The sequence below is a fragment of the Adiantum capillus-veneris genome, chromosome 24, assembly GCF_014529385.1.
Source record: "Adiantum capillus-veneris isolate H3 chromosome 24, ASM1452938v2, whole genome shotgun sequence".
NCBI lineage: Eukaryota > Viridiplantae > Streptophyta > Polypodiopsida > Polypodiales > Pteridaceae > Adiantum > Adiantum capillus-veneris.
In genome coordinates, this window is record NC_140954.1 from 99,188,691 (window position 1) to 99,332,869 (window position 144,179).

At 45.9% G+C, this 144,179-nt stretch overlaps 2 protein-coding genes across 3 annotated transcripts; one reads left to right on the forward strand and one right to left on the reverse strand.

The window, feature by feature from the left end:
* Positions 1-737: 737 nt before the first annotated feature.
* On the reverse strand, positions 738-115,668 carry LOC147426846 (putative cyclic nucleotide-gated ion channel 20, chloroplastic). Of its 2 annotated transcripts, none has more exons than XM_086498511.1 (13): positions 114,677-115,668; positions 88,375-88,566; positions 69,980-70,078; positions 68,571-68,708; positions 37,249-37,500; positions 36,902-37,171; positions 36,511-36,656; positions 36,342-36,419; positions 36,140-36,272; positions 5,645-5,891; positions 5,406-5,565; positions 2,089-2,157; positions 738-999 (listed from the first exon to the last, which is right to left on the reverse strand). In XM_086498511.1, the coding sequence occupies exons 1-13, from the start codon at positions 114,890-114,892 to the stop codon at positions 753-755; spliced, it is 2,247 nt and encodes a 748-aa protein (XP_086354637.1). In that variant the 5' UTR covers positions 114,893-115,668; the 3' UTR covers positions 738-752. The 2 variants fall into 2 exon arrangements, with proteins under 2 accessions (XP_086354637.1, XP_086354636.1); XM_086498510.1 differs by lacking the exon at positions 738-999 and having other exon boundaries at positions 1,728-2,157; positions 114,677-114,983; positions 115,089-115,664.
* On the forward strand, positions 45,819-48,618 carry LOC147426847 (uncharacterized). The gene is made up of 2 exons (XM_086499303.1): positions 45,819-47,534; positions 47,787-48,618. The coding sequence occupies exons 1-2, from the start codon at positions 45,819-45,821 to the stop codon at positions 48,609-48,611; spliced, it is 2,541 nt and encodes an 846-aa protein (XP_086355429.1). The 3' UTR covers positions 48,612-48,618.
* Positions 115,669-144,179: the final 28,511 nt, after the last annotated feature.

A 144,179-nucleotide genomic window follows, 5' to 3' on the forward strand; every position in this document is an offset into this window, starting at 1 on the left:
TTTTCCTCCTCCTCAATTATCATATTGATGATAGTGGATGTCAATGTGGCGTCAGGCATCTTATCTTTTCCTTTCTTTGTGTCCTCGATCCACTTTTCAGCTTTATCAACCTTCTCTTGTGTTTTGAAGAGGTGCTCCGCCCATGAAGAGGTTGTTCGTGCCTTTTGCTCTTCCTCTTCCCGTAAAGTTTTCACCTGCTCCTTAATGCTTTCGAGCTCCTTTATCACTGAGGGTTGGTTATTCCCCTCCTTTACGGGGGTATTTTTGCAAGCTGCGAGGTCTCCCTAAAGTGCTTCAATCAATGCATCCTTTTCACTCATGCATTCTTCCATTTTTTATTTCCACGATTCAAATGCAGCAAGTGCATCCTCTAATCTTTTTTGCATCATACATTTTATTACATTCACTTATGTCCTCACAATTGTCTGCATTTCGGCGTTCATTGGTGTGTACATCTCATTGCGCTTACTAAGCATCTCTTTGTTTAATTATTTTCTCATATCTGCATACATAGCCTTTTTGTAAGTCTCCACATTTGCATACATCTGTTTTTCAATGTCACCCCCTCAAAAAGCTTAGCTCTGCCTTAATCATCATCTGTACCTTCTTAAACATTAAGTCATCCTTGACTCTAGAAAGTTTCTCTGCTCTCACAGAACCTGGCGATAGTGTGCTCTCTCGAATCCTCCGCCTAAAATGTCGCTTTTGATTTTAGGTGGGGTTTCATAGATATCATCATCCCTGAGGTCCTCTCATTGGTCCCATCCTCCAGCATCTTGTGTGAGGCTTCTGCCCTGCTGTTGCTTTTGTTGCCTCACGTGGCCTGTTGGCACCACAGAGCGGTGTCGGGCTGTCCCGTTGAAACCTGTGTACTCCCCCACAACCGTGTGTGCTCCAGTTGTTGCAACTAGTCTTTGCGGAACTTTCTCCACGTCGGGCACCTTGCTCTCGCCGAACCAATCAGCCGTCAAGTCACCCCTTGCAGAATCCCTACACCCCCTGCGCGTTCACCTCAACAGCCCTGCCCTGTGCGCTCAGTAGCCCCAGCCCTGCGCGCTCAGCTCCCGGTGCAATTTCCGCAATAAAAGACAGTGTTTATGATAGAAGGCTTAATGTTTGTAATAGAAGAATTAATCGAGAGAGAGGGAGAAAACGCAATATAAAACATTTTTGCGATAGAAGACTTAGCATTAATGTCTTCTATCACGCTGAGCTGAGAGCGATAAAGAGAGAGCTGCTGTGGGAGCGAAGGTTGGGGATCTGAACTAGACGGTGTTGTCTGGCTGCACGTGGAGAAACCTGTTACTCCTACCCCCTGCCAGCTTGTTCGCGAGCCTCCTGCCCTATGCAGTCACATCAGCGTGCTCCCGCTGCCCTTTAGAGAGAGAGAGAGAGAGAGAGAGAGAGAGTTGTGCCTGCGTACCTTTCCATGCCTCGCGCTGCCCTTCACAGAGAGAGTTGTGCTTGCGTACCTTCTCATGGCACGAGAGAGAGAGAGAGAGAGAGAGAGAGAGAGAGAGAGAGATGCGTAATGTTACCCATCATATGACACACCACACACACACACACACACACATATTATAAATGGGATGCAAAATCTATGAGATGATCAACATGAAAAGAGTTAAAGAGGCACAGGAAGGATAATTGAGGTAAAGATGATCGATGCAAATCACAAGCTGCATTATAACCGATGAATTTCACAAAAGACGTATAACAATCCAACATTTTTGCAACTGATTTTCCGTTATGCAATTAAGTAAGAGTGTCTTTTTTCCAAGCCCTCTATCATGATCATCTAATAAGGTACATCGTACAAAAGGCAGCATGAGCTTAAAGGTGATAAGTAGAAATAAGTCCAAAGCACACTCTTGAACATGGCATTACAGACTAGTAGGCTAAAATAGGAGATTCCACAACAGCAAACACCCATGTGCCCCAAGCACAAAGATCGAGCAATATATTAGAAACCAAAGAGGCGGGAAATTTCAGGGCTGGAAGAAAGAATGGAACCAAAAACCTTAATAACGCCTTGCATGCCCTGTTCTACATGGCTCTGTGTGAACATTATCCCCCTGATTATTGCACCGTCTTCGCGCTTTCCATGCCGCTTGAATGCGACGAGCTGCCAATGTTTTGAAATATGGAGATTCATACCTGCAAAAAAATCCGATTTAGATGCTTTCACAGAACATGACCTTTGAGTAAAGATTAGATAATTAAGACACTTAGGATGATGGGAAGAAACTTTATGATGTTGCAAGGACATTGTTGAGCTTAAATCTCCTTCAGTTGAACACTCCTATCAAGAAAGAATACCTAAAATGGCTATGCACATACAGCTTGAAGAACACCAAAGGCTTTCACAAATTTTGTTTTCAAGCTAAAGCAGCCATTAAGAGTCATCCACCCACATTCCTATCAAGCATCTCAAAAAGCAGGGAGCTGGCAGTGGAAAAAAATCATACAGCGGTTTTCATTGGCCAGCTTTCCTCAGATAGTAATGCCTATACCTTCCTAGAACAAGGCTCTGCAGGGGTAGATACCAAGAGTAGTTCCTCTTACTGCTGTCATCCTGCATACTAGGTCTCTGCTAGCACTACATGCTTGAACTCTAATCCCCATATAGCTTTGTCTAAGGAAGCTCTATACTCTCCTATGCTCAAAAATTGAAATAGATGCATAAATTGAGTACAGTAAGTATAGAAAGTCAATCTTCGCATTTCTCTTCACGACAACATTATTTCATTTGTAATCCATCAAATCATTCCCTAACAAAGCTGATAGCCGATCTTCAATTTTTTGATGTCGTTGTCTTCAATCTTCAATTTTCAGATGCTTCAATTGAGAAGCACCAGCATGAGGCAACAACCATCTAGTGAGACAACAAACCTGATTAGCCAGTGACATCAAGACTCTTTAGAGAGCTAACCTCTTACCTAGAACAATCATTGGTGCAAATTGCTGCTCGGATGTCATTTTTAAAATATGGTGATCCGAGATGAAGGATGTGTGTTCTCTTGCTTAAGCGCAACTTCTGGGTTCAAGAGCCCACTACAAAATTGTGCGGCATGGTAATCAGCTGTGGTCCCTCTCCAAAGTAGCCTTATGGTGGAAGCGAACCTTCGCTGGTATCTGGTGAAATCATCTACCTTTGAAGGATTCATGTGGCACTTCTTGGTTGGAGTTTTACCTGTTGGCAGCTTGTTGCGTGCTCGGCAAATTGCGTCTCCTCATTGTCTCAGATGTCATGATGCTGAGGAGACTGTGCCGCACTTATTGTGGGGTTGTCGCCGTTCCCGGTCCTTCATTTGACAGGTGTCAGCTGCTCTTTGGTTGCATTTTCCTCCGCCACTTTCCATAGGCGGTTTTGGCTTTTTGGGGAGCTTCGGTCTCTGCAGTCTCAGTTTACAGTCTTTTTTGGTTGGGTCAAATTTTGGGTTCTGTGGACCATCTGGCACCACCGCAACTCCTTGATGTTTCAAGGCATTGCTGTTGATCCGTTCCCCTACTTCAAATTTTCGTTGGGTCAGGCGTTGCATTTTGCTTATGATGCTGGGGGCATCACTCTTGATGCCTATAGGATTTACTTTGACTGTTTCTAGCCCTTGGAGCCTTATGTTGCTCCACTTTTTGTATCTTTTCTGCTTGGTGGGTTTTCCTTGCTTTGAAGTTTCCCGCTCGTAATTTAAATCAACAAGATTTACTAAAAAAAAAGTGTGAGAGAGAATATATATCCATTCTCACAATCCCCTATATATAGCCACTGTATTTACTCAGTGTCCATAAGATCTTTCTACACCCAAAAGTAAGAGCAATTTCCTCAGCAAGAATGGAACTTGTGTAACACAAACATCGGTACGAATTTGGTGCCAAATGACTTTATCTCTTCCTTGAGTTTACCATCTAATATACCCTCAGCCATGGTTTGTCTCAGCTATACTCCATACATTTCCATATCAGTGCAAGCAGCTCCTCTTGAGCTTCTCCCGGCCCTCCCTGAACCTGCTCACAGTGTTCTTCTCTCAAAGTGGTAGTTTAATCAAAAGAAAATATGTATTGTACCTAAATTGGTATTTTTTATCATGTCTTTAATCCCTTGCTCCCGTATTGTGGCCAAGTACACCCTGGTTTCAACGATTGAGATAAGCTGTCATTTGCACCAAATAAACCAGTAGTAGCAGTTTTTGGTGAATGAGTTTTCAGCACCTATATGATTGGTGTCATGCTTCAGTGCTGGTGATATCTATGTCTGCTCTAGATCTAGTCTACTATCTATCAACATCATGTCTACTAGTCCTAGTCACATCTAAGCTTCGCAATGTGAGCAAGTGTCCAAAGAGTGCTAAACAGGTGGTGTCAGGCTCATTGTGACCCTAATGGGAAGGGGAGGGGGTGGGGGTGTAATTTGGTGTGCAGAAGGGCTGTTATAGCTAAGTGCAAGTGTGCCCCATGCCAAGACTCAGCGTCAGTGTGTAGCAGGGCTATCACTGGCACAGGACAAGCAGTTAGTTGCAGTTGGGCTTGAGTTCACATTGGACGGACTCTCGCTTGGCAGTGACACGTGGCAAGGGATACGGATGGTGTTCTAGTGGACACCGTGGCTAGATCACCACCACCTCAGTTTGGAGATTGGGCTTAGCTGGGGATTGGCATCTGCTAGCCGTTGGTGGCTCTTTAGGAGATACATGTGTGTGGTTGGTTCCAATCGTTGGATACAGGAGGATTATCATCTACTTTTGTGTGGTCGGGCGTCTTGAGTCTAGTGTTTGGAGTTCAGGCACAGCACGTCTGCACCATCCCTACACATTTGAGCCTCGACACCCCCATTGTAGCCGTGAGTTCTGGGCTTGCAGCTGAGTGTGCTGCCATGCCAAAGTCTGTACTGGTTCATTTGAGTTAGTTGAGTCCCATGCTTTTCAGGTCTACTGTTGAGTCGCTATGTTTGCTCTGTTGTTCATCGTTTTCAGTGTTTTCATTCTGTTGGAGTGAGGTTTCATGCATATTGCACTGAGGAGCACCCATTGTAGAGAGCACGACACATTATCTCCGCTACACAGTGTCGGCTTAGCAAAGTGTCTTTGCCAAAGGCATTTCACCACTCTAAAGGTTCCACATTTGTGTTCTTTTTTTGCCAAAAATTTCAGTTCAAAAGAAACTGAACAAAAAGAAAAAAAGAAATGTTTAAAGTTAGGTTTTTTTTTTTCTTGTGGTCCAAGCTGGAGCTGCTAATTATGCGAGTTCACAACTCTATTTGCTACAACAGGTTAGAATCCTTTTCTAGCAGTCACAGAGATCTAGATGTTCACAGTTTGCTGACTGAAAGAGAAATACAGTAACACCTTAAAGATTTGAAGTCATGAGTACTTAGATCAGGACGGGAAACTAAAGCATGCAAAACACACCTGATTGCACCTTGAACTTTCGGGTTCCTCATATGACGGCTAAAATGGTTAACAACAAATTCCAGATCCTCTGCTTTTAAAGAAAAAGCTTCAACATTGGTGAGACACTCAACCTTTCTTTCTGAAAATACTTTCAATTTTGACCGACTGCTCACAGAATCTGCATGCAAATACCACACAAGTTCAAGTACTGACCTAATTCCTCAACCTTAAACAGAACAAAGAAGTATAATGTCTACCGGGTTGGATAGCAGCCCGCTTAAGAGAGTGTATCAACAGCTCTTCACCACAGAAACTTCCTCCATCCAGCTTATTGGTGCTACCATCATCCCCAATGCTTACTAGATTTCCACGCAAGATGAACAGCATCTGCTCCACAGGGTAATGAGGCCGCATTATTACACTTCGCTCAATATATACTTTTTGCTGCAAGCGCTCTAGGATGGCATCTAGAACGTCATCCTCCATGAACTTGAAGATACGCACCTGCATGAAAGAAGAACTTAGCATCCATAAGCAGTGATTGATCCCAAAAAGCACACTGATTTCTCATCACATTAAAAAAAAACGTTTCCCTACAGCACGTGCTGCTCTCTTCACTCCATTATTTAGATGAATTTTGTATTTTCACGTTAGTATAGTTTGTGTGCCGCCCACCATACAACCACCACCATAATTTCTACATAATTTAAAACTTTCATTTGAGGTCTTACTAAGAGATATTACAATTTTTAGGTGTAACACACTTGATCCATGATTGAAAGCATAGACACTTATACTGAACTGTAATTCCAAAGTCAAAACATAGCAAATGGTTCAGCATAAAGCCACATATCAATTTCTTGGTTTATATTGCAAGGTTATCAAATATTGGGTGCCCAATAGAATTCGACAGCTCGCATAAGATTGTGCTTTCACCTACCTATAGAAAGAAGGAGGAAGGATGGCAGCAGATAACAAATATCTCATGCAAACGTTTCAAATCCCATGCTAGGGCAATTGGACATCTAAAAGATCTCCCACCGGATGATATGGGATACAGACCAAGGGAACTTGACAACTAGATTGGTTGAGCGTATAAAAGGGTATCAAGTGCATAATATGATGAGAAATTAAAAACTGCCCGTGCTGATAATATGTGCAACTAATACCATGACAAATGATCAGACTACATGGCCGAAACAATGGATCTTTGTTAAAAAAATTCTCTCTTCTTAACAATGATACAAAGTTTGTGCTTCCTCAACTTAAATCCAGGTGCTTCTAGTGTTCTTCTTTAGTCTCACAAAAGATCAGTATTGTTAGTTCCGTGTCGGATCCATCCTACACCCATGACATGCCACAAGCCATATTCACGCATTAAAGAGTGTAAAGAGTGGACATTAGGCTCACTTCCCAGCCATAAAGCCAATACGGACTCACCTCCAAGCCTAGGATCCTGCAACCATTGGGCTAGCCTCTACCACAAGGGCTGATGTCCCATACCACCAAGCCCACACCACACAAGTATGCGGGTAGAGTTGCCAAGGGCCTAGCGTCCAAGTGTGGAGATCACACAAGATAGATCACAATTGAGCCTAGGGTCCTATTTCATTAGGAAAAATATGAACCCCAACGGGACCTTGTAAGAGCAACCAATCAGATTTCAATCAACAATAGGACATAATAGGGGGGGCATGGATAGCCCATATCTACGTACCTCGAACCTATTTAATGTAACATATCTATGGAAAGAGCTCGTCAATGCGCTCCAAATGCACTATTGTCCCGAAAAATTTGAAGTTAAAATACTCAAGTTATGGCCATTCGAAAAAATGCAAAAATTGGTGGGACCTTGGCCACAAGCCCCTTCTCATTGGTGTAGATAGTATATTCCAAAATCATCTTTGACCCTAAAGGGCCCATTTGGGGTTCATATTTTCCATAATGTACACGAATCCTTAACCGCCCTAACCATAGGGCCATGCTCACACTTGGCTGAGCATAGGGCGTTAGGAGTAGAGATAGAAAACGAGCTGTTTAGTTCTATGCGCGTGAATCATGAGAGAAATCGTGAGTCTCTGAGAGTATTCTCTAACAAAGGCAAACAAAGAGTTCAGCGACTACATGGAGATTAGGGGTTTTGACCATGTATCATTGTAAACTGGAATTTACAAAAAGAGAAAGGTTCTCATCTAACCTAAACCGAAAAGAAGCCATTTCTACTAGTTTTCAAGGGTTAACAGAGCATGGGTCAGTATGCTTTATGAAGCTCGAGGATACAAAAAGAAGTGCACGACACTAAGTATATAATGTATAGAAAGAAATGAGGACAAATGGTTTCACAGAGGATAGTGAATATATTTGAACAAGTTTCTCATGTAGATACTATGTATGAGCTTGAGGCTATAATGGATTCTAGCATGCAAGATGGAATCCATATTGTGGAAGTGTGCTCTATGGAAATGTATGAAGTGATTGACACTTTTAAAAATCAGGAGGTTTTCGATGTCAATGAAGGATTGGAGGTGCAGATAGAGACCAAGTACAAAACTGAAGCAAAAGGAGTAAGAACAATCTGTAGCAAGCTACAGTGTCACTTTCACAGGACAGTAGTTTACAGTTGGGCTTTGGTTAGTTGGTCTTTGGTCTGGTCGGTTCACACTAGACGGACTCTTTGGGCAGAGACACGTGGCAGGGATAGGGTGGTCTAGTGGACATCGTGGCTAGATCACCACCGCCACCCAGTGGGGATAGACTTAGATGATGTTCTTTATGAGCCGTTGGTGACTCTTGATGATTGTACATATGAGTAGTCGTTTTGGGCCAGTGGTATGATCTTGTACGTAGTCGTCTAGAGTGGGTCTTTACACAGAGCACGTCTTCACCATCCCGGCACATCTGAGCCTCGATACCCCCATTGTACCTGTGAGTCTTGGGCTGGAGCTGAGTGTGCTGACACGCCAGAGTCTGTATCAGTCTTTGAGATAGTCGAGTCATATGTTCTAGTCTGCTGTTGTGTCTTTGTGAGCTCTATTGACATCTATTGTTTCCTTTCTGTTCAGTCTGTTTGAGGGAGATTCAGTCTGTTTGAGTGAGATTGTCACGCACATTGCACTGAGGACCACCCACTGTAGAGAGCACGACACATTATCCGCACTACAGGTGCTCTCATTTTGGCGATCACGGTGGGACCTCAAAGGAAGTCTCACTCTTGTGGAGATAAAATCGTGAAGCTAATCGGTTGTTACCTAGCTCTGCACACTTGCTTACACTGTGTAGATAGTCTGCTGGTTTGGTCCTCTCTCGCCCTGGTCCAACCAGTCCTAGTCCTCGTCCCTGGTCCTTGGTCCTGGTCTAGTCCTCGCCCTGGTCCAGCCCTCCTCGTCCTGCCAGCTAGGTGGTCTAGTCACTGGTCCTGGACCAGGTGGTCTAGTCACTATCCTCATTTGTTCTGTCTTAGACATGTGTTGTTCATTGCATGACACATACAAGGCGGTCAGTTGAGCGTCAAAGCGCACTACTGAGCCCTTTGAAGCACTATAACCGAAGACGCCCTGTGGTATCTAGTAGAAGTCCATTAACCTCATCAACCATACCACCACATACGACATCCCCCATTCCTTCATCCGGTTCCACATCTTCCAGATCACCTTCTCCAGCAAAGCTCTCTCCTATTCTGCTACAGCAGGCTATTGAGCAAAAGGCTCAACAAGGGGCTATGGAGGCGTTGGCTAGTGTGTTGGCCAAGGTAAACATCAAGTTCCCCACCTTCGAAGGACTCTCCTCAGAAGATGCGGACGACCATGCACGGAGGTTCGTATCTCTCTGTAGAGGACGTGGTCTTAACAGGAAAGATGCTTATCTGGTACCTTTTCCATCCACCTTGGACGGCTTAGCAGACAAATGGTACAGCCAGTTTGCAGAGAATCATTTTGCAACTTGGGCAGACTTAAGCAAACAGTCCTGTGCAGCTTTCACGCCGGGCGACTACCAAGAGAAAGTGTTGGATGAGTTGGCCAACATGGTGCTCCAGCGAGAGGAGACTTTTCCAGAGCTTATGACCAAAACCAAGTCTCTGGTTGCCAAGCTTCCCCAGCAACCCGGTGAATTCATGGTTAAGAAGTGGGTGGAGAAGGCGCTTCCAAAACCTCTCAGCAAAAACTCCGGGAGAGCCTCCGACCTGACGCCACTCTGGAGGAATTCATCGCAGCTGCTACTAGAATAGAGGGGGCTAGGAAGCTATTCAACAACTCTCCTCACATAGATACTCCCTCTGTGTGCTCCGAAGGTAGTCCTGCTGATCCTTTGACTTTCTTGCGCACGGAACTCGAAGCCCTCAAACTACAACGCGCCCTCCAAGAAGAGAAATCAATCTCTCTGAGACAAGAGAAACCATCGCACCTTGAGGGTTTGGATCAAATCAAGAGAGAACTAGAAGAGCTTCGGTCTCAGCAGGAGACTAAAGCTATGGTATGGTGCAGCTCTTGTCGCTCTCCTGGTCATCCTCCACAGGACTGTCCCCTTCGGGCTTATTGCCACTTCTGCGAAAAATCTGGGCACGAAGATAAGGATTGTTACTATATCAAAGGATTGCAGCAACTACAACAAAGTCTAGGTCCTTCTCTCCAACAAGGGCTAGCACCTGCATCCAACATGCTCTCACCCTATGGCCATCAAAACCCATTGCCTCCTCTGTTGACAACACCCCCTATGCAGCAAGGTATGCACAACAACTTTGCACCCCTCAGCTTTTATCATGCTAGTACTCCCTCAGTTCCCCAAAGCTTCTACACCTCAGCCTCCAGCACCATGCAACAACAAGAGCAGCGACCACCTCGTCCCCCGTTTCGTCCGTCTAATCGGCCAATCTTATGCTACAGATGCGGTGAATATGGCCATTACCAAAGTAAGTGTCCTTTACCTGAAGGGTCTCCTCCCTGCAGACATTGTCCGGAGTCTAAGGACCACTACAGTAAAGATTGTCCCAAACAAAGGGCATCCTCATCCTCAGGCCCGAATCAAAACCAACAAGAGTTTACATTTCCGAAAATCAATCTAATCACAGTGAACACCACCCCTCAGCCATCACCTGCTACACATACAGTTCAGCCACAACAGCAGCAGAGCCTGCTGGGGTGCTCACTCGAGCACAAAGAGCAGCCCTGGGTTTAAGTTTGCCAACGGGACCATCCTGTCCAACCCTTCCGCAACCTGTTCAAAATGTCGCACCCATAAGTGGTGCAAAGAATAGGCCAATCTTTACGCTTTCGGACATTGATGGAGCCTTCCTGGCAATAGTAGCTGACTTGCAACAGGTCAAAGTTTCCGAGGAGACCTAGGTTGTAGGAGCTAGACCCACAGCGGAAGCAATCTTGAAGAACACATTTCAGCAAGTGTCTCTTGATGAGATGCTCCGGCTAGATGCAACCCTTAGAAGTGACACCCTCTCAATAATTCAGTCTTCTACCCTGGTACAGGGCCTAGTGGCGGGCACCTACCTGTGCAGCCCTTGGAGTCCTACATGATTTCATATCCAACTGCTCCCCTCACCGACTATAAAAGTCCACGTCTTACTGTATCTATTCTTGGGCAGTCATTATCAGGCGTCATAGTGGATGGTGGGTCTGGAATCAATTTGATGCCTGAATTTACCATGTCATCCTTAGGTCTGCAGCCTACTCGCCCTGCTCCGTTCACTGTTACATTGGCAAACCAGAGGACAGTCTATCCTGTGGGCATAGTAGAGAAGGTGCCTTTGAAGGTACAAGACTTCATATTTAGCTTGGATTTTGTGGTGGTCAGTCTTCCTCAGATGGAGGGAGGATTCCCTTTACTGATTGGTAGACCATGGTTGCGGCATACTAAGGCACTTCATGATTGGGGGAACGACGCCATGTGGATACATACTCCCGGCTCCCAAATGAAACCAATCCGGCTTGAAGGAGGGATGGATCCAGTGGCTCATCACAGCTCATTGTCAATACAGTCCAACCCTGACCTTGAGCAGCCCATCCCACCTGACGGGTCTGACGAGGACCTGCTACAGTGGTTGGAAGCTACCACATCGATGCCATGCTACATGGTCTCTATTCATAACTCACATGTGCCGCCGGTAACACTCTCTCTTCAAACTCCTCAGGAGGACACAGATGTCCAAAGTCCTACAGCGGACAGTACAACAATCGAAGAAGTAAGTGTGTCAGCCCCAAATTCTCATGCTTCGAATGAACCGCCGATGGAAGCCCTCGGTCTTGGGGAACCTATAACACATCACCGAAGGGGGAAGAAATCTCCTCTGCATCCACTCGCCAAAGATTTCCCCCTTCCTGTAGCCTCTCCCAAGTCGGACCCCCTACAAAAGCACTCTGTCATGTCTGGGTCTGAAGATTTACCCTTCGAAGAGCTCCCACAGGGATGGTTACAAGAAGAGTATGCAGAGTTTCCAATCGATCAAACACCTGCACATGATGTCTTGAAGCTCCAGGAGGCAGCTCACCTCTCATCTTCAGAAGCACCCTCTCCAGCTACACCCCTGGACCCGGTCAGAGAAGTCAACCTGGGAGATCCTGACCAGCCTCAGCACGTACTGTTAGCAGCTTGGTTATGGGAGCATCCCGCATTACTCAATTAGGTAGTCTCTTTGATACACTCTTTTAAAGATGTTTTTGCTCGGTCCTACAAGGATTTAGAGGGGATTCCACCAAAATTGGGTGTCCATACTATACCTCTGGTTGAAGGGGCTAAGCCTGTAAGAGGCCAAGCTTACAAGCTCAACCCGAAGTATGCTGAGGGGGTCAAGGCAGAGTTAGAAAAAATGCAAGAGGTAGGGATCATTGTACCTGTGGAGCACTCTAAGTGGTTATCACCCATGGTGATAGCGCCTAAGAAGCAGTCCAACAAAATCCGTGTGTGCGTAGATTACCGTGTTCTGAATAAGGTAACTATCCCAAATGGTTTCCCAACACCTTTCACTGAGCGTGTGCTCGAAGATGTAGCAGGGCACATATTGTACAGTTTCATGGATGGGTTTAGTGGATACAATCAGTTGGGCATCCATCCAGGTGATCAGCTGAAAACGGCCTTTGTGACTCCCTGGGGTATTTTTATCTACACTCGAATGTCTTTTGGGTTGAAAAATGCCCCACCCTCTTCCAATAGGGCGGTATATCTCATTTTTTGTCCTCTGCTTACGGATCATCTTCGCATCTTCATGGACGATTTTTCGACCTTCTCAGGTGCTCAATGTTCAACCCTAGTGGAAAACCTAGAGGAACATCTCGCTCAGCTCTCTGCTGTCTTCCTCAGGTGTAGAGAGGCACACCTAAAGCTAAATCCTAACAAATGTCATTTTTTGGTTACTGAAGGCACACTTCTAGGCCATGTGGTGTCTGCTAAAAGTTTAGCGCCTGACCCAGAGAAGATCGTGGCAATCTTAAAGTTACCACCTCCCATCAACCCAAAAGGGGTACAAAGCTTTGTAGGCCACACAGGTTATCATCGCAGGTTTATACGCATATATGCACAGGTGGCTCAACCCCTAACCCGCCTAACCAGTGCTGCTGTTCCCTTTCAATGGTCAAAGGCAGAGGCTGAAGCTTTTGCATACCTTAAAAAACGCCTCACTGAAGCACCTATCTTAGTAGCTCCCGATTGGTCTCTCACCTTTCATGTGCATACAGATGCCAGTCAACTGGCTGTGGGTGCGGTCCTGACTCAACCTAGTAAGGAGTATAACCTCGATCGCCCTGTTCACTATGCAAGTCGCCTACTCACCAAGGTAGAGTGCAACTATAGCACCACAGAAAGGGAAGGTTTAGCTATTGTATATGCTCTGCAAAAATTTCGGCACTACTTATTAGGGGTCGACTTCACAGTTATTACTGATCACCATGCCCTGCGATATCTGCTCAACAAGCCGCCGGTTGCAGGTAGAGTATGGCGATGGCTACTCTTATTTCAAGAGTTCGATTTCGAAGTGGTACTCAAGCCCGGCAAACATCATGTCCTTGCCGAACACCTTTCTCGCGTTCACACTAGTGAAGAAGCAACAGGGGTTGCTGACGACTTTCCTGATAGCAGTCTCTTTAAGGTGGATACCACTCCGGAATGGTACGGCAATGTTTTGCATCTGCTTTCTACTGGCCTCTACCCAGAGAATGCTTCTCCCCTACAGAAGAGACGCCTGTTTCTAAAGTCTAGGCCTTTCACTCTGATTAGGGGCCAGCTATACAAATCAAGGCAGGATGGTGTTCTGAGGCAGTGTGTCTCCCCTCATGAAGTCGAGTATATTTTAGAGGATGCCCATAGTGGTCCCACTGGTGGCCATTACCCTGGTCATATTACTGCACAAAAGATTCTCCAGTGTGGCTTATGGTGGCCCTATATTTTCCGCGATGCAATTGCCTATGTAAAGGTATGCGATGTATGTCAGCGCTGTGGCCCTAAACCAAGCAAACAGTCAAACCGTCCTCTGCAGGTCTCTATGGCATGGCAACCCTTTGAGAGATGGGGCATAGATTTTGTAGGCCCAATTACTCCCTCTCCCCAACCCGGCAATCGAAAGTATCTCTTGGTGGCTACCGACTACGCAACAAAGTGGGCGGAGGTACTTGCAACAACGGACTGCACGGGCACTACAGTAGCCAAGTTTCTCTACGAAAATATTTTGTGCAGGTTTGGATGTCCCTTGGAAATCACCAGTGAGACAAGGGTAGTCACTTTGTGAATGAAACAATTTCTACCTTGTTGGCCAACTACAAGATTTTTCACCGAAAATCTTGTTCCTATTACCCTAGAGCAAACGGGCAGGCAGAGAGCACTAATAAGGTTTTGATAGCACTCTTGCGGAAAGCATGTCATCTTCATCCCTCGACTTGGGCTCAAGCTATCCACGGTACACTTTGGGCATATCAAACTTCTTTCAAAGCCACAACCAATCACACCCCATTTCAATTGGCTTTCGGTTTGGAAGCGATAGCACCTTTCGAATTCAACTCAGGATCCCCGCGAGTGGGCAGTCTTCGTGCCAATGGAAATTTGGGGTCGGCATCTGTCTCTCGTCTTTTCCTTTTGGAGGAAAGCCGAGGTTTGGCTTCACTGGCTCTAGAGGCAGAGCAGCTTCGTCGTAAAGCCTGGCATGATCGCCATCTCAGAAAGCCGCAAATAACGCAAGGAGCACTGGTGCTACTTTATCAGGCCAAGTTTCTGAAAAAAGAAAAGAAGTTGGTCCCAGCATGGCAAGGACCATATAAGGTGATGGAGATTCTACCCCACGACGCTGTACAATTAGCCACTCTCGAAGGAGTTCCGCTGCCTTTAGTCAATGGATCTCGGATCAAATGCTATCATGCTTAAGCTGTCGCTCAAGGGTCTAACCGAGCTACAATCAAGTGTTGAGCTTCGCCGATTCCTGAACCTTTAAATAACTTCGGAATCACTATCTTCGGCATCTTGATGTTCCTTTTCATCTTATCTCATACACCCTCTCCTTACACCCTCTCCTTCTACAGACTCTTTAAGCTCAATGGGTTTGATTCTGGAGTTGGATCAACTCTACCCTTCACTCTCTGTCTTCAATCTCTGTCCTCTGTAAATCCCTTGTGTTGTGTGTGTAGGATTGATTCTAGTTGGGGCATAACCTATTCTCCTCAACCCCGACTCAGGCCTTTTTCAAAGCACAGAATTCTTTGATCTATAGCGTCTCATGACACTCAGTTCTCTTACTATGCATAATGCATTGGAGAAGATTGGCTATGCCATTTCCTTTTCCTCTTCAAAAACCCTCCTCAATAGCAGGCCTTGCGTTCAACTCCTATGCTTGATCTTTATGATCTCTGAATAGTTTCCTGCACGTTAAAACTCTCTTCTTCTTCCTCTACCACCCTCTCTGTTTTAAACCCTAGCCCTCCCCTTTCCCTCGCCCTAACTTATTCCCTATTCCCACGCAGCTCGCCCTGTCCCATGCCCTCGCCCTTGCCCACCCTTCCCCTTCCCCTCGCCCTAGCCCTCCCTTATCCACTATCCCCTCGCCCTCGCCCTTTCCCATCCCCTCGCCCCTCGCCCCTAGCCCCTTATCCCCTATCCTCTCGCCCTTTCCCATCCCCTCGCCCCTCGCCCCTAGCCCTAGCCCTCCCCCTTGCCCTCGCCCTAGCCCTACCCTTCCCCCTCGCCCCTAGCCTTAACCCTCCCTTTCCCCCTCGCCCTCGCCCTCGCCCCCTATCCCCTCGGCCCATTTCCCTCGCCCCTAGCCCCTCGCCCCTCGCCCTAGCCCCCTGTAGCAGGGATAATGTGTCGTGCTCTCTACAATGTGGGTGCCCCTCAGTGCAATGTGCGTGACAATCTCACTCGACAAATGGAAACTCACTCAAACAAAATGAAACACAAAAACAATGGATAACAAGAGAACAACAGAGACACAACAGTGGACCAGAACATGTGGACTCGACTATCTCAAAGAACCATGTACAGACTCTGGCGTGGCAGCACACTCAGCTCCAGCCCAGGACTCACAGGTACAAATGGGGGTGTTGAGGCTCAGATGTGCAGGGTGAGTGCCGAGGTGCTCTGTGTAAGACTCGCTACCCAGACGATGACCCGACCATCCATGAAAGATAATGATAATGACCCAACGGCTACTACTCATAGATACAATCATAAAGAGCCACCAACGGCTCATAAATGTCAGCCAGCTAAGTGTGACCTAGCCACATGTCCACTAGGCCACCATCCGTATCCCTGCCACGTGTCACTGCCCAGAGTGTCCGTCCAGTGTGAACAGACCAAACCAACTGTACTAACTATAACTGTGTCCTGTAGCAGTGACACTGTAGCCTGCTATACAGGTTGCCCGCCACAAGACTGATCACCATCTCAGTGAGCCAAACACTGAATGAAACTGCAAAAGTAACTATATGTACAATGAAAGGTGGGGCAAGAGCACAGTCCTGTCACCCAAGGGAAAGTGTCGTCGCCACTGCTGCTTCAGAAGTATCCGGATCGAGAGGAGCCATCAGATCGATTGTGTAACGATGCGGTTGCTAGACTGTGCTCTGCATAACCTAGCTTCCTGTGGTTGGAGCAGCCATCTGTTGCACAGCGGATGGAAGCACCTGCCCTGAAGTGAACTCCGGACGCCTAGTAACACAACCATGGCGGTGTGTGAAACCGGCCTGTTCAATCCAAAAAGGGCAGTAGACTTTACTTCAAACCTTGATTTAGCTTTCACCCATTATTAGTCGTCTATACTACCTGTGCTATTATGACACAAGAGAGGGGAATGGGATACAGATGCTAGAATGCACCTGTATGAGAAGAATGACACCAGATTGGCCCCTAACTTAGGCGCCCCTTTCGGTATTTCTTTATTGTTTAAAAGAGAGAATAAACGCTGTGGTTCTTTTCAAGCTGCCCCGCACAACCTTGGCTGAATTTTGACTGTTCTCGCCTGATTTCGGCAACATAACTGTACTAGAACCCTTCACGGTTAGTATTCCCACGCATTAAATGACTTTCCCGACGCATACGGGCACTTTGCAAAACCTGGCGAGAATCTGCAGCACGCTGCATTCTCTGTTTTCAGCCCTGAAAATGCGCCAGATCGCCTGTACAGCGGTCCCCTTGCGTCCCCGAACCTCCTGGGGGGTATTAGGGTCTGTTTAGGGCCAAAACCCTAAACCTGCAAAAATACACAGCAGGCTGTAATTTACTGTTTCGGGCTCTGTTTCGCGTGCCGGTCGCATCCGTAGCAAGTCCTCGAGCTCCTGCACCTGTAGGGCTACTTGCCCTTTGAATCGGACGAGATTTCTGGCGTGATTTCTCTCCGAATTCACCTGTACCTGCGGGGGATTAGCCGCTAGCTAATCCAATACCTGTGCAAGAGGCTCTTGCCTCGGCAATCGCGCATGAACCCACACAACTGTACATTGGTCAAATGAAGAGCCCACTAGTGGGGCATAACATACTACCAAAGGGGAGAGAGAGAGCAGTGGGTAGCGTGCAGGGCATCACTCCTGGCATCGCACTGTGCATAAGAGGGAAAGCAAGCACTCCATAGCTCTTAACCTGTGACAAAATCTGAAAATGAGGCTCTCTCTCCTTCAAATTCAGCGCCACTTCTTGTTGCAGGAGGAAAGTGCACCACAAGGTGCCACTTGGCACGTTTACAAGCATTTTCCCGTTTCGGGGTTGCCGCCTAAAAATCTCCCAATCGGTTGCCCAGTTGACTTCACGGCAGAGTAAGAAAATGTTCCCTTTGTCATTCCGGAGGTAATGACGCCAACACATTTTCAGGTCCCAAAATAGCAGTTCCCTAAATTTTAGGAGATGCTGCCATTGTACCTTTCTAGGTCATCTGACCCTCTTTGTACACTGCGGCCACACCCAGAACTGAAATGTAGCCTCTGTAGCAAAGGATTCCACTTGGCTAGTCAATGACCCCACTTGGCTAACCATAGTCCTTGTCCAACCTTAGTGCTCTCTTGCCCTCAAGCCTGGACTCCCTCTGGACAGTTCCACACTAGCTATGCAATGTAGGGCAGTTAGATTTCCCGAGGGGTGTTTCCAAAAAGTGAAAGTAAATAGATAATAAGAAAGAAATCAACAAAAAGGATAGATAGTAGTCACACGCTGGTGACATACCCCCCTCTTGAAACCTCAAACGTCCTCGTTTGCGTCTATGTCGTACATGCTCATAGTCAACACTGATGTATTCAACACCTGTCGACACATACATGCTCATTGTCAACCCTGGTGTATTCAACACCTCGTCGACACATGTATTGCCTGCGTGTGAACCCTGTCCCAATGACATAGTGGTAGCTTCGCACTGTGCCATTGCTTTGAGTCACTAACTTTCCAATGACAAAATGGTAGCTGCACATTTTTCCACTGTCTTATAGTACACGTTGGATCTCGTAACACTTTCGAGCATACCCAAACCGACAGTTTAAGAATGCAGTTACACATGTACTCTTTAATAGAAGCAATTACTGTATTCTTGATAAACTGACAAGAGATACTCACTTCTATAGCACTAAGCAAACTTTTGGACATTCCATAAGAGCAATTGCCAAACTGACAATCTGTACAGCTCTAACATTCATGTAACAGGTATTTCATTTGAGCTCACTTTAAATACCATGTACATCATTTGTTTCAGAAGCCATTGTCACACTGACAATCCATGTAGCTTTGAAACTCAAGGGATCAAGGTAGGTTGCAAATCGAAGGCTTCAAGGTAAAGTGATAACACAGTTGGTGAGTCTGCAAGTTCACCTTCTTCCATCCACTTAGCATCCATTGGGGGATAGTTTCTGAACTTTACCAAGTAACGCCTAGCAACCTTGCCTTTCACTTTCCTTTCTTTGTGTGCCAAAATTTGTTCAGGGACCAAGATCTCGTCAAGTTCCTCGACTTCCGGCTGATCTTCAGCTGGCATATCTTCTGGCACATCACCCACATAGGGTCTGAGAAGACTCACATGAAATGCATTGTGAATCTTCCAACTGTCACGCAATTTCAGCCTATATGCAACATCACTGATTATGTCGCACACTTGAAAAGGCCCATAGTAACGCATGCTAAGCTTTGGAAAGTCTTTCCTTGCCCTTCATCTTCTTTAACCTTGCCTTTTCAAAGCGTAAAAGCACCCAATCACCAAGTGAATATACCACTTCACGACGGTGACGATCAGCTGCTTTCTTTTGCTTTGCCTGAGTCTTCTCTAAGGCCACTTTGACCTTCTTGTACATTTCATCCATGTCCTGAACATACTTATCTGCTTCAAATATCTTGTCCTTTGTGTGCAGTATGGGAGGAACTTTCTTGCCACCTTCAACTATCTCAAAAGGTGCCTTGCCAGTTGATGAATGCACTGTATTATTGTATGCATACTCCACCAATGGCAAATACTGCTCCCACTTTCCTTTATGCTCTGACACATAGCACTTCAGCAGATCTAGGACAGTAGAATTTGCCTCTTCTGACTGCCCATCTGTTTGAGGATGAAATGACGAAGAGAATTTGAGCGTTGTGCCCATATTCTCAAACAAGCCTCTCCAGAACAAACTTGTCATGCGGGGATCACGGTCGCTAACAATCGACTGTGGCATGCCATGATACTTGAAAATATTGCTCATAAACAAGCGTGCCATCTAATCTGGCTTTATCTTCTTCCTGACAGGAATAAAATGAGCCTGCTTGCTGAATCTGCAAATAATAGTCCAAATACCATCGTTTCCTGTCTGCGTTCTCGGAAGATCAAAGATAAAATCCATAGCAATACTTTCCTATGGTTTATCTGGAATTGGTAGTGGTTGCAATAACCCTGGTGCCTCTTGCCTGTCAAACTTGACCTTCTGGCAAATTAGGCATTCTCGCACAAAGGCTTCCGCATCCCTTCTCAATGTAGGCCAATAGAAGAATGTCTCAACCGCTTTAACTGTAGCATCGATACCACGATGCCCTGCATACGGTGGGACATGACTCTCTTCCATAACTTTGCGTCGCAATGGCTTTGTGACACACAATCTTCCATGCATCATCATGAACCCATCTTTGAGAAGATAGTGTTCATGACGTTGTCCCTGTATTAGCTGCTCGAAGACCCTTGCAAAATCTTCATCATTTTCATACTGTTCTCTCATATCATCAAGTGCATGATGATAAGGAATCGACACAGCTGAAATTTGTGGCTTCCTTGACAAGGCATCAGCCACAACGTTCTTCTTGCCTTCCACATGCACAATCTGAAAATGGAACATGGAAAAAATATTTGCCCATCGCATATGCTTCTCAGATAACTTTGTCTATGTCAAGAAGTATCGCAAGGTCTGATGGTCCGTTTGGACAACAAAATCTGCACCTAGCAGGTAGTGTTTCCAACTTAAGAGCGCATGAATCACAGCCAGTAACTCTTTCTCATAGACCTGCATGGTCATCTCTGGCCCTTGCAAAATTCTGCTCTCATAGGCTACTACCCTGCCATCTTGCATTAGCACTGCACCAATGCTACTACCACAGGCGTCACACTAAACCACAAATGACTTCCTAAGATCTGGCAACACAATGACTGGATCTGAAGTCATCTTTTCCTTTAAGAGATTAAAAGCTGAAATCTCTTTCTGTGTCCATCTAAAGGTGACTGCCTTCTTTTGAAGAGCATGTAAAGGTGAAGCAATCTCAACGAAATTTCGGATAAACCTTCTGTAATAGGAGCATAGTCCCAAAAAGCTTCGGACATCATGCACCGTCTTCAAATTTGGCCATGACTTGATCGCTTCAACTTTTGCAGGATCCATTCTGACACCATCCTTTGAGACAATGTGTCCCAGAAAGTGAATCTCTTCCAGAAAAAATTCACTTTTCTTTGCATTGATGAGCAACCTATGACTGCGTAGCTCTTCGAACACAATGGCCAAGTGATGCCTATGCTCGTCTTCATTCTTTGAGTAGACTATCATGTCATCAAAGAATGTACCAACAAACTGCTCGTGTGGACGGAAAATTCTGTCCATCATCCTATTAAACGTAGCAAGAGCATTTGTGAGACCAAAGGGCATCACTAAAAATTCGTAAAGGCCAAACGTCGTTCTAAAAGCAGTCTTGTGCACATCCTCTGATCTAATGCGGATCTGATGGTACCCACTCTTTAGATCTATCCTGCTAAACATAGCTGCTCCTTCTAATTTGTCCATAATATCATCAATTCTAGGTATAGGGAACCTATTCTTGATGGTATTCTTGTTCACTGCACGGTAGTCGATGCACATACGCCATGAGCCATCCTTTTTCTGCACCAACAACATTGGAGAACAGAATGGAGATGAACTGGGGTGAATCAGCCCCTTTTGTAACAGCTCCTGTACTTGGCCCATTATCTCTTTCTGCTGAGCCGCACTAACCCGGTACGGAGGCTTATTTGGTGGGCTACTGCCTGGCACGAAATCTATCGCATGGTCCTCGGGTCTCTCTGGCGGTAATTGAGACGGTAATGAATCAGAAAAGCAATCACTATACTGTTGTAAAAACATTGACCTTTCTTTATCTAGCACAGATAAATTTGATTCATCACAATCCGACACTTCACGTGCAAAAACCAAGTACGCAGAAAGATGCTTTTTCATTACAGAAGTAATAGCAGAAGCTGATACAGTGGGAATAGACTCCCCTTTAAGCTTTACATCCAGAATGTGAGTCTTTCCCCTGCTCTGTACAGTGATCTTTTTGTTGTAGGTATCCATGATTCCCTGTACACGAAACAACCAAGGAATACCTAACAACACATCACATCCGTCCAGTGGCATGATGTAAAATTCTTCAGCATCTACATAGGACTGGATATGTAGATGCAACTTTCCAATGATGGGTGTCACAGCCTCTGTATGGCCAGGACATGCCAAACCTGCCTCTGCTGTATACCCCATCTCTCTAGGTCTGATTCCCAACTTTGAAGCCAATTCTGGGGAAATGAAGTTGGCTTTGGCACCTGGATCAAAGAAGATAAGCACTGTTTGATCCCTGACCTTTCCCCATGCTTTGCAAAGCTCACTTGCATCTGAATTTGGCTTGTCGCCCACCATATCTGGCACTAGACCAGCCATGGGCTTCTTTCCTTTCTTGTCTTCCTTGTCATCAGAATCAGCTGGCCTTTTCTTTGTAGGACAATTGTAAGCAATGTGGCCAGGTTGCTCACATATAAAGCATTTGTTCTCTGTCCTCAGGACCTTCTTTTGCTCTTCTGACTTGCGAGGAAAACGTCTTTTCCATTTCTTTGCTGGTCCCTTTTCTGATTCAGCCGTAGCTTTATCTTTCCCTGCGTTGGCTGACTCCTGAGTCCCTTTAGGAGCCTCATTGGGAACGTGCTTCTTGGTTGAATTTTTCTTGCCTGATCCTGCCTTGACGCCAGTGTTAAATTCACAATCTTCTCCCTTGAGCAAACCATTGCCAGTGTTTGCTACCTCGATGAGCTGCGTCAAAGTAGTGACTTTTGTCTTCGTACAGTACTTTCTCAATCCTTTAGGTAGGCCACAACAATATTTTTCAATATGTTCTGTCAATGGCACAAACCTATAGGAAGTTACTGGAAGTAGAGCTTTCCAAAACTTCCGATTGTAATCATCCAAATTCTTGCAAGTGGCAGCATTAAGCTGGTGTCATTCTGTCTTGACATCTGCTTTAAAGTCATCAGATAACCATGCTGCTGCAAAAATCTGCTTGAAGTAAATCCATGTGGACGGAGCTTGCCCTTGAAGCAATAAAGTTGTCCACCATTGTCCCGCATTCCCTGTCAAGAAAGTGGCTGCCTTGCGGACCTTTGAAGCCTCTGTAAAGTTTCCCCCTACATAGGCCTTGTTAAACTGCTGGAGGAATGAGAGAGCCTTCTTTCTTTCATCAAACCCTGTAAAGGTCGTGAATGACACACCTTTGCCACCTTCTTTGTACGGAGTTGGCCTCTCCAGCGGCGTTAAATTGTCATATGGAAGTGACTGAAACATGGGAACACTGTTAGGGTTCATTTGTGTTCCCTGACCGCAATTAAGTTGACCTAAAAATGCCATATTTAGCTGCTGATTTGTAATTCCAGCCATACCAAAATTTGCCTGTGGCATCCCAAATTGGCCCTGAGTGCTCTGAAACCCTGGTAGCATGCCCGTAACACCATACATGGGGTTAAGCATCATCGTTTGAGCACCCCCGAACACTGTTCCTGGCGTGTAAAACTGATTTCCAGGTGCATGACCAGCCATGCTCTGGAATACCGATTCACCTCCAAAATAGCCAGGGTGTATTGAAGGTGGTGGGAAGACCTGTTGCATAGCCTATAGGTTGCTTCCCTGCCCATTAGAACCAGCTATAGGCTTCTGAAAAGTGGCTGGCTGAACTGGTACAGCTTGAAAGACTGGCATCTCAGCCACCTGTTCTTCCACCTTAGGCACAGGTTGTGGAGACTGCATGTTCTCCGTCAAGTGTACAGGTGTTTCCATTAACTGTGCGATATGAATCACCTGTGCTCGAGCCTTAACAGGCTTTTGAATATGATCCAGTGACCCAACTTGTTGAGATGGAAGAGGAGGTTGTAGAAAGGCTAAAAACCTCGGGTTCTGCATTACTTGAGTGAACATAGCCACAGCAGTAGCCAACTGGGTCCTGAATATATCATCATCCGTCTGTGGTGGTCTTGAGGACTCACCCACTCATGTGTCTGTTGACCTTCTGAAGAGGAAACCTCTTCAGTCACATCATCTGGTCTGTCAGCCATAATTGCAATTCCGTGTGTCTGGTCTATGATCCCCTGTGTCTTCAAGCCCAATCTGACCAAGGCTCACTTCTATGGGAAAAAGTGATTTAGTCCCGTCGATGGAACCATGAAACCGGCCTGTTCAATCCAAAAAGGGCGGTAGACTTTACTTCAAACCTTGATTTAGCTTTCACCCACTATTAGTCATCTATACTACCTGTGCTATTATGACACAAGAGAGGGGAATGGGATACAGATGCTAGAATGCACCTGTATGAGAAGACCGACACCAGATTGGCCCCTAACTTAGGCACCCCTTTCGGTATTTCTTTATTGTTTAAAAGAGGGAATAAACGTTGTGGTTCTTTCCAAGCTGCCCTGCACAACCTTGGCTGAATTTTGACTGTTCTGGCCTGATTTCGGCAACATAACTATACTAGAACCCTTCACGGTCAACATTCCCACGCATTAAATGACTTTCCCGACGCATACGGGCACTTTGAAAAACCTGGCGAGAATCTGCAGCACGCTGAATTCTCTGTTTTCAGCCCTGAAAATGCGCCAGATCGCCTGTACAGCGGTCCCCTTGCGTCCCGGAACCTCCTGGGGGTATTAGGGTCCGTTTAGGGCCAAAACCCTAAACCTGCAAAAATACACAGCAGGCTGTAATTTACTGTTTCGGGCTCCGTTTCGCGTGCCGGTCGCATCCGTAGCAAGTCCTCGAGCTCCTGCACCTGTAGGGCTACTTGCCCTTTGAATCGGACGAGATTTCTAGCGTGAAACCTCTCCGAATTCACCTGTACCTGTGGGGGATTAGCCGCTAGCTAATCCAGTACCTATGCAAGAGGCTCTTGCCTCGGCAATCGCGCATGAACCCACACAACTGTACATTGGTCAAATGAAGAGCCCACTAGTGGTGCATAACATACTGCCAAAGGGGAGAGAGAGAGCAGTGCGTAGCGTGCAGGGCATCACTCCTGGCACCGCACTGTGCATAAGAGGGAAAGCAAGCACTCCATAGCTCTTAACCCGCACTGTGCATAAGAGGGAAAGCAAGCACTCCATAGCTCTTAACCTGTGACAAAATCTGAAAATGAGGCTCTCTCTCCTTCAAATTCAGCGCCACTTCTTGTTGCATGAGGAAAGTGCACCACAAGGTGCCACTTGGCACGTTTACAAACATTTTCCCGTTTCGGGGTTCCGCCTAAAAATCTCCCAACCGGTTGCCCAGTTGACTTCACGGCAGAGTAAGAAAATGTTCCCTTTGTCATTCCGGAGGTAATGACGCCAACACATTTTCAGGTCCCAAAATAGCAGTTCCCTAAATTTTAGGAGATGCTGCCATTGTATCTTTCTAGGTCATCTGACCCTCTTTGTACACTGCGGCCACACCCAGAACTGAAATGTAGCCTCTGTAGCAAAGGATTCCACTTTGGCTAGTCAATGACCCCACTTGGCTAACCATAGTCCTTGTCCAACCTTAGTGCTCTCTTGCCCTCAAGCCTGGACTCCCTCTGGACAGTTCCACACTAGCTATGCAATGTAGGGCAGTTAGATTTCCCGAGGGGTGTTTCCAAAAAGTGAAAGTAAATAGATAATAAGAAAGAAATCAACAAAAAGGATAGATAGTAGTCACACGCTGGTGACAGTGTGCAGCAGTAACACCGTCACAGCAAGGAACACTCTGGCTCTGTATGTGTGGCATCTAGACCTGAGACCCCTGCTGAGTAAAGTACTGGAACTGGGGCTGTGGGTAGTGTCCCATGAACTGCTGAGAGGGACCTGCTGGTGCTGCAAAGCCTGCTGGATTCTGGACCTCTATCCCTGGCCCAGTCCATCCATATCCCACAGGAGCCTGGGTAGGCATGTTACCATACATAAGCATTTCTTGAAATCCCTGCACCTGTGCTTTTAGGTCATCAATAATCCTTGACTTTATCTCCAATGCTGGTTGTAGTGCAAAAATCGTTGCATCTCGATTTGCGATGGCACTCTCGACAACTCGCAGAGATCCCTCCATAGCTGCGTATGTGGTGGGGTGACGCTGGTGCGTTGCAGCTAGCTGCTCTGCGCCTAGCTCGATGGTGGCAATAGCAGCTCTGGAGTCCTCAAGTAACTTCTCTGAAAGCTGAAACAGAGAAGTGGAGTCGGTTCTACCTGAAGATCCCTCAGATGCATGTGATGCTGGAGGGCGCACATGTGGCATAGCCGGCGAGCTAGAAGTAGGTACAACTGGTGTAGTAGGTGCCTCTGAGATTGTTGTTGTAGGTAGAGAGAGAGATATGTTGACTGGTGTATGAGTGAAGATGGGAGAAGAAGGAAGAGGATCCTGTATGGGTGAAGTGACCATCCTGTCCTGAGGAGCGGTAGTAGACACTGGCGCCGGCACAGCAGAACCAGGAGTAGAAGTAGACGTGTGACGCTGAAGATGTACCCTAGTCTGCTGGCTCTCAGAAACTGGCAAGGAGAGTAGAGACTTCACTGTATCCTTCACCACTTTCGCCTTGATCTTCTTTTTCTTGGTGACTGTGGGGTCAACCTGCATGCTCACGGATTTCCTTTTCCCTTTCGAGGTTCCATGCTCCTCATCCACTTCATCTGGGTTAATAGGTATGTTTATGACCCAAGCCAAGAGAGGCGCCGCAAAACATTTAAAACTTAACTGCACAGACTGCACTTGGGTCCGAAATCTTTTAGCCCTAGTCTGCAAAGAGCTGAAGAGAATCTGGTGGAATCCACAAGGGATAGTGTGGATTAAACAGTAGAGCCCGTCGCAGTGGGAGAAGGTAGTGAGGTCGTCAGTTTTTTCCTTGTCTTCTTTGGCATCTCGAGCCAGAAAGTAATACCTGAAGATTGCGAGAAGCCGTCTGTTTCGCTCATAATCCGGGTGATCTGAACTCAGTAGCTCTTGACATGCTTGAATTGTCGCATCCTTGGACAGCAAAGAGAAAGTGCGAGTAGTAGGCTTCACAGCTGGAAAGTTGGTCATACCCACGGCATGGCCAAGCCTTGTAGCTGTTAGCTTGTGGCCCCGGACCTTTGGAAAGTCTTTCAACACTTGATGTATCATCTCTGCTTGAACCGTATCAGGTGAATCTGCATCAGCCAATGCTGTGAGACCCGAAGTCCGTAGCTGAGCAGTCGAAAGCACCTCACTGAGAGATGGTCGAGGCTGCTGCATATGAAAATTTAATGAGAATGCTGTGCGATTTTTCGAAGAAGCAGGCCTCTTGATTTCATGAGTGATGATCGGCTGCTTTCCTTTCTTCTGAGCCACTTTTGAATGTTCCTCCTGATCACTGGAAGCACCTGACTCGGAATTTACATTTGAATCGTCAGATGCTGCTGCTGAGTCTGCTTTGTAGCTCTCATCACTTGGGTCACTGGAGGTAAAGTCATCTATGCCATGGCTGCTGCTTGCAGATACTTCCTCTGCTTCGCTCTCTGATTCTGTAACCAGAGCTTTCCTCTTCTTCAACTCTACCTTTCTCTTGCTACTTCCTACCATGGTGAGGTCCGGGTGGATGAAAAAACAGTGAGCAGATTAGTAGACCAGGTGATGGAAAAGCACCACGGATCAGTCAGATGTAGACCAAGGCGGAGTATAGAAACTTTGGGACGAAAAACGCTAGTAGTGGTGATGGTAGGGAGCTGCTCAGGTAGGGGACGAGGGTACTAGAAAAGCCAGTGGTAGGGATGATTTGGGATTGGGCACGATTTGGGATAGGGCTAGGCAGAGCCGCTGGACAGAAGGTGAGCTGGGGCGAATTTAATAAGGTTGGGGCGAATTTGAGGCTGGGCGAATAATCTTGGGTTGGGGCGAATGCAATAGGGTAGGGGCGAGTAAGTGAGTCTGGGGCGAATTTAATAAGGCTGGGGCGAATTTAGAGGGAACTGGGTAGGGGCGAATCCAATAGGGCTGGGGCGAATTGAGTGGGAACTGGGTAGGGGCGAATTGAAGTGGGTAGGGGCGAGTTGAAGGGTATGCCTAGGCAAGGTGGGTTGAGGCAAGTTTTACAAGGTAGGGGCGATGGCAGAAACTCAGGCACAAGTTAGAAACTCACGCAAAAGTTAGGGGCTAGGGCAGAAACTCAGGCAAAAGTGGGTGGAGGCGAGGGACGTTAAGATTATCAGATGCACTCTTACGTATAGAACTCTCTCAGAGAGTTAGAGAGTTAGCCAAGAGAACTCAAAATCATATGCTTCCATAGATTTAAGGAGTTTTACTTAAAAATCAGCCCAATAGAACTCAAAGATTGGTCTGACCGATTGTTGAACTTAGGGAAAGTGAATGTTCCTACTCAGAACAGAGCTGATAATATTCCAAAAGAACAACCTTATCAAAGAAAAGAGTGGAGATGGGATTGCCTCTATTGAAGAACTCACAAGGAAGAGAGAGACTGATACAGAGAAGCAAAGATGCTGAGAGTGGAGACGAGACAGTTGGATAACCGTGGATTGGAAAGAGTGGAGAGATTTCCGTGTTAAAATAAATCAAAAGACACGCTGAATCCTAGGGCAAAATCAAGTGACTTGTTGAATGAAATGAGAGCAGATCCGAGATCCTTACTGGGAGTACAGTCGAGATGAGAAAAAGGGAATTAGAAGATCAGAGAGAGGATTTGAATTTTGCTTACATCTGAGATGGGATAGAGAAGACTCGGTGGCAGTTGGAAAATAGTAGGAAAACAGGAATCATGAAGAGGAACAATAATAAGGCTACTGATGAAGGGATAATACCACCATATTCAATGAAGTATACTATCACCAGGGCCAGTGATGATGGCAAGTCAGCTCTAGTGATGGTAAATCTTTAGTCTGGATCCATTTACCAACGGTAGGGACCTTCTAGAGTGACTAACTGGACTGCCCCCTGTGGTAAAATCTCTTCCACCACGTAGGGTCCTTGCCAAGCTGGAACCAGCTTCTTTGCTTTTTTCAAATATTTTGCCTGATAGAGTAGCACCAGTGTGCCTTGCGTTATTTTCGGTTTTCGGAGGTGGCCATCATGCCACGCTTTGCGACGAAGTTGCTCCGCTTGCAGAGCATCTGAAAATAAACGACGGCTTTCATCCAATAAGGTGAGACGGGATATAGAAGCAGATTCCATGCCCTAACTTGCACGCAGACTGCCCACCCTAGGGGATCCGGAGTTGAACTCAAATGGAGCTATGGCTTCCAAACCGAAAGCAAGTTGAAAAGGCGTGTGATTCGTTGTCGCTTTGAAAGATGTGCGGTATGCCCAAAGAGTGCCGTGCACAGCCTGAGCCCACGATGCTGGATGGAGATGACATGCTTTCCGCAGGAGGGCGATCAGAACCTTGTTGGTCCTCTCGGCCTGCCCATTGGCTCTAGGGTAATAAGAGCACGACTTGCGATGAAAAATCTTGTAATTGGCCAGCAAAGTTGAGATCATGTCATTGACAAAATGACTGCCCCTATCACTGGTGATCTCTAAGGGACATCCAAATCTACATAAAATATTTTCATATAAAAATTTGGCTACTGTATTGCCAGTGCAATCTACTGTCGCTAATACCTCTGCCCACTTTGTTGCATAGTCTGTAGCCACTAGCAGATATTTGCGATTACATGGTTGAGCCGGGGGATATATTGGACCCACAAAGTCCAAGCCCCATCTCTCAAAAGGTAGCCACGCCATCGAGACCTGCAGAGGACGGTTGGATTGCTTACTTGGCTTCGGCCCACAGCGCTGGCACACATCACAAACCTTAGAATATGCTATTGCATCCTTAAAAACGTAGGGCCACCATAGACCACTTTGTAGAATCTTCTGGGCGGTGATGTGACCAGGGTAATGGCCACCAGTGGGACCATTGTGGGCATCCTCCTGAATATGCTCCACCTCATGAGGCGAGACACAACGCTTCAGAACACCATCTCGTCCCGATTTGTAGAGCTGGCCCCCAATCAGAGTGAAAGGCCTTGACTTCAACAGCAATCTCCTCTTCTGCAATGGAGATGCCTTCTCTGGGTACAGCCCAGTAGATAGAAAATGAAGACCTCGTTGTACCATTCTCGTGTTGTATCTATTTTAAAAAGACTGCTATCTGGAAAGTCACCGCAATCCCGGTAGCTTCTTCACCTGTGTGAATGCGAGAGAGGTGGTCAGCCATTACATGATGCTTACCAGGACGAAGTACCACTTCAAAATCAAACTCTTGGAATAGGAGGAGCCATCGCCATACTCGACCTGCGACCTGTGGCTTATTAAGCAAAGAGCGCAAGGCATGGTGATCAGTAATAATTGTAAAGTGGACCCCTACCAAATAGTGACAAAATTTTTGTAGAGCATACACTATAGCCAAACCTTCCCTCTCTGTGGCGCTATAGTTGCGCTCTGCTTTGGTGAGCAGGCGACTTGCATAATGTACAGCGCGATCCAAGTTGAACTCTTTGCTAGGCTGAGTCAGCACAGCATCCACAGCCAACAGACTGGCATCTGTATGCACATGAAAAGGTAGGGCCCAATCCGGGGCAACTAGAATAGGCGCTTCAGTGAGGCGTTTTTTGAGGTATGCAAATGCTTCAACCTCGGGTGTTGAGCACTGGAAGGGAACAGCAGCACTGGTGAGCCGGGTCAAGGGTTGAGCCACCTGTGCATACATACGTATAAACCTGCGATGATAGCCGGTGTGGCCCACAAAGCTCTGAACACCTTTGGGATTTATGGGAGGAGGTAACTTCAAGATGGCCACTATCTTCTCTGGGTCAGGTGCTAAACCTTGAGCAGACACCACATGGCCCAACAGTGTGCCCTCGGTGACCAAAAAATGACACTTGTTCGGATTGAGCTTCAACCGTGCCTCTCTGCACCTGAGGAAGACTACAGAGAGCTAAGCAAGATGCTCCTTTAGATTTTCTACTGGGGTCGAACATTGAGCACCCGAGAAGGTGGAAAAGTCGTCCATGAATATGCGAAGGTGATCAGTAAGGAGAGGACAAAAAATGAGATATACTATGCGATTGAAAGAAGGCGGTGCATTTTTAAGCCCAAAAGACATTCTACTGTAGATGAAAATACCCCAGGGAGTCACAAAAGCTGTTTTGACTTGGTCGTCAAGATGTATTCCTAACTGATTGTAGCCGCTGAACCCGTCCATAAAACTATACAGTACATGGCCAGCAACATCTTCGAGGACTCTCTCAGTGAAAGGGGTCGGAAATCCATCCGGGATTGTGACCTTATTCAGAGCCCGGTAGTCGACGCAAACTCGAATTTTGTTGGACTGCGTCTTTGGGGCAATAACCATAGGGGACAACCATTCTGAGTGCTCTACTGGTACAATAATACCTGCTTCTTGCATTTTTTCCAACTCGATTTTGATTGCTTCTACATACTTGGGATTCAGTTTGTAAGCCCATCCTCTGACCGGCTTAGCCTCCTCAACCAGAGGAATTGTGTGGACTCCTAGCTTTGCTGGGATTCCTTCCAAATCGTGGTAAGACCAGGCAAACACATCCTTGAAAGAACGCATGAAAGAGATTACTAGGTCGAGTAGAGCGGGGTGATCCCATAACCAAGCGGCTAACAAGATGGGCTGATGGTTGTCAGGGCCGCCTAGGTTGACCTCTTTGAATGGGTCATGCGGTGCAGTGGGTGAGGCTGCGTCAGGGAGAGAAGACCGTGCCTCCTCTGTGAGCTTCTGGACATTATGAGATGGCGTCTGATCAATGTTGAAATCAGCATACTCTTCCTGCAACCATCCTGATGGAAGCTCTGCGAATGGTAAATCCTCAGATACCTCAAAGTGCTCCGGCATGGGTGGAGAGTCAGATGGAGTGGAGGCTAAGGAAGGAGCCGGGGTGTTGGCCATCTCTTGCAAGGGAGACTTTTTCCCCCTTCTATGGTGGGTTATAGGCTCACCCAGGCCGACGGTTTCCATCAAGGGACCCTCTGAAGGATGGTCACCAAAGACCGGTCCACTTGGTTCTGGAGCACTTGGCTGACTGGGATTACTGGCTTCAGGTGTAGCTTCAGGTGTAGGATCAGGGGAAGAGAGTGAATCTGTTGGCAAGGGTTGAAGAGAGACTGCATAGCATGGCATCGAAGAGGTAGCTTCTAACCACTGCAGTAAGTCTTCATCGGACCCATCAGGAGGGACCGGTTGCTCCAAGTCAGGGTTGGACTCTACTGACAAAGAGCTATGCTGAACGACCGGATCCATACCTCCTTCAACACGAATTTGTTGCATTGGAGAGCCAGGAGTATGTATCCACATGGTGTCGTTTCCCCAGTCGTGAAGTGCTTTCGTATGTCGCAACCATGGCCTACCAATCAGCAAGGGATAACCTCCCTCTACCTGGGAAGATTAACTACCACAAAATGCAAGTTAAAAGTGAAATCTTGTACCTTCAGAGGCACCTTGTCGACTATGCCCATTGGGTAGACTGTTCTCTGATCGGCCAATGTAACAGTGAAAGGAGTAGGTCGGGTAGGCTGTAGACCTAAGGCCATCATAGTGAATTCGGGCATCAAATTGATTCCAGATCCACCATCAACGATGACGCCGGATAGCTAGTGCCCAAGAATAGATCCAGTGAGACGAGGACTTTTATAATCGGTGAGGGGAGCAGTTGGATAGGAAATCAAATAAGACTCTGAGGGCTGTACAGGGAGGTGCCCGCCACTAGGCCCAACCCCCAGGTACAGAGACTGAATGACTGACAGAGTGTCACTTCTGAGTGTTGCGTCGAGCCTTAGCATGTCGTATAGTGACACCTACTGAAAAGTATTTTTCAAGATGGCTTCTGCTGTGGGCTTGGCGCCTTCGAACTGGGCTCCCTTTGGGACCTTAATCTGTTCCAAGTCAGCCACTGCTTCCAAGAAGGCTCCATCAATGTCAGATAACAGGGAAGTTGGTTTGCTCTGAGCAATTTTGAAGGACTCGTCCTTTGGGTCAGGTAGACCAGATTGAGGAAGTGGGGACTGGCGAGGTGGACCTGTGGGCAGACTGAGACCAAGAGCTGCTCTTTGTGCCCGAGTAAGGACACCAGCAGGCTCCTCCACTTGCAGTGGCTTAACCACATGAGTAGCAGGTGATGGTTGAGGCACGGTGTCCACAGTAATCAAGTTTATCTTCGGGAAGGTGAATTCTTGTTGGTTCTGAGTCGAGCCTGAAGACGTGGATGCCCTTTGCGTGGGACAATCCTTACTGTAGTGATCCTTCGAATAGGGCAATTACGACAAGGAGGGGACCCCTCAAGTAAAGGACACTTGCTCTGATAATGCCCATATTCTCCGCATCTGTAGCAGAGTATGGGCCGATTGGAAGGACGAAACAGGGGACAAGGTGGTTGCTGCATGGAGTTGGAGGCTAAAGTGTAGAAGCTCTAAGGGGTTGAGGTGGCATTAGCATTATAAAAACTTTGAGTCAGGAAAGTACTTGACATACCTTGGACAGCAGGTGTATTGAGCAAAGGTGGCATGTAGTTGGGATGGCCATAGTGGGAAACCATGTTGGATGCTAGTGCTAACCCCTGTTGGAGAGTAGGACCAAGACTTGGCTGTATTTTGTGCAATCCCTTTAGATAGTAGCAACCTTATCTTCATGACCCGAATTTTCGCAGAAGTGGCAATAAGAGCGAAGGGGACAGTCCTGTGGAGGGTGTCCTAGAGAGCGGCATGAACTACACCATACCATAGCCTTAGTCTCCTGTTGAGACCTAAGCTCTTCTAACTCTCTTTTAAGTTGATCATAAGCCTCTTGATGTGGAGGCTTCTCCTGTCTGAGAGAGAAGGATCTCTCTTCTTGAAGGGCCCGCTGTAACTTTAGGGCTTCCAGTTCCCTTCTAAAGAAGTCAAGGGGTCTGATGGACTGTCCACGAGTACAGGGGCAGTATCTAACTGAGGAGAGTCAGTGAACTGCATTCTTGCTCCCTCTATTCTAGTAGCAGTAGCAACAAAGTCCTCCAGACTGGCTTCAGGACGGAGGCTTTCTCTGAGCTTTTGTTGAGAAGTCTTAGGCAGAGCCTTCTCTACCCACTTCTTCACCATGAATTCCCTTGGTTGTTGAGGCAGCTTGGCGACCAGGGACTTTGTTCTGGTCATGAGCTCTGCAAATGTCTCCTTGGGCTGGAGCAACAGGTTGGCCAACTCATCTAGAATCTTCTCTTGATAATCCCCTGGTCGGAAAGCTTCACAGAACTGCTATCTTAACATGGTCCAAGTAGTAAAGTGGTTTTCAGCAAACTGACTGTACCATTTATCTGCAAGACCATCCAAGGTGGACGGGAAGAGCACCAGGTATGCGTCTTCTCTGTTGAGGCCACGACCTCTGCAAAGAGAGACAAACCTCCGACCATGGTCGTCTGCATCCTCTGTGGAGAGACCCTTAAAGGTAGGGAACTTGATGTTCACCTTTGCCAAAACACTTGTGAGCTCCTCCATGGCCTCTTGCTCCTGAGTCTGTTGCTCACTAGCTTGCTGTAATAAAATGGGGCAGACCTTACCGGAGAAGGTGACTTGGAGGATGTAGAACCGGTCGAAGGAATGGAGGTAGCCGTATGAGTAGGTATGGGTGATGGGGTTAATATGCTTCTACTGGGCACCAAGGGTTGACGCCGTCTGTGGTAGTACTTCAGAGGACTTAGTAGTGCACTTTGACGCTCCAATGACCTTGTATGTGTCATGCAGTAACTGCCAACCCCACCAAGCTTTGGGCAAGAAGACCTTCACTTGGGCAAGACGACCTTCACTTGGCTGAACATTGGTCTAGACTCTACTAGACCAGGGCAAGTGACTAGACCACCTGGCCTGGACCAGGACGAGGAAGGACTAGACCAGGGACGAGGAGGACTAGACCAGGACGAGGACTGGGTGGACCAGGGCGAGAGAGGACCAGACCAGCAAGGCGAGAGACTAGACCAGCTAGATTAAGCTGTCAAGGGTGAAACTGGACCAGACCAACCAGCTGCAAAGGCGAAGCGAAGAAACCAGCTACTCAACAAAGTGAGACTTCAGTTGAGGTCCCACCGTGATCGCCAAAATGATCGTCTGAAGTAAGCTCGAGCTGCTCGGATGCCGAGCCGGCTCATCAAAATTACCTTGGCCGTCATCTCTGGAGTCTAGAACTCTATCTGGTAGTACCCTCTCCCAAGAATCTGGACATCGGTGATCTTACTCACATCGGAGAGAAGGCGGGCTTGAAGTAGATCCCGATCCTCGCCCCGACTGAGCCGAGTGCCAATAATCTTGCAGATAACTAAAGTGGCTTGTAAGCGTTCCACTTCGGCCATCGAGCTCGCTTGCTCTTCTGGCGACAAAGCAAGTCGAAGGGTCGGCTCCACGGTGTCGGGCGACGGGGCTTCTGTAGAGTCCCTCTGAGGTGGAGCAGAGGCCGCCATTCTGTGTCTTCTGCTGAAAAGAGAAGGGCATTGGCATCAAGGCGATTACCAGCAGGCTGAAAGAAAACAACCTACAGGCAGGAAAGGGGAATGGAAGCCGGGGAGTGAGGAGGAGGGCTGAGTGCAGGGGGCGGGCTGGGGCAGCGAGCGAGGGCGTGCAACAGGGGCAGGGGGCAGCGCGCAGGATGGAGCAGGTGCAAGGGGAGAGGAAGCGAGGGGGGGGGGGGGGGGGGGGGAAGCTTGTCAATCCATCCCCTAACCAAGCATCTCTACAGTTCTTGCCTCAATCTACCACAGTATTGCACAAAGTGGGATCAACCAAGTCCCCCACACACTCATGAGACAAACCTCATGGAAAACCTGAAAAAACTAAGAATGCTACACCAGAAAATTGTGCAATCTTTGCAAACATATTGGACAGCAAGTCATTCAAGTCCAAGCAAATGAGAGGCTGTAATAATTCTACAAAACAGACTTGCTACCAAACAAAAGCCCATGTCCCACCGGCAATGTGCCATGCCTCTGGCCAAGTGTCCTCATAAATAAATACATAGAACGGACTATGGACATCCACAATCAGCCGGATGGCAATGTGCTGCAATCCTATGCCATGTTCTCATCATACCCAGAACTTTTGGCACACCAAGGTCACTGGAGCGATCCGAGGACTCCAAGGGCAGGCAATTCCCGGTCTGCTGCTTTATGTTCCAATCTTGACACCGCACATTTGAAAGGAGAAGTCCCCCAGAGGAGTCCAAACTTCAAAGCCTCATCTCCCTTGGCTGAACAGGAGTGCATGAACTTGGAAACAAGCGCCTGTACTACCTGCATCTATGTCACCAAGATATAGCGTGAAAGCCTAAGCAAAGCAAAGTCCCCTACAGCCAGCATCAAATAGACTAATCCTCTAGGAAATGCTGAGAGGGGAGAGATCAAAAAGCCGCATAGAAGGGGGAGCAAGTCAGAAAAATAGAAGAGGGTGGGGCAGGGGGCAACAAGGAGGAGAAGCCTGCACAAGAGAGAAGGGGTGGATAACAGGGGAAAAGAAAGGAAGGAAGGAAGGAAGAGGAGGGGGGGGGGGGGGGGGGGGGGGGGGTGTTGATGGTTTGGCAAAAGATATTTTGAGATCACAGAAATATAATGACCTTACTTTTTTGACATATTCCAAGGCCAATTCACGCCTAATCTCCTTGTGGAGATCTTCAGGCAAACCTCCAAGTAATTGATCTTCATCCACACCCCTTGAAGTTGCCCATTTATATCGCTCAGCCTGCCGCACTTTCCTGAAATTTTCAGGGGGAAACACTAAGACAACCAAGCAAAACTCATGTTCACTTATGTAGAGTACTCACCTTCGGAGGTCGGGAGCAAGATTACGTCGCTTCATCCACAGTTCAACATCATACCTCCGGAGTTGCATATCCATTTGTCTGCAAGTCCAGCCTTGAATGTCAAAAAGACACATTCATATGCAAGTGCATCTAGAGTTCATATAAAGAAAAATAGGCCTTTGAATAATACCTTCGGCCAAGGGATTGCAAAAAATTCTGAACATTTCCAATGAGAAGAGCAAACAATAGCAACCCAAGCCCAATTATTCCCATTGTGAACATAACCTCCCAGACAAATAAGCTCGGAACAAGATTTCCAGCAAATGTGCTTATTTGCTGCAAAAAGTGATCAGCATGTGAAATCTATACCTGTAAATTGCCCACAAATTTGTATATGCGCACTAAAATTCTAGATCCAGTACATAATATCTGGAAGAATGTGCATATGAGCAAACATACAAACCTCTGCACAAATTAGATACATGCAGCATTGTATCAGCAGTAGATGATTAAAGATGATATACAGGAACAAAGGAGCACAAGGACACATCGAGGCAACTTGGCACCCCATGAGTACTTACCAAAAATCCCCAAAACAAGGAATAGAAATATTTGGCAAAAAAATTTGAAGTCATTGTTACTGGAACAGCATTTCCATAGATTCCATAAGCAAAGTCTGTGGTTGGAATTGTTAAACAGCTTGACAGTGCCCTTGACTGGTTCATCCAAAGTCTTTTTTCAGGTGTGGTGGTATTATTTAGATTTCTACCATCCCCACAATCCAGAAAAAGCATTTGGCAGCCTCTCTCACGCTCCTGTTCACATAAGTGCTGCAAGCAGTAATTTACTCTCTGCCAAAAAGAGATCAAATTAGTTGCTAGCCTTCCCCTGAAGGAAGATAACACCAAAAATTTAAAGGTGAACAAACCTGCAAACCAAAGAGGTACCAGCAAGCTCCTACAACATGTCCTGCCAGCAGGTACATAAACAAATTGATGGCAAAATTGGCCCATGCTGTCTCAAAAATAAACCCTATCTGAGAATGACCAGCCACCAGTGGAAAAATACGAACACACCGTGGCACATACTGAAGGAGTAGTGTAACACGAAGAATATTCTTAACAACATTAGCATTTCCATTTCTTCCTTGATAATGAGGCACAACCACCCACAGCATGAGCTGCAAAACCAAGTGACATTTCTGAAGCCTAAAGAGAGCAGTCTAACTAAAATTATCTCACACAATCTTAAAACTAAGCTTCTTGATGCAAAATCATCAAATATCTTTCTTGCTAAAATGTATCTTTCAACACCCAGCTTATGTGGCAGATGTGGTGCAGAGTGAGCCCACTCGAGAATCTTAAACAGAAGAATAAATTTCACCATTAAAAAAATTTCACTCCAACCTAACAAGGCAAGGATGGAAAATTATCCAAACAATGAGAGCATATTGTAGAAAACATCTTGAAGGACATGCTAAAAACTGCAAAAATTTCCAAGCTATAGAAGCAACTAGTTACTGTTGGAATTAGGGTTGCTAGGAAACATAATTAGCTTGGAGAAGATGAAGAAGCTCAAGGCACACAATAGAGAGTGTATTGCTTAGTGCATAATAGAAAGATAAGTTAGCCCTAGAATGATGGACATATATACAATGCACAGGGGGAAAAAGCTCCTAGTGAGGGAAAAAATGCCCCAACGGTCCTAAGTGTGTTCACACACATCACTACCACATGTATGGTGACAAATCCCCCCAGGGAGTGATGCGGTGAACGAGCGCTGGCGCATAGTGTATAAGATGCATGGCGAGAACCTGAACGAGTACGACTAGACATAGGTGCATCCAATTTATTGTCACGCAAAATATGCACCAGCCATTTTGGCATACCTCTAGCCTCCTCATTCTCAGGCTGGTCCATAACATTTTCAGAAACCTCCATAAGCTATACATGTGCCTCATTGGAATTTACATTCAAGTTTCCACCATTAAAAACAGGCAAAAGAGTGTCATAAATGTCATGTGAGCTTACATTACTATCTCTAGTACATGATATCTCGTGCAACCAAGATACATTTCGTTTGCGGATGGTATAACCTGTAACCTTTGCTTTTAATACTGTAACCAACAAAAATGTATTTAACAACTTTATCGTCCAAGTTAAGCGAACTGCGCGCTCGCTGCTGCTAGCACCCCCGCCCCTGCGCCATCGTTGTGCCCCCCCCCCCCCCCCCCCCCCCCCCCCCCCCCCCCCCCCTGCACGCAGCCCTGCCCGCCCTACCCGCTGGCCTCTTGCGCCGCCACCCCCCGCCCACTGCCCTCTCGAGATGCCACCCTCCTGCCTGCCTTATCCGCTACCCTCTTGTGCTGCCACCCGCTGCCTTTTCCAGCGCACACCCCCCCCCCTGGCCGTTCTCTTCGCTCTCCGCCTCTTTCACAAAGATTCCCTGCAATTGGCTCTGGCAGCGCTGTTCTTTGGACAGTGCTTGGTGCGTTCTGTTGCAGAGTATTTTCTCCTTCCGCTTCTCCGCCACAGCAATAGGCACAGATGGAGGCTCCAGCTCCACCACAGAGGGACTCGTCCGAAGTCCCCCTCGCCCGACCCGTTGAGCCCACCATTCGACTTGCTCTTTCACCAACAGAGCAAGCGAGCCTAGCCGCAGAGGTAGAGCGCTTGCAGGCGACTTCTGTCATCTGCAAGATTCTCGGCACCCGACCCAGCAGAGGAGAGCTGCGTGACCTTCTCCAGGCCCGCCTTCTCGCAGAGGTGGGCAAGATCTTGGACGTACAGATACTCGGACGAGGTTACTATCAGATCGAGTTTGAGACCTCCGAGATGGCGTCCAAGGTCATCACCATGAGTCCATTGACCATCCGAGCAGCACGAGCCCACTTTCGACAGCGGAGACTTGGTTTCGACCCTGCTTCGGATGTTCTGGTAGAGGAGGCAGACATCCCCATCTCCATCTGCTTTCCGGGTTTGCGGAGGGAGTACTTACCACTTTTGTCCAGGAAAGGCTCAGCCATTGGGACTGTCCTAGAGACACCTCGCACGGCAGCCTCAGTAGCTACCAAGGCGGCTGGCATTCCCTCAGTTCGCGTTCTCGTTAGCGACACTCACACGCTCCCGACGGTCATTCTTCTGCCTCGGGTGAGTGGGGGTTGGTTTAGACAGAGTGTGGATTATTCGGGCCTCCCGAACCAGTGCTTCATTTGTCGACAGATGGGACATCTTGCGAAGGCCTTTCCACGGAGGAGGCCTCGACCTACACCACAGACTCAGCCCTAGCCTACAAGGGCTGGCCAGCAACCACAGACAGAGACACAGCACACACATGCAGAGCCACCCTCTAAGCCTGGGGCTCCAACGGAGGAGGGATGGCAGCAGGTCCGTGGTCGACGACGGCAGGGGCCACACTGACAGCCTGGCACTCAGAGTGGTCCTTAGGCGCCTACCCAGCAGCAGTGGGTTCCCATGGGGAACTGGTTCGGTTCTCTTGAGCAGGATGAGGTCCCTGCTCCAGCCCCCACCCCAGCTTCACCCTCGATAGCCCCTCCCCCCCAGAGTTCCCCCCCTCCTCATCATCCTCCCCCCCGCCTTCTACTCCCGCCGCCTCTTCCCCCACCCCTCTTCTCCACCTCTTCCCTCTGCTCCTACCCCCCCCCCCCCCTCCCGCTCCAGTTCCACAGTCGACCCAGGGGACAGGGCCTTCTCCGGCTGCTAGGAGATCTCTTGGCAGCGCCTTTGTCACGAGTCGCTTGGCGAGACAGGGACAACCTTTCTTGCGACCCCCTCTACAGGTACAGGCGTCTCCCCTTGCAGCTATCCCTCGTGGTCTGACGAGCATCGACATCCGGCACCGATGGGACTTCTCCGACTACGACTTTACTCGTTTTCTCGACGACCATGAGGCAACCTGCTTCAAGGTCCATGTTCTATTCCTTGCAGCTAGGGGGACAGAGGCCTTGGACTCAACAGTTGGCTTCTCCTTTCCCCTTTGTGGCAGGGACCAGACTGAGTGGACTCTCGACTCAGTGTTGGGATGGTTGCACACACAGGTCCTAGAGTTCTCTCACCACATGGGAGAACTAGGAGTTACAAACATGCTTCAGACTTTGTGGCCATTGGCCAAGTTTGCGGTGACACCTCCAGATACAGCAAGATGTAGACACATTGTGGTTTACTTCTTTGTCGATACACAGTGCTTGCCATGCTATGTACACATTCATGAGGACTCCTGGACAGAGGAGATTGATTTACGTACAGCACGCTCTGCTTGGGCTTGGGCCAGGCACTCGTTGCAGTCACGCCTATCTAGAGGACGCTCGGATGCGGATTACTCCCCATCCAAGCCAGCCTCGAAGATAGCCCGTTTAGCTGTTGCGGGAGCATCTGTTCTCTCTCGCTCCCCATGAGGATCGTCTCATGGAACGTGCAAGGACTTGGTGGGCCCCAGTCTCAGCGTCAGCAGGGCCGACTGCGTCAGGAGCTTCAGCGCTGCCTTGTGGGAGGAGAGATTGATCTCCTTATGCTTCAAGAGCACCATCTGTGTGAGAGCCGCATTAGACGTTGTGGTCAGCTCTTGCATGGACGATATGATACTTTTTGGTTAGCTGCTTTTGGACCTGCTTTTGGACCTGGAGGCATCCAGGGTGGGACTATTGCGGATTATTTGCAGCAAGCCATTGTGGGCAGAGGGATTATTGAGCCAGGCAGGGCTCAGTGGATTACTATGCAGGTTCAAGGTTGCCTTGTGGGCTTCCTGAACATCTATGCGCCCAATGTGGCGAGTGCTCGAGCAGAGTTTTGGTCACGGATAGTTGAGTCTCTGCCGTAGGCAGAACACTGGTGCATAGGGGGGGACTTCAACATGTTCGAGGACCCTTCTGACAGGATAGGTGGTAGCCATGCTACTGTGCATGGAGTTGAGCTGGCAGCTTGGGAGAGGTTTTGTATGACTCTGAGGGTCTCGGATGTTTGGCAGCACTCTAGTTTTGTGAGGCCCCCAGACAGCCTTGCCTTCTCTCGTTCGAACCGCAAAGTGGGAGGAGTGAATCTATCGCGGATAGATCGCTTCTACACTGGTGACCATTTCAGTGACTTGGGAGGGACAGTTGGCATTCTGGCAGGTACTTCCTTCTCGGACCATGCACCAGTGATCCTCACAATGGCAGACAGGCAGAGAAGAGGGAGCACGATGCTTCGCATCCCAGAGAGGGTCTTGCTGGACTCTGCACTCAAAGAGCGAGTAGAGGCTCTCTGGACAGAGAGCTTGGACAGGCAGGATTCTCTTGCTGACAGAGTGGCCTCAGGACTAGCTCAGATTAGTCGTGTCTTTCTCCAGGAGTCTTTGGCTCGCCGGGTTGCAGCGAGAGAGGAGGAGGAGCGTCTCAGACGGGGCATTGCTTCGTTGCAAAGGATGCACGAGCAACATCCAGACAATCCTTGGTTGGAGGAGCAGCTACAACAGGCTCGCCAAGAGCTTGTTAGCAGAGAGGAGCGGCGACATGAAGTTGCTTTCCATCGACAGGCATCTCAGTGGACACGGGTGGGCTACAGAGTGACTAGTGCTTTCTTTGAGGCAATGGGACCTTGGCATTCGCATGCCAAGGTCAGTCAGTTGAGGAGGCCCGACGGGTCAGTTGCTTCAGAGCCCGAGGATATGCGTGCAGTTGCTACTGACTTTAACTGTGAGTTACGGCCTGCAAAGCCTCAGTCAGAGCGTCACGATGCATGCAGGGAGCACGTGTGGGCACAGATGCCTTGCCTTGTGACTGAGGAGATGCGTCAGAGGCTTGAGCTACCACTTCCGCTTGAGGCGTGTTAGGGCCCTCCCCCGTGGTAGTTGTCCAGGTGAGGATGGGTTGACTCCCAGATTTTTCTTAGAGTACTGGGACCTGCTTGGCCCAGATCTCTGTAGTGCTTTTCAGTACATTTTGCACACAAGAGTGATGCCTGCCAGCATGAGTGAGGGCTTGATCTACCTCATTCCTAAGGAGGGTGGCTCCTTGGATGAGATTCGACAGTGGCGCCCCATCAGCATCCTCAACTCAGCCTACAAAATTCTTGCCAAGGCTCTGAGTTTGAGGATTCAGCCACTTCTAGAGAGCCTTATACATGGGACTCGGACAGGTTTTGTCAAGGAACGCAGTATCCTTAACAACATCTTTACTTTTTGGGAGGCTTTTGTCCTAGCGCGGCTCCATGGTGAGGACCTGGTAATTCTTCTTCTCGATTTTGAGAAGGCATACGACAGAGTTGACTGGGACTTTCTAGAGGGCACTTTACGCAGGATGGGCTTTTCAGATGCTTGGACCAGAGGGGTGTCAGCTTTGTACAGATAGACTCACAGTCAGGTACTTTTGGCAGGAGGTAGAGGTGATCGCTTCATGCTCACACGTTCAGTCAGACAGGGCTGTCCTCTTGCCCCCTTCCTCTTTCTGTTCTATGCGGAGGCGATGAGCAGGTTTTTGGTGTCGCAGCACGTTGGTCTACGGGGCTTAGCACTCCCTATTCGGGGAGATGAGCTACTAGACGCTGAGTTTGCCGACAACTCAGCCTTGTACTTAGAAGGCCAGGAGGCAAACCTTCACAGGTGTGAGCAGGCTCTGGAGACCTTCTGTTGTGCATCGGGCGCACTGATCAACTGGAGAAAGACAGTGGCTTTCTCGGTTGGTAGTGCTCCTGTGCCCGATTGGATGCCAGGAGAGGGTTTTAGGTAAATTCCCCCAAGGACTGCAGTTCGGTACTTGGGCTGTCACGTTGGTTTGGACTTGTCTCCCAAGCAGCAGATTGCTCCCCTCCTCCTGTCTATCAGGAGGAAGTTGTTACACTGGAGCTCAGCACGACTTTCTTTGGCTAGCAGAGTAGTAGTGGCCAACCAGGTGTTGTTGGCGACTATGTGATACATCACTTCTTGCTAGATCTTCTCGAGTTCTTGAATCAGCCAGGTAGAGAGGCTAATAAGGAACTTCCTTTGGTCAGGACGTGACACTCAGATAGCCCGAGCCAAAGTGGCTTGGCAGGTCATCACTCTTCCTTGTTCACAGGGAGGGCTTGGGATCATTGACCCAACACAGCAGAACAGAGCCCTTCTTGGGAAGTTCATAGTCAGAGGACTTCTTCCAGGTGAGGAGCCCTGGAAGGATTTCTTGCTACAGCAGCTTCGTGCTAGGGTGCCTCAGGCTGGAGGCCCCTGGCGACCTTCGACCAGATGGATCTTCACAGAAATGCACAGAGTTGGTTTGAGTAGTAGACTGGAGGACCGTTTCGCTGAGAGTTTTCTTCGATCTTGGGAGCTCTTGCGGCGAGGCTTGGAGCAGCGACAGCCTACTTGCACGGAGGAGCACCTACAGCAGCCCCTTGTTTGGAACCCCATGGTTAGCACTCAGAGAGGCCACTTGGTTGGTAGTCGGCCTCATGTTTCCTGGGGTCCCATGGCAGTGGGTCCAACGTGCTCTTTAGGTGACTGGTTAGAGTTTTCAGGCTTGTCAAAGGAGGTGCAAGGTCAGGGCATGAGAGGGGTGCAGAGCATGTGCCAGGACATCTCAGAGGCAGTTCCAGCTGAGTGGCTCACGCCTCTCGAGCCAGTAGCACCCAGGTTGTAGCCTGCTACAGTGTCACTTTCACTTTCATATGACAGTAGTTTACAGTTGGGGGGCTTTGGTCAGTTGGTCTTTGGTCTAGTCGGTTCACACTTGGGCAGACACGTGGCAGGGTGGTCTAGTGGACATCGTGGCCAAGTCACCACCGCCACCCAGTGGGGATAGACTTAGATGATGTTCTTTATGAGCCGTTGGTGGCTCTTGATGATTGTACATATGAGTAGTCGTTCTAGGCCAGTGGCATTATCTTAGTACGTAGTAGTTGTCTACAATGGGTCTTTACACAGAGCACGTCTGCACCATCCCGGCACATCTGAGCCTCAACACCCCCATTGTACCTGAGAGTCCTGGGCTGGAGCTGAGTGTGCTGCCACGCCAGAGTCTGTATCAGTCTTTGAGATAGTCAAGTCATATGTTCTGGTCTGCTGCTGTGTCTTTGAGAGCTCTGTTGACATCTATTGTTTCCTTTCTGTTCGTCTGTTTGAGGGAGATTCAGTCTGTTTGAGTGAGATTGTCACGCACATTGCACTCAGGACCACCCACTGTAGAGAGCACGACACGTTATCCGCGCTACAGGTGCTCTCATTTTGGCGATCATGGTGGGACCTCAAAGGAAGTCTCACTCTTGTGGGGATAGAATCGTGAAGCTAATCTGTTGTTACCTGGCTCTGCACACTTGCTTACACTGTGTAGATAGTCTGCAAGTCTGGTCTAGTCCTCTCTCGCCCTGGTCCAAGTCCTGGTCCTCGTCCTAGTCCTCGCCTTGGTCCTTGGTCTTGGATTCTGGTCTAGTCCTCGCCCTGGTCCAGCCCTCCGCGTCCTGCTAGGTGGTCTAGTCATTGGTCCTGGACCAGGTGGTCTAGTCATATCCTCACCTGTTCTGTGTTAGACCTGCGCTCTTCACTGTTCACTGCATGACACATACAAGGCGGTCAGTTGAGCGTCAAAGCGCACTACTGAGTCCTCTGCAGCACTACAACAGAAGACGCACGGTGGTATCTAGTAGAAGTCCATTAACCTCATCAACCTTACCTCCACATACGCCATTCCCCATTCCTTCATCTCCCATTCCTTCATCAGGTTCCACATCTTCCAGATCACCTTCTCCAGTAAAGCTCTCTCCTATTCTGCTACAACAAGGGGCCATGGAGACATTGGCTAGCGTGTTGGCCAACGTAAACATCAAGTTCCCCACCTTCAAAGGACTCTCCTCGGAAGATGCGGACGACCATGCACAGAGGTTCGTATCTCTCTGTAGAGGACGTGGTCTTAACAGGGAAGATCCATATCTGGTACTTTTTCCTTCCACCTTGGACGGCTTAGCAGACAAATGGTACAGCCAATTTGTAGAGAATCATTTTGCAACTTGGGCAGACTTAAGACAAAAATTATGTGCAGCTTTCAGGCCGGGCGACTACCAAGAGAAAGTGTTGGATGAGTTGGCCAACATGGTGCTCCAACCAGAGGAGACTTTTGCGGAGCTTATGACCAAAACCAAGTCTCTGGTTGCCAAGCTTCCCCAGCAACCCGGTGAATTCATGGTTAAGAAGTGGGTGGAGAAGGCCCTTCCAAAAACCTCTCAGCAAAAACTCCGGGAGAGCCTCCGACCTGACGCCACTCTGGAGGAATTCATCGCAGCTGCTACTAGAATAGAGGGGGCTAGGAAGCTGTTCAACAACTCTACTCACATAGATACTCCCTCTACGTTCTCCGAAGGAAGTCCTGTTGATCCTTTGACTTCCTTGCGCAGGGAACTCGAAGCGCTCAAACTACAACAAGCCCTCCAAGAAGAGAAATCAATCTCTTTGAGACAAGAGAAACCATCGCACCTGGAGGCTTTCGATCAAATCAAAAGAGAACTAGAAGAGCTTCGGTCTTAGCAGGAGACCAAAGCTATGGTATGGTACAGCTCTTGTCGCTCTCCTGGTCATCCTCCACAGGACTGTCCCCTTCGGGCTTATTGCCACTTTTGCAAAAAATCTGGGCACGAAGATAAGGATTGTTACTATATCAAAGGATTGCGGCAAATACAGCAAAATCTAGGTCCTTCTCTCCAACAAGGGCTCGCACCTGCATCCAACATGGTCTCACCCTACGGCCATCAAAACCCGTTGCCTCCTCTGCTGACAACACCCCCCATGCAGCAAGGTATGCACAACAACTTTGCACCCCACAGTTTTTATCATGCCAGTACTCCCTCAGTTCCCCAAAGCTTCTACACCTCAGCCTCCAGCACCATGCAACAACAAGAGCAGCGACCACCTCGTCCCCCGTTTCGTCCGTCAAATCAGCCAATCCTATGCCACAGATGCGGTGAATATGGGCATTACCAAAGTAAGTGTCCTTTACCTGAAGGGTCTCCTCTTTGCAGACATTGTCCGGAGTCTAAGGGCCACTACAGTAAAGATTGTCCCAAACAAAGGGCATCCTCATCTTCAGGCCCAAATCAAAATCAACAAGAGTTTACATTCCCGAAAATCAATCTAATCAAAGTGAACACCACCCCTCAGCCAGCACCTGCTACACATACAGTTCAGCCACAACAAGCAGCAGAGCCTACTGGGGTGCTCACTCGAGCACAAAGAGCAGCCCTTGGTTTAAGTTTGCCAATTGGACCATCAGGTCCAACACTTGAGCAACCTGTTCAAAATGTCGCACCCATAAATGGTGCAAAGAATAGGCCAATCTCTATGCTTTCGGACATTGATGGAGCCTTCCTGGCAGCAGTAGCTGACTTGCAACAGGTCAAAGTTTCCGAGGAGGCCGAGGTTGTAGAAGCTAGGCCTACTGCGGAAGCAATCTTGAAGAACACCTTTCAGCAAGTATCTCTCTATGAGATGCTTCGGCTAGATGCAACTCTTAGAAGTGACACCCTCTCAATAATTCAATCTTTGTACCCTGGTACTCGGCCTAGTGGCGGGCACCTACCTGTGCAGCCCCTGGAGTCCTACATGATTTCATATCCAGCTGCTCCCCTCACCGACTATAAAAGTCCACGTCTTACTGTATCTATTCTTGGGCAGTCATTATCAGGCGTCATAGTGGATGGTGGGTCTGGAATCAATTTGATGCCTGAATTTACCGTGTCATCCTTAGGTCTGCAGCCTACTCGCCCTGCTCCGTTCACTGTTACATTGGCAGACCAGAGGACAGTCTATCCTCTGGGCATAGTAGAGAAGGTGCCTTTGAAGGTACAAGACTTCACATTTAGCTTGGATTTTGTGGTGGTCAGTCTTCCTCAGGTGGAGGGAGGATTTCCCTTGCTGATTGGTAGACCATGGTTGCGGCATACTAAGGCACTTCATGATTGGGGAAACGACGCCATGTGGATACACACTCCCGGCTCCCAAATGCAACCAATCCGGCTTGAAGGAGGGATGGATCCAGTGGCTCAGCACAGCTCATTGACAATACAGTCCAACCCCGACCCTGAGCAGCCCTTCCCACCTGACAGGTCTGACGAGGACCTGCTACAATGGTTGGAAGCTACCACTTCGATGCCATGCTACATGGTCTCTACTCAAAACATACCTGTGCCGCCAGTAACACTCTCTCTTCAAAATCCTCAGGAGCACACTGATGTCCAAAGTCCTACAACAGACAGTACAACAGTCGAATAAGTAAGTGTGTCAGCCTCAAATTCTCATGCGTCGAATGACCCGCCGATGGAAGCCCTCGGTCTTGGGGAACCTATAACACATCACCGAAGGGGGAAAAAATCTCCTCTGCATGCACTCACCAAAGATTTCCCCCTTCTTGGACCATCTCCCAAGTCGGACACACTTTAAACGCACTCTGTCATGCCGTCTGCATCTGAAGATTTACCCTTCGAGGAGCTCCCACAAGGATGATTACAAATGGAGTATGAAGAGTTTCCAATCGATCAAACACCTGCACATGATGTCTTGAAGCTCCAAGAGGCAGCTCACCTCTCATCTTCAGAAGCACCCTCTCCAGCTACACCCCCAGACCCGGTCAGAGAAGTCAACCTAGGAGATCCTCACAACCCTCAGCACGTACTGTTAGCAGCTTGGTTATGGGAGCATCCCGCATTACTCAATCAGGTAGTCTCTTTCGTCCACTCTTTTAAAGATGTTTTTGCTTGGTCCTACATGGATTTAGAGGGGATTCCACCAGAATTGGGTGTCCACACTATACCTCTGGTTGAAGGGGCTAAGCCTGTAAGAGGCCGAGCTTACAAGCTCAACCCGAAGTATGCTGAGGGGGTCAAGGCAGAGTTAGAAAAAATGCAAGAGGCAGGGATCATTGTACGTGTGGAGCACTCTGAGTGGTTATCACCCATGGTGATGGCGCCTAAGAAGCAATCCAACAAAATCCGTGTGTGCGTCGATTACCGTGCTCTGAATAAGGTAACTATCCCAGATGGTTTCCCAACACCTTTCACTGAGCGTGTGCTCGAAGATGTAGCAGGGCATGTATTGTACAGTTTCATGGATGGGTTTAGTGGATACAATCAGTTGGGCATCCATCCAGGTGATCAGCTGAAAACAGCATTTGTGACTCCCTGGAGTATTTTTATATACACTCGAATGTCTTTTGGGTTGAAAAATGCCCACCTTCTTTCAATACGGCAGTATATCTCATCTTTTGTCCTCTGCTTACGGATCATCTTCGCATCTTCATGGACGATTTTTCGACCTTCTCAGGTGCTCAATGTTCAACCCTAGTGGAAAACCTAGAGGAACACCTCGCTCAGCTCTCTGCTGTCTTCCTCAGGTGCAGAGAGGCACGCCTAAAGCTAAATCCTAACAAATGTCATTTTTTGGTTACTGAAGGCACACTTCTAGGCCATGTGGTGTCTGCTAAAGGTTTAGCGCCTGACCCAGAGAAGATTGTGGCAATCTTAAAGTTACCACCTCCCATCAACCCAAAAGGGGTACAGAGCTTTGTAGGCCACACAGGGTATCATCGCAGGTTTATACGCATGTATGCACAGGTGGCTCAACCCCTGACCCTCCTAACCAGTGCTGCTGTTCCCTTTCAATGGTCAAAGGCAGAGGCTGAAGCTTTTGCATACCTTAAAAAACGACTCATTGAAGCGCCTATCTTAGTAGCTCCCGATTGGTCTCTCACCTTTCATGTGCATACAGATGCCAGTCAACTGGCTGTGGGTGCGGTGCTGACTCAACCTAGTAAGGAGTATAACCTGGATCACCCTGTTCACTATGCAAGTCGCTTACTCACCAAGGCAGAGTGCAACTATAGCACCACAGAAAGGGAAGGTTTAGCTATTGTGTATGCTCTGCAAAAATTTCGACACTACTTATTAGGGGTCCACTTCACAGTTATTACTTATCACCATGCCCTGCGATATCTGCTCAACAAGCCGCACGTAGAGTATGGTGATGGCTACTCTGATTTCAAGAGTTCGATTTCGAAGTGGTACTCGGGCCCGGCAAACATCATGTCCTTGCCGACCACCTTTCTCGCGTTCACATTGGTGAAGAAGCAACAGGGGTTGCTGACGACTTTCCTGATAGCAGTCTCTTTAAGGTGGATACCACACCGGAATGGTACGGCGATGTTTTGCATCTGCTTTCTAGTGGCCTTTACCCAGAGAATGCTTCTCCCCTGCAGAAGAGACGCATGTTGCTGAAGTCTAGGCCTTTCACTCTCATTGGGGGCCAGCTATATAAATCAGGGCAAGATGGTGTTCTACGGCGGTGTGTCTCCCCTCATGAAGTCGAGTATATTTTAGAGGATGCCCATAGTGGTCCCACTGGTGGCCATTACCCTGGTCATATTACTGCACAAAAGATTCTCCAGTGTGGCTTATGATGGCCCTATATTTTCCGCGATGCAATTGCCTATGTAAAGGTATGTGATGTATGTCAGCGCTGTGGCCCTAAACCAAGCAAACAGTCAAACCGTCCTCTGCAGGTCTCTATGGCATGGCAACCCTTTGAGAGATGGGGCATAGATTTTGTAGGCCCAATTACTCCCTCTGCCCAACCAGGCAATCAGAAGTATCTCTTGGTGGCTACCGACTACGCAACAAAGTGGGCAGAGGTACTTGCAACAACGGACTGCACTGGCACTACAGTAGCCAAGTTTCTCTATGAAAATATTTTGTGCAGGTTTGGATGTCCCTTGGAAATCACCAGTGAGACAGGGGTAGTCACTTTGTGAATGAAACAATTTCTACCTTGCTGGCCAACTACAAGATTTTTCACAAAAAATCTTATTCCTATTACCCTAGAGCAAACGGGCAGGCAGAGAGCACTAATAAGGTTCTGATAGCACTCCTACGGAAAGCATGTCATCTTCATCCCTCGACTTGGGCTCAAGCTATCCACGGTACACTTTGGGCTTATCGAACTTCTTTCAAAGCCACAACCAATCACACCCCATTTCAATTGGCTTTCGGGTTGGAAGCGATAGCACCTTTTGAATTCAACTCAGGATCCCCGCGAGTGGGGAGTCTTTGTGCCAATAGAAATTTGGGGTCGGCATCAGTCTCTCGTCTTTTCCTTTTGGAGGAAAGCCGAGGTTTGGCTTCACTGGCTCTAGAAGCAGAGCAGCTTCGTCATAAAGCCTAGCATGATCGCCATCTCAGGAAGCCACAAATAACGCAAGGAGCACTGGTGCTACTTTATCAGGCCAAGTTTCTGAAAAAAGCAAAGAAGTTGGTCCCAGCATGGCAAGGACCATATAAGGTGATGGAGATTCTACCCCACGGCGTTGTACAATTAGCCACTCTCGAAGGAGTTTCTTTGCCTTTAGTCAATGGATCTCGGATCAAATGCTATCATGCTTGAGAAGACGCTCAAGGGTCTAACCGCGCGACAATCAAAGCAAGTGTTGAGCTTTGCAGACTCCTGAACCTTTAAATAGCTTCGGAATCACTATCTTCCCCATCTTACTGTCCTGTTTTATCTTCTCTCTCTTAGACCCTCTCCTTAGGCAGCTCTCCTTCTGCAGACTCTGTTAAGCTCATAGGCTTGATTCTGGACTTGATCAACTCTATCCTTCACTCTCGCTGTCTTCAATCTTTGTCTTTCTTGGACATAACCTAATCTGCCCAATCTGAATAAGTTCCTTTTCTCAGATTTTGCTCTCAAGTCAAACTCAGTTCTTGGAGATGCATAAAGCAATAAATGCCTTGAGTGGGGTATTTATGTAGGATGATACTTCGCGTTTTATCTGCGTTTTATCTGGAATGGCTGATTCTTTCTGGTAACTCGGTTTTATCAATGCTTGCTATTCTTTTGGTCTAGCTAAAACTTTAAGGTCTCTGGGATAGTTTCCGTGTGTTAAAGCTAACTGTTTTTTCTACCTCAGCTTGTCTCTCCTCTCAACCAACTCCCCTAGCCTCGCCCTAATCCTTCCCTTTCCCCTTTCCCTCTCCCTCGCCTAACTTTCACATCTCCTCCATAAATACGGTGTGTGGTGGCAGTTGCCAATTGAAGGCGCCTTTGGTGGTGCTCAGATTGCTACTAAAGAGAAACTCCACGACTTCTGCAGCTGAGCTAAGTGGGTAAGCCCTAAATTTATACAGAATTGCAAGCCCCCTCGCCCTAACCCTAGCCCTTTCACCCTCACCCTCTCTCCCGAGCCCTAGCCCTTTTCCGCTCGCCCTAGTCCTAACCCTCCCACCCCCAGCCTCTCCCATCCCCTCACCCCCCTCGTCCTAGCCTAAACCCTCCCACCCCCTCGCCCTATCCAACTCTCTCGCCCTCACCTAAACCCTCCCACCCCCTCGCCCTAGCCCATCCTCTCGCCCTCGCCATAGCCCTAGCCCATCCCCTCGCCCTCGCCCCCTCACACCCTCGCCCTTGCCCTAGCCCATCCCCTCGCCCTCGCCCCCCCTCATCCTCTCGCCCTCGCCCTAGCCCTAGCCCATCTCCTCGCCCTCGCCCTCGCCCTCGCCCTAGCCCACCCCCTCGTCCCTCGCCCTTTCCCCCTCACCCTCTCGCCCTCGCCTAAACCCTCCCACCCCCTCGCCCTCGCCCTCGCCCTAGCCCTGTCCTCTCCCACCCTAACCCCTCGCCCTCGCCCTCGCCCTCGCCCTTCCCTTTTCCCTCGCCCTAGCCCCTCTCTCGTCCTCTCCCACCCTCGCCCTCGCCCTATCCCCGTCCTCTCCCACCCTAACCCCTCGCCCTCGCCCTTTCCCCTCGCCCTTCCCTTTTCCCTCGACCAAACCCCTGCCTGTCCTTCACTCCTCGCCCTCGCCCTTCCCTTTTCTATCGCCCTAGCCCATGCCTGTTCTTCGCCCCTGGGCCGCCTTTTTCCTCGCCCTAGCCCTACCCCTGGCCTTGCGCAAAAGCAAAAAACCTAAAAAAGCAGCTTTTAAAAGTACTGAAAAGCTACTTTAGCTTAAATTTAAAAGTCATTCAATCTTCACTTCTTCATATCAGAAGCGCCAAGAGCCTTCACAGTTCCCAGCCTAGCGACAAGTGCCTCTGTTCCTCCGGAGCTCCTCAACACTGCTTACTCAAATTTCTCACTGGAAGTCCACGCACAGTTTAGTAAGATGGTTTGTACTCGAAATAGGGAAAAGCATCTGCAATCAGAGGAAGAGTCCTCTGCATCTGGGGATAGTTCTGACAGTAAATCAGACTATACTCCTAGTTCAGAGCAGATTTCAGAGGAATCTTCAGAGGAAGATTCACCACAGTCAGCCACTGCTGACAGAGTCACCACTCTCCAGGTGCCTCGCCCGTCTGGTGCCCTCTCCAAGGTACCTTTAATAATGATATATCATCTACAGGCTCCGAATCCAGCACTCAAGGAGGTGTTCTCTCAACAACAACTGATACACTTGGGTCTTCAAAATTTGGCTCAGACCGATTTGTCTGCCAATACCTCTACTGCCAAGCTATGTTTCCTCTTGCTAACTTTTCCAAAGCTGAATGATATTGCACTTACAGCGGAGAATATCGGACAGGCTATGGGAATATTGACTGTGTTGACACCTCTGCCCGCAACAAAAACCTTCTCGAATCTTTCACCAGAAGAAACGGCAAATGCTTGTCAGGAACTTTTACTAGACTCACATCCAGACTATCACACGAGTCAGCAACTGTATTCAGTGTTACAGTATTATTTTTTATTGCGAGCACCTGAAAGAACAGGGGTTCCATCTTCTCCAGGTTCTCCAGCAATATGCGATGCTCTTTTTTGTCTCTACCACTACCTGCCATACCCATTTCACAATTTGCTGTTTAAAGCGCTACAGGACAGGGCAAAGCGTTTTCAGACTCAACTTAAAGGCAAAGCGGAAAGGTTCAATTGCTATGCAGCACCTATTATGTATTGGGTAGTACAGATTATGCAGCAAAAGACGGATGCAAAAGCAGTTCTCACCCTTTAAGATGATCCAAAAGAGCAAGAACGTTCCAAAATGGCCAAAGGGAAAGGCATCTTGCGCAAGAGGACAAAGGTACAAAAAGATTCATCTGAGCAGCTGGCAACACTACCTTTCTCAGAATCGCAGGTCAAAATCTCGGACGTCCATACTACAACACCAGCAGTGCGTATGTCTACTTCTGTGGCCACCTCCACTTTCACACCACCTCTTGTGAGTAGTGTTGCAGTCACTAAAACACAACCTCCAGTTGTGTCGCCAGCACTACGTACTACTCTTACTGCTGGGGCACTGAAGGATACTACGGGGGCATCTAGCTCTGGGGCGCCTACATCTGACAAGCATGACATGTATGAGACTTTTGCGCCTCAGGCCGACAGACTTTTAGAGGGAGACAGAAGAGCCATTTCGACGATTATCAATGCAGCCCTCTCATTGCAAGGTACCAACGGTATGCATCGTGCTTGCTACGACGGTATGACAAGGGAAGTGCAAACGCATCTTCAACGAGCGATGGATAGGGACAATTTCATTGCTACAGCTCAAGATCCTATAAGAATCTTAACTCAACAGTTAGTGGACCTCAAACATATCGTCCACACTCAGCAAAACCAGTTAAAAGAGGCAAATGATATGACCGCAGCAGTTCAGGACCTCTCTCCGGTGGTACATACACTATGTCCTTCTTGCGCAAAATACCAAGCTGTAGCCATTTCACAGGCAGTTCCAGCTACAGCTACAACTACAACCCCGGTTTCTCAGCAAGTTCCTGCTATGGCACCACAGGTACCGACACAGACGGACGTTTCCAAAGCACATTCAGGGGATTCTCAAACAGCAGAGAAAGCAAATCCTACCAAAATGGAGTCTAAACCAACAGGATCGGTCTCATCACAATTTCAGGGTCCCTCTATGGCCTCCCTCTCCCAGTTTCCATCCTATCCTCAGCACTTCTACGGCTTCCCGGGATTCCAACAACCTGTTCCACCCTCGCAGCCTGCGCAGTCGTTTCATGGGTTTCCACCAGCTCCACCTACTCAACCGCAACCGTCTCACATGACGCAGCCTGCTGCTCCATACCCAATGTACCCTCCTCATGGCCACTACCCCTCACCATACACTTGGCCTCCATCTCCTTACCCAACTTACTATCAGCCTCCTCCACCTCCTCCTCCATCATCCGACCACCAACAATAGATCGCCGATATTTCAGTTCATCAGTTCCGCTTTCCGGGACGGGCAGCAACAGTAGATCGCCGATATTTCAGTTCATCAATTCCGCTTTCCGGGACGGGCAGCGGACTTGTGGCGGGCAACCTGTAGCCTGCTACAGTGTCACTTTTCAGCAGGGTGGTCTAGTGGACATCGTGGCCAGGTCACCACCGCCACCCAGTGGAGATAGACTTAGATGATGTTATTTATGAGCCGTTGGTGGCTCTTGATGATTGTACATATGAGTAGTCGTTCTGGGCCAGTGGCATTATCTTAGTACGTAGTAGTCGTCTAGAGTGGGTCTTTACACAGAGCACGTCTGCACCATCCCGGCACATCTAAGCCTCGACACCCCCATTGTACCTGAGAGTCCTGGGCTGGAGCTGAGTGTGCTGCCTCGCCAGAGTCTGTATCAGTCTTTGAGATAGTCGAGTCATATGTTCTGGTCTGCTGCTGTGTCTTTGAGAGCTCTGTTGACGTCTATTGTTTCCTTTCTGTTCGTCTGTTTGAGGGAGATTCAATCTGTTTGAGTGAGATTGTCACGCACATTGCACTGAGGACCACCCACTGTAGAGAGCACGACATGTTATCCTCGCTACACAGGTGGATGGGAGCCTTCACACGACTGGAGGTTCTCATCTCAGTCCGAGCCTGCTCAGAGACTGTTCCATCCCTTTTCTTCGAGCTACAAGGTGAGGGACACTTACAGCGAGTTGCAGTAGAGGCCCCATAGGTGGCGGAGTGCTGTTTTCAGAGGATCCGAGTGGTGGGCATCTGTGGGAGGACTTGTGTCATCGATCCTAACCCAGTAGCTCTTGAGACTGGACACTGGAGGTTGTGGGCTTGGGAGTGTTGTCCACTAGCACGAGTACAGTGGGATCCTGGTGAGTGGCTTTGGAGGGACCCTTTCTCTTTTGCAGACCACCGAGGTGTCCCGTTCTTTCAGTACACTGTTCGACTGGGATGTCATATCTAGCAGCACAGAGAGAGGGCCGCCCCGCTGCAGCACCTCATTGGCAGGAGGAGGGTCTCATAGCTGAGTTCTTGGCAGCCTTATGGGAGAGGTTGTGGGACTCCAGACAGCCAAGGCGAATCACCTTGTTTCAGTGGCTGGTTGCACCATAGTTACAGGGGACCGGGGGGGACGGGCCCTAGGGCCGGGAACGGAAGGGGACGCTGTGGGACGGACGGAATTCGGGCCGGACGGGCGGGTCGCAGGGGGGACGGCCGGGGATGGACCGAACGGGAGAGGTTGGACGGGGTCGACCGGGAACCGCTGCAGTCAGGCCGAAAAAAGTGACCGTTTTCAACTTTTTTGACCGTTTTTAACGGCTCTGTGCAGCCCCAACTGCCTTGGGCCTCTTAGTACTCATAGTCTCATTCCAATTTGCAATTTCCCTCAAGCTCAAGCTACTCAATGCTTTCCTCTCTACTCAATGCTCATTGCTCAAGCCTCATAGCCTCATTGAGTCATTGCTCAAGCCTCAAGGCTCAAGCTTGAAGCATGACCATTGACTACTCTACACTCTAGTCTCCACTGTCAAGTCTCTCCCTCTTCTACCCACTTTGGAGTTTGAACTTTGAAGCTCTCCTCTCCCTCTTCTACCCACTTTGAAGCTCTCCTCTACTCTCTCTCCACACAAGCTCTCCTCTAACTCCTCTAACTTCTAAGCTCTACTCTCTCGAGTCTCTCCACCATCATGTCATCTCAAGCCAACTCCACTTCTCAAGCCAGTTCTTCTCGAAGGAGGCCCGCCGTACAAACGTGGTCGTGGTGGGATGAAGTCGACTTTAGCTCGCGTGGCAAAGGTGGCGGTGCAAGACCACGGACATGCAAGCTATGCCCATACAAGAGAACGGGTGGTTCAAACAAAGTGCGAGCCCATCTTCTTCATGAACCCGGTCACGAGGTGAAGTTTTGCCCTCATGTAGCTCCCGAGAAGAGGTTGGATCTTCTTGAAAAGCTCACGGTGTATGAGGTTGCGGAAGCGGCCAAGAGGGGCCGTTTTGTTGCCATTGATCCCTCCGCCACGGCGACACCGCAAGAGCAAAGGGAAGCCAACCTTGACGACATCTCTCGAAGCTTCAAGAGCCATGCATCTACACTGTCCTCTTCCGTTCCCCATTGCCAAACCACTCTCAACGAAAATTGGAATCCTAAATTGAAGGAAGAGGTGGATAGGTCGGTTGCCCGATTCTTCTTCCACGACCACATTGCCTTCCATGCTTCGCGGTGAGTTTCCCTTGGCATATGCACATTGCAATCTTCCATTTTGTATTCATAATGGGTTATTACTTCTCGACTCTCGACTCTCCATACTAACACAACATGCTCTATTTTGTGTGGATAGGTCTCCATACTTTCGAACCATTGTTACGAAAATAGGGGAATATGGCTCCTCTTATGTGCCACCTTCATCAGAGAGGCTTCGCACCACCCTCCTTGACAAAGAGAAGCTTGCCGTGGAGCAAGCGGCCCAAGCAACAAAGGATTTGTGGGAGACCAATGGCATCTCTCTCCTTGTAGATGGATGGAGCGACACCCGCAAGCGGTCCATCCACGGGGTGGTGGCCTACTCTCGGAGGGAGATGTACTTTGTGGAGTCACATGATGCATCCGATAGTGGCAAGGCCGCCGAGATGCTTGCTGCGGAGTGGACAAGCACCATAGAGATCACCAGCCCGGAGAATGTCCTTTGTATGGTTGCAGATGGAGAGGCGTCAAATAGGGCAGCCGGAGCTATCATTGAGGGCATGTATCCCAGCATCCATGTCACATTTTGCATGGCGCATTGTCTCAATAACCTCCTCAAGGACATAGGGAACTTGTCATGGATTTCACCCACCATTGGTGACGCCTCTCGAATTGTCTCCTTTGTGCTCAACCATCAAAAAGTGCGCCATGAATTCTCAAAGAGGAGCCACTTGTCCTTGCTCAAATATTCAGAGACAAGATTTGCATTCAATTTGCTTATGCTAGGCCGCTTGTCTACATGTGGCGGAGCCTTTAGGGGCCACTTTCTCAGTTATGAGTTCCACGCCATGCCGGAGTCTACATCAACAGTAGGATTGAAATGCCGAGAATGGGCCGACAACGCTGCTTGGTGGGAGGAGGTGAAGACTCTTGACGCCATGGTCAAGCCTATTCTACACCTACTTCGAGTGGTGGATGGCTTGCAGCCATGCATTGGCAAAGTCTACGAAGCCATGGATCGGATGACAGAGGCACTTGAGAAGCTTGTGCCTGACCCTCTTTAGTATGCAGAGATTCATGGCTTGTGTGAGTCGAGGTGGAATGGATACTACTCTCTACTTCATGCGGCAGCTTATGTGCTTGACCCTGAGTTTCAAGGAAGGCGTCAAGAGACCGACAAGGAGGTGAGCAAAGGATGGCGGCTTGCATTGGAGCGCCTTGAGCCTAGCAGTGACATTAGGCGTAAGATTAGAGACGAGCTACTCAACTACAGGCAAAAGAAGGGCTCCTATGGATGTGTAGATGCACAGCTTGATCGCAACAAGATTGACTCGGTTTTGTGGTGGGAGGACTATGGAGGAGATGGCCCACATTTGCAGCGCTTGGCTGTTCGTGTCCTTAGCCAAGAATGTACCACTAGTTGCTTGGAGCAACTATGGAGTGTGTACAGCCACATTGCCTCTAAGAAGAGGAATCGCCTTGGGGTTCAGAGGGCCAATGATTTGGTGTTTGTGAGCGTTAACTTGCGCATGCTTGCCAAGAGCGTCACACGCAAGGCAGATCCTTTCACTGAGTGGGAGATGGCACAAGAGAATCCATCTATGGCCGATACTCTTTTGGAGGAGCTAGAGGAGGATTTCGAGCCTCAATGCGAGCCTCCCGAGCCCTCATACGTCGCTGACGACCTCAACTACGACGACGATATGGAGATTCAGCAGGCGAGCACTTCTTGAGTTTGATGATCATTGATCACTCGACTCTCGAGTCTACGACTCTACCTACTACATAGCCCTTTGTACTTTTTGTTATCCTTGAGGCCTCAGGCTTGTCCTTAGTCCTTTAGGCTTTTTGACTCTTGAGCCCTTGTGGCATGCACTTCTCATTTTGTATCCATCGATCATCGATGTTTTATTAGCACATTTCAGCCTATACGACTCGTGTTCTTTGGTCTATTTAGTGTAAATTTATGGTCAAAGTGATGCTCTATGTGTGTGGCATGTGTGTAGGTCAAAAAATGCCAAAAAAACTCTTTTTTTTTTGCCGTTCCGACCCCCGTCCCCGTTTCCTGACTTTTGCCGTCCCGTCCCCATTCCCGACCCCGACCCGCCGTCCCATGTAACTATGGGTCGCACACAGAGCTACAGCAATTGGGAGCTGGCTAGTGCATAGTGGTCTCTCGGCCGCATGTGCAGCTTGTGACCATCTTGTGGAGAGTCAGTGTCACTGTCTTTGGGACTGTCCTTTGGCACAGGAGGTGTGGCTTCGAGTTCTTTGACTGATGCCTGCTCTTTCCACGGCTCGAAAGTACACTTGGAGAGCAGCGGCTTGGTCCACCCTCACGGGCCCGGCACTTCAGTTTGAGCTATCTTCCACCAGCAGGATGATAGTGATGCAGGAGGGGCGACCTACACTCCAATCTGCCACAGAGCTTACTCCACAGGAGTGGTGCAGTGAGAGAGAGGAGTGTTGGGAGCTCATCAGTGGCCTGACACTCTGGTTCATCTGGCAGGCCCGTTGCTTCCGCATCTTTGAGGCTCGCCCTGTGCCACCAGCAGAGACTGTTCGCGATCTTTGGCTAGATCTGATCTACACTCTCAGAGGACAGCTCGAGAGACTACAGGGCAGCTCCGACCACATGCGGGAGCACAGAGAGGCTTTCCTTCGACTATGGCGTCCTAGGCCTTTCTACACCATGGTCCAAGGTGTACTCCGATGGCACTACCGACCACCTGTGTGGCTTTTCCCCATTGTACATATGCTGGTTTTTTCATTGGGAGAGTCTCCCCATCATGGTTGTTGTAGCCCTCTCTTGAAGAGGTGGTTGTAGCCCTATGGGCAGTTTCATTAACTAATAGAAGGATCTTTTTCTCCAAAAAAAAAAAAAAAACAACCTTATCATCCAATTTTTTGTGGTGCATTTGTGGGACCAAAGCATAAGCTAAACAACCAAAAACGTGCATGTGATCAATAGATGGCTTTTTATCATGCCATGCGTCATAAGGAGTCATAGACAACAAGGCTCTGGTAGGACACTTGTTAAGTATACAAGTAGCACAAGGCTATTGAAGGACTACTTTCAAGCTTCGCTTCTTCACGTCAATTTTAAGATTGTGAATGTCTCCCCTCTCGGGAGAGGCTTCTTCAGGATGCAGTTCGAGTCTGAAAGTCAAGCCATGGAGGTCTTAGCACAGGGCCGTGTGGACTTTCATTTTGCCATAGGCTTTCTTGCCAGATGGACACAAGGAATGGATCTAAATGGACTTGTAGGTGAAACTTCAGTTACAACTAGATTCCTAGGACTTCTTCCAGAATTTGCTCCGCATGTTAATGAAATTGGGAGATGTATGGGTTTTGTGGTTGGAGATGTTGTGATTCCTAATGATGAGGATCGCACAATCTCCATAAGGATAGTGCTCTTCCCATCCTTGGCGAAGAACCCTCCGCAATTTATTTCGTGCCCGACCATTCATGGGAGAGAAATTTTACAGAGGGTTTTCTTCATTGGTCTTCCTGGTCACTACTTTGTTTGTGGCAGAAAAGGCCATGTTGCTGCAGATTGTACTCGACGCAGGATTTCTCATGATCAAAGGCAGCAAGCTTCAAAACAAGAGGCACTTCATGCGAATGGGGGATTGGAAGATCATTTGGTAAGGAGAAGAAGTGAAGCAGAGAAAGCTAGGAGGAAGGAAGGGAAGAAAAGAAGACGACGAGCTAGGAGGACAGAGGCTACAAAGCTTGTGTATAGAAGAAGAGAAAATGTTTCTCCTCTCTCCTTGGATACTACTTCTTCACCAGCTCTTCATGATCCGCAAGTTGATTCTCAGGGCAGTGATTTGGATATCAGCAGCAGTTCTGAAGGCATAAATTCAGCTTATGAGCGGCATTTTCCTTCTTTGGTAGAAAGTGCTAAGAAGTCTGCTAAGTCTTTGAAGACGACTACGAGATCTTCAACACTTAACCCCCATATCTAGCCTTGATTTGAGGCAATCTTGTATCTTAGGTTGCCCTAGGATTTTATCTTTTGGGGATACCATTTATGGTGTTCTCTCTCTATTATTCTAATGTAACTCTACCGTGGGGTCTGTGTAAGGTGCGCGGAATGAATGTTTGAACTTTACTCAAGATGAGTGCTCCGAACTGTGCTCAAGGTTCCTTTTTGTTCTTATGGAAGGGAGAGCCTTCCGTTCTTAATGAGAGAGTAATGAGCACAAACAAGTGAATGGACACTGTGAGTGAAAGTGCATGAGACTGAGAGATAGAGAGAGAAGAGAATGCGACACTAGAGACGTAAAACCCTCCTCCGAAGGCCCCACTCTCGTCGGCGAGAGTGGTCTACTATTGATTGCACAAATCTCTACAATGCTTGGACTTGCCAACGATGTCGACGACAATGAGGACGATGACGAGACGGGCTGAAATCTGAAAACTCTAATGGCTGAAATTTGCAAATCTGTATCTGCTGAATTCTGACTCTATGTCGGTGACGATGTCGATGGCCACGATGCAACGACGATGCGCTGAAAACGCAGATGCTGAAATCTGCGTTTTCCGGGCTGAAACTGTAAACCTTGCAGAAACTGACCGTGCGGCGAGGAACTGCTGCGGGAAGGTGAGATCTGCGAGGTTCGGGACTTGATCTGCAGTGTCTAAGGGCTGAAAACTGAAAACGCTGAGGTTTCTTGATGCAAATCGTTGGGTGATGATGCAGATGCAAAAACGCTAGGGCTGAAAATCTGCAAATCTGTCGCCGATTGTTCTCCAAATGCAAAACGCTAGGCTGATCTACTGTGTCGTGATGGCGCCGGGGCTGATCTGCTGTGCACAAAACGCCAGGGCTGATCTGATCCAAAAACGCTAGCTTTATGTTGTGAAGCAAAAACGCTAGGGCTTGGGGTTCTGTTGAGAAGTTGCCTGTTGAGCGAGTGCTCCTGCTGCCTCTTCTACCAATTAGTGCTAGTCTAGGATTGCTTATATACAAACTTACTCAATTTACCCTACCTTCTTTCCAACAAAAGTCACTTAAAAATAATAAGTGAAAAATGTCAAAAATAGGGAAAATAGGCTAAATGCACTGGAAAATTTCCCTGAAGGATTCTGATGGATTCTGATGGGAATGCTTATGTTGTGTGCAACCAGAGGATATGCATCTACACTAAGTATCTGGGCATGCATGGTCTGCGAACAGACTCACAAAAGTGTCAGATCACTTCTAATCTAGACTGACAAGACTGCCTGAACCCTTGTCGTATTGTAGCTTGTCCATGGACACATAGGGTTGAATGTGTCACGTGACATCCCCTCCTTTTAAAAGTGAGGTACTGATACCGAACTATATGGCGTCGAGGGAGATTGCCAATAGCATCCGGAATCCTGGAAGGAACTCTTCGCCGGCCCACTCGGATGTGTGGGTCGTACGGTACTTGAACTTCATAAAGGTCTGCAATGCTTGCTTCTTTGGGCCGCGTCGAAAGCAACACAAAGTCTTTTGTGGCTCCTTCAATGCTTCAACTTCGTCTAGAGTCATGCTTCTTTCTTCTTCAAGAATCTCCATGGCTGAAAATTCCTGAAACCATTTCCAACACAAAAACATGAACATTCCTATTCCATGTAAAGTGATTGGAAAAAATCATGTCGTCCTAATAGACTGTGCATACAATGTAGATGAACAAAGAGACGGAGTGCCAAACCGTTCACCACACACACGCAAACAATGAGATCGAATCTTTCTCTTATGATGTAGAGCAATCAACTGTGGCAATTCACAATGGAAATGCCCATGCTTGGTGCTCATACTTTCATGTGCTCTTTCTATAACTGTGTCATGCCAAGGAAGAGACATGAAATGTGACTTCCTTGAATGCATACTTTCCATGAACAATCCGCATACATTCGTGCTCATTCATGAGTGAAACGTGCTCAACGTACAATATGTCATGCCTAGGAAAAGGGATCACATACAGACGCTTACAGGAAACAATCACAAATGAAACACTCGAACAATGCATGCATATCAATCAAGCGAACACATAATACTTCCTGTGAGGGTTCTTTGGACCTATGCTCGAGAGCCAAGATCGGTTCTTCATGACTGATCGAATCTGCAATGAGGTTAGCTTCACTAGAGAAAGTATCCATCATCCTTGTGAACAATCACATCATCTTCATGCAACTCATCATGCTTGTGAGAAATCACATCTTGATCATGCAAATCATCATGCTTGTGAGAAATCACATCTTGATCATCATGCAAATCATCATGCTTGTCATTGTCATGCAATTCTTCATGCAAATCATCATGCTCATCATTATCATTCAATTCATCATGCTTATCATTGTCATTCAAATCATCATGCAAATCCTTTGTGTCATGCTTTGGAGAAGAAGAGACTGAGAGAGTCTCCTTTCCCCAAATCTCTTGCATTTGTGCCTGAACTTCAGAAAAGAGTCACCAGAACTCTTGCTCACACTCTATGGCTGCCTTTCTTTCTGCTTTTCTTTCTACGTGTCTGCGATCCATTTCTGCTTTTCTTTCTGCGTTTCTTGCCTCGTGTTCTAACTTCCTTTTCATAAACATCTGCTCCAACTCCTCCGTAGGAGTTAGTGCAATCCTTAGCGTAAATGGGGAAGGGGGAAGGTCGGAAAAACCTCCTGGTGGAGAAAATTCTTCTTCGCCTCTCTCATGCTCATCACCTCCAAGCGAAGTATCCATTCCGCTTCGAGTGCTGACGATCCACTGAAGTCTTGGGTTCTTCTAGGTTCTTCTGGGTTCTTGTGGTCTTGGGTCTTAAGTTCACGAGGAACTTGGGTTCTTGAGGGTCTTGGGTTCTTGGGGTCTTGAGGGTCTTGGTGTTCTTAAGTTCTTGAGGTTTTCTTTCGCTTGCAATCTGTGTTTAAGAAGGATCTTCTCTTCACCCGAGTTCTGCTCTTTTCCGCGGGCGCACCCCTTGGCGGCCTTGCCCTCACACCAAGGTTTCTTTTTCGCACCTCACGTCGATTGGCCGGCCGCTAAGTGCACAATCCGCCCTCAATGAATGAAAAGAGGCACAAGGGGAGGCTGGACAAGCCCTTCTTTTTTGGGATTTTTGTCACTCTTCAAAAACAGGATTAGGAATCGACACGTCCAAGTGAACTTGGGTTACGTGCGACCACAACAAGCAAAATAAAATTCTTGTGTTCTTTCCTTGAGTGATACAGAACACTGCCAAAGCTCTGATACCAATGTAAGGTGCAGCGGAATGAATGTTTGAACTTTACTCAAGATGAGTGCTCCGAACTGTGCTCAAGGTTCCTTTTTGTTCTTATAGAAGGGAGAGTCTTCCGTTATTAATGAGAGAGTGCAGTGAGCACAAACAAGTGAATGGACACTGTGCGTGAAAGTGCATGAGACTGAGAGATAGAGAGAGAAGAGAATACGACACCAGAGACGTTGTAAAACCCTCCTTCGAAGGCCCCACTCTCGTCAGCGAGAGTGGTCTCCTATTGATTGCACAAATCTCTACAATGCTTGGACTTGCCAACAATGTCGATGACGATGAGGACGATGACGAGATGAGTTGAAATCTGAAAACTCTAAGGGTTGAAATCTGCAAATCTTTATCTGCTGAATTCTGACTCTATGTCGATGACGATGTCGATGGCGACGACGACGCGCTGAAAACGCAGATGCTGAAATCTGCATTTTCCGGGCTGAAACTATAAACCTTGCGGAAACTGACCGTGCGGCGAGGAACTGCTGCGGGAAGGTGAGATCTGCGAGGTTCGGGACTTGATCTGCGGTGTCTAAGGGCTGAAAACTGAAAACGCTGAGATTTCTTGATGTTCCGTCGTGGTGAATCTGCAAAATGCTGGATAATGATGCAGATGCAAAACGCTAGGGCTGAAAATCTGCAAATCTGTCGCCATTTGTTCTGCAAATGCAAAATGCTAGGCGGATCTACTGTGTCGTGATGGCGCCGGGGCTGATCTGCTTTGCACAGAACGCCAGAACTGATCTGATCCAAAAACGCTAGCTTTATATTGTGAAGCAAAAACGCTAGGGCTTGGGGTTCTGCTGAGAAGTTGCCTATTGAGCGAGTGCTCCTGCTGACTCTTCTGCCAATTAGTGCTAGTCTAGGTTTGCTTATATACAAACTTACTCAATTTGCCCTACCTACTTTCCAACAAAAGTCACTTAAAAATAATAAGTGAAAAATGTCAAAAATAGGGAAAATAGGCTAAAATGCACTGGAAAATTCCCCTGAAGGATTCTGATGGAAATGCTTATGATCATGCTGTGTGCAACCAGAGGATATGCATCTACACTAAGTATCTGGGCATGCACAGCCTACGAACAGACTCACAACTTCTAATCTAGACTGACTCGACTGACTGAACCCTTGTCATGTTGTAGCTTGTCCACGGACACATAGGGTTGGATGTGTCACGTGACAGTCTGTGCCCTTGAGGTGATTTTAATAGAAAGATTCTCTTTTGGAAAAAAAAAAGTACACAAGTAGCACCCATCATAGCCTCAAGCAAAAACGAATGTGGCAAAGCTTGACTCATGAGCATACATCGTGCCATCTCCGTAAGCGACCTATTTTTCTTTTAGCAACACCATTTTGTTGAGGTGTATACGGCATTGTACATTGGTGTTTTATCCCATGATTAGCCAGAATGCATTAAACTCATGAGACATATAACCCCCCCCCGATCTGAATGGAGGGTGCCCATAGTATATTTAGAGATATTTTCAGCCATAGCCAAAAATTGCTTGAAGCAAATGAACACTTCGGACTTAGCTTTAAGCGGACACACCCATGCATGCCTAGAGTAATCATCGATGAAAGTCATACAATAGAGGTAATTGCCCAAGGATGGAGTTTGCATAGGCCCACAAACATCATTATGCACTTTTACAGTGCTATTTTCCATTGCAAGTGCTCGTAGCTCTTCATCTTGCTTGTTAACAATCTCTTCTCCTTCAACCTCACTTGAATGGTGTGGTGTTGTCTCCGACGAGTCTTTTGGGCCATATGCACACCAGAACCTAAAATCACACACAAAAAAATGCATTAAATTTGCACATCAAAATCGCAACCAAATTGGGATTAAAACAATAGAGAAGTAAATCAAACTCACACTAAATTCTCTCTATCCAAGTGTCGCATGTGATGAGCTTGAGTTGTGAAAGCGTACGTCAATGGTGTGTGTATTTCTTGAAGGTCGTTTGCAACCTACATGTAACCCTTATTGAACCATCCTTTGGAAACTTCAAACGCTATATCTTTACCCAAAATATATCCTTCACAAACATGCTTAAAAGGTACTTCAAGAGGCGGCAAAGAAGCAACCATATCAAATTTCTGTACATGCAGCAAATTGGCAAAATTCAGATGCCCAAAACATGCATCTGCCAAAATTTTGCATCTGAAACAGCCTTTGAATCCACAACTATATTTGTAAAATTCTGCCCACAATTCTCATACAAAGTGAGCTTATACAGACCACGACACAAAATGCCAGATGCAACTATTTCATCACCAAAACTGAGAACATCAATTGTACATCTGTCATCCACAAATTTAACAACAAGAGCAAGTCTTGCAAGTGCAAATACAGACGAAAGGTTCTTTTTTATCCCTGGTATATAAAGTGCGACAACAAGTGTGAAAGAACAGTTGTTCGCAACACTTAGCACAATCTTTTCAACTCCCTTGACCGGATAAGAGGCATTGTTGGCACAAGTGACTGTATTGAGATGAGGACAGACTCGAGAGAGGTAAACAGGTCACTATGTGAAGTAATGTGCTTTGTAGCACCACTATCAAAGTACCGCACATGTGAATCTGCAGCAATTGACATACAGGCATCTTGGATAAAAGGATCACAAGTACACTGCATTAAATGCCCACTCTGCATCTACATCAACATCACAATCTCCTTTCCCAGAAGATTCTACAACAGTAGCACTCGTAGTGGAGCCAGCCTCTTTCTTCTTGGCCTCTTTTGCCTTCAACTTAGGAAATGCTTTATCAAGTGATCATTAGCCTTGCAAATTGGCAACATATCTTCTTCATTAGCCTTGCAAATTGGCAACATATCTTCTTCTTGTCCTTTTCACCAGAATTCCCAGACGAGGTGCTAGTAGCAAAAGCATTAGGAACATGTGATTTACCATTTACTAAAGAACCATAAGAAGTACCTTTTCTTTGAGCAACAACAAAAACCTGTTCAATTGCACGCTGTTTAGCCCTGTTCTTTCTTGAAAGTGACTCTTGCAACAACAATGTGCATAATGCATCAAACTTGACAGCTTGAGGGGTTCCTTGGGTCAAAGGTCTCCAAGTACTAGCAAAAGTCTGGTAAGAATCTGGCAATGTATCGAGAACAATCTGCATAAGTGAACTGTCAAAAATGACTTCGCCTGTTGAAAACATAGTTACCTGGAACGGGAACAGGAAACGGGAACGGAATGGGACGGGAACGGGGAGGAGAAGGGGGGAAACGGGAACAGGGCCGGAGCGGTCAACTTAAGTAATGCTTGAATTACCTCCATTCAGCTTAGTCCCAAATCAACTCCTAAACAACCCCAAAAATGCCCCCAAACTTGTCCTCAAATTGCCCCAAATATGTCCGCCAAACAGCCCCAAGTCTGCCCCCAAATGCCTAGTTTTGCTTGTCTCGCCTTGCGTTCCGCCATTCTACGTCATGTTCCGTCCCGTCCCCCGCATTTCGGAACGTTTGGGCTGCATTCTGCCCATTCCCTCTTACACTGGCTGAAATGAGTTGCTCATTAATATCCTTGATACCAGCAAGAAAGGTGTCCATGTCATCTTCCTCTTGCATAATCTTCGACTCCAGCTCTTTATGCAGCAATGCAATTTTAGCCTCATTGCGACTTGCATAAAAATCAGCCAGAGTATCCCAAGCCTATTTTGCTGATTTTGTGAGCAAATGTGAGCAATAATACTGCACTTCACAGATAATGCAATCAATGCATGAGTCTGTGCATCTCTAACATCCCAACGAGCCTACTCAGCCGTAGGCAAAACAACTCTAGAAGCAACAGACCTATCAAAACTGCACCATCCTCAACAGAGTCTGTATCCTCACAAGGCGGACATACATCAATGCCATTCCAAACGCCCTTTGACACAAGAACATGTGTCATCACGTAAGCTCACATTGAGTAGTTATCCCCATCCAGTTTATGCTGAGCAGCGAACATCTTGAAGACATCCTATTGTTGTCAGCCATGGCGAGTGACTGCACCTGATGTAAAGATTTCCCGGAAAGAGGAAAACGAAGCAGGACTAACACCTGCTATATAGCACAACCCAAAGAGGACAGTAAGGGACCTGTTATGCAAAAAGTTGCACTGATAGAAATTTTGCACAAAAAGACGAAATTATCTGCGCAGAACTGCTTGTAGTGGAAATAGAGGCCGAAATGAGCCCCAAAAAAAATTCCAAGCTTTAAGTATTAATCAACCTGCTAATGCTCACCAAAGCTCACCCAAATCGGAGAAAATGAGCAGACGGGTGTTAGCGACTATGCCCATGAGGACGCAACTTGCTCTAATACCAATTGTTGGAATTGGGGTTGCAGGGAGACACACAGCTTGGAGAAGATGAAGAAGCTCAAGGCACACAACAAAGAGTGTATTGCTTAGTGACAATAGAAAGATAAGCTAGCCCTAGAATGATGGGCGTATATACAATGCACGGACGAAAAAACCTCCTAGTGAGGGAAAAAATTCCCCAGCAGTCCTAAGTGTATTCACACACATCATTACCACATATATGGTAACAGTTACTAGTTAAATGCGCACAATAACACAAAAGCTACCATTTTACAGCCTCAAGGTTGATATGGTGTGAACCTGTCTTATCTTGTATACTTCCATACTTTGGGCAGAAGAACAAAACATACCTGAGGTAAGGGCAAGACAGCAATGAAGTCGATCAAGAACCAGCCCCGCAAGTATCTATATGCAACCTCCTTTGGATCATCAATCAACTCATTCAATCCTGATGTATTTGACGTTGGAGCAATGAGAGCAAGTTTGAACTAAAAAAAAGGCACCAGAATCTGTTCGTTAGAATAATCTAGCCATTACCTAAGAAGAAACAACAACTGACAGATGAAATGCAGGAGCGTGTCAAATAACCATCTGATGCAGCCTCAAGTTCACAACGCACATTTCATCATGTTTTCACATACTGCCGTTAACTATTTCCTTTCGAACCAAGGAGAAGTTGAGCAAATATCAGTTCCGGGAGAGACATGAGGTAATTAAACATAGCAAACTCTTTGTGATTGGTATTTTATTCATTTAGATAGAAAGAATGATTATACTAACGTCTCCTAAAGGCCAAATTTTTATATATTTTTAACAGGAAAATCTTCTATTAGATAAAACATCTCAAGGGTAAAGCCTCAAGATAAATGTACAAAGCATGGTGATCCCAATAATCTCCATAAATATACAATGAATGACTTAGACTATTCCTTGGTTTTCAAAAAGAGTCTCTTAGATCTCCTAGAATATACATTCTTCTGTGATCCAAGAGAGGCAAAATTCTCCTCATACTGTGTCATAGGCTCAGCAAGAGAATCTCATCATCCCTTGTGTGTATCCTTACGCTAGAGTCGCTGCATTCAATTAGGTCCCACTCTCGAAGTGTCTTCATGGACAAAATATGAAATCACAAACCATCTGCAACTATTCAGATGTCAAGCACCTGACCTCAGAAAGTCTCAAAAATCTTACACTGGCTTAGACTCATTTCCACATTCAGTTCATTCCGTCCAGGGCAGCACAAAATTTCATTGCTTCAAAACAAAGGATATTGACCGAACATATATGTAATCACTTATCATTCCAGCTACATAATCATCCCTCTGAAGCAGGATGCTAAATATAATCCAGGGAGCAGGAGCTTATTCTACACTAGTGGTCTCAACCGCTCCTGGAGAGAATGTTGAAGTGCAGGCGTCTAGACTACTGCTCACTACGAAACAATTTCTGGAGCTAGATAGGTCCGGTCTTTCTCCAGCGATGACCATGGTTATTACAAAATCACTCCTACTTCTCTATTTCCGGCATACTACCTAATCCCTCAATACGATGCATTAAAAGCCTACTGCCTTAATCTTTCTGAAAGTTTCTCCTCTGACAAACTCAAATTGCAGAAAAGAACTGGCATAATGCACGCACTCAGCACGATCATGGTTTAAGTGTTTGTTTCCAAGTTCTCCATTCTTGCCAGACAAAATATGCACCTAAATGCTGAACTGTCCAAAATCTTCACAAATATACTGTATAGCTGAAAAGTTACCTGAAGAAGCATGTGTAGGAAGTAAATAAAATCAGTTATACTTCTCAGCACGGTCACAACTTTTGCAAATGTTGTACTAAAGGAGATACAATAGAAGTCCTGAAAAATCACAAAAAGACCATAAGAAGAATGTAAATCATGCATTATCCACCTTGAAAATGGGTAGCTCTCTAAAGGCTTTACTTAAGAACAATTTGACACTTGTAAAATCTCAACAATCTGGGATGACGTAACTTGAGGAAGCTTGTTGCTGCTCCCGCTAGCCCTGCGCACGCTCCCCCTCGCCCTGTACCTGCCCCCGCCTTCGCCATCGCTCTCTCCTCCCCCCCTCCTCCCTCACGCTGCGCACTGCCCCAGCCTGCGCGCCAGCTCACGCTGCGCCATGCGCTGCCCAGCCTGCACGCTGTCCACCTGTGCGCTGTCCCGATTCCTTCCAGCCCGCCCCCTCCCCCTCCCTTGCTTGTGAGTTGTTCTCAGCACACCAGCATTCACGCCAGCACCTCTGCCTTTCGCCTTTGCCCCCCTTCTTTATCAGCAGCAGACACAGAATGGCGGCCCCTGCTCCACCTCAAAGGGACTCTACAGAAGCCCCCTTGCCCGACTTCGGGCGGAGCCGACCCTTCGACCTGCTCTTTCGCCATAAGAGCAAGCGAGCTTGATGGCCGAGGTGGAACACTTGCAAGCCACCTCGGTTATCTACAAGATCATTGGTACTCCACCCAGCCGTGGCGAGGTTCGAGATTTGCTTCACGCCCAACTCCTTTCCGATGTAGATTCTCGAGATAGAATATTACCAGATAGAGTTTGAGTCTCCAGAGATGACGGCCAAGGTGATATCAATGAGCCCGCTCGGCCTCCGAGCAGCTCGAGCTTACTTCAGACGATGGAATCGTGGTTTCGACCCGACTACAGATGTGCTTGAGGAGGAGGCCCACTTGCCTATTTTGGTTTGCTTCCCAGGCCTAAGGAGGGAGTACCTCCCTTTACTTCCCAAGATTGGTTCCATGTTCAGGACGGTTCTGGAGGCACCGCACACTACAGCTTCAGTTGTGGCCAAGGCCGCAGGTTTGCCTATTGTGTGGGTTCTTGTTCGAGAGACACACTCCCTCTCGAAGGTGATACTGTTGCCTCGGCAGAGTGGCGGTTGGATCAGAAAGAGTGGAATATTCGGGTCTCTCGAACCAGTTGTAGCGCGGATAATGTGTCGTGCTCTCTACAATGTGGGTGCCCCTCAGTGCAATGTGCGTGACAATCTCACTCAACAAATGGAAACTCTCTCAAACAAATGAAACACCGAAACAATGGATAACAACAGAGACACAGCAGTGGACCAGAACATATGGACTCGACTAGCTCACGGAACCATGTACAGACTCAGGCGTGGCAGCACACTCAGCTCCAGCCCAGGACTCACAGGTACAAATGGGGTGTCGAGGCTCAGATGTGCAGGGATGGTGAAGCAGTGCTCTGTGTGAGACTCTCTCTAGACGACTAAGTGCAAGATAAGATAGAACTGCCCCCAAAACGACTACTGATATGTACAACCATAAGAGCCACCAACGGCCCATAAATGTCCAGCCAGCTAAGTCTATCTCCAAACTGAGTGGTGGCGGTGACCTGGCCACGATGCCACCAGACCACCATAGGTACCCTGCCACGTGGCACTCCCAGCCCAAAGGGTCCGTCCAATGTGAACCAGACCAACTGTAGCTAACTGTCCAACTGCCTGTCCTGTGAAGTGACACTGTAGCAGGCTACAGGTTGCCCGCCACAAGACTGGTCACCGTCTCGGTGAGCCAAAACTGAATGAAACTGCAAAAGTAACTATATGTACAATGAAAGATGAGGTAAGTTCACAGTCCTGTCACCCAAGGGAAAGTGTCGTCCCCACTACTGCTCCAGAAGTATCCGGATCGGGAGGAGCCATCAGATCAATAGTGTAACTATGCGGTTGCTGTACTGTGCTTTGCATAACCTGGTTTCCTGTGGTTGTAGCAGCCATCTGCTGCACAGCGGATGGGAGCACCTGCCCTGAAGTGAACTCCGGACGCCTAGTAACGCAACCATGGCGGTGTGCACCAGCAACACCGTCACAGCAAGGAACACTCTGGCTCTGCATGTGTGGCATCTGGACCTGAGACCCCTGCTGAGTGAAGTACTGGACCTGGGGCTGTGGGTAGTGTCCCATGAACTGCTGAGAGGGCTGAGAGGGCTGAGAGGGACCTGCTGGCGCTGCAAAGGTAGCTGGATTCTGGACCTGTATCCCTTGCCTAGTCCATCCATATCCCACAGGAGCCTGGGTAGGCCTGTTATCATACATAAGCATTTCTTGAAATCCGTGCACCTGTGCTTTTAGGTCATCAATAATCCTCGACTTTATCTTCAATGCCTGCTGTAGTGCAAAAATCGTTGCATCTCGATCTGCGATGGCACTCTCGGCAACTCGCAGAGATCCCTCCATCGCTGCGTATGTGGCGGAGTGATGCTGGTGGGTTGCAGCTAGCTGCTCCGCGCCTAGCTCAATGGTGGCAATAGCAACTCTGGAGTCCTGAAGCAACTTCTCTAAAAGCTGAAACAGAGAAGTGGAGTCGGTCCTACCTGAAGATCCCTTAGATGGATGTGATGCTGGAGGACGCACATGTGGCGCTGCCGGCGAGCTAGAAGTAGGTGCAGTTGGTGGCACAGCCGGGGAGCTAGAAGTAGGGACACTTGGTGTAGTAGGTGCCTCGGAGATTGTTGTTGTAGGTGGAGCGAGTGATATGTTGACCGGTGTATGAGTGAAGATGGGAGAAGAAGGAAGAGGATCCTATAGGGGTGAAGTGACCATCCTGTCTTGAGGAGCGGCAGTAGACACTAGTGCCGGCACAGCAGAACCAGGTGTAGAAGTAGACGTATGACGCTGAAGATGTACCCTAGTCTGCTGGCTCTCAGAAACTGGCAAGGAGAGTAGAGACTTCACTGTATCCTTTATCACCTTCGCCTTGATCTTCTTTTTCTTGGTGACTGTGGGGTCAACCTGCATGCTCACGGTTTTCCTTTTCCCTTTCGAGGTTCCCTGTTCCTCATCCACTTCATGTATGTTAATAGGTATGTTTATGATCCATGGCAAGAGAGGTGCCGCAAAACATCTAAAAGTTAACTGCACAGACTGCACTTGGGCCCGAAATCTTTTAGCCCTAGACTGCAAAGAGCTGAAGAGAATTTGGTGGAATCCACATGGGATAGTGTGGATTAAACAGTATAGCCCGTCGCAGTGGGAGAATGTAGTGAGAATATCTGTTTGAACCTTGTCTTCTTTGGCATCCCGAGCCAGAAAGTAATACCTGAAGATTGTGAGAAGCCGTCTGTTTCGCTCATAATTTGGGTGATCCGAGCTCAATAGCTCTTGACATGCTTGAATTGTCGCATCCTTGGACAACAAAGAGAAAGTGCGAGTAGTAGACTTCACAGCTGGAAAGTTGGTCATACCCATGGCATGGCCAAGCCTTGTAGCTGTTAGCTTGTGACCCCGGACCTTTGGAAAGTTTTTCAACAATTGATGTATCAATTCTGTTGGAACAGTATCAGGTAAATTTGCATCAGCCAATGCTGTGAGGCCCAGAGTCCCTAGCTGAGCAGTCGAAAGTACCTCACTGAGAGATGGTTGAGGTTGCTGCATATGAAAATGTAACGAAAATGCTGTGCGATTTTTTGAAGAAGCAGGTCTCTTGATTTCATGAGTGATGATTTGCTGCTTTTCTCTTTTCTGAGCCACCTTTGAGTGCTCCTCCTGACCACTGGAAGCACCTGACTCGGAATTTACATCCGAATCATCAGATGCTGCTGAGTCTGCTTTGTAGCTCTCATCACTTGGATCACTGGAGGTAAAGTCATCTATGTCATGTCTGCTGCTGCTTGCAGATACTTCATCTGCTTGGCTCTCTGATTCTTCAACCAGAGCTTTCCTCCTCTTCAACTCTACCTTTTTCTTGCTACTTCCTTCTTGTTGTTTCTCCTGCTTGCTACCCCCTGCCATGGTGAGGTCGGATGAAAAACAGATGACAAACAAAGCCGCTGAGTAGCCAAGTGATGGAAAAGCAGTTGGATGCAGACCAAGTTAGATTTCCCTGCAAAATTTCCCAATCGGATGCAGACCAAGTTGGATTTCTTTTGCTAAATCGAATTTAGATTTCTTCTGCTAAATCGTTAGGCTGGGCGAGTAATTTAGGGTAGGGTAAATTCGAACCAGAGCAGGGTAGGGGTAGAGGGTAGGGGCGAAAGTGGGAGGTTAGGGGCGAGAGGGTGTGTGGTGAGAGGGTAGGGGCGAGAGGGGTGGTGGGAGAGGGTAGGGGCGAGAGGGGAGGATAGGGGCGAGAGGAGGTGTGGGAGAGGGTAGGGGCGAAAGGGGAGGATAGGGGCGAGAGGGGGTGTGGGAGAGGGTAGGGGGCGAGAGGTTAGGATAGGGGCGAGAGGGGAGGATAGGGGCGAGAGGGGTTGTGGGAGAGGGTAGGGGCGAGAGGTTAGGGTAGGGGCGAGAGGGGGTGTAGGAGAGGGTAGGGGGCGAGAGGTTAGGATAGAGGTTAGGATAGGGGCGAGAGGGGGTTTTAAGTGAGGGTACAGGGTAGGGGCGAGAGGGGTGTGGGAGAGGAGAGGGGCGAGCATCAAGGGGTAGGTAGGGCGAGGGTTTGAGAGACTGGTCGGTTAACGGCTTAGGAGTGTGAGCAAGTACAAAGTTCTAGCAGATACAAAGAGAGGGCAAATTTTGACTCCAAATAAAGAAGGGTATTAGTAGATTAAGGTCCTTGCAGCAAAACTGAAATTTTAATGGCACCAAAGGTTTTTGCTGCTATTGGAATCAAGAGGTCTTTGATATTCTTCCCAAAGACAGTAGTGCATTGGGAGTCTCATCAAATTCTTTATTACATCTTTTTCACTGTAAAAATCGCCATCTAAGCAGAGTCCCCAAGCAGATTCCACTTTTCAAACTGAACAAACCCACTCCTACGAGAAGCTTGACTGAAAGCTTAACTGGAAGGACCTTGATACTTAACCGCAAATAACACTGAGATAGAAACAATTAGAGGAGTGACTGAACTGTAGAAGTTCCCGATAATACCCAATTACCAGGACTTAGTGGAGAAAAGATATCTTAGAGGAAAGGCGGAAACTTACAGATAGCAGAACCCTAGACAATAACAGAACATCCATTCTGGTGGAAAGCTAGTGGAAAGTAGAGAGATGGGACATAGAACCTACAGATGGCGGAATAGTTGCAGACCCTTTACTCAGAGGAGTAATAGCACTTGATTCTGGAGCCATTTACCAATGGCAAAGAAACGCCATCCAAAGTGACTAACTGGACGGCCCCCTGTGGCAAAATCTCCTGTACTCTGAAGGGCCCTTGCCAAGCTGGAACCAGCTTCTTTGCTCTTTTCAAATATTTTGCCTGATAGAGCAGCACTAGTGTGCCTTGCGTTATTTTCGGCTTTCTGAGGTGGCGATCATGCCACGCTTTGCGACGAAGTTGCTCCGCTTGCAGAGCATGTGAAGCTAAGCGGCGGCTTTCCTCCAATAAGGTGAGACGAGATATAGAAGCACATTCCATACCCGAACTTGCACGCAGACTGCCCACTCTAGGGGATCCGGAGTTGAACTCAAAAGGAGCTATGGCTTCCAAACCGTAAGCCAGTTGAAAAGGCGTGTCATTAGTTGTTGCTTTGAAAGATGTGCGGTATGCCCAAAGGGTACCGTGCACAGCTTGAGCCCAAGATGCTGGATGGAGATGACATGCTTTCCGTAGTAGGGCGATCAGGACCTTGTTGGTGCTCTCGGCCTGCCCATTGGCTCTAGGGTAAAAAGAGCACGACTTGCGGTGAAAAATCTTGTAATTTTCCAGCAAAGTTGAGATCATGTCATTGACAAAATGACTACCCCTATCACTGGTGATCTCCAAGGGACAGCCAAATCTGCATAAAATATTTTCATATAAAAATTTGGCCACTGTATTGCCAGTGCAATCTACTGTCGCTAGTACCTCTGCCCACTTTGTTGCATAGTCTGTAGCCACTAGCAGATATTTGCGATTACCTGGTTGAGCCGGAGGATATATTGGTCCCACAAAGTCCAAACCCCATCTCTCAAAAGGTAGCCACGCCATCGAGACCTGCAAAGGACGGTCGGATTGCTTACTCGGCTTCGGCCCACATCGCTGGCACACATCACAAACCTTAGAATATGCTATTGCATCCTTAAAAATGTAGGGCCACCACAGACCACTCTGTAGAATCTTCTGGGCAGTGATGTGACCAGGATAATGGCCACCAGTGGGACCAGTGTGGGCATCCTCCAAAATATGCTCCACCTCATGAGGCGAGACACAACGCTTCAGCACACCATCTGGTCACGATTTATAGAGCTGGCCCCCAATCAGAGTGAAAGGCCTTGACTTCAACAGCAATCTCCTCTTCTGCAATGGAGATGCCTTCTCTGGGTACAGCCCAGTAGATAGAAAATGAAGACCTCGCTGTACCATTCTCGTGTTGTATCTATTTTAAAAAGACTGCTATCTGGAAAGTCACCGCAATCCCGGTAGCTTCTTCACCTGTGTGAATGTGAGAGAGGTGGTCAACCATTACATGTTGCTTACGAGGACGGAGTACCACTTCAAAATCAAACTCTTGGAATAGGAGAAGCCACCGCCATACTCGACCTGCGACCTGTGGCTTATTAAGCAGATAGCGCAAGGCATGGTGATCAGTAATAATTGTAAAGTGGACCCCTACCAAATAGTGCCGAAATTTGTGTAGAGCATATACTATAGGCAAACCTTCCCTCTCTGTGGTGCTATAGTTGCGCTCTGCTTTGGTGAGTAGGCGACTTGCATAATGTACAGGGCGATCCAAGTTGAACTCTTTGCTAGGCTGAGTCAGCAGAGCACCCACAGCCAGCAGACTCGCATCAGTATGCACATGAAAAGGTAGGGGCCAATCCGGGGCAACTAGAATGGGCACTTCAGTGAGGCGTTTTTTGAGGTATGCAAATGCTTCATCCTCTGGTGTAGACCACTGGAAGGGAACAGCAGCACTGGTAAGCCGGGTCAATGGTTGAGCCACCTGTGCATACATACGTATAAACCTGCGATGATAGCCGGTGTGACCCACAAAGCTCTGAACACCTTTGGGATTTATGGGAGGAGGTAACTTCAGGATGGCCACTATCTTCTCTGGGTCAGGTGCTAAACCTTGAGCAGACACCACATGGCCCAACAGTGTCCCCTCGGTGACCAAGAAATGACACTTGTTCGGATTGAGCTTCAAACATGCCTCTCTGCACCTGAGGAAGACTGCAGAGAGCTGAGCAAGATGCTCCTTTAGATTTTCTACTGGGGTTGAGCATTGAGCACCCGAGAAGGTGGAAAAGTCGTCCATGAATATGCGAAGGTGATCAGTAAGCAGAGGACAAAAGATGAGATATACTATGCGATTGAAAGAAGGCGGTGCATTTTTAAGCCCAAAAGACATTCTAGTATAGATGAAAATACCCCAGGGAGTTATAAAAGCTGTTTTGACTTGGTCGTCAGGATGTATTTCTAACTGATTGTAGCCACTGAACCCATCCATATAAACTATACAGTACATGGCCAGCAACATCTTCAAGGACTCTCTCAGTGAAAGGGGTTGGAAATCCATCCGGTATTGTGACCTTATTCAGAGCCCGGTAGTCGACGCAAACTCGAATTTTGTTGGACTGCTTCTTTGGGGCAATAACCATAGGAGACAACCATTCTGAGTGCTCTACTGGTACAATAATACCTGCTTCTTGCATTTTCTCCAACTCGATTTTGACTGCTTCTGCATATTTGGGATTCAGTTTGTAAGCCCTTCCTCTGACTGGCTTAGCCCCCTCAACCAGAGGAATTGTGTGGACTCCTAGCTCTGCTGGAATTCCCTCCAAATCGTGGTAAGACCACGCAAACACATCCTTGAAAGAGTGCATGAAAGAGATTACCTGGTCGAGTATAGCGGGATGATCCCATAACCAAGCGGCTAACAAGATGGGCTGATGGTTGTCAGGGCCGCCTAGGTTGACCTCTCTGACTGGGTCAGGCAGTGCAGTGGGCGAGGCTGCGTCAGGGATAGAAGACCGTGCCGCCTCTGTGACCTTCTGGACATTATGAGTTGGCGTTTGATCAATGTTGAAATCAGCATACTCTTCCTGCAACCATCCTGATGGAAGCTCTGCGAATGGTAAATCCTCAGATACCTCAAAGTGCTCCGGCATGGGTGGAGAGTCAGATGGAGTGGAGGCTAAGGAAGGAGCCGGGGTGTTGGCCATCTCTTGCAAGGGAGACTTTTTCCCCCTTCTATGGTGGGTTATAGGCTCACCCAGGCCGACGGTTTCCATCAAGGGACCCTCTGAAGGATGGTCACCAAAGACCGGTCCACTTGGTTCTGGAGCACTTGGCTGACTGGGATTACTGGCTTCAAGTGTAGGATCAGGGGAAGAGGGTGAATCTGTTGTCAAGGGTTGAAGAGAGACTACATAGCATGGCATCGAAGATGTAGCTTCTAACCACTGCAGTAGGTCTTCATCGGACCCATCAGGAGGGGCCGGCTGCTCCAAGTCAGGGTTTGACTCTACTGACAAAGAGCTATGCTGAAAGACTAGATCCATGCCACCTTCGAGAAGAATTTGTTGCATTGGAGAGCCAGGGGTATGTATCCACATGGCGTCGTTTCCCCAGTCATGAAGTGCTTTCGTATGTCGCAACCACGGCCTACCAATCAGCAAGGGATAACCTCCCTCTACCTGGGGAAGATGAACTACCACAAAATCTAAGTCAAAAGTGAAATCTTGTACCTTCAGAGGTACCTTGTCGACTATGCCCACTGGGTAGACTGTTCTCTGATCAGCCAATGTAACAGTGAAAGGAGCAGGTCGGGTAGGCTGTAGACCTAAGGCCCTCATAGTGAATTCGGGCATCAAATTGATTCCAGATCCACCATCAACGATGACGCCGGATAGCTGCTGTCCAAGAATAGATACAGTGAGGCGAGGACTTTTATAATCGGTGAGTGGAGCAGTTGGATAGGAAATCAAGTAAGACTCTGAGGGTTGTACAGGGAGGTCCCCGCCACTAGGCCCAACCCCCGGGTACAGAGACTGAATGACTGACAGGGTGTCACTTCTAAGTGTCGCTTCAAGCTTTAGCATGTCGTATAGTGACACCTGCTGAAAAGTATTTTTCAAAATGGCTTCTGTTGTGGGCTTGGCGCCTTCGAATTGGGCTCCTTTTGGAAACTTAATCTGTTCCAAGTCAGCCACTGCTTCTAAGAAGGCTCCATCAATGTCAGATAACAAGGAAGTTGGTTTGCTCTGAGCAATTGGGAAGGACTTGTCCTTTGCGTCAGGTAGACCAGATTGGGGAAGTGGAGACTGGCGAGGTGGACCTGTGGGTAGACTGAGACCAAGAGCTGCTCTTTGTGCCCGAGTAAGGACACCAGCAGGCTCCTCCACTTGCAGAGGCTTAACCACATGAGTAGCAGGTGAAGGTTGAGGCACGGTGTTCACAGTAATCAAATTTATCTTCGGAAAGGTGAATTCAGGCTGGTTCTGAGTCGAGCCTGAAGACGTGGATGCCCTTTGCTTGGGACAATCCATACTGTAGTGATCCTTCGAATCAAGGCAATGACGACAAGGAGGGGACCCCTCGGGTAAAGGACACTTGCTCTGATAATGCCCATATTCTCCGCATCTGTAGCAGAGTATGGGCCGATTGGAAGGACGAAACGGAGGACGAGGTGGTTGCTGCATGGAGTTGGAGGCTGAGGTGTAGAAACTTTGGGGAACTGAGGGAGTACTGGCATGATAAAAGCTGTGGGGTGCAAAGTTGTTGTGCATACCTTGCTGCATAGGGGGTGTTGTCAGCAGAGGAGGCAACTGGTTTTGATGGCCGTAGGGTGAGACCATGTTGGATGCAGGCGCTAGCCCTTGTTGGAGAGAAGGACCAAGATTTTGTTGTATTTGTCGCAATCCCTTGAGGTAGTAACAATCCTTATCCTCATGTCCAGATTTTTCACAGAAGTGGCAGTAAACCCGAAGGGGGCATTCCTGTGGGGGGTGCCCTGGAGAGCGGCATGAGCTACACCAAACCATAGCCTTAGTCTCTTGCTGACACTTGAGCTCTTCTAACTCGCGTTTAGTCTGTTCCAATGCCTCATTATGTGTAGGCTTCTCTTGTCTAAGAGAGAAGGACCTCTCCTCTTGAAGAGCTCGTTGTAGCTTTAGGGCTTCCAGTTCCCTGCGTAAAGAAGTTAAAGGATCAGTAGGACTACCTTCAGAGAACACAAAGGGAGTATCTATTTGAGGAGAGTTGTTGAAGAGCTTCCTAGCCCCCTCTATTCTAGTAGCAACTGCGATGAACTCGTCAAGAGTGGCGTCGGGTCGGAGACTCTCTCGGAGTTTTTGTTGAGAAGTTTTGGGAAGCGCCTTCTCCACCCACTTTTTAACCATGAATTCACCGGGTTGTTGGGGAAGCTTGGCCACCAGTGACTTAGTTTTAGTCATAAGCTCCGCAAAAGTCTCCTCAAGCTTGAGCACCATGTTGGCCAACTCATCCAACACCTTCTCCTGGTAGTCACCCGGCCTGAAGGCTGCACAGAACTGCTGTCTTAAGGCTGCCCAAGTTGCAAAATGGTTCTCTGCAAATTGGCTGTACCATTTATCTGCTAGGCCATCCAAGGTGGATGGAAATAGTACCAAGTAAGCATCTTCTCTGTTCAGCCCACGTCCCCTACAGAGAGATACAAATCTTCTTGCATGGTCGTCAGTATCTTCTGAAGAAAGCCCTTTGAAGGTAGGGAACTTGATGTTCACCTTGGCCAAAACACTAGCTAGTGGCTCCATGATTCTTTGCTGAGTCTGTTGCACAATAGCTTGCTGTAGCAGAATAGGAGAGAGCTTTTCTGGAGAAGGTGATCGCGAAGATGGGGAACCTGATGACGAAGGAATGGGTGAGAGCTTTTCTGGAGAAGGTGATCGGGAAGATGGGGAACCTGATGAAGGAATGGGTGATGTGATATGTGGAGGTATAGGTGATGAGGTTGAAGGGTTTCTACAAGGTGTCAAAGGTCGTCTTCTGTGATAGTACTTCAGAGGGCTTAGTAGTGGGCTTTGACGCTCAACTGACCTCCTTGTATGTGTCATGCAGTGACCACCAGTTCAACCAAGTTTGGGCAAGAAACTTGTGAGAGGTCTAGACTCCACCAAACCAACCAGGTAAATGACTAGACTCGGCTGGACCAAGGACGAGACCAGGGACGAGGAGGACTAGACCAGGGTCGAGGAGGTCTAGACCAGGGACGAGGATAAGTTGGACCAGGGCGAGAAAGGACTAGACCAAGGACTAATGGACCAGGTGAGAGAGGAACATTGCAAAGCAAGGTCGGCGAAGAAGGCAGGCGAAGCTAGATCAACCTAACCAGCTTCAAGATTTGCACCTCACAGAGTGAGATTTCAGTTGAGGTCCCACCGTGATCGCCAAAATGAGAGCACCTGTAGCGCGGATAATGTGTCGTGCTCTCTACAGTGTGGGTGCCCCTCAGTGCAATGTGCGTGACAATCTCACTCAACAAATGGAAACTCTCTCAAACAAATGAAACACCGAAACAATGGATAACAACAGAGCCACAGCAGTGGACCAGAACATATGGACTCGACTAGCTCACGGAACCATGTACAGACTCAGGCGTGGCAGCACACTCAGCTCCAGCCCAGGACTCACAGGTACAAATGGGGTGTCGAGGCTCAGATGTGCAGGGATGGTGAAGCAGTGCTCTGTGTGAGACTCTCTCTAGACGACTAAGTGCAAGATAAGATAGAACTGCCCCCAAAACGACTACTGATATGTACAACCATAAGAGCCACCAACGGCCCATAAATGTCCAGCCAGCTAAGTCTATCTCCAAACTGAGTGGTGGTGGTGACCTGGCCACGATGTCCACCAAACCACCGTAGGTACCCTGCCACGTGGCACTCCCAGCCCAAAGGGTCCGTCCAGTGTGAACCAGACCAACTGTAGCTAACTGTCCAACTGCCTGTTCTGTGAAGTGACACTGTAGCAGGCTACACCGGTGCTTCATTTACAGACAAAAGGGCCACTTAGCGAAGGCCTGTCCTCGCAAGAGATCTCAACCCACAGCACCTGCGCAGCCTCTCAAGGTTGAGCGGGCCCAGCAGACAGATACCCAGGAAACACAGGCTGATACCTCGACAGAGCCCAGCGATCAGCTAGCTGATGGCTAGCAACAAGTGCCCAGCCGCCGTTGACAGGGACGGGCTCGCCACACTGCCCCCCCTGGTGGCCGTCCTCCTGCAGCTCAGCAGCAGTGGGTTCCGACAGGAAACCGTTTTGACCCCCTGCAGCAGGAGTCCTCTAAGGAGGCCCCCCTCCACTGCAGGTCCACCTTCCCCCCCCCCCCCCCCCCCCCCCCCCCCCCCCCTCATCCACCTTCAGACTCCTCTGCTCCGCCCCCTCCTCCTCTCTCTCCCCCTCATCCACCTGCTCCTCTCTCCCCAGTGGGGCCTGCAGCCTCATCTCTCGACCCATCTCACACTCCTCCTCACACGCAGGGGACTGGACACATCCGCACCGAGACGGTCTCTGGGTAGTGCTTTTGATACGAGTCGCATGGCTCGAGAGGGACAGCCCCACCTGAGGACGCCTGTTCTGGTCCAGACCTCTCCTTTTGCAGCAGTTTCTCATGGTTTGACCAGCTTCGACATTCACAGATGATGGGACTTCTTCGACTACAACTTCACACGCTTTCTTGGTAACCATCTTCCGACCTGGAGGAAGCTTGTTTTTGAGTTCTTGTCCTCTTTTTAGCAACCCGAGGCACTAAGGCTCTGGATACAACGGTGGGTTTCTCCTTTCCGCTGTGCGGTAGGGAACATATGGAGTGGACCCTGCACACAATGCTTGACTAGCTCCAGGTCCAGGCCACTAAATTCTCCCACCACACAGGGGACCTAGGGATGAGAGACTTGTTACAAACACTTTGGCCTCTAGACAAGTTTAGCGTGACGCCGCCGGATGCAGCAAGTTGCAGGCACATTGTGGAACACTTGTTTGCTGACACTCAAGCCCCCCTCTTGCTATGTATTCATGCATGAGATTCTTGGACAGAGGAGGTGGCCTTACGGATTGCACGCTCGGCTTGGGCTTGGGTGGGCAAGTCACTTCAGTCACACCTGTCTAGAGGTCGCTCGGACTCCCCGTCCAAGCCAGCCTCTAAGATACCGAGGTTGGCTACTGCTGCAGCATCTCTTCTCTCTAACTGATTCCATGAGGATTATCTCATGGAATGTGCAGGGATTAGGAGGGTCCCAATTTCAACGTCAGAGGGGTCGATTGCGTCAGAAGCTTCAACAATGCCTTGTGGGTGGTGAGATCGATATTCTTATGCTACAAGAGCATCATCTCTGTGAGAGCCGCATTAGACTATGTGGTCAGATTTTGTGTGGTCGCTATGAGACATTTTGGTTAGCTACATTTGGACCTGAGGCATCCAGGGCGGGGTATGGATGACTATTGCGGACTCATGGCAGCAAGCTATTGTGGGCAGAGATGTTATAGTGCCAGGCAGGGCACAGTGCGCCCAACATGGCAAGTGCATGAGCAGAGTTTTGGTCTAATGTTGTTGAGTCTCTGCCGCATGCAGAGCAATGGTGTGTTGGGGAGTATTTCAACATGTTGGAGGACCCCTCTGACAGGATTGGAGGTGGCCATGCTACAGTGCACGAGGCTGAGTTGGCAGCTTGGGGGTCAGCTATGTGTGACTATGAGGGTTTCTGATGTTTCGCAGCACTAAGGTTTCGTGAGACCTCCAGACAGCCTCTCTCTCTCTCTCGCTCTGACCGCAAGGTAGGAGGAGTGAATTTATCACGGATAGGTCGCTTCTACGCCAGTGACCACATTTGTGACATGGGGGGATCTCTTTGCATCCTGACAGGGACTACTTTTTCCGACCACGCACCAGTGATTTTCACTGTGACAGACAGACAGAGGAGGGGGGGTGTGATGCTACACATCCCCGAGAGGATCTTGCTGGATCCAGAGCTTAGAGAGCGAGCGGAGGCACTTTGGACAAAGAGTCTGGCCACCAATGCTAATAGAGTGGCCTTTGGACTGGCAGAGCTTAGTCGCTTCTTCCTTCAGGAGTCTGCAGCTTGTTTGGCTGCAGCTAGGGAGGAGGAGAAGCGTCTTCGACGGGGCATTGTTTCCTTATAGAGGATGCAAGAGCAGCATCCAGACAATCCTTGGTTGGAGGAGCGGCGTCATGAGTTTGCCTTCTATCAACACGCATCTCAATGGACCCGGGTTGGTGACAGAGTTTCTCGAGAGTTTTTTGCGACAGTGGGGCCACGCCATGCGCACACCAGTGTTAGTCACTTGAGAAGACCTGACGGATCAATTGCTTCAGAGCTTGAGGATATGCGTGCAGTTGCTACTGACTTCTATGCAATTTGTTGTCAGCTGAGCCTCAGTCAAAGCGCCAAGATGCATGCAGAGAGCAGGTTTGGGCACAGATGCCTTGCCTTGTTACCGAGGAGATGAGACAGAGACTTGAGCTTCCCCTCCAGCTAGAGGAGCTCCATGAGGCCCTCAGAGCACTCCCCCGAGGTAGTTGTCCAGGGGAGGATGGCTTTACTCCCATTTTTGTCTTGGAGTATTGGGACTTGTTGGGTTCAGATCTTTGCAGCCCATTCCAATACGTTTTGCACACTAGCAAGATGCCTCACAGCATGAGTGAGGGCTTGATTTACCTGATTCCCAAGGAGGGCGGCTCCTTGGATGAGATTTGACAGTGGCGACCCATTACCATCTTCAACTCATGTTACAAAATTCTAGCAAAGGCTCTGAGCTTGAGGATCCAGCCACTACTAGAGAGCATTATACATGGGACCTAAACAGGCTTTGTCAAGGAGCGTAGTATCCTTGACAACATCTTTACTTTCTTGGAGGCGTCAACCCTCACGTGTCTCTGAGGAGAGGATTTGGTGATACTCCTCGATTTTGAGAAGGCCTATGACAAAGTTGATTGGGACTTCTTGGAGGGCACTCTACGTAGGATGGGCTTCACAAATGCTTGGATCAAAGGTGTGTCAGCTCTCTACAAGCATGCACACAGTCAGGTTCTTTTGGCAGAGGGAAGAGGGGAGCGTTTCTTGCTCACACGTTCCATCAGACAGGGCTGCCCTCTTTCCCCCTTCCTCTTTCTATTCTATGAGGAGGCGATGAGCAGATTTTTGACTTCTCAGCAGGTTGGCTTGCATGGTCTTGAGCTCCCTGTCAAGGCAAATGAGCTTCTAGACATTGAGTTTGCCGACGACTCAGACTTGTACTTGGAGGGCCAGGAGGCCAATCTACACACGTGTGAGCAGGCTCTTGAGGTTTTCTATTGTGCATTAGGCGCACTAATTAACTAGAGGAAGACAGTAGCTTTCTGGGTTGGCAGTGCTCCTACGCCTGATTGGTCACCAGGTGAGGGTTTTAAGTGGATCCCCCCAGGGACTGCAGTTCGTTACTTGGGTTGTCAGGTTGGCATGGACTTGTCCCCTAAGCAGCAGACTGGTCACTGCTCCCCTCCTCTTGTCCATTCGGAGGAAGTTGCTCCATTGGAGCTCGGCACGGCTCTCTTTGGCAAGCAGAGTTGTAGTGGCCAACCACGTGTTGTGGTACATTACGTCTTGCTGGATCTTCTTGAGCTCCTGTATCAACCAGTTAGGGAGGCTGAGCAAGAAATTTCTTTGGTCAGGGCGTGACACTCAATTTTCTTGGGCCAAAGTAGCCTGGCAAGTCATCACTCTATATGTTCTCAAGGGGAGTTGGGGATCATAGATCCAGCACAGCACAGCAAAGCCCTTCTTGCAAGTTTGTTGTTAGAGGACTGCTTCTAGGAGAGGAGCCCTGGAAGGAGTTGTTGCTTCAGCGGCTTAGAGCTCGAGTGCCTCATGCAGGAGGCCCTTGGAGCCCTTCCATCAGGTGGATTTTTACACAGATGCGTAGAGTTGATCTGAGTAGAAGACTGGAGGATCGATTTGCGACGAGCCTGCTTCGCTCTTGGGAGCAGCTACGGAGTGGCCTGGAGGCATGGAGCAGCACCAACCCACTTGCACAGAGGAGCGCTTGAGACAGCCCCTTGTTTGAAACCCCATGTTTAGCACTCAGTGAGGCCACTTGGTTGGTAGTAGGCCTCATGTTTCTTGGGGTCCCATGGCAGAGGAGCCATCAGCTCCCAGATGGATGGGGGCGGGCCTTCACGCGACTAGAGGTCCTCATCGCAGTTTGTGCTTGCTCGGAGTCAGTACCCCCTATGTTCTTTGAGATCCAAGGAGAGAGTCGACTTCATAGAGTCCCAATAGAGGCTCCACACGTTGCAGAGTGTTGTTTTCAGAGGATACGAGTAGTGGGCATCTGTGGGAGGACCTGTGTCACAAATCCTTACCCAGCAAACCTTAGATAGCCCACTAGAGGCTTTAAACTTGGGAGAGCTGCCCTTTGGCACGAGTGCAATGGGACCCTAGAGAGTGGTTTTGGAGAGACCCCTTCTCTTCAGCCGACCACCTTGGGATCCCTTTCTTTCAGTACACTGTTCGACTGGGGCGTCACGTACTAGCAGCACGGAGAGAGGCTCATCCTGCTGCAACACTTCATTGGCAGAAGGAGGGTCTTACAGCTGAGTTCCTGTCAGGTTTTTGGGAGCGGTTGTGGGACTCTAGACAGCCGAGGAGAGTCACTTTGTTCCAGTGGCTCGTTGCACACAAAGATACAGTAGTTGGGAGCTGGCTAGTACACAATGACTTTTCGGCAGCCTATGCAGCTTGTGGTCATTCTTTCAAGAGTCAGCGACATTGTCTGTGGGACTGCCCCATGGCATAGCAGGTTTGGCTTCGGGTTCTTCGGCTGATGCCTGCTCTTTCCACAGCTCGAAAGTACACTTGGGGTGTTGCAGCCTGGTCCACTCTTACAGGCCCTGCGCTCTAGTTTGAGTTGGCTTCCAAGTTCCACCAGCAGGATGATAGTGATCCATGGGGGTCGACCTACACTTCAGCTTGCCACAGAGCTTACCCCCCATGAGTGGTGCAGTGAGAGAGAGGGGTGTTGGGAGCACCTGACACTCTCGTTCATTTGGCGGACCCGCTGCTTCCGCATCTTCGATGCTCGCCCTGTTCCACCAGCAGAGACTGTTTGTGATGTTTGGCTGGAGTTGGTGATCCACACTCTCAGGGGCCAGTTTGAGAGACTCCAGGGCAGTTCCGACCGCATGCGGGAGCGCAGAGAGTCTTTCTTGCGACTCTCACGCCCAGGGCCATTCTTCACCATGGTCCAGGGTGCACCCAGATGGCACTACCTTCCACCTGTGTGGCTCTTTCCTCCTCCCATTTCGTGATTTAGTCCCCATTGTACATATTCTGTTTTTTCATTGGGAGAGTCTCCCCTTGCTGTTGATATAGACCTCTCTAGTAGAGGTGATTGTAGCCCTATGGGCAGTTTTATTAACTAATGGAAGGATCTTTTTGTCGGAAAAAAGAAAAAATGATCTCTATTACAGTTTTACGCTCGTGGTAGAAATCCACCAGTCCACTAATCATCTCCATTGATACCGCTTAAATGCTATATCTAGCTATGCAATCAATGGCAGGAAGTGGCCGCCTAAGGAACTAACAATAGCACCCCAATTCTCCCTCATTTTTACTCCTAAAAACTATTAAGACCCATGACAATTTAATTTAGTATATACAACATATGCGATTTGGCACTGCACCCTAGATAATATATAACCATCTTAAATCATGCTTAGAGAGATGTCTTCAAGTGTTTTAAATAAGAGCCTTGTACATGAGCTTTTCATCCTCAGAAATCATCAAACTGTAGAATGGGTTTCTGCAAGGTCAAACTGATAAGAACTGGTGGAAGATATTTGTGTACAAATCATTGGAAGGGACAGAATGCAAAAAAACAAGCTGTGATCAAAACATGTCTCTTAGCATTGCAATTCAATGAGTTTGACCTCTTATACAAAACATTGTTAGCGTATGGAACTCTAGTGAAATTGCATGAAAGATAAGCAAATGCATCTCTTTAAAAAATTAAGAAAATGAAAACAGTCGACCACCTGTAACTGCCTTTTTTCAAGCTTCAGCCTCATAAAACTAGGTAAGGAATGACTACTGTCTTGTCTTTTTTTGGATAAGCAAATACATATCTAAAAATTTTAAGATAATGCAAATAGTCGGCCACCTGTAACTGCCTTTTTTCAAGCTTCAACCTCATAAAAGTAGGTAAGGAATGACTGCTGTCTTGTCTCCCACAGACCAAAATCCCTAGGCAAATAAACCATCAGAGCATGTACCTTCTTCACTGAGAAAAGTAAGAAGAAGAGAGGATCCAGAAATATTCCAATCAGGCATGCAATGACAAAGAACTGATTCCACTTCTGAACAGTCTTGGTGTGTGGATTTACAACAGCCAAGAGATATAATTTGCTCCACCCTTCTAGTCTTGACTGGACATTCTTTGCCCTATCAAACAGCACATTTGACACCTGCTTTTCAACAAATCTTACTGATTAGTGAAACCAACTATGCGTATGTATAAAAAATCAGAAGCATTGACACCTCCATACATCACAAAAACACCAGTCATTCTCATTTTTAAGCAGAAATTTACTTTCCAACTTTTAAGAAGTTCATGGCATGTCCGGAAAAGCATTGGGCCTTTGACCATGAGAGTTCATGACTTAATTGACAGCATGCCAACTAATGCACGCAAGAAACAACACGAAGAACACCCTCAGGTCAGCCACGGAAGATCACTCACACAAAAGCACAAAATCAACTCCAAAAATTCAAACCATTTTCACTATTTCCTGTAGCATTGCCTCCACTTGCATAGACAGAACACTAGTTTGCCTTGTGTAAAACCCCTAGCTTCCTCCCTCAATTCTTTGTCAACAGACATTCATGGAAGCTTCATCAATTCCATATACAATCCCCCACAAAACCTTGAGGAAAGAAAACCCTAATTGATACCCTTACATACGCAATAGCAAGAGGAAGCAAGACAGGACTCCACTAGTGCACCATAGAGAAACCATGAGAACGATACACGACAGAGGGTGAAGATGCCAATATGCAGGCATAAGCGAGCACACCCAGTGCCTACCATCAGAGCACCATGACTGCTGTGGCATTTTTTACCTTTTTTGACCCAAAACATGTCATTTTTGGCCATTTTATGACTAGGTTTTGCAAATTTAATACGCCCTTTTTCAAGAAAAAATCCAAACAAAGTTGAAAAGAAGGCCCAAAACGTGCAGAAATTAGCTCCAAAGTATATTAACGTAACACGCTATGCTTTTTGAGTCATTTTAGCAGCCACATATGCCAGAATAGACAGCCGAAGACACAGTGAAAATCCAATGGAGACCTCGACTCCCAGCTGATACTAGAGAACACCTGCAATGCCACATACATGAACAAGGCAACTGTGGAGAAGAGAGATCATTGAGGTAGAAGAGACAGGACATCTGGAATTGAGAGAGAGAGAGAGAGAGAGAGAGAGAGAGAGAGAGAGAGATGAAATGAAATGAAATATTATATTAACGTCTTCAAAAGGCCAAAGTGACCTGTGAGACCAGAAAGTTACAATGTGGTGGATCTGATACAAAGTTAGTAACAAGATGACAAAATGACATGATGACAAAATAAAATACTATGGAATCCTAGACTGCTGAGTGTGGACTAAGCTGATAACTAGATCACAGGAGATCCAGCATCGGTCGCTGGCGGATCGCATCAATCTCCTCCATGGTCAGTAGTCTGACCGGGCATCGTGCATGTCGAGCCAAAGTGACCCGGATCCTCTTCTGCAGCCTTTGTCGATGTTGTGTAGTCCTCCGTAGTCGTGGGCGTCTGGATCTCCCCAGCTCAGTCGCTCGGTCGATTAGTATGCCTCTGGTGTAAAGCGACGAGCTCTGCTGTGGTAGTAACTCCTCCGGGTGTCCAGTGGCAGCTCTAAAGAAGTCTGTGATCTGTCTCTGAGACTGGCTAGTCTTTCCTCTCATCAAGCTCTCTCTGTGTCTGCTTTAATGTCGTAGGAAACTATCCCAAGAGACCTTAAAGATATATCCGACAAGGAGAGTTGAACTCGAGAGAGACCTGGAAAAGGCTCTCTATGCTGATCACAAAGCTGCATATACAAGTGTCCTTGGGAGGTCCAGCATAGATGCTACATGCCTTTAATGGAATCTCCTTGACACACCACACTGCTACTAGCACTACCAACTGCTCCTGCACATTAGACCTCTAGCAACAATTGGGAACCAACCGAGCAAGCACGGGAAACAGCGGATCTAGACCACCTCCCGGCAAAAGGGAAGATGTGCCATGAGTATCACAAAATCTGGTACTGCTGCTCCGAGTACATGGCTACGGCATGTGGAAGGACCTCCGGGGAACTAACTGGCTGCCCCTCATACTGCATTTACTCTCCATCTGCAGCTCGGTCATGGCTGCCCAAAAACGTTGGAGAGACTGATGCCAAAGACGCTAGGCATGGCTGCCCACTCGCCGCCTCTGCATGCCCCCTAGGGCATCCAAGGGAGGGCGCTCCCCTCTAGGGCTGATTTGCAACACCTCAAGGTACTCCCCCAGGGGGACTAATATAGGTCCCCCCTCTCATCAAGGCACAAAGGCCACTTTTAATTCTAATGTTGATAGACCCCAAAAGAAATCTCTCTCCAATCCAGATGAGTCAAGCATTCTAAGCTTCCAAATAAATAAACTCAAGATAGGTATCCAACACTCAATTGTTTGAACTCTTAGTCGAGAAAAAGGCAAATGCCATATTATTCACTTACTACTAGACTTGTATCACTAATTTATGTTACTATGCTACCTCAATTTGAGAATAGAGACAAAAACTTGTGTGCCTAATATTGCAATATACCACTATTTGTATTTAAGTATTTCCCTAAAAAATAGGGTACTACATATTTTCCAATTCTCTACATTGTAACATCGGGCTACTATCCCCATGGGGTACTAAATTTTTGGCTGAAGTTTTTGTTTGAGATATTCACGCTTGTGGCCACTCTATGTGCCATTTTCTATAGATTTTAAAACAGAATATACTAGACAAACCCGCTCCTCGAGCTCCCATGGCTGGGAAATACCCCAATAAATGGGGAAATGACGAGAAATGGAGCCTGCTGGCTCATGCCCTAGGAAAGCGAGGGAACGGTGGGGGAACGGCAAGTGAAAAATATAAGGCTACACGAGCCTACATGGCCATGGAACCTCACCTTAAGCAAGAGGGGATGTCACGTGCACATGGCTCTGTGTGCCCCGCCAACATGCTTCATTGACCTCCAGAGCCAATTTTGTACATCCTCTCTAGATAGGAGTGTCTTGAATCATAGGAGGATAGTACAAGTGATTTTGTGAGCCTATTCACAAGACCTGCATATCCGGAGGAGTCCATTAGATTAGGCTTTCAAGTTTTAGAGCCCTCTTCATAAATGGTTTGTACACGTGTTTTGACAGATGTTGTTACACCACGGTGGGCATCTAGCATGACGTGCATGTAGTTTTAAGTTAGAGGGATCCGACGAGCCATTCCCCACATCAATCGGATTCTTGGGTTGACAGAGGTGCGACTGATGTGCAACAGTTTCACCAAAAACCTTTGCCAAGTCAAGTTTGTTAATAATATTTTTATAACTTTGTCTTCCAAGTTTTCCCTACCTGAGTCCTTAGCGGTTCATAAGCAAGATTTGTACCCTATAAAAGAAGCAGATCAGCCAGTGTTTTGGATCATTCAGAGCTAGCACCGGAGATCAGCCCTTGGCATTTTTGCTTCTCCATCCGTGCCGGATCAGCCCTAGCAGCCAGGGTTTTCAGTTCTCACTCTTTCCATTGCCGGAGATTGCTTGGATCTGCTTACGCTATCTTCCTTGCTGTAGCCCGGTACTTCCGCAGCCCATCGAGCCTCTTCTCGACCATTCCCTCGCTGCATCAAGTGCTCCAACTGCTCCATCATCATTTGCATTTTCAGCTCTTCATTCCTCTCACATCGGGAGCTACCCCTTGGTGGCTATCAGCAACCCCTCATTGAGACAGATCCAAAGGTGCATCAAATCAGCCCCGGAGGTTCTTCTTTTGAAGAGTTACAGCAGTGACATTCCCGAATTGATTCAATAAAGCCTACTCTGAGGTATTGCATGTGTCTACATATTATTTACGCAATCAAAAGAAAATACCACATCGGCAACAATGTAGGGGGGCCTTGAGAGGGTTAGTTGGGACCCCATTGGGCACTCTCCCTCTACACATCTCTACCTCTCTCTCTCATTCTCTAAAAGGAACCATCATTCGTGTGCTACTTAAAAGGAACCATCATTCGTGCTAAGTAGCACACATTTAAGCGAGGAAAGAAGTAAAGATTTGTGGAAGAGTAAAGTCTAGATCTTATCAACCATTCAATTCCGCTACACTTGACACCCTTACCAAATTGCCCTTCCCAATATCTTGTCAAATAAGTGAAATATATATCAGGAATAAATTAAAAAATGGGATCTTATTAGGCTATTCATTTGAAACCTTAACACTCTGCAGCTCAGAGTAGACAAATGTAGGAAGACCACGTCGATGAAGAAGCTACCATGGACATCCAGCAAAGGATCCTTACCATTGGATACACCTCAATTATGCAAACACCCACTTATTTCTAAATAGAATTCCATCTTAAGCACCGGTTTCCTCACAGAAAATACTTTGTCAAAGGTGTAGTACAAAACACGAATCCAATGATGACCGAGTCTGCAATCGGCAAGCATAGACCCTCTCGATCAAGGGCAGCCAACGAACCTCTAATACACCGCAATGGAGCTACTTTGAATCAACCTTGAACTGTGAGCACTTCTGTAGCAATGATGTGAGGCGTAGGGCATCCCAGAGAGTGTTGAAGGTGAGAGAGTGAGGTCTGTCCAATTAGGCAGCAGAAGAACCAATGAAGACACGGACTAGACTCTGATCCGGTGAACACCTCAACTCCAATCTCACTCGACTCTGAAAAGATCCTCTGACAATAAAGAAAACCTGCGATCTCACATACATATAGAAGGCAACTATGGAGAAGAGAGATCACTAAGGTAAAAACAGACAGGATATCTCACGATGAGAGTGTCACATGCACATCTAACCCTATGTGCATGTGGACAAGCTACACGGTTCATGTCATCTTAGGAAGTATTCTGGCACCTTTGTGAGCCTGTGCGCAGGCCGTGCATGTCCAGGCACTTAGAGAAGTTGCAGTGGTCTTGACCAAACTACCCAGTGGACCTAGCTTACCTTTCTGTTCTTTTCTTGTGCCCTGTAACCTTTGGTTGCCCCGCTGGGCTCCCCTGTCCACTAGCACCTCAATCTGAATTCTTTGATGAACCATCAAGTGATTTCCTTGCTTCGTCGGAGCACTTTCAGCTGATTCCCTTACTTCTTCAGAATCCTCTAATGAACTTTCATCCGGTTCCCTTGGTTCTCTCTCTTTCCTGGAAGACTCTTGCTCTGTTGAGGTGCTTGTCCGTAGGATACATCAATGAGCCGGCATGCATACCAAAACCTTGTTTGACATGTCCCATACATCTTTGAATGGAGTCAGACTTCTATTGTAGACAATACCATCAAAATAGCAAAACCGCTCAATCTGGTCCTTCAAAGTGACCCTCCGCACAAGGACATTGGCAAATAGATATCCCAAAACCTCTAGCAGTAGTCATCCAAAGTGTCTTTCTTAGTCATTCTCAAATGATGCCAAGCCATGATGGCATCTTCTTCATATTCTTCCATTATCCAGGCAAAAGTGAAAATTCTCTTGAATTAACAAAGCAGCCCACCTTGTCTGTGTGCTTCCTTTCAAGTAAGATGCCACCCTTTGCACCTTAGAGTGCTCCAAGAAATGACCTGCAAAGAAGCAGAACCCATTTTCCCTATTTTATCCATTTTTCGCTTATTATTAATAAGTGACTTTGTTGGAAAACTGGGTAGGGCAACTTTGCTAAGTTCTATAAAAGAAACCTAGTGCTAGCACTATCTGGCCGTAACCAAGTTCACTTGGGCGTGTCGATTCCTAATCTTGTTTTTGAAGAGTGACAGGAATCCCAAGAAAGAAGGGCTTGTCCAACCTCCCCTTGTGCCTCTTTTCACTCATTGAGAGCGGACTGTGCACTTAGCGGCCGGCCAATCGACGTGAGCGCGGGGAAAGCAACCTTGGTGTGAGCGCAAGGCCGCCAAGGGGTGCGCCCGCAGAAAAGAGTCAAAACTCGGGTGAAGTGAAGATCCTTCTCTAACACAGATTGCAAGCGAAAGAAGACCCTCAAGAACCCAAGAACCTCAAGAACCCAAGAACCCAAAACCCACAAGAACCCAAGTTCCTCGTGAACTTAAGAACCAAAGATCATAGTGCATGGTCATCACCCGAAGCGGAATGGATACTTCGCATGGAGGTGATGGGCATGAAAGTAGTGAAGAAGAATTTCCTCACCATGGAGGTTTTCCTGACCCTCCCCCTACACCATCTGCGCCCGGGATTGCACCAAATCCTATGGAGGCTTTGGTTAAATCAATGATGGACATGATGGCATGACAAGAAGCGACTCGCATTACCTTGGAACGCGAGCGCGATGAACGAAAAGAAAGAAACGCACAACGAAAGGAGGAAGCCGAAGCAAGACGAGCGGCCTTGGAGGCCGATCGGGAGGTTCAGTGGGACCTCCGCACGCAGGAATTGGTTCGACAGAATCTTGCCTCGAAGTACGAACCAACCAAGGATGTTGGTAGTTCCTCTAGTGGCGCAAGCCGCGATTGGACTCCAACAACCCAGCCACCGAGAAGTTGACTTTCAATAAGTATGATAGTAAGATGGATGCTACGGTTATTCATTCTTGGTTGCATCAATTTAATGTTTATTTTACAACAAGCGTAAGCCTAAGGAAAACAAGACTTCTCAAGGAACCCCTCAGAATTCTCAGAACACGCAGAATGGTAAGAACGGTAAGAATGGTAAGAATGGTAAGAATGGTGACTCTTCTAGCCCATCTCCTCTAATTCTTCGGAAAAGAACTCTAGCAATGAATCTAAGGGTAAATCTAAAGCACCTGCAAAACCTAAGCTAACCCCGGACGAAAAAGTTGCACAAGGAATTATAAGAGGATACATCAGGGCTGAAGAACAAGTGATTTATGCTAAGGAAGGTCGATGTTATCAATGTCATGTCAAGGGTCACATTAAGAAGGCTTGTCCTAAGACAGCCCCACCTAAAGAACCAAAGGCACCCACAACCACCACAAGCACATTAATGAACCAAGCTGAATCTTCTCATGTCTCTGACACACACATTGATGAGTCTCTCATGAAGTGTTATGGTCATGTAAAGGATCAACGTTTTATCATATTGTTTGATCGAAGCAGTATGCATGATGTGATTAGTGCCTCTCTTGTTGAGAGAGCCCGCCTAGAGGTTAGTCAGAAATCTCCTCTCGAGGTTTCTGACTTCGCTCATTGTATGGACTCTCTCATCACAAAAGAGTGCCTTGATGTGATGTTTACAATTCAACAAGCTGCTTTCCATAGGAAATTTCTTGTGTCTCCTCTTTCAGGATGTGATATGCTTTTGGGCATAAGATGGTTTCATGAGCATAACCCTCTCATTGAAATGCCAAAATTGACTCCCCCCTCATCATTCGTGCTGAGGAGGGTTTGCATTCTTTGCCTCTCATTTCTCATATACAGGTAAAGCGTGAATTACGACAAGGAGCACAAGCGGCATTCATCTATGCTGCTCAAGTTTCCCAAAGCATTCAGGCTCCAGCTAAGTATTCAGATTTGTTTACCAAGTTTAAACATCTCTTTTTGCAGGACGATCTTCCACCTCGTCTCCCATCCGAGCGGCCGAAGCACCATCGCATCGAGCTTATGGAGGGGGCACAGCCTGTCAGTAAGGCTCCCTATCGTTTGAACAAGACACGGGAGGAAGAGTTAGAGCGACAACTCACGGAGTTGGTGGCTAGAGGATTCTTACGTCCTAGTGCAAGTCCTTTTGTTGCTCCTATTTTGTTTGTTCGCAAGAAGGATGTTCGTCTCGTTTGTGTGTTGATTACAAGGCATTGAACAAGATGACCGTCAAGAACAAGTTTCCGATGCCTCGCATTGAGTATATCCTAGATAGGCTCAATGGGGCAAAGGTTTTCAGCAAGGTCGATCTCAAGAGTGGATACCATCAGGTACGGGTATTCAAAGGCGACATTTTCAAGACCGCTTTTCGCATCGAGCGAGGGCAATGGGAGTATATTTACGCCTTTTGGATTGACAAGTGCCGTGGGTACATTTAATCGTCTCATGGTAGGTCGTTTCGGCGATATGGTCGGTGTGTGTGTGGTCATCTTTTTGGATGATATTCTCATTTTTTCTGCATCGTGGGAACAACATGAAAAAGATGTCGAAAGGGTACTAATCCGTTTGGATGAGTGTCAATTGTACATTGCAGCTAAGAAGTCTGAATTTTTTCTTACTGAAGTCACTTATCTCGGTTATATCATTTCTGCAGAAGGCGTCAAGCTAGATCCCGCGAAGGTGAAACAGGTTCGTAATTGGGATTTGCCCAAAACTGCATATGATGTGCGTTCTTTTCTTGGTTTTTGTCAAGCATATAGTTCGCACAGAGAATTTTGCACGCAGTGCTGCACCTATGACTGATGTTTTGAAAAGGATAAAAACTCGCCGTCAACGCGTAGACTTGCCCGAAGCAGCCATTGAGGCTTTCGCAGCTCTCAAGGTTGCGGTGACAGAAGCACCGTGTCTTATCCTTGCCTCTTGGGATGATCCCTTTGAGGTATGGACGGATGTGAGCAATGTCGCCATAGACACTGTGCTTCAACAGCATGGCCGTCCTTTAGCTTTCCTTAGCCGGAAGCTCAATAGTGCGGAAAAGAATTATTCAATTTATGATAAAGAACTTTTGTCTGCCATCCACTCTCTTAAGCATTGGAAGCATTTTCTTTATGGTAGAGAGTTTACAGTTCGCACAGATCATCAAGCCCTCAAGTGGCTCTAGTCTATGCCTAGTAGTGATCGCCAAGCACGGTGGTCACAATTTTTTGAGCAATTTGGAGATTTGATTGAATATGTGCCTGGAAAAGCTAACCTTGTTGCAGATGCGTTGAGTCGCAAAGGACAGATTTTGGCTCTTGAGTCAAGATCCACATTTTCTATTCAGGGTGTGTCTTTCGACAGCATGAAGAATCAGTATGCGGATTCCGAGTTTGGTAAGCATTGGTTGCAGGCTCTTGCTTCCCAAGGGCCAAGAAACTATCTCATTCGTGATGATTTGTTGTATTCTCATCAACGTTTGTGTGTGTTGCCCTCTCTCAAGCCAACCATATTGCATGATGCACATGATTCTCTCACGGGTGGGCACACGGGAATGAACACCACTTTGGAAAAAATAGAAAGATTCTTTTATTGGCCTAAAATGCGCAAGGATGTGTTTCGTTATGTCACTCAGTGCACTATATGTCAAAAGGTAAAAGCTCCTCGAGGTAAGCAGCACGGCCTCTTGCTTCCGCTGCCTATTCCCGATGGACCTTTTCAAGATATTTCCATGGATTTTGTGACTAACCTTTCACCAAGTTTGCATTCAAGGAACACTCAATGTTTAACAATTGTTGATCGTTTCAACAAGTTTTGCATGTTGATTCCTTGTAAAGCCACAGTCACTGCACAAGATGTAGCACGGTTGTTCATTAAGCATTGGTACCCCCTTTGTGGTTTGCCAAAATCAATTGTTTCAGATAGGGATGTTAAGTTCACGTCCAATTTTTGGCGCGCACTCTTTGAAAATTTTGGCACTAAGTTAAATTTTTCATCAACTTTTCATCCATAGTCAAATGGTCAGACAAAGATTTACAATCAATTGGCTTTTGATGTTTTAAAGTCATATGTGCATGATCAGCAGTTTCAATGAGAGCTCTATCTTCCATTGGTTCAAGCTATTTTGAATGACTTTTTCCTCTGCCATTGGTCGAACTCCGTATGAGGCAGCTTTTGGCCGTCCGTTCCAATCACTTTTGACTCGCTCGGTCAATCAAATGCATGATGCCAATACTGAAAGTCAATCATTGAATGAGATTTCTGAGAGTGTGAAGCTTTGGCTAAGCAAGGCTCAGGAATCTTATTCACAGCAGGCTAATAAGCATCGTCAGGATGTTTCGATCAAGGAAGGGGATTGGGTGTATTTAAGAATCATGAAGCAACGTCTTAAGCAAGTTGGAAAGAAGTGTCCCAAGTTGTCTTTTCAAATGTATGGTCCATTTCCAGTCATTAAAAAGATAAATGAGGTTTCAATGAAATTGCAATTGCCTAACTCATGGTCAATGCACAACGTTTTCCATGTTTCTTAGTTAAAAGTGTTTCAAGAACACCTCCAAAGGACATTTCGGAAGAAGAACCAGAGATCATCGATGAAGCTGAAGTTATGGAACCGGAGCAAGTGTTGTTGCATCGGTTTCGACATGGTTCGAAGAAGCAAGTGAGACAATACTTTTTGAAGTTCAAGGATCGAGGGACCCACGAAGCGGTGTGGGTCGACGAAGAGTTTTTCAAGGATTATCCAGAGTTGTTGGCAGACAACAAGGAAGCCATGCAGCTCGGTACCTGTACCTCACTTTAAAAAGAAGGGGATGTCACGTGACACATCCAACCCTATGTGTCCGTGGACAAGGTACAGCATGACAAGGGTTCAGTCAGTCCAGTCAGTCTAGCTTAGGAAGTGTTCTGGCACTTTTGTGAGTCTGTTCGCAGACCGTGCATGCCCAAGCACTTAGAGTAGATGCATATCCTTTGGTTGCACACAGCATGATCATCAGCATTACCATCAGAATCCAACAGAATCCATCAGGAGCATTTTCCAGTGCATTAAACCTATTTTTCCTATTTTGACATTTTTCACTTATTATTTTAAGTGAGTTTTGTTGGGAACGCAGCAGGGCAAATTGGGTAAGATAATATATAAGCAAACTAGGCTAGCACTATTTGGCAAAAGAGCAAGGAGAACACAAGCCAAAGGCAGCAGGTTCCCCCTCTCTCTCTCTCTCTCTCTCAAGCAAGACCGTTTCCCCCTTGGTGGCGTTTTTCCTCCAAGTAAGGCCAGCATCTGGCGTTTTTCAGCAAAGCCATCATCGCCATAAGTCCAGCACCCTAGCGTTTTCGGCACTGAGTATCATCACCATACACCACAGAAAATCAGCGTTTTAAGCCTCAGCCTGCAGCGTTTTTCAGCCTCAGTGCAGTGCTTATAACCAGCGATTTCAGCAAGCAGATCTCGACCTAAACCCAGCGTTTTTGGACAGCCTAAAACCAGCGTTTTTGCATCATCAGATTTCAGTCCATTGGCGTTTTTGGACAGCAGAGCAAGCACATCAGTTTTCAGCCATCGAGTCGGTCTCGTCATCCACGTCATCGACATCGACATAGCCCTAGACTTGCATCTGTTATCATTCATCCACTTTTGTACCAGATTGTGCAATTAATAGTAGACCACTCTCGCCAACGAGAGTGGGGCCTTCGGGGGAGGGTTTTACAACGTTTCTGGTGTTGTATTCTCTTCTCTCTCTATCTCTCAGTTTCATACACCTTCACGCACAGTGTCCATTCACTTTTGTTGTGTCCATTGCACTCTCTCATTAAGAACGGAAGGCTCTCCCTTCCATAAGTAAAAGGAACCTTGAGCACAGTTCGGAGCACTCATCTTGAGCAAAGTTCATCATTCATTCCACTGCACCTTACATCCCCCTTCCCCATCTACGCCACGGGTTGTACCAAATCCTATGGAGGCTTTGGTCAAGACGATGATGGACATGATGCTACAACAAGAGGCGCAACGCACCACCTTTGATCGCAAGCGCAATAGCGCTTGGCGGCCGAAGAAAGAAGGGTGGCCTTGGAGCATGAGCGTGAGCATGGGCGCATGGCGGCCGAAGAAAGAAGAGGGGCCTTGGAATTGAACGTGAGGCGCAGAGACCAACGCATGCAAGAGTTGGTTCTACAGGTACTCACCTCTAAGTCCGAGCCACTCAAAGAATCATCAAGTAGCACAAGTCGAGAAGCGGATTTCAACAACCCCGTCACGAAGAAGTTGACATTCAATAAGTATGACGGTAAGATGGATGCTATTGTTATTTATTCTTTGTTGCATCAATGTAATGCTTATTTTGCGACAAATAAGAAGACAAGAAATAGCAAAGTTTTGACGGCAGCCATGTATCTTGCCGATGATGCCATTAATTGGTATCAAGCGTGGCAAGAGGCACAGTTGGCCGCGCACCTAGAGGAAGCCAAGGAAGGCGGGCCCCTTTCTTTCAATTGGGCCGACTTCCAAGACAAGCTCAAGGCGCACTTCTTGCCACCTCAATACCTAGCGTGCTTAGAGGAAGTTTGGCACAATCTCAAGCAAAATGGTACCCCAGTCATGTCCTTTTCTAACCGTGTTTTGCAATTTGGCACCCAATTACGCAATCGGATGTGAAGCGCAAAGAGGCTTTTATTTTCGGGTTGGACAACTATATCAGGTTTGATGTCGAAGTCTTCGACCCCGTCGAAGTCCTATCGGGGTCGAAGACCTATGTGCATGATCAGCAGTCTCAATGGAAGCTCTATCTCCCATTGGTTCAGGCTATTTTGAATGACTCTTATTCCTCTGCCATTGATCGAACTCCGTATGAGGCATCTTTTGGACATCTGTTCGAGTCACTTTTGACTCGCTCGGTTAGTCCAATGCCTGATGCCAATGCTAAAAGTCAGTCTTTGGATGAGATTTTTGAGAGTGTAAAGCTTCAACTAAGCAAGGCTTAGGAGTCTTCCTCACGACAGGCAAACAAGCATCGTCAAGATGTTTCCATCAAGGAAGGAGATTGGGTTTATTTAAAAATCATGAAGCAACGTCTTAAGCAAGTTGGAAAGAAATGTCCTAAGTTGTCTTTCAGAATGTTTCGTCCATTTCCTGTCATTAAAAAAATCAATGAGGTTTCGATGAAATTTCAATTGCCTAAATAATGGTCAATGCACAACGTTTCTTGGTTTTGAGTGTTTTAGGGAACACCTCCGAAGGACATTTCCAAAGAAGAAGAGCCCAAGATCATCGATGATGCTGAAGTCATGGAGCCGGAGCAAGTGTTGTTGCATCGGTTTCGCCATGGCTCAAAGAGGCAAGTCAGATAGTACTTTTTGAAATTCAAGGATCGAGGAACCCACGAGGCAGTGTGGGTTGATGAAGACTTCTTCAAAGATTACCCAAAGTTGTTGGCAGACTACAAGGAAGCCATGCAGCTCAGTATCAGTACCTCACTTTGAAAAGGAGGGGATGTGACGTGCACATCTAACCCTATGTGCATGTAGACAAGCTACTTCAGGTCTAGGGTTCAGGTCCGCCTAGGAAGTGTTCTAGCACCTTTGTGAGCTTGTGCGCAAGCCGTACATGTCCAGGCACTTCGAGTAGTTGCATATCCTCTGGTTGCACACAGCATGATCATCAGCATGACATTCAGTACCCATCATGACCATTTTACAATGCACAGAACCCATTTTCCCTATTTTATCCATTTTTCACTGATTATTAATAAGTGACTTTGTTGGGAAACTGGGTAGGGCAAATTTGCTAAGTTCTATAAAAGAAACCTAGCGCTAGTACTATCTAGCAGAGGAGGCAACAGAAGTCCACCAACTTAAAGTGCACCTTCTCAGCAAGACCGGCAAGAGGCCTAGAGTTTCCAGCCAACAGCAAACCAAGATTAGCGTTTTGGCTACAATTTCAGCCTAGCATTTTCAGCAGTATCAGATCAGCCCTGGCGTTAGTAGTTACAGATCAACCTTGGCGTTTTTGCCACACATCCACTGGCGTTTTCAGTTGCAGCACTTGATCTAGCGTTTTGCAGATTTCCGACACCAGATCAGCCTTAGCATCAGCGTTTTCAGTTTTCAGCACTTAGACACCGCAAGATCAGCCCCTAGCCTCGCAGATCTCACCTACCCGCAACAGATCCTCGCCGCACAGTCAGATCAGCCAGCGTTTTCAGATTCAGCCCGCTGTCCTCAGATTTCAACATCTGCGTTTTCAGCGCATCACCCACGTGTCGTCGCCATCGCCGTCCTCGCCGACACAGTGTCAGAATTCAGCAGCTAGCAAATTTGCAGATTTCGGCCCCTAGCATTTTCAGATTTCAGCCCCTCGACATTGTCGGCAAGTCCATTGCATCTAGACCATTGTACCAGATTTGTGCAATCAATAGCATAGACCTCTCTCACCATAGAGAGGGGGGGCCCTTGGAGGAGGGTTTGAGAACAGTCTGGTGTCGTATTCTTCTCTCTCTCAATCTCAACACCTTCATTCATCGTATCATTCACTTTGTTTGTGATCATTGCACTCTCTCACTAAAGGAACGGAAGGCTCTCCCTTCTATAAGTAAAAGGAACCCTTGAGCACAGTTCGGAGCACTCATCTTGAGCAAAGTTCAACATTCACTTCCGCTCAACCTTACAAGGGTCCTTATCAACAGTACAAGTGATGCCCAAAATCAGAGCCCCAAAAGCTCCAATTCTAAAAGCTCTTGCACCAAAAAGCTTCTACCACCAAAAGCTCATGAAAACTGCCAAAATCTGCCAACGTAATTTACAGACAGCAGTGCCACGTCAGCAGTCAACACAAATCATGAAATTCCGTACTGTCATGCCACATCAATCGTCAGCACGTTTTACGAAAATCAGCTCCAACGATCAAGCTTCTAATACTTTAGGTTTTAGGCCCATAAGCTGGTGGAGGTTAGGATTCCATAATTACAAGAGGGGACGGCCCTTAGAGACACGGACCGGGAACGGGGACAAGTGGGGACGTGCTGGGACGGACGGCAATCCGGGTTGGTTGCAGCCTGAACGTCCCGGGGAAGCTAAAGGACGGCTGGTCAACAGTCAAGATTTTTCAAAATTTTAAAAACTGACCTTGTCTAATGGTCGATTTCTCTCCAACAGCCATATTTTTGAACTTTGAAGCTTTCAAGCCTCAAGGGGCTCTTGTGGCATGTACTTTTCATTTTGTATCCATCTCGATTCTCGTGCCATCGGTGTTTTATTAGCATATTTGCGTCTATATGACTCATGTTCTTTGGTCTTTTTAGTGTAAATTTGTGGTCAAAGTGATGCTCTATGTGTGTGGCATTTTTTGCCGTTCCGACCCCCGTTCTTGCTCCCTAACTTTTGTCGTCCCGTTCCCGACCGCGATCGGGACCCCGACCCGCCATTCCATGTTACTATGTAGAATTCAAATCTCTAACCCCCCTCTCTCTGTTTTAGGCCCCTCGGCCACACTTTCTAGGTTCGGTTCCCTTGTTCTCTTGGCCATTTCCTCAGTTGGGCACGCCACGTCATCACTGTGACACCTTCTCCTCCCCAAACATTCCTCTCTGAAGAAGTTGGAAATGAATAGCTTCCCCTCTGGATCCAACCACCACATGCTTGCTCCCCTTACGGGAAGGCACGGCAACATGACTCCATTTGGGAAGACCAAAACAATCCAGCAATGCTACATATCCTACAGCCTCGAACAGGTTCTCCTCAGTAAAGAGAGGTCGGGTTAAACATGGGTAAAGACAGGGAAGTCGTAGACAAGGATCCAAGGCCTCCATATACCCAAATCTGCCTCAAACTAGAGAAAGACATGGGAAAAAACAACAAGCTTCTTCTCTCTCGATCAAATCTAGAACAGCACCAGATGCCAAATCCGAGCATCCAAGGTGGTCGTGTCACCTAGGGCTCTCATACCATGTCAAAAGGAGGCAACGCAAGATACAATGAACTGGCTCGTGATCTGGTGGACACCTCGACTCCGATCTAGAACACCTGCAGTGCCACATACATGAACAAGACACCTGCGGAGAAGAGAGATCACTGAGACAGAAAGAGATAGGACATCCAAGAATGAGAGAGAGAGAGAGAGAGAGAGAGAGAGAGAGAGAGATTTGGGAAAGGCTCTCCATGCTGATAACAAGCTACTCATACAATTGACCAAGGGTGGTCGGACATAGATCTGACATGCCCAATGGATAGACCCGAGGTACACACAACTACGACTGTTACTAACACTACCAACTATTCCTGCACACGAGACGACTGACACGGTCTCCACATGGGTATCACCTCCAACATGCTCTGAGAACATCAATCTGGTGCACCTCCTCCTGTCTAGATCTAGATGTAGATTTCGGATGAGAAACGATACCACTGCATGATTACAATGCATGTGTAAGGTTGCCCTGAGGATGCACTGCACCCTGGAGATGATCTTCAAGCAATGCCACTACTGCCCATGAAAAACGCGGAGGGCTAATCTACTGAGCAAAAATGCTGGCTAATCTACAACAAAAACACTGGCTGCCCCGCCTGGTTCATCTGCTACAAGCCCCCCTGGGGCACCCAATGGATGGCGCCCCCCTTTGGGCTCTACTGCATTGTTGTCAAGAGGTACCCCTCTGCTCCCTATATAGGGTCTCCACCAAGCTGCCCGACCCAAATCTCAACCCCCACGACCCTGGTAAATGAGGAAAACATATGAGGAAAGTGGGAAAGGGCACCAAAAGCCCATAGGGCTCGGGGGGAAAATAGGAGAGGCTGGGATAAAATATCCAAGGCCTACAAGAGCCTATATGGCCAAGGAACCAAGCCAAAACCAAAGGCTAAACAAGACATCCCGACATAACAAAACAACCTCACACTCACTAGCACAGCCACAAAACAGCCCTCACTCCCTAACACCTATCCCAGGAAGAAGCTCGGATCGACAAGACAAATCCACAGAGATGCTTGAACTCGAATACACCGAAGAAGGATCACCAAAGATTGCTCTTGCTGCCCAACAAAAACGAAAACACTAGGGTAGATCTAGAAAACGCTATAATGGCTGAGCAAAAACGCTAGGAGGATACCTCATGCCTGCCTGCCAACTGGGACGATCTACACCCAAGGCGCTCCCCCATGAGGGTGCCCCCCTACTAGGCTCAATTGTATTGTACAAGGGTGGTGTCCCCCTTGCTCCCTATATGGGGTCATGACCAAGCTGCCCAACACTCCTCCAGCCCCACGACCTAATAATAAGGCGGGCTTAGAGGAAAGATAGGCCAAGGTAGAGATTTTATATCCCATGTTGGCAAGAGCCTATATTGCCACGAAGAGAGCCAAAAACCCAAAGCTACACATGGCTAGAAAATTCCGCCATGAGAGAGCTACCTCACTGTGGTCGGGTACAGGCACAGAAGAGCCCTCACTCTCTATCACCTACCCTTGGGAGATACCAAGATTGGAATTGGAGCTGATCTCTTGAGACAACTAATTCCAGTGTCAGAAGATTTTAGCTACTAGTGTGAGAAGATTTAAGACAGTAGACTGAACTGAAATCAGAAACTAGACTGGAATTTGGATACTGGAATAAGAATCAGACTTATGTTCTGGAAATAATGTTCAGATTCAGAGTACTGGACAAGAAGTAAGTGTAACTGGAATATCTGCCATGATTGGGATTACAGATAAAAGATTACAGTGAATATGATATGATTTACAGAGAGAGTACAGCCGACAATAACTGCCAATGATTCTCAAGTACAAGTGTAGCCAAAGTGCTAACCCAAATGATAACAATTGCCAACCCGATTACAATGTAATGGGCCCTATTTATACACTTCAGGTTTACTGTAGTAATTATCATAGTAACTACTAAGTAATTCGCTGCCCGTCTCATAAGAGAATGTTCCCACATAGTGAAACTATCCAGCCGTCTACATCCTTCCCTTCTTTCTTGAATTTTGGAAAGAATCCAAAATTTTTGAAAAATTCCCCTGTCTAATTCTGATGTGAGACTGAAAAATCCACCATCTGGTTCTGATGTTGGGGATCGGACTTGACCACTGACAGAGTGGCCATACAAAGATTGCGAGAGGCAGCTGAAAAGGCCAAGGTAGAGCTCTCATCGTCTACCTTCCTGCTGAGGAAGAAAAGTCGCCACTGAATTCTGAGATGGAACTACCCAGTATCCTTCCATTGGACCGTCCTCCGTTTGCCCTTTGACCTGGAGGGTGCCTGAGAAGTCCCAGTACCAGCATTCTCCTTCTGAATCAGTCGGTAAATGGCCTCCTGCTCAAGCTGATCCCGCCTTTCTGTGGTCATCTCTACTTCATAAGGCGTGAAGGAATGATAGGTTTTGGTATCAGGATCATAGAGTATACGCCTGCCCTTGGTAATCCTGGTTCTGGCCAGCTTATGACAATGCGAAGCAGTATGGATCCATCCTTCTGGAAGAGGCTGATTAGTTTTGACCCGTGCTTCGAAAAGAATCTCAGCCATCTCCCTATACTGTGGTGCCAGGCCCGCCTTAGCTGCAATATCCTTTTCAGGCAATTTAGAAGATTCGATAGTAAGTTGCAGCAGCTGATTAATAATCTTGGTCAGGCCTCTGATCTAAATCTTCCACTGACCCATACACATCCAGATCCTATGCATCTCCTCTTTTAGTGCCTGAATAGCATTGAGTTGGAGAGCATCATTGAACAGCGTTTCCCAAGTCTTCCATTCCACAGTCGATCGCTCATACCAATCCTGAAGCTCATCAATAATCTTGAAGTATGTAAGGCGATCAACTGGTTCTAAATGTTGAGGATAAAGTGCTAGGAAGAATCTTGGCAGCTCCGTCTCTTTTGCTGGAAAGGCATACAAGAGAACTGGAGAATCAGGCACAAATTCTAAAAAATTGAGAACAACTTGGTTCTCTTGCTGCATCATCTTTCCGGTGATTCTCACTAGCTGGAATTTTTTTTCAGAGAGCAATTGTCTGTGCTCCAACTGACATTCTAGTATGGGCTGTCTGATCCTCAAGAATGGCCCTGACTCTCTGATCCAAAACTCCTCTGGCAGCTTGCATCTGCACCAAAACCTCCTTTAACTGTTCCCTAACATCCTTCATACATCTGTAAGTTGGTTTGTTTTCCAGCAGAAGTTCTAATTCCAGGGCAAGAGAGCGACAATCTGCAGTAGACTGTCTTTGCAAGTGAGGGTTGGTCACTCTCTCTTCAGCAGTGATTATCCATTCAGGAACTCTTTCTAGCAGCTGGACTGTGCTGGGATGCGCAGGCAAACGGTAAGCTTCTTGATCATGAAAAGCCGCTGATTTCCAATACTCCACCATTTCCCTAGCTCCAACATACAGCCTCTGAAACCGTTCCAAATCAGACAGGAGATCATCATCCTCCAGATATTGTCTGGTTATGGAGACCTGCTGATGTCTCAATTGCCTGTTCAGGATAATAAGCTGCAAAGAATGTTAATGATCAGTAGTTGATCCCTCATCCTGCACTTTCATTTTCCCTTTAGCATCCCTACTGAGCTAGGACTGATCAGTTGGCTGATTCCCAGTGCGACTGGGCTGCTGTTCTTCAGACTGTTGATTACCCGATTGGTGCCTTTCATTCTGGCCTTCTTGCTGGCCCTCATTCTGGCCTGGCTGGTCTGGCTGTGACTGGCCTCCTTCAGTTGGCTCTATACCACCAGTACCAGATCCTGGAGGTGGAGATGGTAGTGGGGCATCATCATCATCATTTGTATGCCCTTCTTCTTGATCATCCTCCTCCTTATCAGCTCCGTCGTCCTTGTCTTCATCTTCCTTGTCTTCTTCTGCTTCATCCGGGGAAGTCTGCTGCTCAATATAATCCAATATTGCTTGATTCATCAGAGCATTATTATACTCAGTCACTTTGTCCTGCAAATCACTCTGCATACTTTCCATCAAAGACTTCAAATTTTCTAAATCAAAAACAGCATTGCCTGCTGGATTTAGAATTTCAGCCAAGCTGTTATAAATGTATCTGTCAGTAAGAGAAGCCTTCAGAGCTGTATGGCGAATGATCAAGGAGTTGAATTCAACCCGCTTCATTTTGAGCATTGTTTCAACCCGTTCTGCAGCTCTCAGTGCTTCATTCCTTTGATTCTTGATGATCATTATCTCAGATTCAGCCTTAGCTAGCTTCTTGTTTAATAGCTCAATAACCCTCTCTGAATGAGCTTCAAGTACCCTGTGTTGTATGTTCTGCTCATCTCGTGCTTTTTGGAGCTTCTGAATCTGATCTTCAGCTTCCTTCAAGTCAGCTTTAACCTTTTTCACTTCATCTTCTGACCCAATAGCCTCTAACAGTTATCCCATACAATTGACAATAGTATTCCAAGAAGGCTGTATGAGGACTGAACATTTGTCCTTTACTGTAGCTGGATCAGAATCAGTAGGCTCATATATTGTTACTCGAGCCATGTAAGGTAAAGTTGCATAATCAGCTTTTCGTAGCAGAAGATGCCCTTTCAGTGAATGGGTCTGTGTTTGCTTTAACTTGTCCTATTTTACCAGGTGCAAAATTTGTTCAGTATTTGGAATAGAGACTCCACCTGGCAAAGTTGAAGAAGCTGGGACGTCGAAGTATACCATCCACACCCAGTCGATAGAGTAATCCTCCGATGATAGTAAATTTCAGGTTTTTTATGATCAGAGCTTTCTTCTGGTTCTGCTTCCAGTCCTCTAGAAAAGCACCTTGGGAGAGAAATTGATAAACATCGTACCATTCAGGATCAACTGATTCTCCTGCCTCTAACTGAAATAAGTCAACGTCCACTGGTTCATCTCTCAAGGGTGATTCTAAATAACCTTCCGTACTTCTTGAGAGAAAATCAGCTCCATAATGATTCTTGCCAGGCTTATGGAAAATTCTGAATTCAAACTCCATTAGGAACATCATCCATCTTATCAGCCTGCCTTGAATAATGACTTTATTAATCAAAAACAGAAGAGCTTGATGGTCCACATAAAAATGGAACAACTTTCCCAACAGGTAATGCCTGAACTTTGTAGCGCTGAAAACCATTCCAAGGGCTTCTCTCTCAGTAGTTGTATAGCCTTGTTCACCCTGACTGAATCTGCGGTGACTGGAAAAATAAACCGGATAATCAGTCCTTCTGTCTGGCTGAGCTAATATTACCCCCATTGCCAATCCCGATGCATCTACATGTACGTGGAAAACAATATCCCAATTTGGCTGCCTAAGGACTGGTTTACTGATAATGGCCTTTTTCAGATTCTGGAAGCTCTCCTCACATTCAGCAATCCAGTTGAACTTACTGGTCTTCTTTGTAAGCTCATATAGTGGTACTGCTTGAGAAACAAACTTATGTACAAATCTTCTATAGAAATTCACATAACCCAAGAAAGAGCTCAACTCCGAAGCATTTCTGGGTGCTTTAGCTTGCTGAACACACTGAATTTTGTCGTTGGCCATCTCTATTCCATTTCGGGAAACCACATGTCCCAGTAGCTGTCCCTTCCAAACTAGGAAAATAGATTCGAATGGATTCAAACAAATCCGCTTCTCCTGACAGCGTTTGAAAACCATCTCTAGGAATAGTGGGTGTTGTTCCTCATCTAAATAGACAGTAAAGTCATCCATAAAAATAGTGAGGAACCGATGAAGGAATTCATTAAACATCTCCATCATACACCGTTGAAAGGTAGCTGGTGCATTGCACAGGCCAAAAGGCATCACTAGATACATGAAAGCTCCCCACTCGGTGATGAAAGTGGTCTTCGCTCTATCTTCAAGAGAGATCTGTAACTGATTATAGCCACTGTAACCATCCATGAAGCTATACATTTCATATCCTGCGATCTCATCAAGCAACATGTCAGTAAAAGGCAATGGAAATGGATCTTTGATAGTTTGGGCGTTGAGTTTCCTATAGTCGACACAAACTCTCAATTTCCCATTCTTCTTGGGAACGACGACTATGGGAAATAGCCAATCGCTATGGGAAATAGCCAATCGCTACTGGCCACCTCTGTGATGAACCTAGCCTTGAGAAGATTATCAATCTCCTCTTTGACCTCCTTTGCATAGTTTGGGTTCATCCGATATCTTTGCAGTCATACTGGCCTAGCATCTGGCTTCAACGGTATTCGGTGCTGACATACTTCAGGATCCACTCCCTTCAGGTCTGTATATTCCCAGGCAAACACGTCTTTATAGTTCTGGAACATCCTGCGTTCCTTCTCCTTCAGTACCGGATTGAGATGCTTGTTGACCTTGATCATCCTAGGACTATCCTCCGATCCTAGGTTCCACTCTTCCACTTCTTGGTCGTCTAGAAGCAACCAATTAGACCCGCCTCATTTTCGTTTGGTCGACTCTTCAGCATAATCCCAGGATGGTCCATTCATTTCTGAATCAACATTCTGATCCACTGGGTGCTCTTCAAAACGTACTGGTTCCTCTACCATACCAGTATCAACTGATTCCACCAATCTTTCAGTTAGCTGAACTGTTCTTTCCCCTGTGTTGATTTCAATAAACTGATCGGGGAATTGCCTTTTCTGCTTGTCCGCCTGCTCTTTATTCAGCAAGACTGCATTCAAGTCAATCTCTGCTAAAGGGAATATGTTCATGGCCGCTAACATTCGCTCGATCTCTTGGCTCTGTACTTCTGACATAACTCCTTCGGCCTCAGTTCTTTTCTCCAGTTCCTAGTATTGTTCGTCTGGATTTGAATTCTACCACTGGCCCCTTCTATGGTTAATGTTTGGTTTACATAGTCATGAACAGCATGTGCTGTTCTCAACCATGGGCGCCCTAGCAGCATCCCATATGCCCCTTGCACATCCAGAACTAAGAAATTGGTTTTAAATTTTTCCCTCCCAACTCTTATCTGCATATTTTCAATCATACCCGTCGCTTGTACCACTCTGTGATCTACCATTCGCACTTTAAATGGTGCTGGCTTCAGATTCGTGATACCCATTCTCTACTGGAGATGAACTCCCATTATGTTGACTCCTGCTCCTCCATCCAAGATAACACTTGAGAGAGGTTCCCACTGCTTCCTAACCTTGTAGTCCACCTGAATAAGTGGAACTTCATCATTTCGGACGGCCCGTCAGGTCCACTGTTCTGGCCTCCGCCTCAGCTTTCCTGCGTTGTCTGATAAAGTTGGCCACTTCAGGCAAGGTTAGTCTAATATCCTCCAGCTCTACAATCAACTTCTGAATTCTATCACAAATTCACATGATTTCTTCTCTCTCTTGGTCAGACTGATTGTCAGAGCTCGAAGAACTGGTATCTTCACACTGCCATTCCTCTTTTGCAGCGCTTCCACTCCTTCCATTAACTCTCAGTTCATCAGCTAGTCCTTGTACTGCAGCCAGCATGGTCTCAGGTATGGCCGGTACTGACTGATCCTTATCAGTTGATTGGGTTGGTATCCTCTGAATGACTCTAGCTTCAGAACTTTCTGGCTGCTCTGGCAGCTTCTTGGCCAAATCCTCCGTGATTTTAGCCGCTAGTTCCCTCTGCTCTTGCCATTCATCTACCACCTTCTCTTTACCTTTGGCCTTCCAAATTTCTCTTTGTTGAGCCCACTTGTTGCTGGTAGTATTGACTGGTGTTTCTGAAGTATCTGGAATTTCTTCAATAACTACACCCTTGCTGCTTGTGACTACCCTTACTGGGACTGGCTCTGATGCTTTAGCCTCAGTAGTAGTAGTTGCAGGTGCAGCTGGGCATTGGGCTGCAAAATGGCCATACTTCCCACAAGTGTAGCAATTCATGCTCCTGTTCTGGAAGTTTCCACGTCCTCTGCCTCGGCCCATACCCGTTTGGAATCGGCCACGTCCTTGACCAGTACCACTGGTGTCCGGTCTCTCCTCTTGAGCTACTTTGACGGGTTCTACCTTCACTGGTTCAGTATAGGCAACCACTGGCAAGTCTTTGCCCTTCTTAAAGTGATGAATCCTGATGCCACAATTGTTCCATAGATGACCAAAAGCCTTACAGTAGGTACATTGTGGACATTCATTGGAGATATGGTCCTTGGATTTGCATTTTGAACACCAAATCTCCATCTTCCGAACTGGTTGTCTTGTGTAGCTAATTTCGGCAATCTGTCTAGCCATTTCTTCAATTTTCTTGGTCCAAGATCCCTTCTTTGACTTCTCCTTGGATCGTTCATTAGAGTTGCTTTCGGAGCTACTGGACACCTCACTGGAATCAGAACTTTCAGTAGCAGAACTACTGCTACTGGACCTTCGCTTTTTGTGACTCTTTTACATCTTTGCCTGCTGTTCCAGCTTCAATGCCCTTTAGACTAGATCATTAAATTTCTTGGTAGGAGCTGATACCTCTTGCTCCCTAAGCTTTTTGCTTCTGAAACCATTCAGAAACCATGCCCTCAACCTCTTCTCAGATGGCGGTTCCTGTAACTTCCTGGTTAGCTCCTTGATCTTTTCCACATAACTTCGGACTGATAGATTCCGCTGTTTGATCTTATCTAGATCATAGAGGATATCTTCATCCCCTCTGTTGTCGGAATATTCCAACCTGAAGGCTTTAAGCAATTTGTTGTATGATCTGAGTTTGCAGGCGGGGTAATGGTAATACCATTTCCTCGCTGCCTCCTTCAAGGTTTGCGGAAAATATTCCCCCCAATCATCTTCATCAATATTTTTCAGTTCAACATACTGCTCAAAAGCCTGTATGTGAACGTCTGGATCATCCTTCTTACCTCCCTTAAATATTGGAAAAGAAATTTTCAGGGAAGCTGTGTAATCATTCCGATTACCACAGATCCTACCACTTTTCTTTTTGGATTCAGAATGGCGCTTGGAAGTCTTCTTGCAATTGTCAGTGTCAGCATCCCAATCAATCTCTGTCTCTGTCTCGGTGTCAGTGTTTTCTTTGGCCTGTCTGCTAGAAGTACGATGACTACCTTTACTTCCCTTGGTACCCTCATTCCCCTGCCGGGACCGAGAACTCTTGGAACTCTTTGCTTTCCGTGCTTCCCGTTCTGCCCGTCGGCGTCGAGAATGATTGGACTGCTGTGAGTCCTGCGTCTCATGAGCCTGATGCTCCTCCTGAGCCTCAGTGTCAGTCATCTTCTCTTGCTTGGGGTCAGACTCTCTTCCTGACTCCTCAAGAATAGGGTCAACACGAATGGTGGATTTCCGGCCACGACTGGATTTAGGTGCCATTGCTGAAAACTTCCAACTGGGAGAAGAGTCTTTCAGTCAACGAGCTTCAGCTCGAGCCACCGTGATCGCCAAAATGGAATTGGAGCTGATCTCTTGAGACAGCTAATTCCAGTGTTAGAAGATTTCAGCTACTAGTGTGAGAAGATTTCAGACAGTAGACTGACCTGAAACCAAAAACTAGACTGGAATTTGGATACTGGAATAAGAATCAGACTTATGTTCTGGAAATAATGTTCAGATTCAGAGTTCTGGACAAGAAGTAAGTGTAACTCGAATATCTGCCATGATTGGGATTACAGATAAAAGATTACAGTGAATATGATATGATTTACAGAGAGAGTACAGCCGACAATAACTGCCAATGATTCTCAAGTACAAGTGTAGCCAAAGTGCTAACCCAAATGATAACAATTGTCAACCAGATTACAATGTAATGAGCCCTATTTATACACTTCAGGTTTACTGTAGTAATTACCATAGTCACTACTAAGTAATTCGCTGCCCGTCTCATAAGAGAATGTTCCCACATAGTGAAACTATCTGAGAGATGCCATAACTCTCAACACCCCTCTTAGCTCCTAAAAAGGAAGACGACCCAGGGACCTTAAGTTATGCCTCGCAATCACTATGATGATGTGGAACTGATTATGCATACTCTTCACTTGTTTGGATTGGCGATAGGCCTCAAAGTCAATTTTCGTAAATCCAAGTTATTGCCTTTGAATGAGTATGATTGGCATAAGCTATAATGGCGCAGGGAGATTGTTCCTCCGCATGTCATAGTTCACTATCTGGGTTATCTGTTGGCCTGGAATGTATCGACTACGCATAAATTGAATGGGGTACTTCAACGTCTGCATTCTAAGTTGCACTATTGGAAATTGGTCACTTGGCCACTACATGTACATCTCAGGATTGTCCAGTGCATTCTCATGGCCTATGTGTAGTTTTTCTTCCCCACTGAGGAGACTGTGCCGCACCTACTGTGGGGCTGTCGCTCCTCCGGTCCTTCATTCAACAGATGTCGGCTGCTCTTCGGTTGCATTTTCCCTCCGCCACTTTCCACGGATAGTTTTGGCTTTTTGGGGAGCTTCAATCTCTACAGTCTCAGTTTACATTCTTTTTTGGTTGGGTCAGATTTAGAGTGTTGTGGGCCATTTGGCACCATCGCAACTCCTTGATGTTTCAAGGCAATGCTGTTGACCCGTTTCCCTACTTCAAATTTTCGCTGGGTCAGGCGTTGCAATTTGCCTATGATGTTGGGGACATCACTCTTGATGCCTATACGATTTAAATTGATTGTTTCTAGCCCTTGGAGCCCCATGCTGCTCCACTTTTTGTATCTTTTCTGGTTTTCCTTGCTTTGAGGATTCCCACTTTTAATTTAAATCAATAAGATTTACAAAAAAAAGTGTGAGTGTTGGTTTGGGAAAGAAAGGTGGTGATGGTGGTGGGTGGGGTGGTGTTGTGGGGGGGGGGGGGGGGGGGGGGGGTAAGAGGGATTTCTGAAGACTTACCCAAGGTGAAGAAGAGTTGGGAGGAGCTGAATGGACCAAGTATGCATCACATGTGGTACAAAAAGGGTCATTACATTTTGCAAGGGGGCCAGATATGAGCAAGTGCTCATGAGTTCTCATTCCCCGGGTAAGTGCACGATTATCCTGTTGTTGCAGCTCATCAGCAGCTCTTACAGGGAATGTGAGAGAAGGTGAATGTTGATGAGCACCGCCCATTGATGTACTTATGATGATAATCTTCTGCTGTGGTCTACTTTCAAAAGCGCCATGTCAAATGATATCACTTCCTATCAAAAAGAGCCAGGCACTGCATTTAGGACAAGAAATGCGATATGAGAATCACTGCACTTTTGATTGTCGAGCATTATCATCCATATCTGAATTATCGCGCATGCATCTTGATAGTGCATACTTGTGACAGTAGCAATGCCGAGTGCATAAAATGACTGTCAACTTGACTATGTGACAGTGTTCGATGCGTCATCGCAAATCTCAAGCCACTACCTCGACCGATGTTGCAGCTGTGGTAGAACTCCAATGCTTGAAGAGAAGAACTTAAAAGTGTTTACAGATGGCCCGTCATTCAGCCTTTAAGGTATATACAGTTGCCAAGCGCACCAGAATCCTTTGCAGTATGTATACATCAATCTTGTACCTACTTTTCATAAGTGAAGGAGGCACTCCGCAGCTCCCAGGCACTAAATATTGATGGAGGCCAAAACCCAATGTCGCTTTGATACATATGATCGTCTAGCAAACCTTGTTCAAGTCTAAAAGGCAATTGATTCCGATAAACAGAACCCAATAGCGAGGCAGAGCCTTTCGTGTTGTGGTTGGGGAGAGGGCCGGGGCTCGGGGGCACAGAACTTAGAAGCAAGGAAATTTAAAGAAAAATGGTCCGCTTTTGAATGGGCAAATAGACAGGCGATCGCCGCCCTTATGCGAGCGGCTTTGAAGCTTGACTTGACTCTGGCAGAAGCTGAATTGTCCAGCGTTTCAAGTCCTAGGGACGACCATTGACCATGGTCAAGGGCTAAGACTTTAGGGCACTTCAGTGTATTTTCTCAAGGGTAAGCTCACTTTAATGCAAAAAAATAGCCCAAACATGATAAATTACCCGGCAGAAAGCAACTTTTGCTTTATAAGCGCTGGTAGGCACCCTAGACTCTCTTTGTGTGTGGCCAGCCATGTTGCTATCATGCCAAGGGTTTCCTTCACAAGCTGCCCTTCCCCTTTCATGAATCCTCCCATAGCACCTCTTACAGATAAATGTTGTTCTTCAGAAGTTGCAAGAAGGGGTGTGGTTGGCGGCCAAGTTTTCCTTTTTGTTAACAAATGGCTAGCCACCATCTCAGCATGGCCAACCCTTTCTTGCCTCAGAGTGACATCCACCTATTAGGTTTGTCAATTGTTTGTCAAAGTCTACTACACTCTAGAGCTATTTCAAAGGGCTTTGGCTCACTAGAAGGAGGTCACTCTTTGGAGACTTGGTCACTTTCATGCATGATTCCCATCGAAGCAAGCAAGCTTCTAATCCTAGGCTGCAACTAAGGCAATGTTTCCACAATCGATTGACACCCAACTTTCTTGTAGGATTGCTACAAGAAATGGAAAAAACATTCGTGTTGCATTGTAAAAAAATCTTGTTGACAAAGTTGCCTTGGCCATTTATCTAGCTAAGCTACCACATAGGCTTGAATTATTACAAGGAGGCTCAGATGGTGCACTTTCTAATCATGGTAGTGCACCAAATGCTTATAGTGGGTGGTGTGTTTAAATCTCAATTTTTATATGCATGTTCAACCCTATAGGGCCAACATTGTGGAGATGCTCAACCTTGGAGGTGTTTGAATCTATTGAAAATTAGTTTATGACATTAAAATTTTGAGGCCTTTTTATAAATCAACAAGCCAAAAAAACACAATCTGTGTAGCAATTTCACCTTACGTATTACAATTGACATGTTGTTTTGGGGCTCACTTAGACACAGCAAAGTAATCCTCTCTCTCTCTCTCTCTCTCTCTCTCTCTCTCTCTCTCTCTCTCTCTCTCTCTCATCGGGACCACGGAGCACAGATGGCATGCATGGATAGGTACATAGGTCACATTGTGTATGCATAGTTCATGGGTGGAGTCCAAACAGGGTTTGAGAAGGCCTATATGGCCATAGGGTGTGTAGCTCGGCACACCACAATTATGGGTCATGTCCAACCAAGTGTGAATGGCCAAGGTCCAGTCTATTAAAAGGGACTCCTATGGTTGGGAGGACATTCTACTACAGTGCTCCTATGCAAAGATCTCCTCATAGAAAACTCGCAAGAGAGGCTTCGATGCCTAAGTTTTCAACTACATATCATTGGTATTAGAGCAAGTCGTATTCTCATTTGTGGGTGGGGATTCGTGCACATACACGCATATTCATAGGTATTACTGTCCATTTGCGTGTTTAGGCACCAATTAGCTTTGACAAGAGGTAAGCTTCTTTAGTTAATGCAAATTTAATGGCGTACTCTTTTATTGCAGGGATCATTGTGTGCCAGGAAAATACATAAGACAGCATGCTACAAGCAATAAAATCAAAAGATCTTCACACCTGGCGAATAGCATGAGCACATAAGCTATACACGATATGAGAGAGATTTCCCTAGGAGCAATCTCCCCGTGTGCAAGAGTGCAATATCCCCTTGTGCAAGAGTGAGCATTTTCCTCTTGCACGTATTTATTTATAGATTGTTCAATGCTCAAAAATGATTACAAAACATAAATTGACCATTTCTCATAAGGAGCACTTTAATAATAAAATATCTACTATCGTATTTCATCATCTATAAATTGACTGTAATTTTCCATGTTTCATTTGCATTAATTAATTTTTAATGCATCATAAATAAATCCCACTACGTACATCTCCTCCGTTAGGAAGAAATTTTCCTCAATTGCTATGTTATTAGTCAGCAAATCATGCTTGTCAAAAACATTGGTTAAAAATATGTGTTATAGATATCATGTGTAGAAAAAAAAACTTATAAATTTAAATGAAAGAAATTTTCTTATGCCTGTTGTCATCCACATACTACATATTCTAGTGTGCCATACCATGAGAATAAGCAGTATATGTTATATCCTAATGTATCAGGATATCATTCATCATAGTCAATTCTCATAAATTTCAAGTCCAATTCTATACACAGTGTTGACAACCAATCACCATAAACCAAATCCAAATCCAAATCCAAATCACTTCCATTAGATACCCGGGTTAATGAAATCATACTAGAGATAATGGTGGCCATCCATTATAGTATGATTTTGTAGTCAGTGTTGCTTAAATCGATGAATCGACACCAATCGATCGTGCTGCCTAGATCGATGAATCTACACTTGTGCTACCTAAACTAGTGAATATGCATTGATGTTGTATAAAGAAGTGAATTTGTTATTTCTTGGTGTGATGTATAAATCAATGAATCCAGACTCGTGCTGTCTAATCGAGGGATGTGCACAGTTAATTGGTGCTGCCTAAATCAACAACTCTACACCAGGATGAGTATTTACACACTACCTAAATCGACAAGTGTGTGCACCTGACCAATGGACCAGGCAAGGCATAAAAGACAAAACATTTACTACCTATTTGAGAAAAAATTGGAGTATGTTTAAGTAGCAAAGTTCTTACAAACAGTTGTCCATCAATGGCGATGGTGATTGACGTTGATTCTCATTCTCTGATCAAAACTGCTTATGTGTGCCTCCTCTTCTTTAACTTAGCCTTATATTCATGTAGATGTTCAATTTTCCCTTGGCTTATTATGGGAATTAAATTGGGGTAGTTCCTACAGTGAGAATGACAAGGGGAAAAGAATAATTATTTATTTTTATATATATATATATATATATATATCCTTTTCTTTCTTTGTCAACTTCCACCTTTTATTCTTCTTCTAGTTCATTGAATTTGGTGGAAATCCCAACTTCTCAAACCTCCTCTTCTCCTACAAGTTCCTTGTCATTAGCGTTTCAAGCTTTGCTAGTCCTTTGATATCCTCTTTCCTCTTCTACTAGATGTGCTCTCTTGGGTCTAATTCTAGGACAAGTGGACGAGAAGAAAGGAGAAAGAAATCCATGTTTCTACATCTTCTTTTGCTAAGGTGGGCGCTCTTAGAATTCTATTGCCAATAATACATCCTTGAACCTAATACCCGTAGACTTCTTCTTGTGAAGGGGTGTGATGCATGGCTATAATTTACAAGGTTGCACATGAAGGTCATGTTGTACCCTACATCTTGTCAAGCCTTAATTATAAGAATTATTTTGGTCAAGGTAATGTAAGATATGTTTGGGACATAAAAAGGGGATAAAATTTGAAATTTCCTCTTCTTCTACTTCTTTAAAACTCCTCTACTACAATAGGCAAATAGAGTGTCCTTGGGGCTTGCTGTTCATACTCCCCTTCTTCTAGTCAAAGTTTCTTTTTTATCAAGTTATGCTAGAAATTCAATTACTCTTTTCTTCAACAAGCCTTCTTCTACAATCCATGGTAATCTACCTTAACTAAAACAAATTGATTTTTGTTCTCTTTTGCTCCTATATGAATCTCTTACTATTATGAAGAATTGTCACTGTTCTACTCTATGAAAAGATAAACACACAATTTTTCCTAGATTTATCTACAAAGATAGATCGTACTAAGCAAGAAAGAAAAAAGAGAAAGTAAATCGGCATAGAAAGAAAAGGAGACTTGGATCTGCTATATTGCTTGTCCTTAATTAAGCTCTCCATAACTATGATTGTATTAGTAGTAACGTAGCCAAAGCTCTGATACCACTGCAAGTGCCGGGAGAGTGGCGTGCCTACAAAATACATAAAATAGCATGCTACAAGCAATGAAATCAACAGTTCGACACACATGGTGAAGAGCACGAGTACATAATCGAAGCTATACACAAATTGAGAGAGATGGAGATTGAGAGAGAGTATGAAAGCACATACACGTGCACATCCTAGAGAAGAGTGCTACACAGTGGAGAGAAGAGAGGCAAGAAGGGAGAAGAACAACACAGGACACTAGGTGCAATCTCTCCATATGCAAGATTGAGCATTTTCCTCTTGCACGTATTTATTTATACATTGTTCAATGCTAAAAAATGATTACAAGTTGTCTACCTGGACATAAATTAACCCTTACTCATAAAGAAAACTTTAATAATAAAATATTTATAAATGCTATCATATTTCATCATCTATAAACTGGCAATGCTTTTTTTACATATCATCTACAATAATTTGTTAATGCATCATAAATAAATCCCACTATATGTGTAGCCTCGTAGTGATTGCAACATTGATAGCAATTGAGTCGTACGAGGCTACAAGATACAAAGGCACTAGTTCAGGGGCGCAAATGAAGACCATCCCAAAATTCAAAGATTAGGTTGACTAGCTAAATTGCCAATTGGAATAATGGGCAGCTTAGATGGGGAAGGCAGGCTAAGCTTGTAGCACGTTTTGTACTCGTGGGGGGGGGGGGGGGGTCACTACAAAAAAAAAGTCTATCATTTGGGTTCAACTGTAGGGATTATTTTATTCTATATTTTCTCACATTTTCATATACAAAAGGGTGTTGAAAATGTGATCCTGAAAAGAAAATTACATATTAAGCAGGAAAAGGGTCCCTTTTATTGGTAAAAAATCCAGAGCTTGGGGGTTTTATAAATAGTTTGAACGCATGTGGTATGTAGGTTTTACATATAGTGACCTCCTTAAAGTTTTGTAGGGGTAATTAATGCATGTAGGAGGATGCATCAGCCCCAATGCTAAATGTCTCTGAAGCCAAGTGGTGATGCTGTCAGCACATGGAGGAATTAATGCATACAGGATAGATGCAACAACCCCAATGCTATATGAGTTGTGTTCTCCCTCTTTGCAGCCAGGTGGTGTTGTTGTGAACGTGTAGAGGAAGGCCTACAACAATGCAATTGATGAGCTTGCTTTGCATAAGCAATAACCCATGGGTCGGGTAGGAAGGCCATAGGGTGCTAGGGAGAATTAGTTCAATGACACACTATGAGATGTTTCTATGTCAAAATTTGAAGCATTTGCCAATAATTACACTAAAATTGGTCAAATTTTATAGGTTTTTGCAAGGCAAGTTTGAAAACTAACCGAGATTTTGCAATTTTAGCCAATTAAAAATACACTAAATCCCAATTTTTGGCAAACATTACTCTCTCACTTTGATGTTGGTCATAAAACCCATAGTAGGATGGTAGATCTAGCCTTCGGCATGCAAACTTTTAAGGAGGGCAAAATACTAGTCCCTCACACATGGGTCTTCATAAGTATAACTGCTTATGTTTCATACCTAGAAGAGCTCTCCAAGGAGCTCCCTAGCATGTGGTATTAGGTAGAGGCGTAATTGAGCACATTAAAGCAAGGAGGGTATAAAAACTCATTTAAGGCATGTATTAACATGTAAATATGACACAAGGCATTGTGTGCATAAGAGACAAAATGCATAAGGCACAATGTACATAGATATAATAAATTAGTGTGATTTACTACCCATAGAAATTATGGCCATACTTTGATAATGTCACATAAAGGAAGCATATGTAAGAGGAAACATGCTCATAGATAGTAAGTACCATAGAATTGGTGCTTAATGCAAATCTTCAAAAAATGGCACAATGAAGGTCAAAAGGGTTTGACCTAGCTTTTTAAGAGTAAAGGCGGTTCACAAAAGGAAAAATTATCTCCACACATAAGGCACAATATGCATTTGCATATTGTATGTGTTCAAAGGAAACACATGCATCTACAAGTTTTATAGAGGTGACATTACAAAGTGAATTGGCACAAAGAATATCAAGAGGACTCGACATGATTTTTAAGGAGGGGAAGGTAATATCCCCTCAAGGTTTGGTAATGTCAAATAGCACTTTTTTTACCAACAAAATATGCCAAGAACTAGTAAGGCATAACTCTTTTGAATTGTGCCGATATGAACAAAGAGGGTTAGGAAACCTGATAAAAAAGGCATGCAATATTGTGCTATTTCTTAACCATGTGCATATAGAAAGATTCTAGGAACATGAACGCATGTAATTGAGTAATATAAAGGTGGTACTTTAAAGATGATGGCCAGCTACTTGAAATTGGAAAATTGGCAAACGACTATGATCGAGAGAGGACTCAACACAAGTTTTAAATGTAGTGGAAAGATACCTTCACTGTATATCCTCCATTATCAATGAAGTAAGTATTTAAATTCCTATTGAGGAGTAAATCAACCATATATGTTTGTTAATGCACAAACATATAAAGCTAGTTGTAATTGTCCATCTTGGACAATGGAAGCATGACAAGGTCTATAAACTTAGATGATCAAGGCATTAGAGTTGGAACACCTATTGAGACAATTAAAGGCAAAGTTGGTAACAATTTTAAGGTAGTTTAGTATGGTCACCTAGGAATATCAAGGAATTATGGTAAAGTGGTTGTGGATGGCCACTTTAGTCCCTTGATAAACTCATATCTAAGAGACAAATGGGATAGTCACTTATTTAAGTTAGTCCCTTGCTTGTTGTGAACACTTAGATATTGGAGGCATCATAGATTGTCTTCATGGGTGAGCCATTATATGTCTCAATGCCTATGATCTATTGATCTTCAAAATATTTTGTCAACAAAGTTGCCTTGAATGAAGCCATATGGTATGGAATTCTGGGTTTCATTTGAGAGCACATTGTATACGTTTTTGTGCTCAACTTCTAGCACAGAGGTAGAAAGTGAGTCCAAGAGGTTGTTACACCTGACAAAAAAGATTATATGAGGACATATAAAGTCCTTAAGGGAGGAAGAAAGTATAGAGATAACAATAAGTTACTCTTTAGAAAAACTTGAGTGTAAAAACTCAAGGTTTAAAACTAGCAGCTAATTAAGTGCTCATCGTAAGTCTCAAGAAAAGACGACACTCTACCTAGTAACACATCAAAAAGTGAGACTTAGAAGACATATTCTCTTAATAGTGAATGATCAATTCCCAACTAGGAAAAGTGCAGACTTGTGGGAAAGGTTAAATTAGAGGCTCGAATACAAGAAAGTGTATAGGTAGACGATCACAAATGCCAAGTCAATTGTTAGGCCTAAGGTAGGACTAGGGAGACATGGTCCTAATCTGTCCATGCATGGTCAAGGGATCTCCCAAAATAGGGACCAGGGATCTATATAGGTGCAAGGATGGGTGGAGATGAGCATGCAGTAGTCCTATGGTCCTTACATTGGTATCAGAGCTCAGGGCATCCATGGAGGAGGGGGAAAGGCATGGAATTTCATGGAGCCTTTGCATGAGGCATGCATACTCTTTCTTTATCTCTTCCCTCCTCTCTCTCTCTCTCTCTCTCTCTCTCTCTCTCTCTCTCTCTCTCTCTCTCTCTCTCTCTCTCTCTCTCTCTCTCTCTCTCTCAAGTGGGCATGGGAGCTCCGACAAGATGGGGTCGAGCAATGCGGGCACCGCCTCTTGGTCAAAGAGGGAGGACGAAATTGATCTGCACCAAACTAGATGAGGCTGGGCTTGAGAGATGTGTGTCGGGAAGAGGCTCAAAAATCGCTTCTTGGCACTAGTGAAACGAGTGCTGGCTAAATGTGTCCTCTCTTTAACCCTACGCAAGCACATCCCATTGCCATCACTAGGTGAAAGGTTTTTTTCATTGTTCCTATCTTCAAAATTCATTCGGGCACCCAAGGGTGCCCAAGGGCAACCCAAGAAGGCCCTCCCATTGGACAAATGGCTGCACAAAAGGGTATCCAAGTCAATGAACCCCAAGGATAATGTGCCTCAATGAAAACATGTCCGAAGACAAGGTGCAAATATGAGGTCACCAATGGCAACGGCCGCCAAGAAGAATCTCCACAAGCAAGGGTCAAGAACCGCAATCGCTTGACATGATGGTTGGCAAAGTTATTGAGAAATGTCAAGGAGTAGGTTGACAAGGCTCTTAAATAGGTTTTCCTAGCATGGAGATCTTGGCACAAATTAGTGAAATGGAGCAAGGCTTTGGGATGGATTCGAATCTTTTTCAAAGATTGTGCAAGACACAATACGGTGAGATTCTTTTCACCTGCATTTGACACCCTAGGTACTCATTTTCAAGTTTCAATTTCAATTTCCATTTGGATATGCAATCATCTGTATTTTGTTTTGGTTTGTGAATTCACCTTATCATGAATTTGAGTTCAAACTTGTGCAATGAATACCACCTAAGGGATATGCATGAGCTTATCAAGCATGTATTGTTTGTTGTTACAACATAATTGCTATTAGACTTAGCAATATCCATTTATCTGCATAATTTTGCAAGCATGAATGATTGTTAATATTAAAATTACACATGCATATGAATTATGCATACGCGGGCTTGAAACTAGCAAGTTTTATACATGCCATGATGCATTGTTATTTTGAAGTTTGTAAAACATTTACGCCAAGCATGGCTTGCGTTGAGTTACAACAAGGTTGTAAGTGCATTGGGATGTTCATAAGTTTTTGTTATCTAAATAAATTGATACACAATTTGTTGTTATCTAAATAAATTGATATACAATTGTCAAAGTATCTCTACATAAGGTGATGTATGAGATTGGCAGTGATTGTGTTTGTAGGAGTGGTATTTTCAAGGGTATGACCCAGCTAATGAAAAATTCGCTCCATACGTGCTGAGGATCATTGAATGGGTCTCTTCATAGTTGTACTTTCAAGGAAAGAAGATTTCAATCTGGCAAGGAGTAGTAGATAAATTTACTCTCCCAAGTGCTTACAATCATTATTGGTAGCATGACAGCCTATGTTCGTCTCGGCTACCTTCTTTGCAACATCTAACCAAGAGGTTTAGCTTGTCAAGCCAACACCAAGGTTATTGGTTCGATATTTATTTATTCTCACTAATTTTTACTTTAGTTTTTAACAGGTCAAAGAAATTATCGGCCTTTTGAGGCTAGAATTTTGATAATGTACCTTTGAGGTTTAAAATTGGTCTTGACCTTCTGGAAAGTATACGATACTTTTCAACCTCATGTAAGCATATAAATTGGTTTTTTTTTTCCCTTTCTTAGTATCCTCTGATTGAGCTTTACAAGTGGGATGCATATGCTGAAAGGCTTTCATCCACTTTGCTCTTCAGATACATGACAAGGTCATGTATGAGCATAGGATTTTGGGAAAGTAGTGTACCAAGTACCATTTCTGCAACCTATCACTTTCTCTCTTAATTGTTCATTATGATGCAGTCCAGGGTTCACTCCCTATTGAAACAATTATAGACCTACATGGTAGAGTTTTGTGTGTTTAACATGGTCTATTGACCTACATGATGGTAGGGTTTTGTTTGGCACATGTTGTTAGTCACAAGGTGTTCAACATGGTCTAGGAACTCATGGAGTTTGGTTTAGCTAGTGTGAAGGAAGGTTTATGAGGGTCCCTCTCACTAATGTCGCTAAGTTTTTTCCATTATCTCCACACACAAGTACATCTTGTACTTGATGAATTTCGTATTTCTTGACATCATTATATGAAACATATTCCACATGTGGAGAATGTGAGTCTTTGGGACTGACATTGGTACCTGTTTCTCTAATTATGTGTTGCCAGAGCCCCTCAGTGCTGGTCAAATTCATTTATTAGACCGTTTTGAGCACATAGTATTAGAAACAATTTCAGTGTGGATAGAAAATTGGATACCTAGTAAGACTTGTTATGATTATAAGTACTACTGAACAACATTAACAAATGGTTGTTTATGCACATAGCAAGGCTATGTATTGTTAATGAAACTGTTTCATTGTGTGTATCAAAATGTGATATATTTTTCACATTCTATTATGGTACAAAACTTTTAGCAAGGCTTTCAAAGTAACGAAAGTGGGAAGTATTTAGTTTCTTTTTGTAGAGCTATTTACAATTCCATCCTCTTCTATGTGTAGGGTTGGATAGAGATTTCAGTACCAACACCAGTGTTCCCACCAAGACACGAGCCTGAAAGGATAGCTGAGATTCCCACAGCTGAATTAGTAAAGCTAAGGGTAGTGATGAATACAACAGATCAGGCATATAAAGGCTTCCATTCTATCATCCCTGAGGCCTAGAGAGAAACCGAGGGCTTATATGAGCTTTGGAGAAAAATACGAGAAGCAAATGAGGCAAATGAGTTGAGCCAGAAAGTTAACCAAACCAATAAGGGGAGGGATGTCTTTCCTCCACATATTGAGGAATTTGAGGCAGGATCTCAACTAGACTTTGATATTCTCTCATATTGGGGGATAGAGGATATGTAAGATCTTAGAGAGGCAACCTCAGTCTCTAAAAACCTTACCCTCTTACATGGGAGAATATGAAGCAAAGTCTGATGGGAAGGCGGTGCCATCACAAAGACTCACTTTGGGAAAGGTGATGGACTCTAAAGGATTCATAGACATATTGTCTACACATGTGACTTGCACCATTATGCTAGCGGAGCTTCTTTGAATACGACCAAACATGTGGACAACAATTGGAAAATGCTTAGAAAAGTTTGGGGTAAAAAATCCAACATCTTAGATACACAAGAACACGCGACCAATACCCTTAAACAAGGTAGGAGAGTATTGTGAAGGCAAGGATGGAAATACTATGCTTTCTATTGCCAAGGTATTACAACCATGGAAATTCTTGATAGTGGGGCTGGTGTGGCCATTGCAACCAAAGAGATATGGAAGAAATAGAGAAAACTTGCCTAGAGAGCCACAAGGATGGAATTGCAATTAGCAGATGGTTATATGGAGAAACCCTTAGGGCTTCTAGAGAAGGTAGTTGTTATTTCTTGTGACATAGAGTATGAGCATACCTTTGCTATAGTAGATTTTGGCAAAAAGAACAATTATGACATAATACTTAGACGACCATTCAACTAAAGATGTTCTAAGACTGGGGATATGATCATCTATACATGAGGCACATGGAAACCACAACGCACATGAACCTTAAAGACCATAGTTACAAAGATGTGAAACGAACCCCGGTTGAGGAGTTTGATTTAGCTACATTAGTAGGATCTGGACTTCTATCTTGGTTAGGTAAGTCAAAGAAGATATGGATGTGTGGAGCATCTCAGTGCGGAAGCTTAAAACAAGAAGAGTGTATTATAGAAAGGGCGATTAAAGATAAAGAATACATTCCTAAAGAGGAGGAAATAGTCTCTAAACAGCCCAGAAAAGACAAACCGGTGGAAGTAGACGAAGGAGAGTTGTTTTACAACTCATTAGAGCATCTTGAGCAAGATGAGGACACAAATAATAAATGCTCTAACAATCTGAGTGAACTAGAGGAAACAATAGCGAATGTCACATTCTATGACTTTCCAAATCAAAAACTTAGATGTCAACAACACTATAAGAGCAAGAGAGCTGAACACAGAGCTAGAGATAATCCGATGCCTAGAATAAGAGGCAAAACAAGATTTTTGATGTTTGCAAAAGTTGAAGATTGTGTTAAGGACCAAGTTTCAGGAGATTCTCTAGAGCTCGAGATCCAAAAACACGAGATAGCATAAGAAACCTGAGAAAGCAAAATCGAAAGTCTAAAATTGAAACAAAACCAAAGAAGACAAAAGAACCAATACTAGACGAGTTCGAAGAAACTAAATGGACCAAAGTTGAGAGAAAGAAGAAATACAGAGAGCACAAGAAAACTCTGAGAGAAGTGTGGACAATGGAAATAGAGAGTGGTGAAGCAGAGAGTGAGAAAAATGATGACAAAATAAGATTGCCTTCCCAATAGAGAAAATTCACTATACAAGACAGAAAGGTAGTGATGACACAATCCATACGAGAGAGAAATGACAAGGAGTCTTATGATGGCCCAGAAGACACAAAGAAGATAGACTTGGTAGAGCTGGGGGAAGAGCCAAGGCTGATCTATATAGCAATTGATCTGAGTCCGAATGAAGAGGAGAAGCTCATAAGCCTTCTCAAGGAGTACAAGTACGTGTTTGCATCGTCATATAAATATTTAAAGGGAGTATATCCGATAATATGCGAACACACGATCCCATTGAAACCTGATGCAATGCCTAGCCGACAAAGACGATATATGTATAATGATACATATGCTAAGTGCATCATGGAAGAGATTGATAAACTAAAGGAAGTTGAGTTCATCTATGAGATAGAACACACTGACTGGGTATCTCCAATTGTAATAGTTCCCAAGAAGAATGGTAAACTTTGAGTGTGTGTCATTCTAAAGAAGGTTAATGCAGTCACATTAAGGGAAAATTATCCCTTACCTATCACTGACCATGCCATGGAACGAGTGGCCTTCTTAGATGGATATTCCTTCTTAGATGGATTTTCTAGCTACAATTAGCTTACAATCGCTCTTGAAGATCAATATAAGATGGCATTTTCCACCAAGTGGCTGTATATGCATATAGAGTAATGTCGTTTGGATTGACCAATGCCCCAACAACATTCCAGAGATCAATGGGACATGCTTTTAAAGAATACTGTTGAGCCAGCAGAGGATCACACCCACATTTTTGCTCACACTCATCATTTTTGTAACCATTGATTGTAATAAATGTCTTTCCGACATTGATTTTGAATTGAGCCATTCATTAAGTAACGGGACTCAATTGAGTTTCCAGCTTGTAATTCCGAAGTAATTTCACTTGCTGATGTAATTAGTTAGAGATGTTCTCACCTCCAAGGCTGAGGTATATAAGCCAAAGTTTTTGTAACCTAAGGGGATTCAGATTATTAATCAAAGTGAGTTTTTGAGCGCCGTGACTGTGTCTGAGAGAGTGAGAGAGAGAGAGAGAGAGAGAGTCTTATCTACTTGCTACGCGAGCTACGGAGCTGCCATTGGAGAAGCGACACCGCCATTGTGTTAGCAACAGCGAGAGCTACGCACTAATACCAAGAGTGCGCGCTATCGGCTTCTACGTGTGGTAAGTTCCTACGAGCTTCGGTGTGAGTTTTCTTCCAACTCGTGTGTCGGAATAGAGCGTGCAGCATATCTATAGAACCACAACGAGTAGAGCTACGCATTAGTACCATCGGGGTCAAGTTTCGGTCACCTGTATTTTTCGGCCTGTCTTCATACGCGTTTACCGCACGGAGTGATTATAGGTTGATTTTGCAGTTCAAGTCTTTAGGGTGTTGTTCTTACCTAGTGCATAGACTTCCCCTTGAGTTTGAGATCGATTCAATGATTCTAGATCCTGTTTCGTATAGCATTCGTTCGTAGTACGGATTTCAGTCACTTGCGTATTTTAGAACTTAGATTTGATTTCCTTAGTAGTGATTGTCATTAGAAGGTCGAGTAGGTGATTTGACACCCACCTAGTTGTTTCCATGCGCCTGCGGGTCAAGCTTCGTCCTCGTCTGACAAATTCTGTTGTTGGTTGAGTTCTCGCTATTTAGCTTCCGCTAGCGGCGTAACCGCCTTAACATTTGGCGCCGCTGCCGGGGACGAGAGCCCTAAGTAGGTGACCTTAGACTAATCCTACGAGGTGAGTCGTATAAACTACTTTGTATATTTTAGTTAGAAAAGATGTAGGAGTGGTGGACTCCGAAGATCTCGAGAGATACTAGGAAGTGGGGTATTCTTGGGTCTTCCGTGTTGACAGTATTTTTAGTTTAGCTTAGATTTGTTTGTTGTTTTGTTGGTGTTGAGTAGTTGTTGATAGAAGAAGAATTTGCTAGTCCGTGAGTGACAGTGGATATCTTTAAAATCACAATTACCAAACCCATTTTATGATTAGGAATAGCTTAGGTAGGACTTCATTTGATCCTGATCTAGAGCTAATAATCATTGGAGTATTTGCTTGATATGGTTGATTGCATGTTAGATCACTAAACCGTCGAGTTAGTAGTGAAACTTGCAATAAACAAAAGTCAGAGAAATTTTCTGTGTATCTGGGAGTTGCTGAGCACTTGAGGAAGCTTTAGGAAGGATTCTGTGCCAAAAAACTGGAAATCTGCAACTTTAGACATCATACGCGTATGATGTCTAAATGACCAAACAGAGACCAAAACAGAAATTTTGACTTTACAAGAGTGTTCAAAAGGGGGGTTATACCCTAATTTCAACTTAAAACAAGAGCATTAACACTCAAAGAAACCCGAAAAGACAAGTCGGAGTCCAAGAAACGCAAAGAATAGGAAATTTTGGATTCAGATCTTGTTTTTACATTCAAACCTGACAAAAACACTTGAAACTCAATTATAAACATTGGAGAAGGCTTAAAACCAAGAATAGTCCAAATCTGTGAAAAAAGACATCATACGCGTATAATGTCTTTTAGCACATCCACTGCTTATTTTTTATATCTGACCTGACAAGATTGTTACAAACACTGTAGGAAGCATAAATATCAAGTTTTGACCCAAATTGATGAAAAAGACATCATACGCGTATAATGTCTTTGACCTAATTTTGGACATATTTTGATACTTTGCTAACATAGATCCATTGTAATAGCTGTCTAGAGGTTATATTTCAAGTTTCATCCCATTTGGATCACAATTGACCCAAAAAAACAAGTCAAAAGCGGAAAATTGCCAAGAAAAGCCTAAATTAGCCATAACTTGCTCAAACAGAGTTCAAACTGAATTTTGTGAGTGGAAAGAGCATAAGGGGCCTACTGAGAGTGAGCATAACCAAAATAGTCTAAATCTGTGAAAAAAGACATCATACGCGTATAATGTCTTTTTCAGCATAACTGCAACAAAATTCTCACTTGATGAAACAGAAGTTGTCCAACTGACAAGATTAAACAATTGACCAAATATCAATCAGTTTGGATCAATTCTGACCACAAAAACTTGGGGAAAACAAATTGCCGAGACGGAAAAGTTAAAGTCCTTTAGGGGAATTGATGAATTTGAGATCGGGCAGGAACCTCCAGAATAACCAACCAAAACAAGGGGAACCAGCAAGTGTCATATCAACCGAGGGAAGTGTAAACCAAAGTTGGGTGCAACCATTAGAGCCGATCTTTGAAGGAAGTGTCTCTGATACTTCTTTGGAGAGATCTTACGAGATTTTCACCGAACACTTGGAACACCTGAACCTGAACAACAGAAAAAATATGGCAGCAGGATCATCAAGCCCTTCCGCCACAATGAAGCTATTGTTCATAAAATATCAGTACGACAATGAGCAAGGTGCCAAGATCTACAAAGATGGAATGGACCGCTATTGTGTAAAGATAGAGGAGAGACCTAGTGAGTTCAAGGACTTAGTGCCTGTGAGCTATAGCGGAGATAGATATCTAGATGACGAGGGTACCATGTACTTGGTAGTCCTAAACCCTAACATTGTGGACAAGTGGGGATTGATGGGCACCAAAGCCAAAGTAGATGAAGAACTCGAGGAGAAAGCACCAATAATGAACTTCCCTGATGCGAGGTTAAGAAGAGAGAATGAAACTACAAGGATCAACACTGATAACATCTATGTGGGGCTATACAAATATAATAATGGGGAGCAAGATCTCTATTATAGATGTGAAGAACCCTACATCGGAGAGTTGACAGACCGAAAGAGACTTTATGTCTTTACCTACACAGAGGGATCGGAAGTGAAAATTGCCGCTTACGACAAGTATGGGAGGCAATACTCAACAATGGGCAAGAAAGAATTAGAAGGATATACATACTTTGGGGGACCACTACATCAGTATTATGTTACTTCTAGCTCACAAAGACCAGCACCAACAAATGGAGGGCAAAACCCAATGACGACAGGAGGACAAAGAACTCAGGCTGCTGACTCTTTCAGTCAACCTCAGTACTCGAAGCCCGGACCAATGGGATCATTACATTTCAGAGAGTCAATGGATACGAATTGAGGTAGTGCAGTTCCAATCCCCACGTATACCACTCCAGGTCCAAGGTTCGAAGCGGAACCATCACATTTACCTCCTAGTAGTAGATTCAGGGCAGGGGAAGCGACAAGGGTAACCCATGAGGTCCATGATGCTAGAGAAAGCTTTAGCCGGGACACAGGAGCAATGAGATTGGTAGCAGACCATAGACTTAAGAGACCATCTCAAGTAGCGAAGTGTATGCCAAAGAAGTATGGTGGTTCGGGAGATCCGTATGCACATGTGTCACTCTTTAAGCAAGTCTTAAGAGCTGAGCAGATAACAGATTTCCATACACAATACGAGGGATTTGGTCTTACTCTAGAAGGTACGGCATTGACATGGTTTCAACCACTGAACATAGGGGGATTCCATGACATTGACCATTTGCTAAGAGAGTTTGCTGAGGAATTCTCAAAACGAGGGATTAAGCACAATACGGTCTCACAAATATATGCTTTTAAACAGAGAGAACACGAAAAAGTGAAGGAAGCTTCACTTCGCTTCAAACAATACATTGAGAGATGTCCAGTACGTGAACGACCACAAGATGACAGACTATCTGTTCTCTTTATTGAGGGACTGAGAAACGACACTCTCAAGAAGGACTTGCACTTGAAAGCTTGTACAAGTTTCGAGCAAGTAACGAGAGAGGCATTGTACTTAGTGGATAACTGTACGGTTTATGGAGAGGTGTCAGCGGATACAGATTTTGCATCCAGTAGCTCTTCCTCCGTAGCGAGCGAGACTACCACTAAAAAGAATGTTCAAACAACAACCATGCCAAATGTAGAGCAAATGATAGAAGATGCTCTAAAAAGGATGGCACCATACCAAAAACCATTGCCAAAAACACTGAAATGGTGTGCTATTGAACAAAAATGGACAAACCATCCAACAGAGGAGTGCTATTACAACAAAGGGTATGTAAGGGAGCGTCAGTATGCACCTCCTGCTCAATTAGCACCACCTCAAGTACATCCAGTACCTCGATACCCAACGGGAAATGTACCAGGACCTATGGGGATAGAAAGACCGCAACCGGTATTGGGACAACAACCACCTTTACCAGGAGCAAGACCAGTAGGCATTAGATATGCACCAACCTTAGAGAATCAGGAAGAACAAGCCCTAGTGCCTGTTCAAGCCTATTATGAAGAATCTGGTGCACACATGTCTCCAACTGTGTATTACCCACCAGAAGAACCCAAACAACCAGAACCATGGGGCATGATTGGGAATGTTGGAATACCAACAATTACAAGTGCTTCTGATGAAGAGAGATACAATTTGGACGCAAGAACATTGATGTTCATAGCTCATGGAGGGTTAACAGGACAAAGACCATCCTATCCACAAAGGACGAATCAAATGGGACCAAGACCAGCACTAGGACCCTGTTACAAGTGTGGAGGTGACCATCTGATGAATGTTTGCCCACATACGGAAATCATTAGAATTAACGCTTATTGCACTGAGTGTGGGGTTACTCACTTCATTGAGGATTGTTCAAAGAATCCAAACAAAGTGCAAAAGACGACATTGAATATGCTAGAAACTATTCCTACCAGCAGTGGGTCTGAAAATGAAACTCTGATACCAACGCAAGTTGTTACTAGAGCTCAAGCTAAGAAAACCACTAGAGAACCTGAGAATGGAAAGTTAGCGACTGAAATGGTTAGTCAAGACCGCGGAGTCAGAAAAACACATGGAAAGCTAGAAAAGCACGCATGAAGTTGAGAAAAGAACGTGAAGACGCTATTCTAGCTGAGGAACTAAAGCGAACTAAAGATAGATTAGAAAAACTTGAGAGTCAAAACGGGAAACGAGAGATGAGCCCGGAAAGAACGAAACAAAAGAGTATCAAAGAAACAACGAGCTTAAGCTCAGGGGGATCAGTGCTAGTCGACAAAGTACACGAACCATTGGACGCACTGATGAGAGCTTACGAAGCTAGGTTAAAGAACAACCAAACACAAGAACAGAGGTGGATGACATACCCAAACGCGGAATTGGAAAAGCAGAGACTTGAAATGTGCCAGAGAATGATCGAGACTGCACAAGCCTTATTAGAACCACCAAAAGAAACAATGAATTGTGGAACGGAAAACCCAATTCAGCAAGAGACTATTGTTTCACGGGTAGCTGAAAAGACTCCCAGTGCACAAAAGCCTGAAAATACACACAAGGATGACCGCATAGTGTTGAACACAACCGATCAGGAGATAGAGAGTTTTCATCCAGTCATACAGAGGTCTTACGGAAGAGATGAGGATTACAATGAATTTTGGAAACAAGTGAGAGAGGCAAACTTTGCAAACGAGCTAAGTTGCCAAGCTAATCAGACAAATTGGGAAAAGGACATCAGGAATCCTCCCATAGTGGAATTTGAGGCAGGATCTCAAGTGGACTTGGATCTGCAATCTTACTGGGGAGATGGGGGCTCTGTTAGAACAATGGAGAGCAAACCTCACTCACTGAATACCTTACCTTCATACTTAGGAGAGTATGAAGCAAAATCCGAGACTAGAGCACTTCCCTCACGAAGAATCTCATCAGAAAAAGTCATGGACTCGCAAGGATTGATAGAGATCTTGTCAACACCAGTGACATGCACTATCACTCTAGCTGAGCTTTTGAGGCTAAGACCACATATGTGGACCACTGTAGGAAAATGCTTGGAGAAATTCGGGATAAAAGACCCAACATCGAGACTGCAAGAGGGTATACAAGAGCTGAGTAAACCACAAAAGAACGCTAAGCCTGTACCCTTAAACAAGGTCGGAGAGTATTGCGAAGGTGAAGAGGGGAATACAACCTTACCAGTTGAATTCCAAGGAGTGAACACGATGGCAATACTAGACAGCGGAGCTGGGGTAGCCATTGCTACAAAAGAAATCTGGAAAAAATGGGGGAAACCAGCAATAAGGAAGACTAGGTTGAAACTCCAATTAGCAGATGGACACATGGAGAAACCTATGGGGTTATTAGAGAAAGTTGTAGTGACTTCTTGCGGCATTGAATACGAACATACTTTTGCTATTGTCGATTTTGGCAAGGAGAATAACTATGATATCATATTGGGAAGACCATTCATGAGACAGTTGAAAATGGTCCAAGATTGGGGCTACGATCACATATACCTGAGAAATATGGAAACCACTACACGTGTGAACCTGAAAGACCATAGCTACAAAGATGTGAACCGAACACCGGTAGAGGAGTTTGATTCAGCTACTTTGGCGGGATCCGAATTTCCAGCTTGGTTAGGTAAACCCAAGGAGTTATGGATGTGTGGAGCCTCGAAATGTGGAAGTCTGAAACGAGAAGAATATGTTTTAGAAAGGGCTATCGAAGACGAAACTTATATAGGAGAACCCTTTCCAGAGGACACACTTGAACCATTAGAATGGACACACATTCTAGCAACCCTAGATGTTTGTGCAATTCCGGATGGTCCCACAACGAAATTTTGCGACAAGGACGGGTACGACGTGGTTCCGTACTTCATGTTGAGAACTGTACTCGAAAAAGAAACTGAAAAGAACGATACACTGGAAAAGGAAGATGAAGAGGAGGTGTTTCACGACATTCCCGATCATCCTGAGTGGGGAAATGAAGCAGACAACGAGTCAACGGACAATTCAAGCGGAAACGAAGAAACTATAACGGATGTCCGATTTTATGATTTTCCGAACCAAACTAAACAACGCCAGAAACGCTATAGAGCAAAGAAAAAAACAAAGGGGGTTAGAACCAATCCGATGCCTAGAATAAGAGGAAAAAATCAATTCCTAATGCTAGTAAAGGCGGAAGATTGTGTTAAGGACAAGATTTCTGGAAGAATGAGAGGCAATGATCAAAAGAGCTTACGAAAAGACAAAAAGGCTCAAGAAATCAAGTTCAAAGGAATGGAACGAAAACAGAAACAGAAAAATCAGAAAAGAACAAGCGCAACAGAGAACACACGGAGTCCAAGTTAGAACGTAGAAACAAGTACAGAGAGCTCAAGAAAACTCTGAAAGAAGTTTGGACGACAGAAATTGAGAGTGGAGAGGACGAAAACGCCAAAATCAAGGAAAACATGGATGTTCCCTCTCACTATAGGAAATTCACAATAGAGGATAGGAAGGTGGTATTAACCCCACCTATTCGAGAGAGGAAGGAGAACGAATCTTATGACGGACCGGAGGATGCAAAAAAAGTTGATTTAGCAGCTCCAGGTGAGCCACCTAGACCGGTGTACATAGCCACAGATTTGTCTCCAGGCGAGGAAGAGAGACTTTTGAGTCTTCTCAGAGAGTATAGGGATGTGTTTGCATGGTCTTATAAGGACTTAAAGGGAGTTGACCCATCGATATGCCAACACACAATCCCACTGAAACAAGACGCAAAGCCTAGCAGACAGAGACCATACACATATAATGATACTTTTGCTAAGCGAATCAAAGAAGAGATAGATAAGCTAATGGAAGCTGAATTCATATACGAGATTGAACACACCGATTGGGTATCTCCAATTGTGGTAGTACCCAAGAAGAACGGAAAACTCCGAGTGTGTGTCAACTTAAAGAAAGTGAATGCTGCAACAATCAGGGACAATTATCCCTTGCCGATAACTGATCATGTTCTAGAGCGTGTATCAGGGAAAACAGCATACTCTTTTCTTGATGGTTTTTCAGGATATAACCAGCTAGCCATAGCACTGGAAGATCAACATAAAACAGCTTTTGCAACGGAGTGGGGAATTTATGCTTATCGGGTTATGCCTTTTGGTCTAACCAATGCTCCCGCAACCTTCCAGAGGCTGATGACGCATGCTTTCAAAGAATACTTAAGGTTGTTTCTAGAAATATACATGGATGACTTATGTGTACATTCTCTTCTGAGAGATGAGCATCTAGAACACCTAAGAAAAGTATTTGAGAAATGTAGGACATATCGCATTTGTCTCAATCCTGAGAAATGTGTGTTTATGGTCCGACAGGGCAGAATTCTGGGACATATTGTCTCACAAAACGGAATATCCACGGATTTAGAGAAGATAAAAGTTATAGTGGATATGCCTAGACCAACCAATGCGAAACAAGTACAGAGCTTTATGGGACATTGCGGATATTATAGACGATTCATTTACATGTACGCTATAATAGGCCAACCACTTTACAGGCTAATAGTGAACTTTGAATGGACAGAGGAGTGTGAGGAATCGTTCAAGAAATTGAAAGAGGCACTCATTACTGCTCCAGTCTTGAAATCACCAGATTGGGAGAAGATATTCCATGTGCATATAGATGCTTCGGCATATGCAATAGGATGCATTCTGGCTCAGCCAGAAGAAGGAAACATGGATTTTCCTATCTGTTACGCCAGTCGACAGCTCAACAATGCAGAGAAGAATTACACCACAACAGAGCGAGAAGGATTAGGAATGATATATGCTGTGAAGAAATTTCGGCATTATCTTCTAGCCAACAAGTTTGTGTTTTTTACGGATCACCAAGCCTTGCTCTACCTAGTGAATAAACCATGCAATACCGGGAGAATAGTGAGATGGTTCATTATCTTACTGGAATTCGACTTCACGGTAGTAGTAAAGAAAGGAAAAACACATCTTAGAGCTGATCATCTTTCGCGATTGACGAATGGAGAAGACCCTATAGGAGTAGATGACGACATGCCAGACGCGTACTTGTTCAACATAGAAATGATACCGAAGTGGTCTCAAAATGTCGTTAACCTATTAACCTATGGAGGAGAGTTCGATAGAAGAGAATACAACCAGAAACATATTGCTATTCAGCAATCCAAGAATCTTCAATTGGTTGCAGGAAGGTTGTATCAATTGGGAAATGATCATGTTTTACGACTATGCATCAATCCTGAGGAATATAATATATATCTGCGCGAAGCACATGTTCAGGAATGTGCATTTCATTGTTCAAGAAGGAACACATATAGGAATTTGTTACAATTGGGAGTCTATTGGCCAGGAATGAAAGAAAGCGTACATGAATATGTCACTGTATGTATTGTATGTTCATCAAAACCGCCAGCAGAGTATTCGACATTATATCAGATAATGATCGCTCCAGAATGGAGTCAGTATATTGTTGAATATCTCACAAATAGAACTTTCCCAGAAGGAACGTCAAAAGCTCGTCAGAAATCTGTAGAGACAGAAGCTAGAGATTACGCTTTAATAGGAGATCAACTCTATAAGAGAGGTAAAGACAACCAGCTTAGGATTTGCGCATCAGAGTCTGAGTATGTGATAATCCTGGAGCAAGCTCATGGAGGAGTAGGTGGAGGCCATTTCTCAGGTGATAAGACAACAAAACTTGTCTTAGCCGCAGGAATATGGTGGCCAACATTACATATGGACGCTGAGGAATACGTTAAACGGTGTGATGACTGTCAGCGGACCAAAGTACCACTTAAAAGAGATGATATGCCGCTTAGACCAATGATGGGGGCAAGAGCTTTTGCAAAATGGGGGATTGATTATGTCGGACCCATTTCACCTCCTGCATATAAGACTCATGCACAATACATCATTGTGGCTACAGACTATCTAACAAAGTGGGTCGAAGCAAAGGCAACTCAAAAAGCAGATGCCAGGACCACGGCACAATTTCTATATGAATACGTCTTTGTACGATATGGATTGCCAATAGAAATTGTGAGTGATCGAGGCACACATTTTATAAATGAAGTGATAAAGATCCTTCTAGATGAATTCATGGTAATCCATAGGAAATCAGCCCCGTATCATCCACAAGCAAACGGACAAGCTGAAGCAACAAACAAAACCATATGCACGGTCCTTACGAAGATTGTATCTGAGTCGAGAACTGACTGGGACCAGAAGTTGCATTCAACATTATGGGCATATAGGGTAGCATATAAAACATCAATAGGAACGACCCCATATAACATGGTTTTTGGGCTAAATGCTATCTTACCAATAGAATTCTTGATTTCAACCTTAAGGGTGGCTAAGGATCTAGAGTGGACAGGGCACGAGCTTTCTGATAGAATAGATGACCTGGAAAAGCTAGACGAGCTTCGCCTAAAAGCAGTAGCTTCTATCTACGCTCAAAAAAGGCGACAAAAGGAATTTTTTGATAAGCATGTGCGGACTAAAGAGTTTAAGGTTGGGGACTATGTCCTAGTTTACACTCTGAAACAGCATGCTAAGAAGCTTAAAAAGCGAGGGATGGGACCTCTGGTGATTAAAGATCTATCACCAAGTGGAGCCGTCAAGCTTGCTACATTAGACGGAGAAGAAATGCCCAATTGGATTAGTGGATGCAGAGTGAAAAAGTATCTTTTGCCGCTAACCCAAGACATGCTTCTCAAAATACATCAAGAAAAGCTGCGTGTCCAGAAAAAGAAAAAGATTGTGGAGGAAGCGCAAGCCGAGGCGAAGGAAAGAATGGAGAAAAGAAGACTACTACGTCAGAAACAGCGCAATGAAGGAGCAATACGAATAAACGCAGTCAGTATAACAGAAATGGATAATGACAAAGAAGAACCCATCATTGAATGCAAAGTAGGAACCAACCAAATCAAAGCCAGAGCACTATTGGATTCAGGAGCTCAAGCTAACCTACTTTCACTCAGTTTGTATAGACAATTGACAAATGACACTAAACTACAAACTGCCAAGCAAGAGTTAAAGAGTTACTCTGAGAATTCAATCAAAACTGTCGGATGCACAGTTTTACATATACAGATTAACCAATATGTGTATCCTCATATGTTTTACGTGGTTGAAGACCAAGCTACACAACATCCATTATTGCTAGGACAACCATGGCAGAAGCAATACAATGCAATGATTGACTGGAGTTCTAATTCAGTGCTTATCAAATACGAAGGTGAAAGTCAATCAGTTAAGTTCACCAAAGGAGAAGAGCCAACTCCAAAGGACGAATCCAAAGACAAAGGTAAACAACAACCAGAGAAAAAGAAGAAGCAATGGCAACCAAAAGTTTCTATACAACCGGATTACTCTTCGACGAGGAATTCTCAACAGTGGATAAGGAAGACAAGCAATAATATAACAGCTCAACCTTGGGAAAAAACGGAGTCAAAGTTGGTATGGAGACCAAAAAAGGTTGTGCCAGAGAACACAAAGGTGGAAAACAGAGTCTTCAATACCAGACAACAGAGTGATTCCAGACAATCAAGGACAGTGAAACAGATCTGGATTCCAAAGAAGTTCATGACGGCACAAAGCTATAGCAAGCAAATTTGGATCCCAAAGATTTGTAAACAGGAACTCCCTTCAGTACAATCAACGGAAACTCCTAGGTATTTCAAGTCGAGGAAATCAACACAAAGAACAAAGCAGGTTTGGGTCGCAAAGAGTTTGTGGCAAGCACAAGTGAAGCGGAAGCAGATTTGGATTGTAAAAAAGAACAACAAAGTAAAGAAGAATCCATCTACTGATTCTACTACCGAAGTGCCAAAACCAACCCAAAACCCGACCACCAATCCTTCAATCAAACAAAGAGCAGCTTTATTGGAAAGACTGTTGTATCATCGCTCTACAATTGCATTGGGAACTTATGACCAAAACAACTACAATGCTTCGCCCACAGACACTTCATAGTCGTCCGGGAGGACTCAGACTAGGAGGGGGGGAGGTATACAGGTATACAGGAGTTACAAAGCAGCTACAAGCGCCAAAAACAAAGAAAAACAAAAATTATATTACAAGGGCAGTGTCTTACATGATTTTGCAATTTTTATGTTTGATTGCGGATATTGATAATATTTATGCCCTTATATACCTTGTTTTGCAACAAGAAGAGATCAAATGATGAATTTGGGTCTCTAGACGTGTAAATATCACTAAATAAGAGTGTTTTTGGAGCAAAAAAGTAAAAAAAGTGGTAATCCAAGTCCAGAAATCACAAATAAGTGTATATTCATATACACAGGGTTACCAGCTATTTATCGTGTATGTTTGGAATTTTTTGGCTTCAATTTGCTATTTTCCTTTATTTTTTATGATTTTCTTGATAAAAGTAAAAGAAAAATAAAAAACAGGTGAAATGAGATCGGAAAAAAGAAAAGAATAGACGGTGATGGTCCTAATGACAAGGGCAACCCATGGTAAAAATTGGGTACAATTCTGAAAAAGTTGCGGAAAGCCCGAAATGACAGAATTTTGGCAAAGTGGACAGATTTCTCAGAAACAGGTCAAACGGAGTCCAAATTGAGAAATTTCAAATCCTAAAGTGCATTTCACGACGAGATAGGAGCACATGTCAAATTTGGTAACAAGTGATCCGGGAAGTCCGAAGTTAAGTATTTTTCACTTCACTTTCAAGCTCATTTCCACTATTACCTTCTTGGAGAGAGCAAAGAGCACACAGGAGCATCCGACCTTCTACCGCCTTCTACGACTGCTACGAGAGCTCAGAGGACACCAGACATGAGAGGTAGACTCGTTGCCATAAGCTTTTGATGCTTATCGTTAACTTTTGTCGCGAAAACTGACCAAAACCAAGAAACAAGAGCAGACGGGGAATGGGGAGGAACGCTAGGTAGGGGCACAACCGCCTAACCAAACCTTGCAAGAACTTAGAGGTGGGTTACCCTAACATAGAAGATGGGTTTCTAACACTCAAAGCTCGAGAAAGAACGACTTGAAAAACCCTAGGTCAACAGAGCCTGCAAGAGGCAAACAGAAAAAAGTTGTCGAAACGACACAAAACTTCTCAGGAAGCTTAACAACATCGAGGGCAATGCAACCATGGAGTATCTCCGGGTTTGGATCACCAAAAGTAGGTCGGAACAACCGATTCGGCGGCGGACACACAAAGCGTCATTTTGGCATAACGGCTAAAATTGACGACCAAATGACATGAAACTTCACAAGCAGCTTCAAATATACATGGATGACTTATGTTTGCAAGCAAAACCCAAAAGAAAGCTGATTCACTTACCGATGGTGAAAAAGACGCTTTCGGGCAACCAAATGGAGAAAGATGGAGAACGGGGAGCCAAAGTCAAGTTCAACCAAATAGGTGGCTTCACAACATATCCAATGAGCTGGAAATGCAACTCTCGAGAAGAAAAGTTGAAGAAATTCAACTCCAAGGCAAAAAGACGACTTCGGAGACTGAAATGCCTATAAGGGGGCTTTTTAGCTAAACTGATGACTTTTTAAGTTGAAAACTAGTTAGCAGGGCTTAGGGCACTAGCACAAAGCATTCTTTGCACAAAAAGACCAACATTTCAAGAAAAGACATCATACGCGTATGATGTCTCACAGCATGATTTTCACATCCATTTCAACATTTGAGTGCATAGCCTCATTCCACATGTTAATCACATCCTATGAACCAAGTATCATGAGAATTGGAGTTAGAAAACCCAAGGAAAACCAAAAAGACGCAAAGTAGGCCATAAAATTGATTTTTGGTCCTAATTTTGTCAAAATAACTCCAAACTCATTGAAACTTTGTAGGATTGTTGATTAACACATCTACAAGCTATCTGGAACCAAAAAGCACCATTTTGACACAAAAGACATCATACGCGTATGATGTCTATTTGCACTTACAGAGCCAAAACTGCTCATTTGTCATCATACATCCATTATATATATCTAATACATGCTACATATGAAGTTTGGAACCATTTGGTCAAGTGGATCACCCCATTAGCCCAATTGAGGGAAAATCCTTCATCCAAAGCCTATTTTAGCCCAAATCCAACATACTCAAGTCCAAACCAAGATTTGAGTAGAGACAGTCCTTCACTAGTACATGGGGAGTCCACAGAACCAATCCCATGAAAAATTGATGAAAAAGACATCATACGCGTATGATGTCTCCAGAGCCATTTTTAGCCCAAAATCTATCCAAAATTCATAAATCCACTGAATAAGCCTATCTAAAGCCATATCCAAGCTTATAGAGAAATTTGGTCCAAAAATACACTAAAAGACATCATACGCGTATGATGTCTCACTATGTGATTTTGGCACCTCAGGGCTTCAACCACCAAACAGAAGTGATCTACATGCCATTTGAAGGTGAACCACCAAGTTTTATCCAATTTGGATCATAAAATCCAATTCCCTTTCAAAATTTTGCCAAGAGCCTGACTGGACTAAACTGGCCAAAACTTGACCAAATGGGATCCAAACTCAAATCCAAGCATATGATACTCATGTATACACTATCAGCTACAAGCACAACCAATATGAAGTCATTTTGACACAAAAGACATCATACGCGTATGATGTCTCCAGCATGATTTTGAGCCCAGTTTGCATATTTTTTCACCTACCCTGCATCCTTAGGCCCTGAATAGCTCATGTTTCAATTTTCAAGTCATTTGAATAGTTAAAAGCTTCATTTCGGCTTTCAGTACTAAAAAGACGCTAACTTCTGAAATTGGAGTTACAGGATCCATGGATTCCGCCAAGTTATCGGCAACGAAGAGAAAAAGACCGACAATCAAAGATGCTCTTGCAGAAGCGGAACCCTTTGACATTCCAGCAGAAACCCTCAAGCCAACCAAAACTTGGGTGGAGGAAGCAGTACTGGAACAAGAGGGAATAAAGATCTACCAGGGGACTTTCAGAGATCCTCAAGGGCAAGCGGTGGATATACCGATGATCCCACAAGAATTGGTGGATTATAGCAGGTCAGAGAACATCAGCAGGTACCTGGAAAGGGCAGACTTGCACAGATTCTTCACCTCGAGACCATCAGGTGTAGATACAAGAAGAGTGTATGAGTTGGCAACCTCCATTCAGAAGGATGGGAAAGCCACATTGACAGCAATAGATGGAGAGAAAGTAGAGGTACAGATCACTCCACAGCTCATTGCAGATGCATTGAAGCTGAACAACAAAGGGAGCTCTGTCAGGGAAAGAAGGGAGGCTATAGAGGTTTATGGGTCCAAGAAACAGAATGCAACTTATGGAGATATGGCAGACCAAAGAGCGGCAACCCTTTGCCGACTGTACAACCAATTTCTCCATATTTGCAGTAAAAGACCGCAAAAGTATACGACACCGCCCCATGCCATTGCAACTACCATCACATGGGCATTGAAGAGCAATATGCCAAAAGAGGTGAATTACGCTCAACACATCCACGAGCAAGTAATTGCCATGCACAACGAGAAGCCAAAGTATACAGGAGGAGCTGAAGTTCTGACAAGAATAGCTTATGAAGCTATTAGAGCCTGAGATCAATGGCCAAAGGTTCCCTCCCAGAATGAGTGGCTTAGAGAAGCCGATGAGGAGGAAGAACAGCCTGAAGTATCCAAGAGGGCGTCCACAAGAGCACGCAGGAAACTAGAAATAGTTTCAGAACCTGAAGAGAATGTGGATGAGCCGATTATGAAGAAAGCAAAGAAGAAGGTTGCTCCCAAGCAAACCAAAAGTCAGAAAGCGGCACGAATAGAAAGACTAGTGGAACAGTTTAGAGCGGAAAGAGCTCTAAAGGGGGACTTTGAAGAAAAGTGGGTGCCAGACCCCACTAAAGTCGAAACTAGCTCAGCCAGGCCACATGTTGATCAATATGATCAATATATTAGAGCTTATGAGGAGTCAGAGGCTATACTGGA

What these genes read in the sequence shown, in the direction of transcription:
- LOC147426847 (XM_086499303.1), top strand. Translation starts at nt 45,819, where the DNA reads ATGGTATGGTACAGCTCTTGTCGCTCTCCTGGTCATCCTCCACAGGAC. An exon ending in CTACAACAGACAGTACAACA is followed by an intron (nt 47,535 to 47,786) that starts GTCGAATAAGTA and finishes TTACAAATGGAG; the next exon opens with TATGAAGAGTTTCCAATCGA.
- LOC147426846 (XM_086498511.1), bottom strand. Translation starts at nt 114,892, where the DNA reads ATGGGCGGTGCTCATCAACATTCACCTTCTCTCACATTCCCTGTAAGA. An exon ending in TACTTTTCTCAGTGAAGAAG is followed by an intron (nt 70,079 to 88,374) that starts GTACATGCTCTG and finishes GTGATTTTTCAG; the next exon opens with GACTTCTATTGTATCTCCTT. An exon ending in CCTTGTTTTGGGGATTTTTG is followed by an intron (nt 36,657 to 36,901) that starts GTAAGTACTCAT and finishes CACTTTTTGCAG; the next exon opens with CAAATAAGCACATTTGCTGG.